Source organism: Arvicola amphibius, chromosome X (genome assembly GCF_903992535.2).
Source record: "Arvicola amphibius chromosome X, mArvAmp1.2, whole genome shotgun sequence".
Taxonomy (NCBI): Eukaryota; Metazoa; Chordata; class Mammalia; order Rodentia; family Cricetidae; genus Arvicola; species Arvicola amphibius.
Window position 1 is genome coordinate 50,265,471 of NC_052065.1, and position 144,179 is coordinate 50,409,649.

Sequence of the window (144,179 nt, forward strand, 5' to 3'; positions counted from 1 at the left end):
CAAAACACCATTAAACACAAAATCAGCATTTCAAACCCTTACTTCTGCATTGTCCAGCTATCTTTTCATTACAATCATTTAGGTAAATCCTCCTTTCTGCAGGAAGCCACTTATTCTCTGTGCTTGCATCTCATTAGCTGGGTTCTTCTGAAGAGTTTTACACAATTGGTAAAGCTTGACTCCAGCAAAACTCACAATGGCAAGGCACGTCTACACACACAATGATGCTTTTCTGTTCAACTCATGTTCTTATGAAAGCTTCTATAAACTATCTCTTTCCTCATATCCCTGATTCCTATTCCTTGGTTTACTCTGGAAAAATGGCAAGCCCGATTGTCTTAGGGTTTCTATTGCTGCAACAAAACACCATGACCTAAAAGCAAGTTGGGGAGGAGAGGATTTAGTTGGCTTACATTTAAATTCAGCATTACTATTCATCATGGGAGGAATTCAGGCCAGGAACTCAAGCAGGGCAGGGTCCCAGAGGCAGGAGCTGATGCAGAGGCCATGGAGGATGCTGCTTCAGCCTGCCCAGTATTGGGATCACAGGATTACACTACCCTAACCTATGATGCCCAGCAAAGTTGCCTCTTTTGTGTACTGATTAAGGCATAAAGAATATCACCACCATGCTAGTCATAACTAGCCTGTTTGAAATTTTGAATGATATCTTTGCCTTCTCTACCTCTTCATTACCTCTTCATTAGCTTGAAAATCAGGTAATTTACTTCAAGGCTTGGTGACACACACCTGTAATCCTACCTCTCAGAAGATGAGACAAAAGGATCCAAGTTTTAGGTCAGTCTAGCCTACAAACCGAGACTACTTCAAAAGAAAAAAATGACCACAACTTAGTCTTTTTTTAAGGGATTGTGTGCATGGCAAGTAGTAAGACTAGGAAACAATGGAGTTCCTGTTGGTTGATGTGAAGCTTCATTTTCAGTGTATTCTACAAGGATTCAGATCAGTAACCTTGTCAAAACAATGGCCTCTTATAATTTTTAACCAACATCAGAAAACTAAAATATTAAAATATTATTTTTAAACTAAAATAGCATTAGTTACATCTTGCTCCTTGGATTCAGTCTTCTCACATATTTCTTATATTGCTTTCTTTACAGTCTACTGGCTTAAGTCTATGAACAAATAGTTGGGGCTTAAGAGCCACCATTTTCAGCAGATTTCTTTTGTTGCCTCAATTGTATAAAATTTATGAGACAATGTATTTTTTCAATAGTATTCACACATTTATTTCAAACTTTTTCTTCTCAATTTAAAATAGAAGTGCAATACTGCAGTGAAGAATAACATTAATCGCTTTTAAAATAACAGATAAAGATGATGTGACGGAAAATGCTGCCTCGCAAGCTCTCATTCAATAGATTGAAATGGTTTTCATCAATTCATGTATGAAAGTATGAATTTCATTACCAACACACAGTGAAGTAGTCAATATCTAATGTATAAAGTATATGTGGCTAAAACGTCAGATATCTGAAAAATGAGGTTCATCTCTATCTTTTGCATAAAACTTAAACTCAATGAAATATCTTCAAAGAAGATTCTAAAAAAATTGAAACCCTTTTTCAATTCTAATTAGTATAGAATTACCTAGCATGTACTTTTGGAAAGTTTTCTTTAAAATTTCCCTTCTTTCCCATACTACTTTAAAATAATGCCCGGAATCCCTCTGTTACATGTAGGGAAGTACCATTCAATGGCTGTTGGCAGGGTTATCGCATTTTAGAAAAGTTTGTCCTGAGTCATGTTAAGAGAAAATGTCACCCTCAAAATCCAATTTCACTGGTCTGTTTTCAACAAGAATCTTATTCCCCCACTGACTATATACCCCCACCTTTTCTTATTGTATTCAGAGTTAAAGCCAGTTCTTTATACTGAAGTCTCTTTTTCTCCTCATTTAACAGTTTCTTACTGAATCTTCTTTCATGACTTTGACTACTGTTGGGATTTATATTTTGTTTTAATGCCTGTAAAAGGCTAGTTAGTGTTTAAAGGAATATGTTAGAGGAGTTGCATAATATCAAAACTGGACAAATGGGAACGCATTAAATTAAAAAGCAAAGGAATTAGTAAATGGAAGACATGGCATATAGAATAGAAGAAAATCTTTGCCAGCTCTTCATTCAATGAAATATTGATACTAGAATATATAAAGAACTGAAATAATCAAGCATCAACAGAATAAATAACCCATATAAGCAAGAAAATGAACTAGCAGATAGTCCTCAAAAGAAGTACAAATGGCTATAAAATACATGAAAAGTGTTCAATAGCCATAGTCATAATGGAAATGAAAACATAACTGCATTGAGATTCCACTTTATTCCAGATAGAATGCAAAATGTGAAGAAAAACAAAAAAATATTAAACAATAAATTTTGGCAAATTTGGGTCAGGCAATGAATCCTTAATTCATTGTTGAAGGAAATGTAAATTGACCCAACTTCAACCTCTACAGAAACCAGTGTGAATATTCCTCAATGAATTAAATGTAGAATGATATATTTTATTATATTATTGTTTCTTAGATACCTATTTGTTTTCTACTGAGAGACAGAAACAATGGGTGGGTCCAGATGGGAGGGGAGGTGGAGAAGAACTTAAAGTATTTGGGGAAAGGGAGAAACCATAATCAGAATATATTATGTGAAAAAAATCTTATTTTCAGTAAAAAGAAAATAGAGAATTATGATATACTCTGCCTTCACTGTTCCTGGGAATAAACTCAAGAATCAAAGTCAGCCTATTATATAGATAACATATACCAATATTTATCACACTGATATTACAGTTAACAAGTTTGAAACCAGTCTAGGTGTTTGCTAATAGATGAATGGGTAAAGAAAATGTATTATATTTTAATATAATCAAATTAATTCACTTATAGAGAATTAAGTTTTGTCATTTATAGGGAAATTGAAATAAATAGAGATTATATAACATTAACTCATGGGGCTGGAGAGATGGCTCAGAGGTTAAGAGCACTGGCTGCTCTTCCAGAGGTCCTGAGTTCAATTCCCAGCAACCACATGATGGTTCACAACCATCTATAATAGGATCTGGTGCCTCTTCTGTATATTTAATAAATAAAATCTTTAAAAAAATAACATTAACTCTCACTGAAATCTCTCTCATATAAATAATTTATGGAGGAAATAATGAGATGAACATAAATGAGGAATGACCTGTGGGCAAAACAGTAGTGGTAGAAAGAGTAAGAAAGTAAACAAAAATGATCAAACTACATTATGGCTCAAAAAATTATCAAAAGATACCCAGCAAATGTAGCATAGCTGAGTGGTAGAATATATACTTAGCATATGTGAGGTCTTATGTTTAGTTACGAGCACAGAAAAGAAAAGCAAAATATTTCATCTCTTTCATTGCAGTTTAGGATGGCGACACGTTTGTTTCTCATAATATTTAAAATTTTAATACGCTCAGTGATATCCAGTCAGTTTGGGGGAAATAATCTTAGATTCTACCACTGAATCTCTTCTGTCTGAATGGCATTTTATAATTTCCATTCAAGTCCCTTAAATGTGCATACTCATTGAGAAATATTTCCTTGATAGAGTATGCTGAGGAAATACTTGACCAAAAATGTTTATCAATGACTGTCATTAACTATGAAATAAACAGTGGGACATTTTGAATGACTGCTTAGAGGTACAGAATAGGTAAGTTATGAATACATCATCAGTATGGAAAACCATTGAAATGAATGCATAGGTGTGTCTTTATTGGCTTTGAATTAATAGCAAAATATGCTGTCAGGGGAAAGGAAATGTAAAAAGCATGTCTCATGTGACTTTAAGCATACTCATTTGTATGTGTGTGTTATGGTAAAAATCTAGGGAAGTAAATAGCATAATTTTAACAGTGATTACGTTATGATGGTGATTTTATGTAATTTCTACATCATTTCTTCCTTATTCACTGGACTTCTTAAAATGAGTTTCTGTTTTTCACAATAAAGAATAAAACTTATTTTGAGGAAAAAATAAGTTCCTCAGCTGTTTTTCGAAAATGTATGAAGAAATTGCATAAGCTTTTCTCTGTCACGAAGACCCTAAATTCTATTTTCAACTGTAGATCTGAACAACACAAAAGTCCTACTAAATTTTCCCTCTACTGAAGAATCAGCAAAGAACTATATATGGAATATATCTAGCTACCTACTCTCTCTAAGAAATCACCCCTGAATTTTCATGGACAGAAGCAACAAACATCTATTAAATCATCATTTTGGCTATCGGGAATCTAAAAAGCATCTAGATGGTTTGAATTTAATGTTTTACCGTGTTGCAATAAAAAGGTTCGCCAGACCTATGGCCAACTCAAGACTCAATTGGGAAAGAAGCTACTTCTAGTTTCAAATAAATTGACAAGGCCTAAGCAGATCACTTTCCAAACTGACCCATGGAGGCTTTTTTCTGGGCTTTCCTCGTAATTTGGAAGATGTTTTCCCTAGAGTTAACAAAGCAAGAAAATGAGAGACAGCAGTCCATCTCCAAATTAGTAGTCCCATTGATTCTACTGTATTCCATTCACTAGAACTAAGACAGATATCTTAGCTGATATCCAATGGCATTGATTCCAAGAGGTGAAGATCTCCCTTACCCGGTGTGCGTGTGTCCATGTCCACACGTGCATGCAGTCACTCAAGCATATTCAGGTTAGGGACCAATCTCAGTTATGGGTCTTTGTGTTCTACTTTGCCTGAAGCAAGGTGTCTTTGTTGCTTTCTATTGAATATGTGAGGTGAGTTAACCCAAAAGTTTCTGAATATTTCCTGTCTCTCCACCTATCTTCCTATAGGGGAACTTGAATTACAGGCATGCCCTATGGTTTCTATGTGGGTTTTGAGGATTCAAACTCAAGTCTTCACACTTGCACATCAAATTCATTACCCACTGAGACTTCTCCCCAGAAGTGGTCTTTAAAGACCATTTCAGAGACTGTCTACCAACACTGACCAAAAGCAAAGAAAAAGAAAGAAACTAAAAAGAAAATCATATAGAAATATTCAGTGTAGCTTTATTATGCAACAGTCAAAACTAGAAGCAATTCATCTATAAGCAAGAGAAAGATACATCTGCATACCAGTGAACTACTGAGAACAAAAAAGAACAAACTTCTTACTGGTTTATTCAAGAATACGATGAATCCTATAGCTATTATACTAAACACTAGAATCTGGGATCAAAGGATCATATTGCTATACCTTCACATAAAAATTAAAGTAGGGAGAATTTATCAGGAAAATGGATATTTCTTATGCTAACAAATATCAAAAAGACCCCATAGCAAACTTTTACGGGGGTGATGAAAATATCTTAAGTATCCTTGTTAGGATATCAATTATGCTGTTGCATAGATGTGTCAAACTTCAAAAAATAGTAATAAACTTAGGATCTGCAAAAGTCTTTGCATATGTTTCCTTAAAATGTGATGCACACTAAAATTCAAAAAGAAAGAAAAATTGAATATTAGGTTGAGTAAAAAAGGATGAGATTATCACTTCTTTAGAACTCTTCCAAAAATAAATTAAACTTTGAAGGGTCTAAAGACAAAATGTTAGGACCATCTACTACAAAACAACTGGTTGAATAGCAAATTTTCAGTGTGGTTCAAGCTTCTAAGCTTGAACTTTAGTTTAGTAAGTTGAACAAAGTAAGGGATCAAGAAATTACTTAACAGATAGTGTCATCCTGAAAACAAGTCTTAGAGTAAAAGAAATTATGACATAGAAGATGAAAAATAGAAATTTAAAAAAATCAAAAGTATGGCCACCAATTAAGTTAAGAGATTGGCGTGAAAAGATGAGCTATATTTGCCCACATCACTAAAGAAACTATAGCTAAGTCATAGCTCTTCTCTGATGTTGCAAAGCAGGTCCCAGCGCTTTGGGAATTTGCTGATCTTACCCACAAATACTGCTATAATTATTGTTTTCACTTGAAATCTACAAAGGACATCTGGATTTTTATCATTTTTTTACCCCCACATATTGAATCTAAACTCTTAGTGTTATGACTCCGTATGGTTTTGAAAGTTTCATCCCCAAACCAACTTTAATAAAGAAGGAAGAGATTTGTCTCTAAAGCTAGAGGGAAAGTTTTAATTGAAACTACTCTCTAGAGCCAGCACAAAGTTGAAGCAATCAAGACTAGCTTTTCTCACTTGTAAAGAAATCTGGAGCTTAGCAGCCTACCTGCTCTAGTTCAGGCTGTGCATGACCTGAATATCCAACTGAACAAAACCACCTGTTGTTCTGCAGGGCCCTGCTTGTACTGCAATAGCTTCATTATGCTTTCTCACATAAGGAAGTCATAACCTGGATATGACTCAGCCTCACTACAAAGGTTTCTAATAGGGCCACCTAATACTTCAAAATTATATCAAATATTATCTTAAATAATAAAGTTACTGATATAGTAAAACTTACTACTAGTAAAACCACTCTATTAAGAGTCCAAGAGAAAGAAAACTATACTGTAATGAACTTTCTTCAAAAGCAGCAACCATGATTTAACAGCAAGCTTCTCAACAAGGTTCAGAACACTATTTTCCATGTCAGAAAGTAACCTAGGACACAAAATTACAGATATGCTATGAAAACACATACGCACATGAGCACACACATACACACACACACACACACACACGCACACACACACATGCACACACACACGCCTCTATTTTTAACTGGGAGACTGAAAAAATTTGAATTACAAAAATAGTTTTACCATCTACCATAATGAAGGTTTCTTTCTCCTCTCCTCCTCATCCTCCTCCTCTTCTTCATCATTTTTTTTTGTTGTTGTTTTTCAACACAGGCTTTCTCTGTGTAACATCTTTGATTGCCCTGGAACTCACTTTATAGACCAGGCTAGCCTTGAACTCACAGAGATCTGCCTGCCTCTGCTTCCAAAGTTCTGGGATTAAAAGTGTGTGCCACCACCACAAAAGTTACAATTACAATGTATAAAAATTAAAAAAAAATGAGCCTGGATCATCACTACTCTCCCTTACCAGTTGTCCTTGGTGAACCTGTCCCTGTGAGTCACAGAGTATGGCATGGAGACAACTTAAGGCCGACAGCCAGCCTACCTGCCTGTTCCATGCCCCCTTTTCTCTGAGCTTACAGTACTATCACCTTTTTCCTGTTTTACCTGAGTAACTTAAGTATATGGCTTCAAAATGCAGGTCCATATGCCTTGCAGAGAGATGAGAACTACTACATTTCTTACACATAAACTGAGTTCCAAATACAAGTAACTGGTTAGAGAATATTGTAGTTTAATATTTAATTGGCCCTCATAAACTCATAGGGAGTGACACTATTGGGAGATGTGCTTTTGTTGAAGTAGATGTGGCCTTGTTGAATGAAGATGTGGTGAGAGGCTTTGGGGTCTCATTTGCTTAAGCATTGCTCAGTGTCACGGATCTTTATGACGATGGACTGAACCTCTCAAACTGTAAACGGCCCCTTCAACTAAATGTTTTCCTTATAAGAGTTGCTGTGGTCATGGTGTCTCTTCACAGCAATAGAAATCCTAACTAAGACAGGAAAGGACTATTTATTCATGCTGTCCTTTAACCTTTAGTTTAGCTTCATCTACTAAATTTAACAATGGAGAAGTATTTTTGGAGTCCAAAGGACAAAATTAGAGTAACATAAAAATCAGAATGGGATATTCACAAATTGGGGCATGCATGTGCACACGCATGCGCAAACGCACACACACACACACACACACACACACACACACAAACATTCTGTTGTTAAAAAATAGAAACATGACTTATCTAGGGCTCTTTCCCTTCATTTGCTTGGGTCTGTGTTTTATTTTATCTTATCATATTATATTACATTTCATTTTATTTTTTATTGTTCCTTAGAAGCCTGTTGTTTTCTAATGAAAGAATACAGGGAGTGAATCTGGAATGAAGGGGAAGTGGGAAGAAACTTGGAGGAGTAGAGACAGGGGAAACCATAATCAGGATATCGTATGTTAAAAAAAATTCAATTTTCAATAAAGGAAAAAAACTAGAAAACACAAATGGACATAATAAAAGATTATTAATTCAAAGAAAAAATAATGTCACTTTTATGGATTGAAACACTCTTGTTAATTCTCCCTTCAAAAAAAGAAAAAAGAAACATTTTGCAGTCTATCGTCTGTTAATTGGCTTTGGTATTATTATATGAAAAAATGAGCACAGAAGACTTTGAATTCTCACACACAATCAAGGGTGCAATAATGAATATTTCAACAGGCACACATTTGAAAGTTCTAATTAAAATCAGTAGTGTTATTGATATTGTAATGTGTTACAGAAACACTGAGGCAAGTAATCACCTATCTCCCAAGTGAATGGCAATATACATGCAATTAATTATAAAAGACTTTGCAGTGGAATCACCTTGGAATTACAAAGATTTAGAGCAGTGACTTCGGCATTTAACTTCAGAGGGTAGCTCTACTGGCCCAGGGACAGAAGCAGCTGTTTCACTTAACCCAGATGCAGCACCTCTCCTTAATAAATTTTCTTTGGTCTTTCTCACTTCTAGCGCTGCTATTATCCTGTTTCCTATAGTCAAGGCTCACTTATCCACTGCAGCAATTTTAACTTGTTTAAGGTCATTTAGAGATATTCATGTTTTTTGAAGTTCATTGTCTCACACTGCTAAGAAGTTCTTACTCTGAAGATCATTTGACGCTCCTAGACTCCTTTTCCATGTAAACATAAAGTGGAAGATACCATAAGATCAAGCCAGGGCAAAAACGTTTCTACCTAAGTTTTCATAGAAAACTTCCACTTCATATGGGCTAGAGGAGAGCAAAAGGGATGAGAGAAAGCAGGAGAGCATGTAAACGACTCAAGGACCCTGGAAAGGAGGGAAAGTGAGGGTGAGAGACTGAGATTTTTTTAAAAAAATATCACCTCAAGTCAGTCTGAAAAATTCGCCATGCACCTAAGCTCTCGTTACAAGTATCCATCTGTCGAATACCCTAATGTCTAGTATTTTTAGAGGATGTTTGAACCTCTAGGGCTTGAACTCTTATTGATCACAGTGATACCTGAGATATGGAAGAGATGACAAGTTTTGAGAACACTATGCTGATTTTAGAGGTTCTTTTGTTCGTTTTGTTGAACAATGTAACTAAAGTTTACCATTACTGCATTCATGTAAAGGAAGCTTACTGTTATTGCACTCACGTCAATTCCAAGGACAAGTAAACAGCCATTAGTTTGTGTATATATATCAGCCTCCCCTTTGCATGGCATTTGCTAGTCAGCCTTTGAATGAAATCAAGGAACTGTAATAGTAAAAAAGATAATTCAAATACAAAACAATGTCATAAAACCTGAAAAACAGGCACCATAAAGTTCATGCACTTGAGAAAAGTGTTGTTACTTAATAAATATTTGAAGTAATTATCTAGAAACTGTTATATCCCAATTTCAGATCCTGAATCACAAACTAAAGTACTTTTGAACACACAATGTATTCAAAACTTGGACCTTTATACCAAATGTAAAAATATGCATTTAGTTTATTCTCCTTTCAAATGTAAATGATTTTTAGCATTTTCATAATTATAAGCTAACTCAATGCTTAATGTGGCATATTCCTCTCTTGTGGTATAAAATGTCATTGGAATCTAATTGTTTTAAACCAGTAATCACAATCAGGAATGAATTGAACAGATTTTGGGTCTACTGAAAGCAGATAAAAATTATCAAATAATATGAATACAATCAGACTCTAATTCTAGCACATCTCTGTGAACCTGCTTATCGCTGTTTAGTGCCTTGAAAAACATTTTTCAATGAGTAAGTTCCAGGAACTAAATAAGCAATTCTATAGCTATTAATTATTTTAACATCAAACAATATCCAATCACTATTATGCTTTTTTAACATAGTAGGAATATGGAGTTGAATATTGCAAATCCCTTTAAATTTACACAGCCTACTGATTAGGGAAAGTGTCATTTGCATTTCCCTTTATTTTTTTAATTTTGCATTTATTTATTATGTATGTATATATGTGTGTGTGTCCATGCTTGCCACAGAACCCATGTGGAGACTAATAGACAGACTCTGATACTCAATCATGTGGCATCTCTAGATTGAACAAGGATCATCAGGCTTGAATATTAACATCTTTACCTGCTGAGCCATCTCACTGGCCTGTGACTTGTCTTATTATTGCCTCATATACTTGTGCCTCCACATATAAATCATAGACCCAATGGTGTCATTTATGCTCTCTACAACGCTCAATTACCAAAACATTGCATGTGTTATCTATAAAATACTATATATTATTTAATGATGAATATGTAATATATAACATACATATATAATGAGCAATATAACTCTATTATGATAACTATATGATACACATTATACAATGTATACTATAACAATAATGCTTATGTATAATGTGTAATATCAAGTACAATATGCTTCATATGATGATTGCTATATAACATCACTATACTTTATATAATGTATAATACATAATACAACTATATTTCTAATTTATGATAGATATATGTCATGCATTATGTATAATATAATACATAATGTTTTATATGCAGTATATTACATACTAGTCATTATGTAACATGATATCTTGCAATACTTTTGTGTATTTAACATTATATAATATGTAGCACTATATAATATATGGATATTGCTCTCGGTTCACAAGAATGTATGATCCAAAGGGCTGAGGCAAGGGATATATCTCATGGAGCAACTAATTGGTTAGAGCACACAGCATGTTCAGAACACATTAGACAGTACCTTTTTCAGTCTACCAAAAGTATCTTAAGGGACAATGAAGCATAAGCAAAATATGCACACCTTATAGATGAAGATAATAATGGCCAAAAAAATGCATGAGATTCTATCTCAATGACCTAAAGTGAAAGTTTTGAGTTTAGAGAAAAGAGAAAAGGAAATAAAGAGTGAAGAATGGAAGAGGCTAAAATATTAATATGACCATTACATGACAGGCATTGCAGTGTTTATTTAATGGAATGTTCCCTTGCACAACCCTGCATGAAGAATCATATAAAGTAGGCAAGAATTCCCACAGGTGAGAAAACTGAATTCCAGAAAAGTCTTAAAATCATAATTATAGCTGCAATGATACTACAGATTTTCCCCTTCTGAAGTCTGTGCCCCTTATTTAACAATAAACAGGGATGATATCTGAATATCATAGCTGTTTTTGGAGGCACCCAGGAAAGGTGACTTAGACAGTACAGAAGAGACAAGAACAGGTGTGGCTCTGCTTGCTAATATGGCAGAGAGGGAGTGTAATTGTGCAGGAAAGTGTGTGTTATCCATTTGATTCCCTGTCACAGTTGGAGTGGTTTCATTTCATTGGTTTTATAGGCTTATTGGATCATCTGCCTGTTCATATGAGGTCATCTCCGTTCTAGTCATTTTTCACCTCCATTGTTAGAATGCTGTTTTCCTCAAGATTGTTTCTTACTATTGGGCAAAGGTAACAAAGCTATATTAAATAATCTGTAAACATACAGAATAGGGTCATGGTACTTGGTGCTCAATAAATGTTAATTTTTCATCAATACAGGAGGACACACTCAGTTAAACAGAGTAATTCATAAATTATGTTATGTTTTAAGCTATTCATAATAAACTTTGAAGGTGGCTTGCAATTACTAAATGGTTATTTGGGTGCATATTCTCCCTGAATTACCATATGGATTAGGAGGTCAAGAACCAGATTAGAGAAGTAAAAATTGTGGAGACTTTAGGAAGATTGGCAGGATATCACAACAGCCTGGCATGACCTTAAAAATCAAAAGTTGCCAAATTCTACTTTTGCCCAATTGTTTTCAAAGACTAAGTATCTGGAAGGATTGATGATGTGGGGGGTGATGTAAGCTGTGAATATGTTTTATTGCCTTTGGTTAATAAAGAAGCTGCTTTCAGACAATGGCTTAACAGAGTAAAGCCAGGATGAAAGAGATATATAGAGAAAGTACGTGGAATCAGGCAGAAGCCATGTAGCCACCACTGGAGACAGAAATGCCAGAACCTTGCCGGTAAGCCACACCTATGTGGTGATACACAGATTAATAGAAACGGGTTAATTTAAGGTGACTGAGCTTGCTAGGAATATTCTAGAGTCATTGGCTAAGCATTGTTGTAATTAATACAGTTTCTGTGTGAATATTTCAGGTCAGGGCAGCTGGGAATGAACAAACAGCCTCCAACAACAGACTGCTATTTCGGGGAAAACATTAAGTTGCAAAGATTATATAGCAGTCAAACAGTAGAAAATGATGCAAGAAGTTTCTCTGCTTTAAATTTGTGCTCACTTATAACTTCTCTACAGTGATTTGAGTCTATATCACCCATAACCATCAGAATGGCAAATTCTATGGTATAACAAAGGTAACTTCAGAGTGAAGCCACATGGCTGTAATAGAGAAGGTAGAAGCAAATACCAGACACAATATATTGGTAAAAAGTGGTCCAGTCAACCTACAGAACTCACACATTTAAGCTCAGGCACCAAAGCAAAAGTGTACCTATAGTCAATGCTCTGGGAAACAGCAATAACTAGCATTAATCTAAGCTTTGCAAGGTACCATGTAACTATTCCTGATCATCTTTCATTGAACTACTTGAATGAAATAGGACTACTGGTTGCTAGTCAGAAGTCATTAGGAAATCAGAATTTTATACTGTTGTAAGAAAAGCCACTCATCTAACTTTCTTTTATATTAGATTATCAAATACCAATTGTAGAGTAATTAGTATGATAATTCATAAAGATAAGCTAGTTTGAACTCTCCTGAGTCACATCTTGAAAAATTTATTCTCCTCCTTTAGTGGATTGGCAGTGTAAAATGAAGTCTGGTTCAAACTGATGTGCCAGCACTCTCTGAATTTTAAAACCCACTCTGCATAGCACCAAAGTAAAGTAAACGTGACACAGAAGCAAATACAGTGTGTTATCTTTCAGAGAGGTTGTTGGCATTGTGTAAAAGTGATCAGAGGATATAGTGTAGTAGCTTCAGAAGAAAAAATGTAGTCATTAATAAGTCATGTGAACATTTGGAAACTAGGTTTGGATGGAATTGTTCTCTCTGGTAACAGCGAGATAGCATAATTAATATTCAGCAGGAAGGCTGAGTATGATAGTACATGCCTTTATCCAGCACTTAGGAGGCAGAGGCAGGAAAATCTCTGTGTTGTCAAGGACAATCTGGTCTACATAGTGAGTTCCAAGATAGCTAGGGCTTTATAGTGAGACCTTGACTCAAAATAACAATAGCAGCAAAAAAGAAAAACATAAGAAAAAGGAAAGAATAAGAATGAGGTATATAGGCTGGGCGATGGTGGTACATGTTTTTAATCCCAGCACTTGGGAGTCAGAGGCAGGTGGATCTCTGTGAGTTCAGGGCCAACCTGGTCTACAAGAGCTAGTTCCAGGACAGGCTCCAAAGCTACAGAGAAACCCTATCTCGACCCTCCCCCCCAAAAAAAGAATGAGGGATAAACCTCAACAGGATAGTAATGGAGGCAGACTAGGCAAGTACACACACACACACACACACACACAGACACACACACACACACACTTCAGCTGACTAGGTAGATACTTGAAGATTCTAACAAAAGAGACAAAAGTATCAGTATTATTTACTGTTTTTACGATAAATGTTTGAGTTATTCATGACCTAATTTCATGAGCTAAATATGTCCATGGTATGCATCATGTGATTGGCTTTATTGTGGAAATCAGAAAAGGAATATTTGATATCAGGGTTGGTTCAAACCCTAAGAATGTCGGCCCCTTTGAACAAAATATACAGGCAGGTTATATTTGAAAGCTCAGCCAGGATTTCTGAACTAAAATCATGATCCAGCTGCACTGTTATTAAATAACCTTAGAATCTAGACTTGAACCAAAAATATATCCTATCTATGATTGCTGTAGAAACAAGATGCCAGAATAGTATATGCTTATCCAAGGTTGGTGATGGTGATTATATGAGAAATATCATTTAATAGTCATAATCACAAAGGGGGATAAAAGCCAGAACTCTACAGATGAGACAAAAATTTTAAAGTCAAGGCTGAAATGAAAGGAAGTACCAAACCATATCAAAGCAATCAAATATACCAATGCTCTTTTGAAATTATAGGGACCAAGAATCTCCTATAACATCATAATAATAGGGCTCTCATTCTATGGAACAGGACATAGTATTGGTATATCCTCCCAATGCTCAATGTCATATAATCAATCAGGGTTAGCAACTCCTTCATCTTGTTTATTATGCTGTTTCTTACCTTGATTTCTATATCTGTTTTGGGATCATAAACTTTATTATGTCATCTATTTGTTCACAAAATTTCAGTGGTTTTTTTTATGTATCCTTGAAGTGTTGTAGCCCACTACTCCCATATACCATGTCTGAATACTAGACAAATACCAAGTCCATTGTTCATTGCATTCTTGTAGTCATACTTTTGCACACATAACTCATTCATGGAATAATTTTTCACCTTTGGAATTAATCAAGTTCCACTAAATGGCACTTAATGTATGCAATATCTATTACTTTTCTTTATATATATGAGCATCCTCTCATCTGTGTCTACATAGCCTTGGCCCTCATTATATTAACAGATTGCCGGAGACAATAACCTCCACAAGGGCAGAGATATCATTTGTCTGGTTCACTGATTTATTGCAGCAAACTATAAATGTCAGACATTATTTAGAGAATAAATAATGCATTTCTGGATTTTTACAATTTTCTTTTTATTTTATATTGAGATATTTCCCACTGTGCACACCCTGAAATTCCACACCCTGAAAAAAATGACAAAAAATCAAAACACTGCCACAACTGTCAGGAAATTAAAACAAATGGAAAGAATAAGCATTGGTATATGATAAATATTATAGACTCACCCATGCAACAAGCAAACTTTTGGGGAACCCAGAAAAATTACAAGTAAATTAACATTGAATTAAAATATATTGGAAAGGTCTAGTTTTTTAGACATCAAAAGAAAAAAAAAACGGTATCCTGGGTAAATTGCTTGATGACTAGGAAAGTGAACCCTACTTTTCCTTACTTTGACATCTACTCTAACCTTCATAATTAAGCCTCTTAAAATTTATCTTGTTTGTCTATCCATTCTTTGACTCTCAAAATAATTCCACCAGATTTACCAACACATAAGTGTTCCTTCCTAAGGACCCCACTGATCCCAAATCAAGATGTTCTCATTAGGGGCCCCATTCCTACTCCATTTCCTCTCCCCAGAAAACAGGTTCCTATCTGCTTTCATAGCTCTTTTAACAACTCTTGATGTGTCTTGATTTGGGACATTAGAGTGATCCAAGGCCCAATGTAATAGAAGAAAACTAGGGCTTAGGTGAGGAAGCAACTTCAAGAACTCATCACAGAAAGTGAAAAACCTAGCCCCAAACATGAAAATCTCAGTGGCTTTGCTAACCAAATACAAGTGCTCACATGCTCATTGTTAGGTGTGTGCATATATCCATGCAGACCATGTACTGTGCATGAGCATAAAGGACCATGCTTCTATGATAAGCATGTGTTCATTAAAACCTGATGATTTTTCTTTTTTTTGTATTTTAAGGTTTATTTTTATAAATGCTTACATTAATAATAATCACATGCAATAGGAAACAAGGGTCAGAATAACAATGAAGAGTATAGTATACATTGCTCCACTGCTACATGAACTGATTCGTGATTTTTTTTTCTTTATGGCCAAACTTGAATCATATTTACTTAGCTCTCCTCTCTCAATGACTCCAAAACTGTTCTCAATGGGTGATTTTGCCTTCTAGTTTTTGCAGGTAGTAGACATGAAAACTGACTTCTTAAAAGAAAATTTCTGATACAGTTCTATAATATCATAACCCAATATACTGACTCTAGGTTGACTTAATGTCATTTAAAAACAAAGTTCTGCATGCTTCTTTATTTTTGATGCTAGCAGAGGATTTTTTTCTTAGGAAAATATTTCCTCTTTATTGATTTCTATGTAGACATTGGACTGACAGTGTAACAAACACATTATCAAGAACATTGTTTCGTTGGGAGGTGGTGCATGCCTTTAACCCCAGAAGAAGGAAGAGGAGGAGGAGGAGGAGGAGGAGGAGGAGGAGGAGGAAGGGGGAGGGGGAGGAAGACGGGGAGGGGGAGGAAAAAGAAGAAGAAGAAGAAGAAGAAGAAGAAGAAGAAGAAGAAGAAGAAGAAGAAGAAGAAGAAGAAGAAGAAGAAGAAGAAGAAGAAGAAGAAGAAAACGACGACGACAACAACGACGATGACGATGATTGTTTCTTTGGGAACTTTCCAATTGTATTTACCTGTATTGAAATCTGCTCCATCATAGGACCCTACTCATTAGTACTCATCTCTTCTATTTGTTCCACTTAGATTATGTTTGAATCTTCTATATCCCACGTCTCACAGTGTTTCTAATTTATAAACGACAAATAGGCAAACTATAACTATTAAGTCCTGGATGCTATATTAACCTCTCAAACTGACAAGCTTAAAGGTTATTCCAATGGCAAACGTTATCGCTGCAACAAGATTAAGAGATGTAGTGAGGCTAAACACGGAGATGCAACACTAATGCTGCCCATTAATTGAAAAAGAATGTGGAGGCCATCAAGAACATATATGTTATGTTCCACATCACAGTCAACATAGCTTAGAGGAAACCAGGAGTGAGTGATACTAAGTGAATGTTAACAGAAATATCATTATTTTTCTAAAATTTAAGTTGTATCTCAACAGTACTTTCTCTAAACTCCAGGGAACTCTTGTATATATAACCCAGACAAATGTGAAAAAGATAACTCACTGGTGTAGTTTAAAATAAGATATTTGTGTCAGCTTTGTGTTAAATTCATCTAGATAAATGTACAGAAAAGAAATTCATATAAATCTCAGAAAGTTGAAAGAAAATTTAAGCCACAATTTAGTGCAGTCAATGGTACTAGTGTTACTATATTATGCTTTCAATCCAAAGCTTAAGCATCATTATGATCATTAGAACCCAGTTATTTTTATGACAAGTGCACTTACAGCTACTTGAAAAAATAAGACTCATACATTGCTTCATATAAAATATAACTTGATGATGGGAAAGTAGTTCCTACAAGGACAGATACTTACATTGTGGCATCACATCCCAACCTTTCAAAATATTTACCGTCCATAAGACCTCCCAATTTTCTTTTTTAAGTTCAGTTGAAGATGCTTCACTGTTTTAAGAAGTGATTTTTAAAAGGAGAAAAGATTAGCAGCTGATATTGGGCTATCTAAGATTGCCATCAAGAAGTCTATGAATATAGGACAAGAACTAAGTAAAGAGCTGTGACACTTCAAACGAGTTATTCCTAAAGAACACGTCTAAGAATGCAGGGATAAAGATAACTGCTAAGCTGTTCAATATTCACACCTCTGAGGTAAAGGTAACTGCTTTTGAGTCAAAAGGACCTTGTGGCTTGCCAACTAAGAAAAATACCTTATTAACTAACTACTAATAAGACATATAATAATAGTTCTTTTTTTCCTTCTTTCTATTTTACAACTTTGGTATAAAAGTTGTGTTGTATTGATGTTTAGTGAAGAGATCTATCATACAATGCAAAGGATCAAAAAGATCTACAAATTACATTACAAAGATAGCAGTTTTCCCATTACCTTATATGGACCACAGAAGCAAGTACTTCCAATCATTCTAGCTAGAATACATTTTTAATTTTCTACATAAACCCAAATAACCTGTTATTTCTAGATTTATTACCATTGTGGGCATTATTTACTGATAAAAGAAAACCATTTGGATCTCTTGCTCTCTTATTCCTTTAAGAAGTATTCACTAGCGACATAAGCATGCATAACTTTGATTATATGTTAATAAATAATTGCATTATTTTGGCTAATATATTATATTCACATTTGAATGATAGATTGACTTATGGTTATTTGCTTTTCTTGAATAACTTTTCCTTCGTGGAGTTTATAATAATGTTTTTCCTTAGCTTTCCACAAACTATTTATTTGCTTGTAATTTGTAATTATTTATTAATTTATTTCTAAATTGTCTTTATATTATATTATATAAGTCATTGTCCATGTATTCCATGTTCAGATATTTATCACTCTCTTTTCCGTGGAGACATCTCTAAAAACTTCTGACCTTTTCTAGTGAAAACTGCAGGCTCTCCAGGCAAACTGCATGGCCATGATCCTCAAAATTTTTTTCAGTCTCTCATGGTGACTCTTCACAAATCATAGATATCCCATTTTCTATGTTAATTTTCATATATTTTGAACTCTTTTCAGCAATTTTTTCCATTTTATTTTATTTTATTTGGTGTTTCAAGACAGAGTTTCTCTGTAGCTTTGGAGCTTGTCCTGGAACATGCTCTGTAGACCAGGCTGGCCTTGAACTCACAGAGATCTGCCTGTCTCTGTCTCCTGAGTGCTGATATTAAAGGCATGCACCACTACTGCCCAGATTTCTTTAGCAATTTTCTAAGAAAAAATGTGTGGGAAGTTAACATTATGATTTTTAGGCTATCTGAACCCATATGCATAATATACACATAGTTAATTAATGGGCTGATATGTTATAGAATTTGAGGGTACTAATTATTTTCTTTTTTAAATTTGAAAGCATGAATTCTAGTTTCCAGAATTCCTGTTGAAAAAGTCTAAGGAGAATTGCTATTACTGATCCTTTATAATTTGATTTTTTAAAATTCTTCATACTATTAAAATAGCTGTCTCCAGCATTCCAAAATGGTATAATGGTGTTATTTGATGTGGATATTATTATAACAATTTCTTGGGGACATTTTCCTGAGTTGCTTATATGATATAGTACCATTCCCTCTATTTTCCATTTCTCCTTTCTGGAACTCCCATTATTTAGCTATTAGATTATCCAGATTTGACCTGGAATTTCCATAACTCTTTTTATCTTTTTATTTCCTTCACTTTATCTGTTTGCTTTATTTTCCTGAAGATTTTCCCAACTTCATCTTGTAACTCTCTTCTTTATGTTTCCTAATGTGTCCAAAGATACTATATTAAGTATTATAATATGAAAGAGTGAACAGAATAGATGGAAAACTCCGTCCTATCAGGGTTGGCATCCTAGTAGACAAATAAACTGAAAGATAAGTAAAATTGATATACTTTTAGACAAACAATAAACAAGATAAGCAGATTTTGTTGACACATTAAGAAATTATAACACCAAAGAGTTAAATAGGACACTAAATATAAGGATATAACTAAGCTCAAGATTCTGTATTAGTCAGAATTTTAATTGCTGTTACAAAATACCTTATAAGAGGAAAGATAAATTTGGTTCATAGTTTCAAGGTCTTCAGTCATTGTTATTCAGCTCCATGTGTTTGGAAGAACATAATGTCAGTGTGAGTATGTGATAGAACTTCACCTCTACTGGACTGTAAGTACAGAAGGAAACAGAAAGAGACCAGTGATAATACATCCCCAAGGACGTGCCACCAGTACCTCAATTCCTCAAGTTACATCCCATCTTCCCAAGTGTCTTAGTTAGGGTTTCTATTGCTAAGATACACCATGACCCCAGCAGCTCTTATAAAGAAAAAGCATTTATTTGGGGCTGGCATAGAGTTCAGAAGTTTAGTCCATTATTAGCATGATAGTAAGCATGGCAGTATGCAGGTAGAAATGGTGCTGGAGAGGTAGCTGAGAGTTCTACATCTGGATCAGCAGGCAGCATGAAGAGAGAGCAACACTGGTCCTGGCTTGACCATCTGAAACTTCAAAGCCCACTCCCACAATGACACACTTCCTCCAGCAAGGCCACACCTACTCCAACAAGGTCACACCTCTTCATAGTGCCACTCCCTATGGGTCGGGAGGGGGGCATTTTTATTCAAACCACTACACCAGTTTTTTTTCCACACATCCCAAAATCACACCACCAGTTGGGGATCAGGCTTTTGATACGTGAAACGTTCAAGGGGACCCTTTATATTCAAATCATATAAGTTGAGAAAAGTTTCCAAAGTTGATAGTGCTGTGTAACTGCTGGGGATTTGATACCTTTCTAGAGGCGTCCACATGCAGCAGGCATGAAAATGGTGTACACATGCAGGCAAACCCAGATGTGTACATAAAATAAAAATAAATAAATATTAAAAAGTAAACTACGAATACCAAAAGACCAAAATAAGTAAAGGTCAAAAACTAAATATGAACTCTCTGGAGAAAGGACTCTTGATTTCAAAATCAGTCTTGGAGAAAATACTTCACCCTGCTCTGCCCCCATTTCTTTATTTTTAAAATAAGGAAAATAATAAACCTGCCCTTGACATATTGTGATTACAATACATATTATGTATAAATTAGCTTGCCTGACATATTGTAATTGATGCATATAATGCTCTGTGTACACATTCTTATAACACTGAGGAGAGGAATGGAACAAAATACAACACATTTCCAGTAACCTTCTGCAAATGCTGTTTTGTTTTATATTTTAAAAAAATTACTGAAATAGGAGACTAGAGACATTAACCAGTGGTTATATATGGCCCCTTCTGAGGTCACAAGTTTGGTTCCTAGAACTCACAACAGATAGCTGACAACCACCTTCCAACTCCAGCTCCTGGAAATGTGATGCCCTTTTCTGAACTCCAAATGCATTTATGTACATGTGCGTGTGCATGTGTGTGTGCACATGTGTATATGTGTGTGTGTGAATATGTGAACTCGCACAATTTAAAATAAACTAAATCTTTTTTACACTTACTGAAAATATTAAATTATTGAACATTTTTATTCAATCTTACTTATCTGCTCCTTTCTGTTTGTGTGCTTCGACTCTTATCACTTGAAGCCCCTTCCCATTCCCAGTTTTATTCTAACATTTTCAATAATTTTAAAACTGTTTCTTTTGTATCTTTTTAGTTTCATATTTCCTTTGCTGTAAGTTCCACATTACTTAGGAACCACACTTCATTATTTGATTTTTCTTTTGCTAACTCCTCTTGGGTCTATAATAAAGTATCAATAGTAGTTTTTCAGCCCCCATTTTTTTCCTTCAACACTACTAACTTTGTGCTATGGCTCCTTATTTTCATTTAGTTTGCATCCTTGCCATGGAGAAACATGTTTTCTTTTGTTATCAGCAGAAGCCAGGCATTAGTATTCAATATTCACATTATAAAGGAAATTATATATTTTACACCATCATTACTCTGAAAATAAATCAAACAAACCTTAATCCCCTTCCAATTCATAAGGTGATTTCACAGATATAAAATATTTGATCTATATTTCTACTCCCGACTGTGGAAAGATTAAAAACAATTAAATATCACTTGATTAATATAGACTAAATGAACCACCAATCACCCTGCTTTGTAACTCCTAACATCTATTTGTACTCATTGTCTATGCTCAGAATCTTGTTGCCAAAGTTCTGTGTTTACAGCATTCATCTGACCACTGCTGCCAAGGCAGAAAACTGGCATAAAAGAAATCAGTATTAGGTTTCCTTGCTCATGTATGTTTTTGATTTCCTAAAGTTTAACATCTCTGCAGCAGGAAATCACTGCTTACTATATTCATTTTCTAATTATAATCATTTATAATGCATGTGTACAAATGAATTTGTACATAGATTTTTAAATGTGTAGAGGGAACTGTTTCACATGCCATGAACATCCTGAAAATGTCCTTGTTTTATTTCTATTATAAGACTAAAGTCTGTTCTAAGACTAACCATTTTGAAAATCTCTTCATCAATGTATTTTGCTCACTAATTTATTGGTGAGCATCTTTATATATTTTGGTGGTTGCTTCCCTCCTCCTCTATGTTTATTTAGGCTTTTTTCAGCACCTTCTAAACTGGATGTCATTGAAAAGAACTTTCATCAAAACCTTTGAGACCTCTTTTTCACAGGTCAGAAGTTGAATCTTGCTTAGATCAGAGTGACTTGCTAGAGTGACAGGTCAAGACATTGGTACTGCACTAAGCAGAATTTATTCTTGCTTTTGAGCTAGAAGGCATAAGGGTCACTACACATTCTCTTGATCAGAATACTCCATGCATAACATTCAGTGGGTAGGTTTTTTCCTACTTCTCATATTTTACTGAAATCTATAACCCCTAGTTATAAAGGAATTGATAGAAAAAAATAGTGCCTTCCTGTCTTTCTGTTTTAGCTTCTTTTGTGACAGATTTTGATGATTCATGGAAATGAAATTATTTTCTAAACTTGAAAAATGTATTTACATATAGGGATTTACTATCTTCTCAGCTGTTAATACGAAGTGATATTTTTTAAATAATTTGCAATTTGACCTATAGCATTCCTTACAAAAGTAAATCTACAAGCTTAGTTATACTGGATATTGAGAAAGGTACAGTTTTGCGTACAAGGATATTGGATTTATTTGTGAAAAAGATCTGTCAGATAACTTAAGATGCAGTTTCAGCTTCAGTTTCTTAGGATTACAGACATAAGCCTCTATAAACAGCAAAAAAAATTGTTCAGGGTTTAAGTTTCATGAGTCTGAGTCATTCACTGAGTCTCTTTTTAGTGGAGTGATGAAAATTAAAATGTGAAGGGATCATTTCATTCATTAAGTGTCCAGTATCATTCTATTTCCCATATTAAACTTGTCCTTCCAGTTACTGATTCAAACACACTTGGCATGTCTGGGGAGAAGGCTCAGTCAGTAAAGGGCTTGCCACACATGAATGAGGACCTGAGTTCAGATCCAGAGCATCCATGTAAAAAGCTAGTGACAGTTACATGCATCTTTAATCCCAGTACAGGCAGGTGACATCTGGGGTTTGCTGGACAGGGAGTCCACCTGAGTCAGTGAACTCCAGGTTCAGTGAGGGTCGTCTCAAAAAGGAAAGACAAGGAGTTATTGAGCAAGGCACCCAATATCAGCCTCTGATCTCTAAACACACATATACACGTATGCATGCACAAACACGCACATGCACACATACACACATGCACCCACACACAATAAAAAGAAATGAAAAACACACTTTGCAAAATTTCAGCATTATGTGTATATCATAAAGTAGTAAACTATTCATAAAATATAACATGACATATATTAAATACATTATAAAGTTAGTGAATTAAGTGAACTAAATAGCTACAAAATCTGGAGACACCAATGCTAGTGCATACATAAAATTGCAACACCGGGGAGGATTGCAAATTCAATATTAACCTGAGCTACATAGTGATCTTGAGGTTACCCTGTGTTACATAGCAAGACCTTGTTTTAAAAGAAATTTAAAAGGAAGGGATTAATTTATCTTCACAAAGACACACACATACATGTACACATACGCATGTGCACATACACAAGAAATTGTTCAGCTGTAGCCCATGGGTTAAATACAGCCTACTGTGAGATTTTCTTTTCTTTTTGGAAAAAATATAAACCTTATCGAAACATAGTCATTCCTCTGGAACACAGTTTCTATGTGCTGCCTCCAAGGAAACACTTCCCAGATATCACATAAATGATGCAGGTCTCTAATTCCCACTAATTTCTCAGCTCCAGCTGACCAGCATTGATGGTCCCCGTAAAGCAGAGGTTTCATTGTAGTAGTTCTGTCTCTTACTAATCACAGCTGATCAGCTTAAGCCTCAGTTAACCAGAATTACAGATCCTCAACTCAAAAGAGCAAATGGCCCCATAAAGTCTTCAAATTTCCCTCTGAAACTTCACAAGCCAGGCCTCCATTGTTTGCACCACTTTCAATAATGTTATCCTCCAAGCTCCTACAGAACAGCTCTCTGAGCTCTCAACACTAAATGGCTTTTCTAGTCCCAAGTTCCAAAGTCCTTCCATAGTCCTCCCAAAAGCAACATGATGAGGTCTGTCACAGTAATACCCCACTGTTCTCCTTCCAAACTCTGTTCTGGTTAGGGTTTCTATTGCTGTGATGAAACACCATGACCAGACAGGAATTATTGTTTAGTTAGGGCATCAATGATGTCAGAGCAACTAGCAGAAGCAGAAGGGTCAAAAAGCAAGTTGGGGAGGAAAGGCCTTATTTGTTTTACACTTCCAGATCATAGTCCATCACTGAAGGAAGTCAGGACAGGAACTCAAGCAGGGCAGGAACCTGGAGGTAAGAGATAATGCAAAGACCCCTAGAGGAATGCTGCTTACTGGCTTGCTCCCCATGTTCAGTATGCTTTTTTATAGGACCCATGACTACCATCCCAGGGATGACCCTGCCCACAATGGGCTGAGCCCTCCCCCAATAAATTACTAGTTAAGAAAATGTCCTGTATGCACACCTACAGCCTGTTCTTATGGAGACATTCTCCATAAGAATAAGTTGAGGTCCCCTCCTCTCAAATGACTTCATCTTCTGTCAAGTTGACATAATACTAGCCAGCATTCCCACGGATGGGAAAAGGGCTTATGAGGCTTCACCTCTCCAAGAGACAGGGAGTAATTTTCCTTAGTGGTGCTGCTGCTGCTGAAAATTTCCCTTTGCTTTAGTAAATAAGATCCTACTCATGCACAAGCATCCAACCCTGATTAAACTCATTGGGTCACAGAAATAGAAGACATGAAAGTAAGAAGGGTTTAATGGGAAAGAAAATGGATGAGAGAGATTAGTACAGGGATAACAAAAATTCATTATATGCATATATAAAATTGTCAAAGAATAAAACAATACTTCATTCAAATTTAGGGAATTCCAAATAATAAAGTTTAGTGACTGTCATAGTTTCTTTGGATCTGAAATTTTGGTGCCATACTGCTGGATGATTCTGAACCAAAACCTTTCATCAAAATTCTGGCTACGTGGGAGGAGGTGGATCACTAGGGGTGGGCTTCTAGGTTCCTCTTTCTCTCCTCTCTCTCTCTCTCTCTCTCTCTCTCTCTCTCTCTCTCTCTCTCTCTCCCCTCTCTCCCCCCCCTCTCCCTTTCTGTCTCTCCTTTGTGCTTGTGGACCAAGACGTAAGCTCTCAACTACTGATATGGGACATATCTGCCTGCCACCATGCTCCCTACCATTATCGTCATGGACTTTAACTCTCTGGAACACTGAGCCCAAAATTAAATGTTTTATTTTATTTTTTTAAAAAAAATGCTGGCTAAGGCTGTATTCATGAGAAGGCATCACTAGACTGGAGGCCTTGATTCTAGGACTGCTCACTGATATGGCTGCTTTTAGTAGCCTCAAGAGATGGTTCACAGATCCCCCTAGAGCCAATGTTTAAGAATAAGGCTAAGATCCAACTAGAGAATTTAAAGACCACTGGACAAATAAGACATCTGAAGAAGAAAACAAATCATCCAGATAAAATAAAGAAAAAGAGGGCTGGAGAGATGGCTCAGTGGTTAAGAGCATTGCCTGCTCTTCCAAAGGTCCTGAGTTCAATTCCCGGCAACCAAATGGTGGCTCACACCCATCTGTAATGAGGTCTGGTGCCCTCTTCTGGACTGCAGACATATACACAGACAGAATATTGTATACATAATAAATAAATATTTAAAAAAGAATAAGGCTAAGGCAAGAGTCACATGCCTTTTATATCTGAGCCCCAAGACTTCAGAGCTGATCATTCCTTGGTATTTTTTGGTACTATAACTCAGTCATATTTAGTGTGGATGCAAAAAAAAATCACAGAACTATATTGAAGGTTGAATGTCACACTGTAGTTCTCTCTTCATTTATTCTTTTTTAAAAGTAGATGTATAGTCAGATGGTGGTGGCACATGCCTTTAATCCAAGCACTCAGGAGGCAGAGACAGGCAGATCTCTGTGAGTTCAAGGCCAGCCTGGTCTACAAGAGCTCGTTCCAGGACAAGCTCTAAAGCTACAGGGAAACCCTGTTTCGAAAAAATGTAGATGTATAGATAATCATCTTTATAAAGCCTATAAGGCCCCAAAGCAAATATTTTTCTTATAACTATTGGCAATTTAATTTTTCCCCACCTGAAGTTTTCTGTCAGCAAACACAGGTGAAAGCTGTCAAGAAGATATTTAGTCTCAAACTTGCATGGTGTGAACATTTTTATATTTTACTGCCTAAATGCAATTTATTGGGTAGTATGTCCTGGACATCATGAAGTTTAGGTAATACAAAAATACAAACCATACTATTTTCCAAAGTCTAAAAAGTTATAAAGTTCAAAAGATAACTAGACATTGTAGTGTGGAAAAAACCCTAATGTAATAGAAACAAATGCTAGTCTCTTTAGTTTATGGCTACATTTATGAGAAATCATCTAATGTAGAGGTCATATATAATTGGCTGTAATTCTTCTAGTGACAATATCACATACCCACAGGGAAAGCGCCAGCCTTAAGTTTGTTGTTTGTTACTATAAAAAACACCTGAGGCTGGGTAGTTTACAAAGAACAGAAATTTGTATGGCTCTTGATTCTAGAGAAGTAAAAGAACATGGCACCAGCATCCCCTGGGAAGCTGGTAAAGATCTTCCATCACAGCATAGCAGAGGGCATCACATGGTGAGACAGAGTCAGTGTGCTCTCTTCCTACTGTAAAGTTGTCAATGCAACTCTTACATCCTCATCTATCTTAATCAGTCTCCAAAGGCAACACCACCAAATACTTTCGAGTATGTTTTGAAAAATTAAGTTTTGCAATGCATGATTTCTGATGGGACACGTTTGCCTATTAAGAAATTATTTGATCTTTTGGTGATTGAACACACTTTACCTTTGGAGAACTGTCACCCTCATACTTTCTCTTATCTCTATGAATCTCCACTGCTGATAGTTTTGGCTTTCTTTCTAACATTTGCTCTCTTTCACCTGTACAATTTGTCTCTTCATGTGTTCTGCTATTCTCTGAGATTTTCAAACTACAGCAACACCCTCCAAGACTATGTAAGGCAAAAAGTGTACTGCCAGTAGCTAGAACATGTGTGCATTTGATTGTGTGAGCCATAGCAGAGAGTGATGTTCTACTGCATCTCACCTGTGGCTTCATGTAAAGTGACAATAGGTAACCCATATGTATGCTGAGATTTCCCCTTTAATCTACAACTTCTAATTTACCAAACCAGCATAATCCACATCAAGAATCTATACACATTTGTTCTTCTATGCACAGATTAGTGTAGTTTTCACCCCTCATCAAGGAAATTTCTCTTTGCAACAGACAGAGACCACTACAGAAAACTACAAGTCAAAAGGAGTTGTGAGCCGGGCGGTGGTGGCGCACACCTTTAATCCCAGCACTCGGGAGGCAGAGGCAGGCAGATCTCTGTGAGTTCGAGGCCAGCCTGGTCTACAAGAGCTAGTTCCAGGACAGGCTCCAAAGCTCCAGAAAAACCCTGTCTCGAAAAAACAAAAACAACAACAACAAAAAAAGGAGTTTTGAAACCCCATCCCCATGGATACATCCACAAAACAACCCCACACCTAAGGCTCAGGGAACATTGTGAAAGAGCAAGAGGATCATGGAGTATAGTGTGCAATTGTGTCTCCTAGTAACATCAGAAACTACACCTATAAGGTCGCACCAATATAACTGCCTAATCATGAGCTGAACAAGGATGACACCAGTAGACATGCTAAACTGGATGGGGAATTGCCCACAAGGCCTTAGTCCTATGCAAAGAACTACTGGTAACTGACGAAGCTGGGAGGAAGAGAGGTGGTCTTCCTCACGACAAACACACCAATTATTTGTCCAGTGCCAAATGGTCAGTCCTGAAGACATATATAGAGGTAATATTATATGGACAGAGAAGGTTATATTTAGAGGATTTGGAGGGATGAAAGGGAAGGGGGAAATGTTGTAATTATATCACAGTCTCAAAGGAAAAAAAAACACCCACATTCTTGTCTTTCTGCCTGAAGCATTTTCTGCTGACAGCTGAAACACCTTGCAGGTTCAGGATGCCTTCTACTGAGAAGGAATAGAAGTTAGGGGATAAACATTCCAACTTCTCCAAAAAACTAAGCAGAACATTTCAGTGACTTCAGACAACCAACGCTGATTTCTTACTTACAAAATTCTGCATGACACATAGCACAGTGTGTCTCCACTAATCCCCAGTGTATGTGAGAGAAGCATACAGGCCTGATGTAGTAAGCAACACTTATGTGCTTCCATGATGTGATGGATATCACTATTGTCCACTTTATTAGCTAAGCCATGTCTGTGATAATACTTAGCTTCCAGAGAGCAGGATATAAAATCACCTGATGTTCTCCATAGAGAAGAGAAACTGTATATATGGGAAGAGGAACAAAGGCAGCTGCACATGTCCAATGCCTTTCTGTAAACTTTCTCTTTCTCTCAGTGAGCTCCTGAGATCTATCCATGCTAATAAATGCTGATTTATTCTCATGGTTGCCATTTTTTCTTGCCGAAGGTGTTTTAGGTTATTTCTAATTTCCATCATAACTAATAATATTGCTGTGATCATTTGGAATATATAATTCATATTTTCTCTAGACTGTTGTTCTATGTTCAATCAAATGGTATTTCATGAGGACATCCAGGCTGAGACAATGAGAAGGGTCAAGAGAATGTCTAAACCACTTGGTGCACAGCCTATCATACAAAACCACAAACTGTATTGGAATGAAAGCCAACACCACATATGCTGTCTATTTATGTTTGTTCTAAAGAAACAAAACGCTATTATTTTCAGAGTGCATTAGTTTCTCAATTGCACATAGAAGAACAAAATACCAAGGTTGTCGACAATGCATCATTCAGTTATCAAATGCCAAAATCAGATATTCTGGTAATTTTCTGCATTCTATTCAAACTCTACTGAAAATTATGAGAGCAATTGGCACTTAATATTACTAATAGGAGACACACCTTCAAGGCCTTCTGCAAATGTCAAGATGACTGAAATATTTGACAAGATAAAGAAGATGAATCAACCACAATGATCTCCATTGAGAGTGAAAAACATCTGGTGAGAACACCATAAAGTGCTCCCTGGGAACAAACTGTTCTATTGGAAAACTGATGCAATGCAAAGTTAAACATCTTACTCAAAAATTAAGAACAAAATATCAGTAAAAAATTCAACTGAATGAAACTAACTTTGTAACATAGTAAGGACTGGGATTGTGCAGTAGTGGGCTGCTTGTATATATGAAATCCTCAGGTTGATTACCAGCACCCCAAAATAAATACTATAGATATGGTATCGTGTGCACATATAAAAAGCTTAGTCTTTAACACATGCAAGAAATTCCAGTTAAGCCAAATAATCTGCTAAGTACTGAATGTTTAAGAAAATGTTATAGTCTAGTCCCCAGTGTGATGATATTTGATTGTTGAGTCCCTGTGGTAGGTGATAGAGTTTGAAGAAGTGGGAGGAAGAAAGGCAGAGTCAGAGAAGCTGCCATGGGGCTGCCCGAGCCAGACATGTCGAATCTTTCCTGGTAAGCCACTGCCATGTGGTGTTATAGAGATTAATAGAAATGGGTTAAATCAAGATGTGAGAGTTAGCCAATAAGAGGCTAGAGATAATGGGTCAAGCAATGATCAATTTCTGTGTGGTTATTTTCGGGCTAAGCTAGCCAGGAGGCTGGGACAAACAAGCGGGTCCTCCCCACAAGCAACAAAGTGAGCCATGCATGAAGTCATTAGTGTATGTAGAAAGAGAAGTACAAAATATTTCTACACCAGAAACAGTTATCTGCAAATCCAACCACAATATCCATCCATCTTGACCATGAACTTTTTAATCTAGGAACTAGAAAAAAAGTGTTATTTAAGCCATCCAGTCCATGGTACATTTTTAAAAAGATTAATTTTTATTATTATTGAAGTATGTGTTTATGTATCTCTCTGTGTGGGGGTATGCTCATATGCGTGCAGATTCCAGTTGAGACCAAAGGAGAGTGTGACATCCCCTGGAGCTAGAGTATGGGCAGCTGTATGCTGTCATGTGGGTTCTGGGAACCAAGCCCAGAACCCCTGCAAAAGCAGTAGGTTCTCTTACTCAGTGATGATGCCATCTCTCTAGCCCTCTGTGATACTTTATCATAGATGCCTGAATCAAGATTCTGCTATTGTGCATACTTGCTTTTTTTAGATCACAATTCATTACTGATCAGATAACAAATTTAAGTCACGAAAACTCATTTCTTTCATATGTTGTACAAAGTAAAAGATAATTTACCTTACCATAGATTTTACAGTCAGCTGAGGGATCTATATATCTCATTAGAGAAAAGCTTGGCAGGCAATAGAATTCATTACTTTCAAGGAACAATGTATTTGTGGCCATCATTTAACAAGAATAAAAACACAGACAGATAAAAGGAAAAATACACTATAACTTTTTATTTTGTTGAAAGAGCTTTCCTTAATATTCATGAGATTTGTACAAATACATACAAAGTCCCACATATCAGATGACTTTTTTGTTGTTGTTGTTTTTGGTTTTGGTTTTTCGAGACAGGGTTTCTCTGTGGCTTTGGAGCCTGTCCTGGAACTAGCTCTTGTAGACCAGGCTGGTCTCGAACTCACAGAGATCCGCCTGCCTCTGCCTCCCGAGTGCTGGGATTAAAGGTGTGCGCCACCACCGCCCGGCTCAGATGACTTTTTAACAACCTAGAAATCAAGGTTTGAATTTAAAATTCTGGAAATCAAGTACCACAAAGATACTTAAGTACCATGTTTATTGTTACTATAGTCATAATAGTTAGGAAATGAAAAGAGGATAGACTTCCAAAACTGATAAAAATATTTTATATATATAATGGAATTTTATTTATTCATAAAGAGAAAATTGCAACATTTGCTGGAAATTACAATAAGCCAAGTATCCTAGACTCTAAAGTAAAAGTACAAATACCAAATAATTTCTTTCATTTATAGATAGTATATTTTAGGTTGAGAACAGCAATAAAGATAATGGGAATATATAGAAACAGGAGGGAGGTTGGTGTATGGAGGAAGAAAGTCAACAGCAGGGGGAAGGGGCAAGGATCAGACACAACCAAGTATGTACAAAAATGACATAACGAAGATGTTGGAGAGATGAATTGGGGGACAAGTGTGCTTGCGGCTAAATCATGAGTACTGGAGGTTAAATTATTGCACCTGTATAATAAGCCAATGTCTGTAACTCCAGCTCTGTAGATCTGATGCCCTCTTCTCATCTTGATGCACATAGGTGGTACATGCACACAGGTGTACACACAACTATACACACACACATACACACACACATACACTAAATAAATAAATAAAAAGTAAGTAAAATCTTTTAAAAAGGAAATGGCATAATGAAAGCCATTATTTCATATATCACTGTTTAAAAACTAATAAAAATTTCAGGAGTCTGATGTTCTGAGTTCTTACATGGCCATATGAGTAAAGTATGCGGCCTGTCATCTAATCCCTTCTCTTCCTCAGATTCTCTGCACTTAACACATTAAATTCATAGACACACATAGGCATTTTAATTTGAACATTTCAACTGTGCCCCAAACTTCCATAAGAGTAATGATCTGACCACATCTTAGACCTACTGAGTGTATCTTGGCATTAACATATGATATTAAAAGGATTGACTTGGAGAGGACCAAAACGGCCCTTAATGCAAGAATGAATTCTTTGTAGAAACATGCTAGGTTAGTAGTTAACCAGAACATGGTATATAAAAGGGAGTAGGTACATCCCTTTGAACCCACAGATTTTCTTTCCATGAGACAAGGTCAGTCTGGAGGAGGGCAAGAGAGGAGCATTCTACATTGTGGTCTTTAAAAGAATGTGGCTGGGCTGGTGAGATGGCTCAGTGGTTAAGAGCACTGACTGCTCCTCCAGAGGACCTGGGTTCAATTCCCAGCATCCACATGGCAGCTCACAGCTGTCTGTAACTCCAGTACAAGAGAATCTGACATCGTTATACCAATGCGCATAAAATAAAGTTAAATAAAGTTTTAAAAAAAAGAATGTGGTTGTCATTAAAAGAATCAATAAATACTTAAATACTCTCGCTCAGAGTCTCACTCCAGGTAAAATACCTGAGCTGCAAGGGATTGGGCCTGGAAACAGAGAGAGAAGACTTGTGTGAGAGTTACTGAGCGACAAAGATGGATTTTATTAAAATTTTAGAAAAATGTGATTGCCCTGGATAGTAGCATTTCTTTTCTAATATCATGAGCTTTTTATATTTCTTCTGTTTCATTAATTCATTTCATTTATAATGAAGTACTCAAATACATACTATGCTTTATGTTCCATCGTACTTACATGAAGACAAATAGAATTCGCCATAGGAGTTCTTAACTCTCAGTAACTTTGTAACCTTCTTGAGAAAATGACATTTAACGCAACAGTAATGTAACAGAACGAGGGGATTTGTGCTCATGCCCTGAAACTCACAAGGCTTGAGCAGTAAAGTGGAGAGATCTAATGTGAAGTTTCCACAAAAAGGCTCTTCAATTCTAGCACAATCCTATCGGAGTCAATAAACTTTTGTGGTTTCTAAGGCTATACCACTGTTTCTCAAGAGCGGTTTCTCAATGCATCTTTGCTAATTTGACCCCAACTCATATATATTAAAATAAATCAGAAAATCTACCCAGATAAAGATAAAACTGAGTGTCAGGAATTCAGTGTACTTATAACTGTGCTCAGCTTTCTCAAATGATATTAATGTATATGGACAGAGTGATGTAATAGCCACATACACAGTCCATATCATCCGTAGGTTTACATCTGAAAATTGAGGGATATTCAAACACAAAAAGAATGGAACTTTCTCATTTACAGCAACAGAGATAAAAACTGAAAGTCATTATTTTAAGTGAAAAAAACAGGCACAAAAGATAAACATGACATGTTCCCATTCAAATGTGGAAGCTCAAAGCACTGGTTTCATAGAAATGGAGAACAGAAGTTACTAGAGACTAGGGTAGTTATTGGGGGAGAGGATTAGAAAGAAATTCAATAACAAGCACCAAGGTAGGAATGAGATCTAATGTTTTACAACACAACAAGGTGCCTGCAGTACCCAGTAATTTGTTGCATACTTTATAAAGTAACTAAAAAAAGCAGATTTTGAAGATTTCCAACCCAAAGAAATTATGTTTAAGGCACAAGATATGCTAATTACTCTGATTTCATTTTCACACATTATTTGCAGGTACTGGATTTTTCGCTGTCTTGAATTTTATTATATCTTAATAATAAAGTAGGGATATTAACATTGGAATGTGCATGACATCAACTATGCCATAACATTTAGAGAGACATTCACAAAGAAGGCAGCAGCAGCAGCAGACGTGCAGTTCCTTTAGTCACTCAATCCAGAGAAGCCTGCGGAGATCTAAAAGGGCCATTAGCCTCTGTCTTGGAGTAATAAGGAGAACAGAGTATAATTTTAATCTGACTTTCCAAAGCCTTGTGTCCAGCTCTGCCCTGTCAATTCACCAATACTCAGGAGCAGCATTGAGTTCTTCACTGGATGGATCAGGAAGCTGGGATCTAATGCTTGTATGTACAGCTAAATGACACAGCACACCAACAATAAGATTCAGCTCCTCAACCATATGTTTGTGGAAGCAATGAACACCCTCCTTACATGACTGCTGTAGCTTGGGTGCAATCTAAGCAAGCCTTCTAAATTGACTCTCACATACTCTGTAACAAAAATAATTTTCACAGATTTACAGACCATCTACTTTGTTGGAAGTCAATTTGTTGTTAATCAATTAATCCTTACCTTAAGGAAGCTTATTTAGGTAAAAACGACACTGAATAAACAATTTGGAATTTAAGAAAAAAAATGATTGATACATTCTAATAAAAATGGGAGTCAGCTATAGCATATTTAATCAATTACTGCAATTATTTATACTTTATTATCTGTGTCCTTTGTTCTGTGACTTTGTAGTTTCCTAAACAGAGAGTGATTTCCTGCCATCCAATTCTTGGTTCAGCTAGAATGTTTTGTTTTGACTTTAGCATGTAAACAGAAGTGACAGGAGCAGATACTTGGAAATGTTTTTGTTAAGTGGTTGTGGTCTCATGAATCTCTGTTACTGTTAAAACAAAGAAGGGCTTCTCCACTGACTCAAGTACTGCTTTAGACACATGGATCAGATCCTCCTACTCAAGTTGACTTGGGATTGTTCACAGTTCAGGCTTCGGCAGAGATATGGAAGTGACCCCCATAAAAACCTGCTCAGGTCAGTCACCCTCCAATATGAATGGCAGATTCAAAAGCAAAAGGATTTCAGTCTTACGCACTGAGTTCCGGTGTGACTTGTGACATATCAATAATTGATACAGGGTTCAAAAACACCTGGAGGAAAGATTTTCGCACTGATAATGGAAAGAGATGACATTGAAGTACATTTAAGTACGAAAGGGTAATTTGTCAATGTCATGAGTTCATTTAAGTAAAGGTGATTGGAGCCTCTAAAATGATGAAAACACATCAGAGAAAATAAAACAAGTGTTATTAGACAAGGTTCAAGAGCTATCCGTGGTTACATGGACTTTTATGTCACTATTATATCCATGAAAGCAGTCTTTATTTTGCCTTTACTAAATCTTCTTTAAAAAGGTAGTAAGAACCTTCATTTTATACTGTGAAAGAATATTTCCTTGTCTTCCATAGAGGTACATAACCAAGATGATAATATTAAGATGATTTATAAGCAAATGAAATTGGACAAAGACCAAATACACCTATATTTCCATATCACTGCAATTTCCATAAAAATTTAACACAAGCTTATGGCTCTTAGTATACATTAGGTAGTATTTTCTTAAGATGGAAGAAACAAATCTAATGATTATAACTCTACTTTGGAGGAAAATTGGTTTATTATTCAGTATACCATCAGCTTCTGGGATTAATCTAACAATTTTTAGGTGTAGCACCTAAAAGATCTTCCTTTGCTTATCAATGACTTCTCTGTATTTGTGGGGAGAGACTTTATTTTACTACTTCTACTAATGCCATAGAATCAGAGGAATGCAGATAGATATCTAAAATCAAGTCAAATTAGGTCAACTAGTCCTGGTTGTTCAATACTAGAAATGAAAAGAGCACACAATCCTATTATGTAAAGCAGCTAGATTCAGCAAGTATTCAAGAAAAACCAAATTCAGAACACTTAAAAGGCATTACCAGGTGACAAAGACAGCCTACAACTGATACCAAAATACAGCTTCCCTAATTGGTATACTATAATCTGCCTGCCATATAAGTTACTGTCATTACACTGGCCGCCTTAGTTCAAAATTGAAGCATTATATACAGGGGTGATTATGAGATGTTTGATAAATGAATTGAAAGCAAAAGTTTGTCTTTAGTCCTTTTGTTTGTCTAGGCATTCCCTAGATTGTTCTGTTTGTCTTGATTGACACCCATTAATATACCTTGTGTCTTCCTGACAATTTCCTGAACCCAAATTACAAACAGTAAACCGTTATCAGATACTTGCTTGTATTGTGTCCTTACAGAAAATTGAAAATTTTAGAATTTTTGCATTAATTTACAAAAGAATAAAAGCAAAAGATACAGAAAATTTCATGACTTACAAACCTAGCATGTGGGGGCTCTGGAATTTTGCCTTAGATTTATGTGACTCCAAAAGGTGAGGGTCACATTGCTGGGCCCTCTTCCCTCTATAGAATAATACTTCTTTAGATGATGGATAAGTATTAATCTTCTCCCAATCACACATATCAAAATTAATGTCCTTCAGATGAGATTTTCATCTCTTAATTTAGAAACATGGGGATTTCCTTACATTATAAAGTACTGCTCTCATGAAGCAGAACTAGGGAAAGTATTTTAATAAGATAAATGACTGACAAGTCATAATATACATGACTTTCCCAAGGTCATTAAGCTTCAAGCTTCCCTTTTTCCCTTTTCAATTTCTCCTAACACCCATCTCTGTCATAGCTTTGATTCCCATAAAGCGGTTATATTTCTTGTCTTCCAGAAATAGAATCACACAAATGAACAGAGGATACCAACTAGCAAGAATCACGAACAGAATTTGCAATGAGGTTGGCTCTCATAACAGTGATAGATTTCATTAAGCACCAAATAACCTGACATTTCCTTTCAAGATCTGGAAAAAAACAATAAAACAAAATCTAAAACTTCACAGTTATGTCTTTAAACCAGCAGCTTCCCTTTCTTATTTTTGTATCATATATAAAACATCTAACGCTTTAGTACTGAAATTCAACTCCCAAGTATTTATGCTTTTTTTAAAGTATTAGTCACAGAAAGTCTATGGGTATGATGCAAATAAGTAGTAGTTCATAAAACAAATTTTCCCACCTCTTCTTGTAGCTATGGGGTGGAGAGAAGCAAGCACTGTGGTAATTGGAGCAAGAGAGCAAGATACAGGAAGAAACGTTGGATCTTGTCCACAAACCATCCCCTTGTGTGAAAATGCCACCCCTGACAAAAGACAGAGTGCTGCTTCACAAACTTCTGAAAACCAACGCTTTTGAGCTACTATTGCTTCAAGGTTCACTATTCTGTCAGAGGTGACAGTACCTTAATTTGTCACTGTCAAGCGGGCCAATTTCTTTAAGGTCTGATTATTGTTGTTCTCCTTGACTGTCTCTAGACACAGCAGATTACCAATACAGAAAGCATGCTAGAGGTCAACTTGAGTGACATCTACCAGAGCTTATTACTGTGCTAACTGTTCTGGCAGGAATGATGTGATTCAGGTAAGGGTATTTGAGAGGGCACAGATAGTCCAAAGGTTTCTGTGATTTTTGCTGTGATCCCTTCAGGAGAGGATGCTAATGAGCAGGTATCTGTTTCTCTGACACTCAACATTGACTGTGACACACTAATTAATAATATATGAAACACTTCATCCTCCTTCCCAGTGCACAAATCATCCTCCCGGTCTACAGAGAGATGAACTATGAGCACAAAGAATTTTCCTTTATAAACATTCACTGAGGTTTCCTACATGGGTAAAGCAAAGAATTACTGTAGAAAATTCCACTCCAGGTTTTGGAGGTGCTTCACCTACATCTAATTCAAAAGACTTTGGATTAGCTAGTAGGCAAATAAAGAAAAAGCTTAGGTTCAAAAGCTCTTTCTGTCATGCATATACCCCCAAGTTAATGTTTGAATTTAATTTTGTCTCTGAACAATAATACTAGGATGGAATGTTTGTATTGTTTCCCAAAAGACTATGGGGAAAATAAATAAGACTTAACTCTAACACATGATGTAACAGTATACAGTTTAAAGTTGACAGAAGCCAAAATTTACAATGCTATTTAAAAATGATAGGACGGTTAGTTATAAACCTTTCCTAAACTTTTATAGCAACTCTCTTCCAAGGGTCCTTGCTATAGGATTAACTCACAGTTGGAAACTATGCAACAACAAGACATTTTGCACTTAGATAACAGCAGCAGAATAAACAAAATGGTTATGTCCCTATGCAAAGAGGGAGGCTCTTGGCTTCGATTCTCCCTTGAAGGGAAATAAACAGTCTGAGAAATAGTTTCAGGATATCTTAAATCCCCAGAAATATTTTATTACTCACATAAGGGTAAAAGTCAGATTTTGGTGTGATTAGCACATGGTTTTAGAGGTAATCCAAGTTAATGATACACTTGGTATCTTCTTTTTTTTTTAACTACGAAGTTCTTCAAAGACACTGCAATCTTTTTCAGTCTCCACACTTCTACTCAAACCAGCTCATGAGAATAGATTTTTTTAAGATTCATTTTTGCCTGGCGATCGTGTCTACTTCCAGCTTGGTCGATCACCTTCCTGGACCTGGGGGGAGTTGGGAGGACCTTGGACTTAGCATAGAGTGGGGAACCCTGATGGCTCCTTGGCCTTGAGAGGGAGGGGGGGGGTATGGGTGGAGGGGAGGGGAGAGAAGGGGGAGAAGGAGGGGAGGGAAGGGGGAGGAGGAGCGGAGGGAGGGGGGAGGAGGAGGGAAGGAGATGGAAATTTTTAAATATAAAAAAAAAATAAACCATGAGAAAAAAAAATAAAATCTGGAAAAGCTCAACAATTGCCTTTTAAATAAATTTACTCCTTTTAAAATCATAATACATTTTTTTTTACTTTGCTTAAAATGGCTTGTGTTCATTGTGTAACAGTTTGGAAATAATTGTAATGCTGATGAATAAACCAAGCACTTTCATGATCTAAAAAAAAAAAAAAAAAAAAAGATTCATTTTTGTTCTAATCTGCTCCAAGGCATCCTTTTAAAAAAAAAATCTCTTAAACTATCATGTTTCTTGACATGAATCTTTTCTGTTTGTCTTCTCGTTCCCTTGGTGTGCCCTTCCACCCCTCCCCTCCCTATTGTTCTCATGACTATAGAATGATACACAGACCCTTTCTACATTCAACACAGCGCTGAATCAAACTGAGTTGCCCACTAGAATCACCTAGTAATATTTAAAAATCCCCAAGCAACTTGGTTGCAACTTCATCCCTGGTAAATCAGAATTTCTATAGTAGGACCCAAGCATGGAATCTTTTCTTACTTTGTCAGTTAATTTTATATTTTACACACTATTAAAGATACAAATCTTTGATATCACATGGTAGGTAAATTTATATACCTATGCAAACTACCTCCTCACAATACAGAAAATTTCTACCAGCCTAAAAGTTCTTTCAAGTTCCTTTATGATCAGTCCTCAACCCCACAGCCTCCACGAGGTAGTTACTGCATGAAGTTTTAATCATCAAGGATTATTTTAGTTTGCTCCAAAACATCACATGAATGAAAACATATTATGCATATACTTGTGCTTCTCAATTCTTAATTGCACCACAGATCCCATGGGGATGTTTAAAAATACAGTTTCTAATGCAGTAGGTCTGGGGTAAAGCCTAATTTTTTTTTTCATTTCTGACAGTTTCCCACATGATGTTAAAGATGATTATCTGGAAATATGTTGAGTGACAGGGTCTCCATTAGGTTAGAGAGTAGCAGGACAAAGTCCTTATAAGCATGATTCTTATGTTAGCAGGTATCAGATGCAAACAGATTCTTCATTAGGGTTGAGACTTTGCATCCACTTCCCTTTCTCAGTGCAGAATTCCACCAGACCTTCAAAGAAGAAGCCAATACTCAAGTTATTCTGCAAAAGAGAAAGAAAAGGAACATTTCCTAATTCTCTTTACAAAGCCACTATTATCCTGGAATTAAAACCACATAAATACTCCACCAGGAAACTTCTACAGCTGATAAACACTTTTAGAGAAGTCATTCTCCTAATATTATATCATAGTGATCATGTTACGAGTAATCAAGTTCTTCTTGACATTGTCTAAGGAAAGTGGTGAGTCTGGTGGATTTTTCTTTATAAAACTAATGAATAAAACATCATGGAAAGTGATATAAAACAAACTTTCTCCCAAATATAAGCTAACTATTAAAAATATTGCAATATAAGAACTTCACACTTGCTTCTGTTAACGTAAATTTACAAGAGCCTGTTTATATCCAATGACTACGAAAATTGAAATTGAGTCTTTGTTTCTTATACGTGTTGGTCTCAAAATACTATAATGCCAGCTTTTGAAAATAATTCAATAAATAAATAAATACTAACCAAAAAGTTTTATTTGCAAAGACTATGTTTTTAACAGGCATGATAGGCTCACTTGCCTTATGATGAGATAAGCGGAAATAATCTAGATATACCTTCCAGTTTCTATGGTCCTGTATTTCTCTTATAGGAAAGAAACTAGACTACAGCCCCACCAGGCTTCCTTGGACAAACCAGCAGGAACCCTTATACAGAGCTCAGATATCATGAATCATCTTCATACATGTAAAAATAAGTCAGTGAGCCAATATCTGACAATCATATTTATACTTTAAAAATTATTGTTCTAATTCTATTATTGGTAAATAACAAGTACTGTCATAATTTGATTATGCTATGGTTGCCTGAAAATGTAACTTAGAAGTGGTCTGTTTTCCTAGCATGAACATGGGACTGGGTTTGACCCTCAGCATTGCAGAACAAATTCTCATTTATTTTACAGCAATAAGATCAGGTTAACCATTTGCTCCCCTATGTTCACAGAAGCACTAGTTGTAATAGCCAGAATCTGGAAACAACCTAGATGTCCCTTAACTAAAGAATGGATAAAGAAAATGTGGTACATTTACACAATGGAGTACTACTCAGCTGTAAAAATACAATGACACCTTGAAATTTGCAGGGAAATGAATGGAACTAGAAAAAAGCAAAACACCCTTAGTGAGGCAACCCAAACCCAGAAAGACAAACATGGTATGTATTCACTCATAAGTGACTATTAGCCATAAAGCAAAGGCTAACCAGCATATATAGTCCACTGCCCCAGAGAAGCTAAGTATCGAGAAGAAGAAACCTAAGAGAAACATACATGGAACCCTCTGCGAAAGGGAAATAGACAAGATCTGAGAAAATTGGGAGTGGGGGGAAGGGAGGGTGGAAGGGGAGGAGGAGGAGAGAAGAGGGGAGGAAAACATGAGGGAAAGGGATGGGAGAGATGGGGGAAGGACAGAGATGAGAGCAAGGAAAGAGATATCTTGATCAAGGGAGCCACTATGGAGCTAGCAAGAAGCCTGCCACTAGGGAAGTTCCCAGGAATCCACAAGGATATCTCCAGCTAAGACCCTAAGCAATAGTGGAGAGGGTGTCTGAACTGGCCTTCTCCTGTAATCAGATTGATGACTATCTTAATTGTCATCATAAAACCTTCATCCAGCAACTGATGGAAAGAGATGCAAAAATCCACAGTGAAGCACTGGATAGAGATCCCAAAGTCCAGTCGAAGAGAGGGAGGAGAGATAAAATGAGCAAAGGGGTCAAGACCATGATGGGACTACCCACTGAAACAGCTTACCTGAGCTAGTGTAAGCTCACTGACTTCAGAATGACAACAGGAAACTACCATAGGACCAAGCAAAGCTCCATGAATGTGGGTGACAGCTATGTGGCTGGGGCAGTCTATGGGGTCACTGACAGTGGGAACAGGATTTAACCCTACTGCTTGTACTGGCTTTTTGGAGCCCATTCTATTTGGAGGGATACCTTGCTCAGCCTAGATATAGTGGGGAGGGACTTTGTCCTACCTCAAAGTGATGTACTAGATTTTGTTGACTCCCCATGGGAAGCCTTAGCCTCTCTGAGGAGTAGATGGGGGCTGGGGTGGGGAGGTGGAGGGGCAGGAGTAGAGGAGGGTATGGGAACTGGGATTGGTTTGTAAAATGATAAGAGATTGTTTTTAAAGATAAATAAATTTTAAAAAGTTCAAGTTAACATTTTATTAGAATCTAAAAAGATTATAATAGTACAAAAAGATCTATTTTTAATTTTTAAGAACTTATCTGATCTTTAATATTTGGATATAAAAAGTATATTACTATATTCCATTTAATTTGTTTTTTTAAATTTTTTATTCATTTTAAATGCCAACTACAGTTCCCCCTTCCTCCCATTCCTCCCTTCCTCCCAATCCACCCCCCCACCAATTTTTTAGAGGGATTAAGGCCCTCCCATTAGGAGTCAGTAAAGCCTGGCACATTAAGCTGAGGCAGGACTAAGCCCCTCCAGCCTGCATCAAGGCTGAGCAAGGCATCTCACCATGGGGGATGGGCTCCAACAAGCCAGCTCATGTGCCAGGAACAGATCCTGGTCCCACTGCCAAGTTCCCCTCAAACAGACCAAGCTACACAATTGTCACCCACATGCAGAGATCAGTACATGATTATCATCATTGCCAGTCATGTTGCATGTACTATGCATCCGTGCTATAAACATATAAAGAAGGAAGAAGGAAAGGATGCAGTGCTAACGTTGAGAAATAAAGAAGACATAAAAATCAGGCCTGACCAATAAGACTTTTGAATATGCTGCCCTCTTAATAGAAGACTATAATGAAATTAACATTTTCCAGAGATAAAAGGGGCCTTCATGATCACCTATTTAAACTTCCTTGCAGATAATGAATCTGAAGCTCTGAAAATTAAAGCATCCTGTTCCTAGATACCTTGATTGGCAGTAATACCTGGCATACTAGTGTCTTGACTTTTACCTAGTTGAGCTCACCTTGCAGTGTCCTCTAAAATTTTGATATAATTCATTACTTCCTTTCCAGACTCAAGGGTTCTAAAGGGATCTCATTAATAGAAACAAAATGGGGTTAGAGTTTTTACCTGAATTACCCCTCTGTAAAGAACAGAAATGTTTGAAGGTGATAGGACATCCGTATTTTAGTCCCACATTTCCCTAGAAGAAAGAAACAGTCTTTGGCTTCTTTGTCCATATTACCCCAGGCATGTGTGCTAGTGAGTTTTATGTAAAGTTGACACAAGTTAGGGACACTGCGGAAATGTCCCCTCCAAATTAGCCTATGAGCAAGTCTTTGGGACATTTTGCTGATTGCTGATTGGCAGGGGAGGGCCCAGTTCATCGTGGGTGGGGCCATCCCTGGTCTGGTGGTCCTGGATTCTATAAGAAAGCAGGCTGAACAAGCCATTAAGAGCAAGGCAATAAGCATCATTCCTCCATGACCTCTCCATCAGCTCCTGCCTTCAGGTTCCTGTCCTGTTTGAGTTACTGCCCTGTTATCCCTCAGTGATGGAATAAGATGAGGAACTGTAAACTAAAATAAATACTTTTCTCCTCAAGTTGTTCTTGGTCATATGTTCATTCCCAGAAAGAAAAGCCCAAACTAAGTCAGAAATTGATCACAGGTTGCAGGATATGGCTGTAACAGGCAAGACCACATGTTTTGGAGGATTGTAGGTCTTCGAAACTTTGGGATTGGCTAGAAAAGCTATTGAGTGTTCTAAGCTTGTTGAGTTGTTATAGAAACTTAGAATATAATGCTGATAACAGTGAAGAAAATGGAGTTTTGGCTCCTAAAGTTTCAGAGGGAAGCAAAGATCCTATCAGAGAATTCAATTGATGTTTTAAAGAACCAAAAAGTAAAATCTTTGCTTGGACAATTGATATTGGTTGGCTGGGATTGAACAGTCAGATGTGATTAAGACTAGAATGTCATCATTGAGGCAAAAATTTCTGGGAGTGTTTCCTCAGGATCAGCACCCAGAAGCTCTGGCCCAGAGCGTGCTATAACTATACCTTGTACTGGCAGCAAAACTTGGCAATGCACACAGGTGGTTCTGGTTTTGAAGGCATGACATGGTCATAGAGAGCACCTGAAACTTGGCAATGTAAGAGGCCATTGGTGAATTGCAGTACCAGTTGAAGTAGAAGTGCCAGGATTAGAGAGGTCTTGGAGAGAAGTTGAGACTTGATACCATTTGGTACGATCAGAGTTCCTGAAGACAGCCCAGACAAGACTACCGGTGAAGGCACAGTCCAGTTGCAGTGAAGACCTCAGCATTTTGGAGATGCCAATAGCCATGGGTGACCACCAAAGACAGGAGCAGCCGTGACATGGAGCTAGCTGAAGCCCAAGAGACATATGTGTTGCCAACAGCAGAACCGGAGAAGTGGCCCAGGCTCTTTGGGGTATCCAAGAAGATGCTGAGTGAATTCCAGACATTGGGTATTAATTAATTTGCTTACACTGTTGAATTTGGGTTTTGCTTTGTTCAGATTGTGACTCTGCCTTGGTTCTTTCTTTCTGGAGTAAGAAAATATTTAACTTACTTTCATCTTATAGGAGCTCACAGTTGAGAGACTGAAATTTTAGAGAGACTTCAGATATTTCAGAGATCCTTTGGAGTTTTAGATACACTTTCAAGATTCGGAGGGACTTTGGATCTTTAGAAGAATTTTAGAAATTTGAAAGAAACTAAAATTTTAAAGTTTTGAACATTGAAAGACAGTGCACCTTCTATTAGGATAGTAATATGAGATCATAGGGATGAAAACAGTAGAAAGGTTGTTACTTACTAGTGTTATATTGGTGTGTCAGGTTGACAAGGAGTCAATGTCCTAGCTAGTTTAATATAATTTGGGAAGAAAGACTCTTTATTGAGAAAATGCCTCTATAAGATTTTCCCATAGAAAAGTCTATATAGCATCTTCTTGACTGATGAGTAATATGGGAGGGGCGAGCTCACTGTGGGTGGAAATCCTGGGTTCTATAGGAAAGTAGGCTGAGCAAGTCATGGAGAGCAAGACAGTAATCCTCCATGGCTTCTACACCAATTTCTTCCTCCAGGTCCCTGCCCTACTTGAGTTCCTGCCCTGACTTCCCTCAGTGATAAGAGTGTGATGTGGTTGAACGCTAAGGTGAAATAAACCCCCTTCTCCCTAAGTTTCTTTTGGCCATGGTGTTTTAATCTCAGGAATAGATACCCTAACTAAGAAATATTGTTCCCCAAAAGGAGTGAAGTGACAGGATTGGGAGGTGCATGTGGTCTTTGTTCCAGACTTGCTTCTTTAAAAAGCAATATCTTATATGTAGTTTAAGTAACCAGAGTTAATAACAACTTGCATTTCTGGAAGTATGAGAATAGATGAGGTGTTCTTATCAAAAAATTATACATATATAAGGCATTATACATGGTAATTCGCCTCATTTAGCTGTCCTACGATGCATGTATGTTTTCAAAATGAAAGTTACACATTCATCTGTCAATTTTAAAATTGTATTAAGGAAAACCTTTTTAACCTGTTGGAAATTCAGCTATAACAATAAAGACTACAACTACTTCTACTACACAAATTGGTTATGGACTAATGAAAAAATAATCATGAAAGAAAACTTAAAGCAGCTAGCTAGATCAGTGGTCCTCAACCCTCTTAATACTGTAACCCCAGTTCCTCATGTTGTGGTGTCCACCAACCATAAAATTATGTCTGTTGCTGCTTCATAACTATAATTTTGATACTGTTATGAATTGTAATGTTAATATTTGGGGAGATAAAGTTTTCACGACCTACAGGTTGAGAACCACTGATCTATGTGGTAATGAGACATCCTCAAAACATTCAGATTAGTCAGAAATTTCAAAAAGGAATCTCTAAAATCATAAATAGTACTAAGCAAAGGGGAAGTACTAAATTTGACTAAAATATAAGAAGTATTCTTAGGCCTGGATGCTGCTCAGTGACAGGATGTAGGCTTGGCTTGTGCTTGGCTCTGGATTCCTTTCCCAGTATAAAGAAAAATAAATGTTTGGAATAAATCAGGAGAAGAAGAAAGAAGGCAATGAAATGGAAGAAGGTAAGGAAAAGGACGAGGAGGAGGAAGAGAACAAGGACAGGGATGTGGAAGAGTAGTCATGTAAAGACAGTATATGGGAAGCTCAATGGCCTGTGTTATAGCCACAGCACTGAAGAAAAAGATAAAATAAGGAGAATAATTCAAAGTTCTTATATCCATCAAAGGACTAATACGTGGAACATAGGAAAGGCTTAATTAAATCACAAATCCTAAGAGCACAAAAGGCCTGAAAACTAAAGTAGAAGAAAAACTACTATGACTAAGGACAATATATAACTTTTGATGAAAAATTATATTTATACATTCATATACCATATGTGAAAATATATTTATATATTCAAAATTTTCAACTCTTCAGAGACACTTTATAAAACATGAAATCCAAATGACAAACTTAAGATGTCCAGATTATTTTACAAAGTGTAAAATCAAAAACTCCACACGATTAAATATTCAGTAAACAAATGAAACTTAACAATTTAATGTTATCTAGGTTGGGAAAGGAAAGCGAGCATGAAAACATAACTCATCAATAATGAGTATATAAGCTTTAAAGAAAACCACATAGGAAAGTGATTCACCATTACCTAGTGTACTAGTTACTTTTCTGTTGCTATGATAAAATTTCATGATCAAAACCAACTTATAGTAGAGAGATTATTTTTGCTTATGGAGAGAGAGAGGTGGGGGGGAGATGGTGGTAAGGTATGGCAACAGGTAACTGGAACAGTGCAGGAGGCAGAAGGCAAACTGGAAGTAGGGCAAGTCTCAAAACCTGTCTCCAGCCATGTGCTTTCTCCTGCACCCCCTAAAGGTTAGCCTCCCCCAAAAACAGCACAACTAACTGGGGAGCAAGTATTAAAATACATGAGCAAGTATTAAAATACATGAGCCAAACCACCACATCTAGTAAAGTTACTGATTTGTCTTCTACAAAACATTTCTTTCCATTCCATTAAGTGCATCCCACTTCAAGTATGGTCTTGATGCTCCTACCATCTCTTTTCCAGGTTGACTTTATGACATGCTTTGACTCGAAAAATTAAGTGTTTTCATACGAGGATATGAAGTACAGATCTCAAGAGACCTTGTAGCTTTTAACCTGTCCCTTTGTTGCTATGAAGTTGCTAGGAAACCAAGCTAGACTTTAAAGAACAGAATACAAAGGAAGAGAAACATCTGATTGACAGCCAGCACTGAGTGCCAGACACATGGATAAGGCAAGCTGGGACCATCTCATTCTGACAGAGATGCCAGATGATGGCAATAATATAAGTGAGCCCAGGAGAGACCAGCAAAGTAACTGTCTAGCAGAAACCAGTCCAGATTTCTGATCCATGGAATTTAGAAGCAAATAAAATGGTAACTGTTGAACTTACTATGTTTACAATGTCCTTTTACACAGAGATTGGTAATTGGTTGTTCATATCCTTTGATATATGATATGAGTTGACTGTTATGTGCCTTAGGAAAACTCTGAAGAAAAAAATACAACTGCCCCAGAATACCTGTATCAAAATGCTCATAGACGCATTGCTCATAATAGTTCCAAATGTGGAAAAATCAAATACTCATCAACAAAAACGACCATTAAAAGGGTTCTATGTTCATGACATAGACTATAGTTTTATAATTAATTTTGGTCTGTATATATTATCTCCCCTCTCAATATCATATATTTCACATTTTTTCAATGAAAATAATAATCATTATATTTATTGCAACTCCCAGGACTCTAAATAAATTAGTATTCTGAGAACTAATCTATTGAATAAACATATAATGAATTATAATACACAACTTCAGAGTTATCCTGGTATATTAGATTGTTGTTGTTCTCAATTTTTTACTCTCCTTCCCCCTTTTTTTGAGAGTTTGCATCTTTGCTCCTTTCCCTTTAAATTTCTCATTTAGAAGAGTATACTTCTGCACTTCAGCAATGCTTGGCCTTGTGACTAGATAGTTGTTGATGTGGAAGAAATTACAGCGCAGCATGACAGCTCAAAATCAAGCCCTTAAGAAACATCACCTCTTGTGCTCCTGTCACTTGCTATTAGAAGAGCATCCCCAAGTGACCATGTCCCCTCAAACCTTGCCTCTAGAAGACACGAGAAACAGAGCTGAACCTGCCCAGAAGTAAGATGTCTAATCTGACCCAGTCAAATTGAGCCTAGCTCAGCTGAATCCTACCTGAGTTATAGTCCTTGAGCTTGAAAATGAAGGTTTAATTTAATGTAGCAAACTCTGAGGTCATCAAAATAGGGATAGTGAGACATAAACCACAGAAAAGAGAAAGTATGGAAAAATGTTGCACCTGTCTATGAGCTACTTAGGAGTGAGGGGGATTACACCAAAGAACAAAACCACTCTCATCTGCATGTGTGCAGGCAATATATGTAGTATAAAAGATTTTTACAAATGTTAAAATTTCATATTACATAATCAAGTCTTTTGTTCAAATTCCATTCTAATACAGAACTCTGGAACTGCAATTTGATTTTGTGTACAATTTGCCTATAAGGAAAAAATATGCTAATTGAGGAAATAATTAAACAATGTGACCTATATAAATAAGAATGTTCCGTGCCTTAAAAACAGGAGAACTCAATAAACTATAGCCTCCTTATGTCCTTCTCAAGGCCTCTGTAGCCCTCTCCCAAATGAAGGCAGTATTTCCCACTGTCTCTAGCAGGAACTTGTTCTATCTAAAACGCATCATTTCAGAGTCTATCTTTCTCCATTTGTGTCCTACTTGATAAAAGACAGGTCAGATAACTTCCCTAGAAACCCACATTTAATGTATACAAACTTTGCCTCTATAAAAGAGAGAGAGAGAGACACACACAGAGAGAGAGAGAGAGAGAGAGAGAGAGAGAGAGAGAGAGAGAGAGAGAGAGAGAGAGAGAGAGAGAGAAACAGGGCCATTTACTCATTATCAAGCACATAATTGCATTATTGAAGAATGTTAATTTCAGCCACCCACATATGACTAAAACCTTTATTATGCCATTGAATTCTGTGTTGATGAATTGCAGAAAGCTATAAAGGCAGACTGAAGAGTCTGTACGAGTTTCACAATATGCAACAGTGAAAGCAATAATTTTTTGACCTTTTGGTGCCTGGGTGAAGATATATAAACTAATAAAGCCTCAAATTAGAGTTTAAACCTCTGGTTTTATTTTGTGCAATAGTAATTTTCATTTGCAATATATTTGATCATTCTTCACCATTATTCAAATTTGGGAGAGGGTAAAAACTTTCATTTTGTACTTGTATAACTTACAACCCAAGGGACGTAAATGAGTTAATCTCTCAGAATTGCCAACACATTAGAGAGAAAATTCAGACCCAACCACTTGGTCACGCTTGATGAACTAATTCATTTCTTTGGGGAATAATATTTAGCATGGATATTGGTGAAGAGCAATTGTTAAAGTGGGAGTTTCAACTACATGTACACTTTATAGACCACAGAAGCTTACTGGAATCCTAAGTGACATATTGCTAAGCTCCTGAGAGCACACAGCAGCAAACACATGGAGCTCTTTAACCAGGTAGTGCTTTTGTAAAAGCAAAGACCGAGTATGAGGCAGAAACCAAAGTAGAAACACAAAGCAGAAAGGAGAGAAACAGACATCCTTTTAAAAATAGATACTTCAGTTGCTTGCAATGACTAAAGCACTCTTCCAGGCCCCAAGTAGATAGGTAGTCCATCTATATGCTCCCCATGGAGAAGCTAATCATACCGCTCCAGACACACTGAAACTAGTAGGTATCTTCTTAAGTTAGATGGCATTAAGGTTGTAGGTGGACAACAAACAAATAGGTTCGCTAATTATTCCAACATCTAACAATCCAATGCGTATGGACAATGAAAGAGTATAACTTTCTATTAAGTACTTACTAAATACTACAGCAGATAGTATCCCCAACTTGCAGAGAAGAAAAGAGATTTCAAAAGGTTAAATTTTCCACATGCCCAAGAACTACACTCTCAGCTCTGACCTCCAGAACTATTATTTTCTTTAAAAATGTATTCAGAATGAAAAATTTTAGTAAATTGCATTGCATTTAGAATTTTAAATTTTACTATTCTCATTATATCACTTTATAGAATCACCCTTAATAGTAAATGAATGAATTTGAGGCATGGGAGAATAAGTTTGTGGCAGTAGTGAGTACATAATGCAAATTTTAATTATTTTTCTATTCCTTTCCAAAAGAAAATATTTAAATATGGTCAAGGTTAACATTACTTGTTTTTAATTCCTGTCTAGAAAAGCTTGCCATTCCCACAATGCCATTTTTGATCGGCTAGAAATTTCCAAGCCATTCTCTAAGGGTCCTGGTAACAATTCATTTTTTATGCGATTAACGTTCTGAAAGCTTGTAGTCTGCCTGAATGGCTTCAGTTGTAATCACAAATGTCAGACACTATTTGTCATTATTTTGTTATGCAGAATTTTTCTGGCTCACTCTCTCTTTTTTTCCTTCTTCATCATCATTTCACACAAACACCTTCAAGGACAAAAAGCAAGGTGAAAGTTTCAGGACCTTTTCCCTTCAGTCTTCAGAAAATCTTTACCCTTTTGACAGGAAAAGTGCTGAGGTTCAGAAAACTGTCTAAAGAGCAGCCAGCACGAATGGGGAATTACTGCTGCAATGTTTAAGAGCCCACAGACAATAGTGAACAGCAGAGCTCATCTCTTCTACAGCTACACATGCATTAGGTCTGTCTGCATCGCCCACACAATGAAATGTCAGCCTGCATCTGTGAGAAAAAGGCACAGTGCAATCATCATCTCCTCTATTAAGAGGCATGTTATATTGGGATCCCTCTTTGTTTATCACATTTTAACTGCTAGTTCCTACTACCTTTGACAAATTAAGAGCAAATGTATCATTCCTTAGACTTTTGAGGCATTAACTAAGTCACTGTGAAAGTCACTGTGCTCTCTGAGTTAGTATTATAAACAGCAGTTTTAAAGAGACAGTCTGGAATATGAGCTCACAGAGGCTGCGATAGCATGCAGAAGACCTACGCAGGTTTAAATCAGACAAAATTCCAGCACTGAGAAGGGAAAGTAGACACCAAGTTCCACCCCTAACCAAGAAGCTATTTGCAATTAATACCTACTGAGAAAAGGAAAACCAATTTTCTCCAATGGAGTGATAGAGTATATAAACCACACCCCAGGGCAGGCCCTATGCCCAGGAGTAATTGGCCAGCACAAAACACACTCAACTTTTTGTGTGATTTTGTTTCATTTCATTATTTTTGTCTTGGTAGATTGTTTGTTTTGATTTTCATTTTTTAAACACACACACACACACAGCATGAAGTCATGAAGTTGGGTGGGTAGGGTCAGGAAGTGAACAGGATTTAGAAGGAGTTGATAAAGCAGAAAATATGATCAATATAGAACTATGAAAATATTTAAATAAAGAGAGACAGTGGGGAGAGAGAACACATAACTTCAGAAACTACTGATAGCTCTCGTCTATGAAGAGAACAAGGAAAGGGATAGGAAGGAAACAAGAGGGGAAGGAGAAGCATATAGAAGAGAAAGAAGGGTTGGACAAAGGAGAAAAACATGGAACATGGTTAAGTTGACTGACTATACATAAGAAGATAGAATTTAGAACAATAGGTATACTTGCTCCTTAAATTCACATCTTTAATGTACATTTTAATCCTTGTAAAGATTACTGGTTATGCAGCTCCAAAGCTCTTCTCAAACAAAATGCTCTTCAACTAGCGAGAATTAAAAGAACCTCAATGGGACTGACTTTCCTCCTATATATATTTCCTTATATTTTTATCTTATATCACATTTAAAAACATGATCTTGCTCTTCTCAATGTGACTCTTTCCAGGGTAAGTTAGATATGGTAAAAGAAGAAACAGAGCCTATGATATTATTTATTTAAATTTTTTAGGAGTATCCAAATATGTACAGATGAATTGACAGTATAAATAAAACCTAATACATAAAATTCATATGACCAATTGTGGATCTCTATAGTAGTGTCCATTTGTTGCAAAATGAATCTTCTCCATGAGGGGTGAGAGTTACATTGATGTGTTCATATGAAGGTAAGTACTTAGAATATAGTTAGAGCCAGGCCTGGTGGCACATCTCAGTACTCTGGAGGAAGAAGCAGGTGGATCTTTGTGAGTTTGACGTTACTTTGATCTACAGAGGAAGTTCCAGGACTGCCAGGACTGCATAGAGAGACCCTATCTCAAAATACAAAATAAAAATTGAAATATAGTTAAATATAGTTTGGGGAAATGGTGGTTGCAGCTTCACCACAACTGGTCAAAATGCAGAGCGACTATAACTGAGATAAAAATGTATAATGAAGGGAGCACAATTCTCAGAGTTGAATGATCTATTTTAGTTCCAACTTCCCTGTGGCAAATTACTTAAGCCCCTTAAAGCTGTAAAATGGAAGTCTTTAATCCATTTGGATTTGAGTTTTGTACATGGTGATGAGTATGAATCTATTTTCATTCTTCTACATGTTGATACCCAGTTAGGCCAGCACCATTTGTTGAAGATGCTTTCTTTCTTCCATTGTATAATTGTAGCTTCTTTGTCAAAAATCAGGTGTTCAAAGGCGTGTAGATTAATATCAGCATCTTCTATTTGACTCTATTGGTCAACCTCTCTGTTTTTATGCCAATACCAAGCTGTTTCCATTACTGTAGCTCTGTAATAGAGCTTGATGTCAGGGATGGTTATGCCTCCAGAAGTTCCTTTATTGTACAGGATTGTTTTGGATATCTTGGGTATTTTGTTTTCCATATGAAATTAATTATTGTTCTTTCAAGGTATTGTGATGGGATTTTGATGGGGATTGCATTGAATCTATAGCTTGCTTTTGGTAGGATTGATTGGTAGGATTGCCATTTTTAATATGTTGATCCTACCTATCCAAGAGCATGGGAGATCTTTCGATTTTCTGGTATCTTTTTCAATTTCATTCTTCAAAGACTTAAAGTTCTTGTCGAATAGGTCTTTCACTACTTTGGTTAGTGTTACCCTAAGATATTTTATGTTATTTATGGCTATTGTGAAAGGTGATATTTCTCTGAATTTCCTCTCAGTTATTTTATAATTTGTGTATAGGAGGGCTACTGATTTTTTTGAGTTGATCTCTTATCCTGCCACTTCACTGCAGTTAATTATCAGCTGTAGGAGTTCTCTGGTAGAGTTTTGGGGGTCACTTATATATACTATCATATCATCTGCAAATAATGAAACTTTGACTTCTTCCTTTCCAATTTTAATCCCCTTAATCTACTTTTGTTGCCTTATTGCTATAGCCAAAACTTCAAGAACTATACTGAAGAGATATGGAGATAGTGAATAATCTTGTCTTATTCCTGATTTTAGTGGAATTGTTTTGAGTTTCTCTCCATTTAATTTATGTTGGTTGTTGGCTTGCTGTATATTGCTTTTATTTTATTTAGATATGGTCCTTGTATCCCTGATCTCCCCAGGACCTTTTTCATGAAGGGGTGTTGAATTTTGTCAAATGCTTTCTCAGCATCTAATAAAAATAATCATATGTTTTTTTCTTTCAGTTTATTTATATGCATATACACTGAGAGCAACAATAAATAAATCGGACTTCCTGAAACTGAGAAGCTTCTGTAAAGCAAATGAAACAATCAATAAGACAAAAAGGCAGCTTACTGAATGGGAAAAGATCTTCACCAACCCCACATCTGACAAAGGACTGTTCTCCAAAATACATAAAGAATTCAAGAAATAGACATTAAAATTCTAAATAACCCAATTAAAAAATGAGGTACAGAACTAAACAGAGAATTCTCAACAGAAGAATCTTAAATGGCCAAAAGATATTTAAGAAAATGTTTAATATCCTTAGCCATCATGGAAATGCAAATCAAAACAACTCTGGGTTAGCATCTTACACCTGTCAGAGTGGCTAAGATCAAAAACACCAATGATAGCTTATGTTGGAGAGGATGCTGAGTAAGGGGAACACTCGTCCATTGCTGGTGGGAATGCAAACTTGTACAACAACTTCGGGATTAGTGTGGAGGTTTCTCAGAAAATTGGGAATCAACCTACTTCAGGATTCAGCAATACCACTCTTGGGAATATACCCAAAAGATGCTCAATTATACTACAAAAGCATTTGTTCAACCATGTTCATAGCAGCATTATTTGTAATAGCCAGAACCTGGAAACAATCTAGATGCCACTCAATCGAAGAATGGATAAGAACATGTGGCACATTTACACATTAGAGTACTACTCAGCAGTAAAAAAAACAATGACATCTTGAATTTTGCATGCAAATGGATAGAATTAGAAAACACTATCCCGAGTGAAGTAATTCAGACCCAAAAAGATGAATATGGTATATGCTCACTCATAAGTGGATACTAGCTGTAAGCAGAGGGCATTTAGCCTATAGTTCATGAGCCTAAAGAAGCTAAGTAATAAGGTGAACCCTAAGAAAAACATATATAGATCCACCTGGAAATTGGAAACAGACAAGATCGCTTGACAAAATTGGGAGCATTGGGAGGGAGAAGGAAAGGTAAAAGGGGAAGAGGAGAGAAGGGGAGGGTTGAGGAAAATTTGAGGGAATGAGATAGTCAAGATGGAGGAAGGACAAGGATGAGAGCAAGGAAAGAGATATCTTAATTGAGAGCCATTATAGGGTTAGCAGAAACCTGGCTCTAGAGAAATTCCCAGGAATCCACAAGACTGACTCCAGCTAAGACCCTAAGCAATTGAGGAGAGGGGGCCCGATCTTTATTTGCCCTGTAGTCAGACTGGTGGATATCTTAAATATCACCATGGAACCTTTATCCAGGAATTTGTGGAAACAAAGGCAGAGACCTGCATTGGAGCACTGGACTGAGCTGCCAAAGTTCAACTGAAGAGTGGGAGGAATGAGAATATGAGCAAAAAGGTCAAGCCAGTGATGGGTTCACCCACTGAAACTGTCTACTTGAGCTAATGAGAGCTCACTAACTCCAGCCGGACTGGGAAGGAACAAGCCTAGGACCAAACTAGTTGCTCTGAATGTGGCTGACAGTTGTATGTCTGGGGCAGATGCCTGGGCTACTGGTAGTGGCACCAGGATTTATCCCTACTGCATGTACTGGCTTTTTAGGAACCTATTCTCTTTGTATGTATACCTTGCTAAGCCTAGATATAGTAGGGAGGGCCTTGGACCTTCCACAGAGCAATGTGCCTTATCCCCTTTGAGGATTGGAAGAGGTGGGGTGGGAGGGTGTGTGGAGGGAATTGGAGGAGGGGAGGGAGTAAGAACTTGGATTGGTATTTTTTAAAAATCTAATAAAGTTTTAAAAAGCTGAAAAATGGAGCTATCGGCTTAATTAACAAAGAGTTGTTTGTCCACATTGGATTTAGTGGCCTGATATTATACTCTCTACTGAAAAACAAACAAACAAACAAACAAAGCACTTTGTTTCTGGGAAGAAATGCTTTTCCTATTTCAATTACATGGTTCAATCAAAAAGCCCTAATTCTTTATGAATAGCCACGCTGGCCAATCTTCACGAGTCCAGTATTGCCTATTCTTTATAACCAGGAGTCTAAAATTGGACTTACTAAATTTGGGTCCTCTTCTTTCAACTTAAAAAAATTCTATGATTTTGAATAAACTACCAACTGTGTCTTCTCATATCTCAAATCTGTATAAACATACAAATTTCACATAACCCATCCACTGTGATTCATCATAGTAACGAAAACATTCTAAATGTTCATCATGAGTCAGTTGCTGTGTTATAGCACTATTGTCATCATCTGAGTCATTGGTTTAGACAGCCATTTTCCTGACTGGATAGAAAAAATAAGCAGAAAAACACAGACAAAAACTGGAAAGAGTGCTTAAGTCCAATTATTCTTGGATTTCTGTCCTAAGCCCCAGTTGCCAATGCTTAGGGGAATACAATTTCAAATAGTCTCCTTTTGACTTAATTGATTTGAGTCAGATTTTTGTTTATTATGTGGTGGTATCCACCTTTAATTCCAGCATGCAGGAAGAAGAAGTAGGTAGATCAGAGTTTGAGGCCAGCCTGGTCTACAAAGTGAGTTCCAGGACAGCAAGGGTTATACAGAGAAACCCTGTCTCAATAAAAAAAAAAAAGTACTAACACAATGAACATAAAAGAGATGGAAGAATTTAAAGTCCAATACAGATCAGGAGCATAATTATTTAGGTTCAGGATAGTATGTACAAACCTCTGAGTTTTCTTCTCAATATAGTTTAAAATACTTGCCTCAGCGCTAGAGGCACCATTACAAATACCTAAAAACAAAACAGTTGAGACATAAACATGGGGTAAAACTGGATCAATGTAATGATCTGCATATTTTTATTTTAAAAAATATTTTTCTGACAAAGTTCAAGCTGAGAAGAAAGAAGTGTTTTAATGTTAACATAACCCTGTGTCTAGACTTTTCCCTTTTCATTATTTCCTAATACAAAATCAAAAAGATTTTTAGGTATGATTCATGTACAAAGCAGAGCTAATGCTCCCATTATCTTTCAGAATATGCATAACACTGGTGGTCACCAAATTCAGTATGCAGCAGAGATATTCTGAAAACTCAAATCACTGGATTCCCCTCCCTCAAGATTCTTAACTCAATAGAACTGAAATACAGGTCAATAGTTTGCTTTTGTGCCAGTGCTGCTAGCCCAGGCATAACACTTAGAGAGGAACAATCTTAACTAATCAGTTAATTGGAAAGCCTAAAGCTAGTTAAAAGCTATGTCAACTTTATACTATGACTATATTTTCTGTTTAAAGAGAAAAATATAAGATTTGAAGGCAAAATTTTAAATGCCCCATCCCATAATGTATTTTGTCATTGCCTCCAACTATGTGCCTTTTGTTCTCCTGTGATTTCACAGGAGAGCTTTAAAATCATTATTTACTGGGTAAACAGGTGGACTTGCCTACTGCAATAAAACAACACATAAAATACTCACTTTTTAAAAATAATAATTCTACTCCAAGGGATATTAAATAGAAGGAAATGATACATACATACAGTTGTTAATAGAGATGGCATTATAACATATAAATACTGAACTTTAAAAGAACAATTTAATAAATTTGGTATAACCAATGGATGACCAAGACAATTAGCTAGCAATTAACATGATGATTGTGAATATAACATAGAAAACCAGAATTATTTTAATGAGGTATCAAATAAAGAAAGAATAATGTTGAAACTATGTAAAGAGAAGTCACATCAAAATTTAAAATATGACGGATATCTTGTGGTAGTGTGCTTCTATTCTATTGCTGGTTATTAGTAATTCTACACCTGTGTGTATCCCATTCAGTTCAGTTTCATGTTCTTTTATAAACCATGAGGGTTTACATGATGGAGATTATAAAACTGGAGAATGAAGAAAAAGACTTGTTTTTCTTGCTTGTTTACCTTGTTCATCAATCCCATCACAACTCTTTAGCCCAGAAGCAGCATTTAGTTCGAATCTGTGCATTTTTATGCATACACAGAATCCATCTCATTTTAACCTCACAGATGCCAGCACCTCATAACTGGCACCCTATCTCCACCCATATAAGTCCTAGTTCCTCAAGTCTCCTTTCAGGTGTGTTTTTTAATGCCTTCAACCCTATTCCTTTGTTCCTTCAGTCCTGGAAGCCTTAACAATTTCATACTGTCACTCTCACTAGTAGACTGCCACATCTCCACTCTACATTTCTGATTCTCTCACATCTGACTACTTTTTGGTGTGTGTTAACTTTTTCTGAGAAGACAAAAACATCTTTTGCCCCTGAGTACCAACAACAGACCAAAGTAACGATGTCACCTGTCTAGCTTAGTACAGTTGCATCACCAACAAATCCCACTCAGTGAGCATAAGAACTGTCTTATGCTGCATAGAAGCCCCCTCTAGCAGCTCCTGAGACCACATGCAGCAGAATCACATGTAATTTGGATAAGAACACGGAAACTAGAATCATGGGTAAGCATCTAGTGGCCTTTCCAACCTCTCCCTTATATGAGAAAACATCATGAACTTGAAGATTTCTTGTAGGCAATAACTGCTGATCAGATTAATATGATACTGGTTATTATGTTGAGAGGACAGTGTTCCACAACATAGTTGTTTTGTGGGGGGAGTGGGGGTGTGTGTTTTTATCAAGTTATGTCAGTTGAAGTACTTGATGTGTATCATCCTTCTCCTAAGAAAATTTGGACTGATAAGCTAGCTACTCTATTGTGTTTTATTATCTTTTAAATCAAAAGCAAAAAAAATGCATCAAGTCTTGTTGACAATAGGCAGATGGAAACTACAAATAATTAACCAGAATACTCCCATTTCCAGAAGGAAACAAAATCTCCAACTCTTACACAGCATTGCTTTGTGCTAAATAAGGTACATTTGATTTTTGATAGGTTGATGCTAGTGTTTATGTTCACTCTCAAAATAATAAACGCACCTTGTCTGGGGCTCTGTGTCATCAAATGGCCCCTGAACACATGATGATAATTCAACAAACAATAAAGGTGTACCCTCTATGTGGCCAAACTCTGTGCTTTGTGAAGAGACACACATCTCTTAAGTGAAAGAAAGCCAGTAGTTAAAAATCATCTGATAAGTGCAATGATAGAAACATGCCTAGGTTGCCATGGAAACACAAGGCATAGTTTGTTTGTTCAGACCACTTTCTCTGGTACCTATTGCTTCAACAATATTGAGATGATTTCAGATTGATAGAGGAAGGATAAAAACACATTCTAGAAAATTTTCCCTGAAGGTGAAGGACATAGAAATGTGAAAAATATACCACACTTGAGGATTTGCAAAGACTATCTGACAGCCACAAGGCTAGCATGCAGCAAACAGATGGTTCAACTGGTGAAGGCCCTTGGGGCCTCTGATGGATTTTTAAGCAATAGTCTTGATAGGACCCTGGCTGCCTAGCATGGGGTTTTACAACTGGCACACTGAAAGGATACATGAACAAGAATAGCGGCCTGCTGTCAGTGTAAACAGGATATGTCCCTGACTGGGTCTTAAACTGCCTTTCATCTACCCACAACTACAAACCACCTTTGCTTGCTCTATATTGATTGCTACTTGATGTCTCCAATTCCTTGTTTACTCTAGCCTTAATGCTTTGACAGCTGTATTGATTACATTTTTTCTGACTTCAAACTGTCCTACTTCTTTCTTTTCATGGCTTACCTTGTATTTCTTAATTCTTGGAATGACTGCTTTCATTTGATCTCTTCAATTCAACTTTGTTTGATGCTCTAGTCCTAGAATTTTCTAACACCTTATTATTGATTCTAGAGACCCTTTCTGCCTTTAGAGAAACATGGCAGGGGGTTTGCTGTACACATGACAAAGAATTTTAATTGAAATAGATATGAGTTTACATTTCTGTATAAACACTTAACTAGCCTTCCTTTTAGTTGAGTATTTTCACATAACTGGCTCTGGCAAAGGGGCAAGCAGTTAAGAATAATATGTCTCATGCATTGCTTTTCTCTTTACTTTCACTGAAACCTATTCTATATAGGTACAAGGTGACATAAGTCATCATCTTGGATCTCTTAATAACTGTATGGAATACAGCCTCCCTACATCAGCCCACACTGGGTATGTAATATGAAGGAAAATAAATGCAATAAGTTCAAATAAACTTTCATCTGTATTAAACCACTTAAATTTCACTGCTGATACTCCCTTTATAATATTCATCTTAGCTTAACAAACATATTGATCATATGGCATAAATAACATATGTATATTTTCGTCCTTCATTGTTTGTATCAAAACAAGAGGAATGATAACACAGAGATCTGGGGAAAGATTATCAAAGACATTAGATAAACTGACTCAGTTTTTACTACATGTGATTCTTTGGCATGGCACAGTTTGTAAAGTGAATGACCAAGAATTAGGAAGTTGAGTTATTTAATGTGTACCCTTTCCCAGTATAATTTTATTTACTAAATAAGAAGTAAACACCAAGTACACTACTGAAAATGAAAGGTGGAGCTATGACTAAGAGTAGGCAAAATTTTTTCTCATTTTTCAACTTGCTTTCAGCTCCACATTTCTAATTTATGATAGTTTTTTTTCACTCCTCCAAAACCCTTTTATACCTCCCTTTAAAATGATTTAGTGTGTGTGCATGTGTCTGTCTATCTGAGGGTATATGTGTGTACCATGCATGTGCAGGCTCACAGAGGCAAGAAAAGCTTGAATCCCCTAAGAACTAGAATTACAGGCATTTTTGAGCACCATGTGATCCTCACCATATTCTGACTCAAGCCTAAAGATGGTTGAGATAGTTGATCATGTACAGAAACCCCTAAACCAGAAGTCAAAAATCAGTTCTTTCCTCCACCCAAACAGTTTTTCTCAGGCATTTCACCACAGCACCAGCAGTCTGAGAAATACATGATCTATTTAAAGAGTCTAAAGATCTGAGGACTGAGGGGGGAAAAGAGAGAAGTAAACAGTTAGCCACTGGATAAAAGGGTGATTCCTTTAATGTTCACCATGCTGTGTTCTCAGGCACATAGTTTCCTCAAGAACTTCAGAGAGAAGAGAATTATCCATTATAGATGAAAGGATTCTAGTTTCCCAAGTTTGCTTGGCTTCAATGTTAAACAGCAGAAACAAGACCTTAACTTCATCTTTACAAATAAGAAATGGGGCTTCAATTATAACGACATCCCTGACCATTTTCCACTTCAGCCTATAACCTACCTACTCCCATCTCTTACCTCAGTAACTTTTGTGTCTTACACCACAATGAATAAATTTATCTGGCACATCCTTCTCCCTTAGTAGACTATAAGCATCTGCTTCACATATGGCTTTGCATTGCTATGCTACAGGAGTTCCAGAAATGTTTGTAAATGAGGCTGTACCTAGTTCATTCTAACAGTGATATGATTTCCAGATGTGAAAACCAGAGGTTAACAAGTATGATAATGCAGCTCAGAATATCTTCCTGTGCAAAGAAAACTTGAGCCAAACCTCTAGCTTTGTGCAAACTATCAAAGGAAGGAAAACTTCATGAAATATTTTCCAAGTTAATGCTGGAACCATCTTTCTTTGTCTGATGAGAGACAGTGTGTATGTGGTGTAAGATATAAGAGGAGAGTGGGGAGAGCTTGAGGGAATGGGATGGTTGGGATGGAGGAGGGGTGGATGTGGGAGCAGGGAAGTAGATATCTTAATTAAGGGGGCCATTTTAGGGTTGGCAAGAGACTTGATTCTGGAGGGGTTCCCAGGTGTCTAAGGAGATGTCCTCAGCTTGTTCCTTGGGCAGCAGAGGAGAGGGTGCCTGAACTGGCCTTGTCCTATAGCCACACTGATGAATATTTTGCATACCACCATGGAACCTTCATCTGGCGATGGATGGAGAGGGAGACAAAGACCCACATTGGGGCACTGGACTGAGCTCCCAAGGTTCAAATGAGGAGCAGAAGGAGGGAGAGCATTAGCAAGGAAGTCGGGACCACGAGGGGTGCGTCCACCCATTGAGACGGTGGGACTGATCTAATGGGAGATCACCAAGGCCAGTTGGACTGGAACTGATGGAGCATGTGATCAAACCAGACTCTCTGAATGTGGCTGACAGTGGAGGTTGACTGAGAAGACAAGGACAGTGGCACTGGGTTTTGATTCTACTGCATGGACGGGCTTTGTGGGGGCCTAGTCTGTTTGGATGCTCACCTTCCTGGACCTGGGGGGGAACAGGGAGGACCTTGGACTTCCCATAGGGTAGGGAACCCTGACTGTTCCTTGGACTGGAGAAGGGGGAGGGAGAGGGGAGGGAGGTGGGAGGAGGGGAGGAGGTGGAAATTTTCAATAAAAATAATAAAAAAAGAAGACAAAGAAACATTATTAATACTAAACCATTCAAAAAAGCAGAATTCTATGTTTATTAATGACTTGTCTTAAACTTTTTCATTCTGACACACAAGGAGAAATACTTAACTTAGTAGATGGTATATTTTTGTTAAATCTGATTTTAAACATTCATATACTAATACCTATTTTAGAACAAATTAGAACAAAGTAGTCTTGGGCTATACCATATACCTCTTGTATTGAATTCTACATTCCAGCAAAATTCTTCAGTAATATATGTTAAATTTCAATTAGTGGCCTATAGTATATCTTGAATGATGTCGTAAGGAGGTCAGGAGGTAGTGAGCAGGGGTATTTTCAAAAGGATGTGTTAAAAAGAAACAGTTCAGAAGAGATAGGTAAGAAAAGGAAAGGATAAAAATGAGAAGCAATGTAGCATTCACACAGAAGTCTCATTCCAGCTCCATGGACTACCTAATCGTATCAAACCCTCTATGCTCTCTGTATGCTTTTCATACACCGAGTTAACTTGAGATGGATGGCAGGATTCCCAGTTAATTCACTTTTGAATCTCCGAGTCATTTAGCACAGTGCTTTGTACATAGTAAGTACTCAATAATATATGAATCATGAATAAAACTCTCCTAAATTCTCTCCACTTCTCTGCAGAAAGAGAATTTCCATAATATTTTGTTCAAAAAGGTAACAGATCAAACTTCAAATCTTAGCATAATAACTACCAATTATACTTTCTTTGTCTCTCCTTTACAATGTGAACCCTTGAGGGCAGTCAGGTTCAGGTACATAATTATTGAACCCCAAAGGAAAATGAAAGTGCAGGGCCCTTATTTCAAAAGTATTAAGAGTTTTAAGACAATGTAGAATGGGAGGATGCTTCTGAGTAGTAGGCCCTGTATGTAGAAGTCTTAATTTCCGGAGCTGGCCTTGAGGGCCAAGATAGTGTTTTAGCCATGATTGTTATCATGGGGATGTTGGGGAACTGTTAATTAAGTGTCCCGAGCAAACAATGAAGGGCAGGAAAGTTGTGTGAAAAGGGAAAGTTTATTTGGGTAAAGTCTAACACAAGTGAAGTGTACTGCATAGTAAAAAGGCCTTCTAAGGACACATCTAGGAGTCAGTGTCATCTGCTGTCATTTTGCCCTTCTCCTGTCTCAGCATCTTACCTTGACCATCTGTATTGAAAAATGTGTATGTAACTTGACCTTATCCAAAAGCCTTGTTTGCTCTGTCATGACTCACACTTTAGGAGAGTCAGGCTTTGGTTTCTTTCTTGCTTCATTTTCCCTGAGGTAATGGCAATAGCAGTGGCCTGATATGTAAGAAGCAAATAGCTGAAGAGATTTTTCTTGACAGAAACAATGTATTGTTTAATAACATAAGACAGTTGGGGTTGGTGCTCATAAAGCAAACACGGATGAGTTATTTGAAAACACATTGCAGACCAATCCTAGTTAAATGTTTGAAAAATGTAGAAGGGCAGAAAAGTATATATCGATCACCCTCTCTGAAGGACAGCACAAAGCTCTGAATGAGCTGTAACCATGAAGAATCATTTTATCTATTACACAGACAAGACAATTTATCGAGTCCCTTCTTACCACAGGTGAGTATCCCACCCACGAAACACAAATATTTATCTTAATATCTGAAAATGCTTCTCTGCGACACTGAGGAAAAGAAGCTGCTTAAGAGGCATCAGTCCTCCGGGCTCCCTCCTCATTTTAGCCAAGTTGCAGCAGTTGCTCCCGAGCCACAGGCAACACTTAGCAATTGTAATGGTGACCCCCAGTGGCAAGAGCTTGCAAATGAAAGCCTCGCTCTGTTTCTCTACCAGGAATGGCAACTTTATTTAAATCCTTTCTTTATAAAGAATATTGGCGGTTGCAATGAACTATAGCAAAAATGAACTACGTGTTTGCTGCAAAAAATCAATATCTTCTCCTCCACGTTATTGTCATCAGTTAAATACACACATTTTCCTTTTGAAGTAAAAAGCATAGTCTCTGGGAAGTCCTAAAAAAACGGTGCCATCATGCTTTTCTTTTCTCCAAAATAGAGGTTAAAAAAAAAAAAAAAACTATGTCTACCCGTACCCTAAGTATCTGTTAGGTTTTTGAAAATCAACCTTGCAAAGAATTTAATAGATGGCCACTTATATAAGTCCCATTGAACTCTGGAACGATCGCTGACATTCATCTGAACACTGGAAGGATGTATGATCAATACTTAAAAACAGTTAAAGATATTGGCCTTCCCACCAGAAACTTCTACTCAAACACAACACCAAATAAAGCCCCAATTCAATAATAGTAATTTGACCAGTAACTCAAAATAATGAAGTGTAGAGTCCTGCACTATAATCAATTTTCACAACATGAAACTTTTATTTGGAAATAAATCAGGGGATGGAGGCAGAATGTGCTATTATATACTATTATATATATTAAGCCAATGAAGTCTCAGTTTCACACACAGGCCCCACAAAACATCCTTCCTATAACACCAACTATTGAAATTGAATGGATGTACTTGGTAGGTCAAGATAAACTGTAGCCCCCAACTTTACTACAAATAAGAATCACTAGGCATCTCTTAAGCGTCTCAGAATATAGCCTGCCTGCCCACCCCCTGACTAATAGCATCAAAATTACGAAAGCATACTGCACAGGCAATGGTATTTTTCAAAGCTCCCTGATCCTAAACAATTCCCATGAAGAACTGTGCTTAACTGGCTCCCTTAGTTCAATGATAGATCAGCATATCATTTCCCTAACATATCATTTACATAATTTAAACATATGTGTGTTATCTGCTAATACTCTATTACAGCATTATTTGAAGACTGGTTTTTTTTAAGACTGTTTTTTTTTTTTTGTTATTCCAGTGCACTAGTTGTACCCCAGACCAATTTCTACAAAATTTCTGTATATAGGACCCTTTCATACCATCAATATTTTTAAGAATTTCCCCAGGTAATTTCAAAATGCAGTAAAGGTTGAAAAACATTGCACCTTCAAATACCGAGAAGGAACAATTTTAAAAATCCTTAATGTGACACTACAAATTCATTTGAATGTGCAACACATGCTTATTTTTAACTCTACTTTGATGCTACTAAAAGATATCTCCCAAAACCTAGAAATACAGAAAGAGAAACTGCCTTCTGAATGAAAACACAGAAAGGGACTATTGAGACATCCTGGAAGGGATGAAAACAAATTATAAACATAAATAAATAGCCTTCTCAGAAGACCCCATCCAGTGTTCCAACCCTAGACATGCTTTGCAATTGCCTGGGGCAGTTTTTAAACTTGCCAGCATTTAAGTTCCAGCAACAAGGCTTTCTGATATAATTGATTAAATTGATAAACTTCAAAGGTGATTCTACTGTGCATCCAGCCTTGAGAACCACTGACACCAGACAAATCAGGAACATCAGTGTGCCAAACCAGCAATTGAAACTATGGTTCTGAGGGATATAAGGAAAATGGGTACTTACAGAAACTCATAATGAATCACAAAAAAGTGACAAATAAATAGGAAACACCAAACAATGGGTACACACAACTCTGACAAAAGAAAAGTGCTTACCAAGTAATTTAAAATATCCTGGTTCTAGTAGCAAAGCAACTTCTCAAATCAGAAGATTTGTTCATCTATTATAGCTGGGGATTTTCATGACATCCTCTTTCTTTCTTACTCAACGAGGCAAACCTTGGCTTATGTGCTGTATGGACTACAGATGAGGAGGCCCTTGTGTAGACACTGAGCTTGACAATGAATTCTCGTGGGATCTTAATCAGTTGGCATCCTGGTGTCTGTCTCAATCTTGTGCACATTTATCCACTCAAAACTGTTAGCAAGGTCATGGCTAGCCTCTAGACATGTCGCCAATGTTATCTATGAATTCTTTTAATTTCAAGATCATAAATAAGGAATCACATACAACTCATTATTTTTAAAACACATGAAATTTGAAGCACTTTCTTAAATTCTATTTTAGTTGTGTATACAAATGAATAATACTTCATGAAACCGATAAATCTTACTCTTAATTTTTCTGCAGTGTGTTTCCCACATTCATATGAACTTTTACAAATGCAGGCAGCAGCAGTGACTAATTGCACAAGACTTGCACAAGACTGGGCCCATCAACATTCCATAAGGGACGGGCTCAAAAAGCCTCAACCCTCCCAGAGGAGCTATGTACAGTTAAAGGTTGCAGAGGGAGAGGGCATCATCATATTCCTTAGTGGAGTAGACATTCGTGAATTGCTTCCACACATGCAACAATCCCTACCCATGTTCATGCCACCAACACTAATTAAATACAAAAATACATACAAAATACATACAAAAAAGAACATGAAAATAGAAGGAGGACTTGGAGCAAATAAGGGATTTGGTGAGAGGGAGAAAGAAAAAAGAGTATGATAACAGGGTACTTTAATCAAAGAACATCATACACACATACACACACACACACACACACACACACACACACATATATATATATATATATATATATATATATATATAATTATAAAAGAATAAATATGTTTTAAAAAGATCTCTTTGTTGAGACCTTTTTCCCAACTAACATTCTGATTGTCAGAGGGGAGATTTCATATACATATTTCCAAATAGTCTCTCACCTACAGTTCTGAGAATGGTATCTCTGAATACCCTTGCTTTATACAACACAAACATTTGGCTTTGAGGGTTCTCATCAGACAGCTTAATCTCATACTAAATGTTACCAAGTTGCTAGTTGGAACAATGGATATAAATAAATTCTTTGGTTAATCACTTTTAAAGTATAAATTACCATATTTACTTAAAAAACTGTAGGAGACAGTATTTTCACTTCCAGATTTTGAAAAATTAAACTAATTGGGTAACTTCTGATGCATGATACATAATGTTTAGTTTCTGAACTCTAAAACCTGGCCTAGGTCATTTAGGGAAAAATTATAAAGACACAGAAGAACAGAACAGCACAAAAATTTAAAATGAATTAGATAACTTTGAGTAAAGGCTGATGGAATGATAACAGAAAACGTGGTGATAAGAAGTTTCAGCTTAACTCTAGAATGATGAAGTCCAGAAACAGAATCACACAGTATTAAAATAACGGTGCAAAGTTAGTTTTGAGGACCTTCTTCCACAAAACTGAGAGAGCTTGAAAATGACTCATTCCCAATCCCAATCTCATCCCTGGCGTTGTAACAGACCACCAGCTGCAGCCTTCCTTCCTTCCTACCGACATCTCCTGTGGATTTCACAGATCTTGGCCTCCGAACCTCCCTCCCTCCACTCATTCCTGCATCCCAGTCCCCAACTCCAGCAGGCTTTTCCAGCTAACCCACAGGCCACACCTCCCAGAAAACCAAGTAGGCCATCCACTGACATTCCTCTTCCTCTCTCTCTCTCTCTCTCTCTCTCTCTCTCTCTCTCTCTCTCTCTCTCTCTCTCTCTCTTTCTCTCTGTCTCTCTCCCCCTGGATCAAATTCCCCATTCTTATCCCCAGATCTGCAGTAGAACACCCATGACAGCCTTCCCTGCCCCTCTTACTCTCATTTCCTGTGTACCCCACATATCTTCTTCTTCTAACCTTCCTTTCCTCACTTGTTGCTTTATCCCAGACCCTAACTCCAGCAGGTGCCCCCTCATAAACCAAGGGCCACTGCTCCCAATTCAAGTAGGCTGAAGGCCGACCCACACTTCTACTGCTCGTGAGATCCAACCTCACTGCCCAAGTCAGTCACATCCCCAGTTTTGCAGCTAAAATCATGCTGAGGTCTCCCTTTGCTCTCTGACTCCATCTCCAATGGATGACAAAGACCTTCTCCTCCAACCTTTCTCCCTGTAACTCATCTCAGTTCTACAGCCTCCAACACCAGCAGGTATACACCAGGTGAACGGGTCAGGAAAACAGGCAGCACACAGCCATCATACTCTGAAACTCTAGAGTGGAAACAGAAAACAAGGAACATCCACCCAGAAAAGACAGATCTAGAAATCAGCACCTAGACCTATAACCATCCCAAACCCAGATGCCTATATGGTAGCATAAAAACACAACAACATCCAGGGCAATATGCCTCCACTACAGCTCAGCTATCCTGCCATAGCAGGACCTGAATATTCCAACACAGTTGAAGCACAAGAATAATACCTTGAAAGCAACTTTATGAATATGCTAGAGGTCCTTAAAGAGGAAATTAATAAATTCCTTACAGAAATCCAGGAAAACACAAACAGTATAAGGGAATAAATAAAACTGTCAATACCTGAAATTGGAAATAGAATTAGTAAAGAAAAAACAAACTGAGGGCATTTTGAAAAGTACAAATTTTAAAAGTTTGAACAGGAACTACAGAGCCAGGTTTCACAGAGTACAAAAGAAAGAAGAGAGAAACTCAGGCATTAAAGAAAAGATGAAAGAAATGGATACACCCACCAAAGAAAAACATTAAATCTAAAATACTCTTGAAACAAAACATCCAGGACACCTGGGACATTATGAAAAGATCAAACCTAACAATAATAGAAATGGAAGAAGGAGAAGAATACCAGCTCAAAGGCCCAGAAAATATTTTCAACAAAATCATAGGGAAAAAAACTTCCTAACCTAAAGAAGAAGTGCCTATAAAGGTGCAAAGAACTTACAGAACATCAAATAAATTGGGGCAGAAAAGAAAGCCTACTCGACACATAATAATCAAAACATTAAACATAGAGAACAAAGAAAGAATATTAAAAGCTGCAAGGGAAAAAAAAGACCAAGTAACAGGTACAGATAGATCTATTAGAATTACACTTGACTTCTCAAAGGAGACTCTAAAAGCAAGAAGGGTCTGGCAAGATGTTCTGTAGACTCTAAGAGAACACAAATGCCAGCTAAGATCTAGCAAAACTTTCATTAGATAGAGAAAATAAGAAATTTCATGATAAAATAAAAATTAAACAAAATCAATGTACACATCTTGCCTTGTAAAAGTTGATAAAGGGAAAACTCCTACTTAAGGAGGTTAACTGTATCAATGAAAACAAAGAAAATGATCTTACACCAACTAAATAAAAAAATACACACACACACACTCATCATCATCATCACCACCACCACCCCCACCCCCACCACCAAAAAACGTCCCAGGAGCCAAATCAACAATAGTTTGTCATTGATAGCTCTCTCAATATTAATAGTCTCAATCTCTCAATAAAAAGACACAGACTAACAAAATGAATGTGAAAACAGGATCCATTCTTCTGCTGCATTTAAGAAACATACCACAATATCAGGATAGATGTTACCTCAGGGTAAATGGTCAGAAAAAGATACTCCAAGAAAATAAAACTAAGAATCAAGCTGGTGTAGCCTTTTTAGTATCTATCAAAATAGACATAAAAACAAAACTAATCAAGAGATATAAGGAAGGACACTCACTACATACTAATCAAAGAAAAATCCACCAAGATGGCATTTTAATTTTTAAAATATTTATTTTTATTTATTCTTCTCTCATATATTATATCTGACCTCTGTCTCTCCTCCCTCTTTTCCCACTTCCTCCTCCACCTTCTTTCTTCCCCAGATCCACTCCTCCTCCCTTTCCTTTCAGAAAAGAGCAGGTCTCCCAGGGATATCAAACATGCATAGCACAACAACTAACAATAAGACTGGACACATACCCTCATATCAAGGCTAGATGAGGCAACCCAGTAGTAGGAAAAGGGTCCCCAGAGCAGGAAGAAAAGTCAGAGATACTCCCCTCACATACACACATACATACATATATACATACATACATACATACATACATACATACATACACTCCCATTGTTGGAAGTCCCACAAGTATACCAAGCTACACAACTGTTAACATATACAGAGAACCTAGCATAGTCCCATGCAGGCTCCCTGAGTGTTACTTTAGTCTATGCGATCCCCTATGAGCTCTGGTCAGTTGATTCTATGGGTCATGTTCTAGTGGTGTCCTTGACCCCACTGACTACAATAATCCTTCCTCCCCTTCTTCAGTGGAGTTCCCCAAACTCCACCTAATGTTTGGCTATGGGTCTTTGCATCTGTCAAAAGCAATAAACAGATCCAGTCAATCCCCATCAAAATCTCAACACAATTCTTTAGAGACCTTGAATGAAGAATACTCAACTTCATACAGAAAACGAAAAAAAAAAAAAAAAAAACAAAAAACCAAAACCAAAAAAAAACAGAATAGCTAAAACAACCTTGTACAATAAAAGAGCTCCTGTAGGTATCACCATCCCTGACTACAAGGCTATAGTAATACAAACCAAACCTCATAGTACTGGCAAGAAAACAGGTTGATCAATGGAATTGAATCAAAGACCAATACTTAAATCCACACACCTATGGACATCTGATTTTTTGTAAACACAGTGAGAAATGCACAATGGGAAAAAGAAAGTGTCTTCAACAAATGGTGCTAATCTAACTTGACATCTGTATGTAGAATAATGCAAATAGATCCATATTTATCACTCTGCACAAAACTCAAGTCCAAGTGGATCAAAGATCTCAACAGAAAACCAGATACACTGAACCTAATAAAAGAGAAAGTGGGGAACAACCTTGAATGCATTGACACAAGAGACAACTTCCTGAAAAGAACACTGATAAAGCAGGCACTGAGATCAATAATTACTGAGATCAATAATTAATAAATAGAACCCCAAGAAACTGAAGAGCTTCTGTAAGGCAAAGGACACTGTCAATATGACAAAACAGCAGCCTCCAGAATGAGAAAAGGTTTTTTTTTTTTTTTTTTACCAACTCCACATATGACAAAGGGTTATATCCAAAATAAATGAAGAACTCTAGACATCAAAAAAAATCAAATAATCCAATTTTAAAATGGGGTTTGGACCTAAACAGAGAATTCCAATAGCGTGATCTCAAGTGGCCAAGAAACACTTGAAGAAATGTTCAGCATCCTTAGCCATCAATGAAATGCAAAAGCAAATGACTCCGAGATTCCATCATAAGCTAGTCATAATGGAGAAGATCAAAACCACAAGTGACAGCTTATGCTGGAGTGGATGTGGTGCAAGAGGGACACTCCTCCACTGCTTGTACACTGCTTGTACAGCTGCTTTGGTAATTAATATGGTATTTCTTATTGGAAATCAATCTACCACAAGACCAGGCTATACCACTCTTGGGCACATACTCAAAGCATGCACCATCCTACCACAAGGATACTCACTCAATTATGCTCATAGCAAACTCAAAAGTTTAAAAATGACATCATGAAATTTGCAGGCAAATGGATGGAACTAGACAAGACAAAAATCATCCTGAGTGATAACTCAGACCCAGAAAGACAGCCATGATATCTACTCAATTATAAAGGCATATTACCTGTAAAGTAAAGGATAGTCATGCTACAATCCAAGAACTCAGAGATGCTAAGTAACAAGGACAGCTAAGGGGAGGGGGAGAGGCATGGATCTCACTGGGAAGGGGATATATAATAGACTTTGTGGTGGACTAGGAGTTGGTAGGAATGGGAACAGGCAGGAATAGATGGGAAGGATGGAAGGAGGGAGAGAAAACTTGGAAAGATAACTGGAACTGGGAGTGGGCATTTAGAGGTGAGATAGAAACCTAGTACAATGGAAACTATGAGGGTGACACTAGAGATGTCACTGGTAATGGGGGACACAGAATCTTAATAGGCCATCTTCTGTAACCAGGCAAGGCTCCCAGTGGAGTGACTGGGACACCAACTCAGCCACAAAACCATTGACCTACAATTCATCCTGCCTGCAAGATGTGCTGGTGGAAAGTTGGCACAGAATTTGTGAGAGTAGTCAACCCATGACTGGTCCAAGTTGAGACCCAGGCCACAAGAGGGAGTCCATGCCTGACACTGCCTGGAGAGTCAGGAAGCATAGGCTATGATAAAACTAAACATGACTGGTAAAAACAAAAGTCAATGAAATAATTCCAGATGAAGAGACATTTCAATTAATATCTGTGTCTTAAACACAAAGACACTCAGTTTGTAAAAGAAACACCACTACAGCTTAAATCACATATTGACCTTCACACACCAATAGTGAGAGACTTCAATATCTACTTTCACCAAGGGGCAGGTCATTTAGACAAAAACTAAACAAAAATACTGGAGCTAACTGATATTATAAATCAGACAGACCTAACAGATATCTATAGAACATTTCACCCAAACATAAAAGAAAATACCTTCTTCTTAGCACCTCATGGCACTTTCCCCAAAATCAACCACATACTCAAACACAAACAAGTCTCAACAGATCCAAGGGAATTGAAACAATATCCTGTATTTTATCGACCACTATGGATTAAAGCTGGATATCAATAATAACATAAGCAACAGAAAGTTTACAAACTCATGGAAACTGAACAACCCTCTAATGAATGAAAAACAGGTCAAGACAGAAATAAAGAAAGAAATTAAGGAATTTCTAGAACTCACTGAAAATTAATAGACTGCATTTTAACTGAAAAGTTAGAAGGAGAATATCTAAATTAACAAAAATCAGAAACAAAAGGGGATAGCAATAGACACTGAGGAAATTCAGAGACTCTTAATGACATACTTTAAAAACCTGTACTCCACAAAACTGGAAAACCTAAAATAAATGGATAATTTTCATTATAGGTACGATTTACCAAAGCTAAATAAAAATCATATAAACGATTTAAATAGATCTATAACCACCAGTGAAATAGAAGCAGTTATCACAAATCTCCCAACAAAAAAATCCCAGGTACAGATAGTTAGAACAGAATTCTTCCAGACATTCAAAGAAGAGGTAATAGCAATACTCCTCAAATAATTCCACAAAATAGAAACAGAAGTAACATTGCCCAATTCATTTTATGAGGCCCACAGGTACCCTGATACCCAAACTACATAAATATTCAACAAAGAAAGAGAATTAAATACTAATTTCCCTTATGAACATATATGCAAAAATACTCAATAAAATAATTGCAAGCCAAATCCAAGAATATGTCAGAAAAAATCATCCACTGTAATCAAGAAGGCTTAATCCAAGAGATGCAGGAATGTTTGAGCATCTGAAAATTAGTAAATATAATCTATCATATAAATAAAGTAAAAGAAAAAAAAACCACAAGATTATCTTATTAGATATGGAAAGGGCGTTTAACAAAATTCAGCACTCCTTCATGATAAAAGTCCTGAAGAGATTAGGGAAACAAGGGACATGCCTAAACATAATAAAGGCAATTTACATCTTATAGACAACATCAAATTAAATGAAGAGAAACTCAAAGCAATTCTACTAACAACAGGAACATGACAAATTTGGCCACATTTTCCATATCCATTCGGTACAGTATTTGAAGTTTTGGATAGAGCAATAAGATAACTGAAGGAGATTAAGGGAAAAGAAGAATAGAAGTATTGTTATTTGCAGATGATATAATACACATAAATGAGCTTTAAAATTCCACCTGAGGTAAACCTAAAGAAAAACATATATAGAGAAACCTGGAAACTGAAAACAGACAGGATCACCTGACAAAATTGGGAGCATGGGGGGTAGAGGGAGAAGGGAGGTTGGAAAGGGAAGAGGAGGGGCGAAGAGAAGGGTTGAGGAGAACTTGAGGGAATGGGATAGTCGAGGAAGGACATAGATGAGAGCAAGGAAGGAGATATCTTGATTGAAGGAGCCATTATAGGGTTACCAGTAACCTGGCACTAGAAGAATTCCCAGGAATCCACAAGGCTGACTCCAGCTAAGACCCTAAACAATACAGGAGAGGTGGACCGATCTTGAATTGCCCTGTAGTCAGACTGATGAATATCTTAAATATCACCATAGAACTTTCATCCAGCAACTGATGAAAATGGAGGCAGAGATGCACATTGGAGCCCTGGACTGAGTTCCCAAAGTCCAGTTGAAGAGAGGAAGGAATGAGAAAATGAGCAAAGAGTTCAAGTTTACCTGAGTTCACCAACCCCAGCCAGACTGGGAAGGAACAAACATAGGACCAAACTAGTCCCTCTGAATGTGGTTTACAGTTGCATAGTTGGGGAAGACTGAGGGGCCACTGACAGTAGCACCAGGATTTATCCCTACTGCTTTTACTGGCTTTTGGGGAACCTATTCTCTTTGTATGTATACCTTGCTCAACCTAGATATAGTAGGGAGAGCCTTGGACCTTCCACAAAGCAATGTGCCTTACCCTCTCTGAGGAGTGGATGGGGGTAGGGTAGAAGGAATGGGAGGAGGGAGGCAGTGGGAACTTTGATTGGTCTTTTTTAAAATCTAATAATATTTTTAAAATTCCACCTGAGAAATCCTACAGCTGACAGACAAACTTTCAGCAAAGTGGCTGAATAGAAGATTAATTTAAAAAAATTAGTAGCCCTCCTATATACAAATGACATACAGGCTGAGAAAGGAATCAGAGAAACAACACATTTCACAATAGCTTCAAATATTATAAAATATCTTGGGGTAACTCTAACCAAGCAAGTGAGAGGCTTTCATGATAATGCTTTAAGTCTTTGAAGGAAAAAATGGAGAACATATCAGAAGTTGTAAAGAGCTCTCATACTCAGGATCAGTAGGATTAAGATAATAAATGTGACCATCTTACCAAAAGAATATACAGATTTAACACAATCTCCAACAAAATTCCAACACAATTTTTTACAGACTTTGAAAGGACAATTCTGAACTTCATATGAAAAGCAAAATAAAACAAACAAACAAACAAGAATAGCTAAAACAATCCAATCCTGAACAATAAAGAAATGCTAGAGGTCTCACCATCTCTGATTTCAGGTTATACTACAGAGCTGTAGAAAAAACCCAGCATGATATTATCATAAAACCAGATTGATCTGTGGAAATATTGAAGACTCGGACATAAATCCATACACCTATGAACACCTGAATTTTTATAAAGAATCCAGAAATATGCAAGACAGAATTTTCAAGGAATGGTTCTGGCATAACTGGATGGCAGCACATCAAACGGGATGCTGGAATGTAGAAGAAAGAGAAGAGATCCATACCTATCACCCTGCACACAACTCAAGTCCCAGTGATCAAAGACCTCAAATCAAATGAGATGCACTGAACCTGACAGAAGAGAAGGTGGGAATATCCTTGAACTCTTTGACATAAGAAATGACTTTCTGAACAGAACACAATTAGCACAGGAATTGAAATAAACAGTTAATAAATGGGACTTCATGAAACTGAAAAGCTTCTGTAAGGTAAAGGACACCATTGTTTGGACAAAGTTGCAGGTTACAGAATGGGAAAAATATCTTCACCAAACCCACATCCTAATACAGGAGTAACATCCAAAATCTATAAAGAACTCAAGAAACTAGACATCAACAAACCAAATAATTCATTTAAAATAGGGTACAAACCTAAACAGAGAATTCTAAATAGAGGAATCTCAAAATGGCCAAGAAAAGCTTAAAGAAATGTCCAACATCCTTAGCCATCACAGAAATGCAAATCAAAATGACACTGAGATTCCATATTACAACTGTCAAAATGACTAATATCAAAAATACAAGTGACAGATCATGCTGTCAAGGATGTAGAGTCAGGGGAATACTCCATTGTTGATAGGAATGCAAACCTGTACAGCCAGTATGGAAATAAATATGGCAGTTTCTCAGAAAATTGGAAATCAATCTATTTCAAGACTCAGCTATATTACCCCTGGACATATACCCAAAGGATGCTCCGTTCTCCCACAAGGACACTTGCTTAACCATATTCACTGCAGCTTGAATCATAATAACCAGAAACTAGAAATAACCTAGATGTACCTCAACAGAAAAATCAATAAAGAAATTGTGGTACATTTACACAGTGGAACATTACTCAGCTGTTAAAAAAAGACATCATGAAATTTACAGTCAGATAGAACTTGAAAAAATCATCCTGAATGTGATAACCCAGACCCAGAAAGACAAATATGGTATGTATTCAGTTACTTCTGAATATTATCCATTAATTAAATGATAACCAAGCAAAATCCATAAACCCTGAGAGGTTAGGTAAAAAGGAGTTTCTAGGGGAATACATGAATCTCAGTGTGAGGGGGAAATAAAATAGATTATATGGGCGTACTGGAGGTGAGTAAGAAGGAGATGGGGGCCTCAGAAGGAGGGAGATGGGGTGGAAGCAGAGAGTGTGGGAGAGATGGCTGGAATTGGGGGGGTTTGGAGGACTGATGTGAAAACCTACTGCAGTAGAAGCTTTCTGGAATCTATGAAGGTGACCCTAATGGTGAACTCTAGTAATAGGAGCTGTTGATCCTCAACTGGCTGTCTCTTGTAGCCAGGTGAGCTTCCGTGGTGGAACTAGGTTGCATTCAATTGAGCTTTTGGCAATGGTGGGGGGTGCCATGGAAATCCCCTCTAGTAGTCTGAATGAAAATGGTCCTCACTGACTCATAAGCTCTGGCACTCTTAACAGGTATGTTCTTGTTGGAGTAGGTGTGACCTTGTTGAAGAGAGTGTGTCATTGGGGGTGAGCTTTGAGGTTTCAAATGCTCAAACCAGGGCCAGTATCGCTCTCTTCCTGTCAATCCAGATTGTAGAACTCTCGGTTCCTTCTCCAGCACCATGTTTGCCTTCATGCCACCATGCTTCCCACCATGACAATCATGTATTAAACCTCTGAACCTGCAGGAAAGCCCCAATTAAAATTTTCCCTTTTTGAGTTTCCCTGGTTATGGTACCCCTTTACAGCAACAGAAATCTTGACTGGGACATCCCTAAACAAACTAGGTTGTTACTAAGACAAAGAGTTGCTCTCCAAATACTGACAGCAAGGTCCCATTCCCAAGGACAATGCCCACACAATTCACTGAACATGGAGAAGCTGAGCTAGTGCCTATATGGAGCCTTCATCCCTATGTTCTAGTCTCTTGGGTGTGGGAAAGTACTCTGAAGGCTAATGGATGAGAAACATGGGCACCAACCCAGCCACAAACCCTTTGACCTACAATCTATCCTGCCTACAAAATATGCTAGGGCAGTGGTGGCACAGAACTTGTATGAGTAGTCAACCATTGTATGATTTGACTTAAAACCCACTCCATGAGGAGGAACCCATGCCTGACACTGTTTGGGTAACCAAGAGCCAAAGATTTATAGCCCAGAGACCTTGGGTTAAACCAAATTATGTTGCTCAGAAGAAAAGGGAAGAATAATAAAGAAGGAGGAGAAGGAGGAGGAGAAGGAAGAAGAAGAAGAAGAAGAAGAAGAAGAAGAAGAAGAAGAAGAAGAAGAAGAAGAAGAAGAAGAAGAAGAAGAAGAAGAAGAAGAAGAAATTAAAAGGAAATCAATAAAATTATTTCAATGATATTCTGCTACACTCATAGATAAGTGCCTTATCCAATCATCATCAGTGTGGCACCCTCCAGATATATAGATCCATACAGATATACAGATATATAGATCCATATTCAGACAGAGAGAGAGAGAGAATCTAAATTGGAGGTCTCCATAAAATTAATCATTTCCCTTGGAGGTCAGAGAATCCTGAAGAGTAGGCAGAGAGATTATAAGAAGAGAGGGAGAACAATAGAACAAGGTCCTCTAAATAAACTAATCAAGGTGTGTATGACTTTACAGAGACTGGAGCAGCAAGCACGGCATCTACATGTGTCTACACCAGGTCCTTTACATATATATTATAATGTATATTAATAGATAATATAGCTTTTAGTATTTTTATGGGACTCCTGACTCTGATTCTTTTGCCTGCACTTGGGACTCTTTCATTCCTGTTAGGTTGCCACGTCCAACTTTCATATGATAATTTTTGTTTCATCCTATTATATTTTATTTTGTATTGTTTGGTTGTTATCTCTTAGAAGCCTTTTCTCGTCTCATAAATGAAAGAAAGCAAGTAGATCTGGAGGGGGAAGTGGGAAGGAACTGGGAGGAGTGGAGGGAGGTGGAAGTATAATCAGGGTGTATTGTATGAGAAAATAATGTTTTTAAGAAATATTATATCTTAAAGATAAAACTGAAGACATAATTTTATATATAAATTCTGGTGTGTTAAATATATTGATTTTAAATTCCACTTAAATTAGTAGCAAAAAAGAAAGAAAAGGAATCTTTCCTTTGTATGCCACACCACTTCGCCTACTGCAGATGACTATTTCAGAGCGGTTTTGTCATTCCTCGCTCAACACTTAGAAAACTGAGACAGAGAGCTTATATACTCCATCTATTTTGGGAAGCAAAAATTAGTCCTTCTAACCCAGTGCTATATCTGGGCAAGAGTTTTAGTCAAAGGAGTGAGCATTAAGTACATCCCTAACCATTCCTAACTCTGTCCCTGAAATCCTCCCCTACTTACTTCTCAGCTGTTCAAGAGAATAATAAAATGAGGAGTGATGCAAAGTGACATAAATAGGAACAGTTATTGCAGCAATGTGTTATCATCTAATATTTCTGAATAGTTAATAGGCATGTTTATGATAAGACCTATGGTGGAAATGAGCAAAAAGCCATAAAAAGAATAGTGAAACCTTTTAGGTCTTTGATATCAGGCAGTTTGTCTAACCTTTTCTTTACTCTTAGTTTCTTCATAAGTCAAACACAGGGCAAAATGTACTTTGGTTGTTGAATAATAAAATGAGCTAAGTTACAATAGGTTTGAAACCACAATTGCATTTATAAGTGTTTGACCCTTGAGTAAATTCCCCCTCCCTTCTCGATTTTCCAGCTTTTAAAAATTTCAAAGCTGGTTCACATAAACCTTTACTTTTGAATTGGATTGTGATGGTTGTTCTACTCATTTCTTTTTCCCAGATGTATGATGTATGCACACACATACACATGAGTGCATGTTTGTATATGTCTATATGTATGTGAGAGAGAGAGATAGAAAAAGAGAGAGAGAGTTAATGTTTGATGAAAACCTGATAGAATTTAGAATCATCCAGGAGACAAAAGTTTGCATATGTGTGGATGTTTCTAGAGTAATTTAAACCAGGAGGGGGGATTCACACTGTGAATGGAAACATTCTAGTGACTGAGTATAAAGAACAGAGCAAGCCATCTCTTTCTGAGTCCTAACTATAGTGACTATAGATGCAATGGTGACAGAACCATGCTCATGCCACTATGCCTTCCACATCATAACGGACTATGTCCTCTAATTGTGGGCTAAAATGAACTATTTCTTCCTTAAGATGTTTTGTCAACTATTTTGTTGCTGAAACAAGAAAGGTAATGTATAACATTGGTACAAGGAGTGAGTTCATGGTGTGATACACCTAGTCATGTTGTCTAGAATTTCTTTGCTGGAAAAAAAATGTGGAGAAGTTTTGGAGCTATGGGCTAGAAAAGCCTTGGAATGCTGTAAACAGAGCTTAATTGGCCATTCTGGTAGCCTATTAAGACAAGACAAGGGGCTAACAGAAATCCTGACAGTAAAAACGGTTCTAATGAAGTTTTAGAGGGGGATCAGACTCCTTTGGGAATGAAGGTAGTGGCTATTCATATCATATTCTCAAAGAATCAGACTGTGTTCGGCCCATATCCTGAGAACCTTAGTGAACATAAGTTCAAAAGTAATGGCCAATTTGTTAGCAGAGGAAACTTCAAGACAGAATATTCAGACTATTCAGGTTGTGTTATAGTTACTGCTCACATTTCTTATACAATTTTGCACTAAGACAGAATATATGTGTGATAAAAACAGGAAATACCTGAAGTTTGGCAATGAGTGTACTGTGAACTAATTTAAAGTTGGACACAATGAGGGTGAACAGCATCTGCTATTATATAGATTAGTACTTAAGAGAAACACACATTGTATTAGGATAATAGGAAAACTGTCTCTACAATAAGACCCTGCCCATCAAAGACTCCATCCCATAAAAGAGCAGATTCCTTAGAAAGGAGAAAAACTGAATAGGAAAAGACCTACTTAAAAACAACTGCCTAAATGCCCCTCAACTGAAGAATGTATAAGGAAAATGGGGTACATTTACACAATGGAGTACTACACAGCAGAAAAAAAATAATGACATCGTGAATTTTGCAGGAAAATGAATGGAGCTTGAAAACATCATTTTGAGTGAGGTAACCCAGACACAGAAAGACAATTATCACATGTACTCACTCATAAGTGGTTTTAAAACATAAAGCAAAAAAAAAAAACAGCCCACAAATCACAATCCCAGAGAACCTAGACAGCAATGCGGACCCTAAGAGAGACATACATAGATCTAATCTACATGGGAAGTAGGAAAAGACAAGATCTCCTGAGTAAACTGGGAGCATGAGGACCTTGGGGCAGGGTTGAAGGGGAGGGGAGAGGAAGGGATGGGAACAGAGAAAAATGTAGAGCTCAATAAAAATCAATAAAAAAAGAGAAAAAAGGACATCCTTGAAGGCAAGTCCAGGCACCTGAAAAAAAAAAAAAACAAACAAACAACGGCCTACAGAACTCCTTTTCCTCAGTTCATCCGCAAAATTGCCTAGAGGCTACTGCAGTTATGGCGGAAGGGGCTCATTCTACACCTTCATTTGGTACACCTTGCAGCATCATTCACTTTGTTTTGAAGGTATACAAAATGCAAGCTGTAAAGGGGTATAGAGATCTGCGCCAATATTCTAGAAAGCCACTAAAGCATAGTATGATTGTTTTGGGTTCTTTACAAGCAGGGATCTAAAGGACACTGCACGAAGCTGTCAGGGTGATTCTTAATTTGCAATAGAATCCCCAGGATGTTGCAAGTGCTAGGACAATGAGTAACCTATTAAGGGAAGCTGCAGGCACAAATTGGAGTCAGCACAAGAGCCTGTGTGAGCTAGAAGGGTGGAGCTATCCAAAGCAATTAGAGCACAGATAATGCAACAAGCCCCAGATATCAGACAAGGTGCTGCAGAGCTTTGTAGTTACCTTGTCAGTCATCAGTCTTGGTCTTTCCTCACTATCCTCCTATTCCTTCCTTTTGGAGTAGGAAATTTTACCTGTGTCATGGTACATTGGAAGCTTGTGCCTTACAGCTTTGATTTTATGTGTCTCAAAGATAAGAGATTGCCTGAGTATCAGAAGAGATTTAGCACTTACATGTATGAATAATGTTAGGACTTTTAAGACATTGGGACTTTTAGGCGTGTACTAAATAAATTTTGGAATAGATGAAGATGAGACTTATGTTTGGGTGTCAAGTTGACAAGTTTTAAATTTGTGATTAATCTTTGATATTAACTTGATAGGACTTAAGAGTTATGTAGGAGGCAAAACTCTGGATGTGTCTGTGAGCATGTTTCTAAAAGGTTTAACTGAGGTGGGAAGGCCCACCCTAAATGTGAGTAACACCACCATCATATGGTTTACAGTCCTGGAGTGAATTACTTTTGAAACAACTAGAATCCACCTCTTTCTGCTTTCTGAGTGCAGGTGCATTGGGACCAGCTGTTCAATGCTCTTAATGAGATTGTCTTCGCCATAACTAGAGCCACACTCCCCTCTACACCTTCTTCACTCACCAGGATGGACTCTCCCCTCAAACTGTGAGCCAAAATAAACCCTTAATTTCCTTAGGTTGCTTTTTCTCAGGTATTTAGTAACAAGTAGAAAATTGCAAACTGTGTACTGTAATACGGTAGCACGACTGCAATATATATTAGTGCCTCTCTCCAGACCCCTTTTCCTCTTCCATTTCTCAATCTACAGGGTCCAAGGAGGGAGTACAGAAAGACCTTACTTCTGCTACTTTCTTATCGCATCTCTTCTAACCTAGCATCTCAACTTCTCTACGTATCTTTATTTCAGGAACATTAAGTCTAATGAGTTTCTCTTTGCTTCTGTTTGTGTCACTAACCAAAAAAGTTGTCCTGGTTTATTCTCAGTGCTCTGAGACTCCTTTACCACAGGCTTGGCACATATCTTTTCTGGTGCTGCAGCTCACCCTCCTGCAACGCCTACTCTCACTCTTCTCCAGCCTCTGTAACTAGCATTTAAGCATTTTTTTTTGTCACAAGACTCCTGGAAACTTTTCACCATTATTAAGGATTCCCAGTTTTGGTTTATGTTGATTATATTTACAAATATTTGCTTTAATGGGAAGTTTAAGAATTAACATTTATTCATTTAAAAATAAAATCCATCACACATTGACATAAAATATGTATTGTATTGAAATATCTAAAGCTTAAGGCAAAAAAAAAACTAGTGAGAAGAGAGACGTTATTTTACATTTTATAAGGCTCTTTAGTACCTGGCTTAATAGACAGCTGGATTCATATCTGATTCTGCATTCAACCGGTTGTGATGTGCTATTTTAGTTGAAGTATATAAGGAAAATTTAGGCCTTTCTGGATATGTGATTAGGAAAAGAGGAATATTTTAAGAATATTCATAAATAATTGTGGCTATTCTTTTTGAAAACTCAGAAAAATGTAGCTTTAAAAATTAGTTACAATGTGGAATGTTAAAGGACATTAATAAATATATTTATATTTTGTTATGCTAAAATCTGTTAATTTACCCTATACCTATATATGTAATAATCCACCATATACTTATGTATACAATAATGCCATGCCTCTGAAGTTTGAAAAAATAGTGCTTTACTGAGTTCCAAATGATAAAACATGTTATTACACAGCATCAAAAGATTCAATTTGTTAACCTTACCACTACTGTAATCAAAAATGTTTAAGTATTAGCAGCTGTTTCTTTGGCATATAAAACCTTCTCCAAATCTTAATTTTACTTGAAATCTTGAAAGTTATTTTTGGCAACATATATTTTCAGTCTTTTCTCTTGAAATAACAAGTTTACCTTGATCAATTTAGAGGAAATGTCTATTTTTATTTAAACTTAGGTAGTGAATTTTTTTATTGTCAGTATTTCTTTTGGGTAAAAAACTATTCCAGAGGGAAAGTGGTTAGTTCAGGTCATATGTCAACCAGTATTCAGCATGTGCTCTTCTTTAAGACAGCTATTGAACCTCGCCATGGAGAAGTAGTGTTTGATGCATAATTCCAGTTTAATGGTACAGAAGATTTAAAAGGTACAGTCACAAAAGATTGAGATTGAATAAACACAGTAAGACCAAATTTGATTTGTGAATAGGAGGGGAATAATTGTTGCACAGAGCTAATTAGGAGTTCTTAGAGCATGTTACCTTTATTTTGTAGCCTCTCAATAGTCGTCTTGTAAGCATTGTAAAATGAAATTTGTCATCTTGCATTTATTTTGCACTTGTACCAACTAGGTTATCTCCGACTGCAGATAACAGTAAATTGTACTTTTAAAGGATTTAAGTCATCAGTAAAAGATATCTTCTCTCAGGAGGAGAAATTATAAGGTACGCCATCTTTGGGATTAGCTAATTTAGAGCTTGTGGTGCCTTGGTGGTTCTAACATTTTTAGGTGATGTATAAATATTTGGTATTTCTAGTGCAAAATAAGAAACTGCCTTTTCCTGACACTTTCTAAGAATGGAGAGGGCTTTCCCTAGCAAACCCTACCTTACATAACAACACAAAAAGAATAGAATTTCTACAACTAGCTAAACTTCAAGAAGATTTTTTCTTGAAATTTTGGTAAGGGCATCTAGCCTAAGAAATGAATTTCTGGGTGAGGTTGGGCTTACTCAAGAACCTAAGAGTGAATGATCCAGTGCCCTGCTGGCAGTCTTCCTACTATGACTCCTAGGAATGAAGCTATATGTGTCCAGGGTGACCCAAAATTACCAGACAATTAATGCTCCCAGAAGCATTCTTCAGCTATTAATGGACAGTATTTTTCTGGAAAAATACCTAGCATCCTGTATTCTCATGTGGGTTAACTCTCCATATTACTTAGATTTAATCTGGATAACCTATAGTGTGAACAGCATAATAATATATATTTTCATTGGCTGTCCTCTCTTTATCGCATTCTTCCTTTCTCTTGCCTCTGTTTCCTGCTGTCATTTCTCAAATAAAAAGTTTGCAGTAGCATTCTTTTCTCAGGGTCTGGTGCTAGGCAACCCAAATCAGGAAAATGGCCCACCCACTCCCCAAAACAAATCCCTGCAATAAGAAACTCTAAGTACTTTAAAAATAAACAGTTCTCAGAGGGCATCTTTGATATCCTTCTCTTATTTAAAAAGTCCCTTTTTTCAGAAAAACATTGACAACATGAATATACGGAGAAGTGGTCATTCTTATTTAAGTATTGCAATGAGAATTCCTTCCTTCTTTCCTTTCTCTCTCTCTTTCTCTCCTTCCTTCTTTCTTTCTTTATTGCTTCCTTCCTTCCTACTAACTACATATGTAATTAATCATGTTATCTGTCATACCCATGGTTTACTCTCAGTAACTAACCCCCACTTCAACCTCTGTTCAAGGAGGAGTCATATGAGTCATATTTGGACTCAAGGTCAGCCAGTCCGTGAGCTGAACATCCTCACACAGCATGAGAAGATAAAGCATGGGCAATCCCATTTCTTGAAAATTTAAGTCAGGAAATACCAATATCAAATAAATAAGGAGTCTCTTATGAGGATAAGCTGGAGTTATGAACAGTTTGTCAGGACCATGAAGTCAGTAGAAAGAAAATCTTATGAACCATAAACTGTTAAAAAACAAAAAGTGTGCAACATTAAATATATATATATATATATATATATATCTGTGTGTGTGTGTGTATGTATGTATGTTTGTATATGCATATTGATGGAGGAGAGTTATCTGTCTATGTTACTTTCATTGGTTAATTAATAAAGAAAACTGCCTTGGCCCTTTAAGAGACAGAAAATTAGGTAGGTGGAGTAGACAGAACAGAATTCTGGGAAAGAGAGGGGAGACGCTTCAGGCAGTCACCATGATTCTCCTCTCTGAGATGGATGCAGGTTAAGATCTCTCCTGGTAAGCCACACCTCGTGGTGCTACACGGATTACTAAATATGGGTTAAAGGAAGATGTGAGAATTAACCAATAAGAGGCTACAGATAATGGGCCAGGCAGTGTTTAAAAGAATACAATTTCCGTGTAATTATTTCGGGTGTAAAGCTAGCCGGCGGCCGGGTGGCAGGACGCAGCCCCGCCACTTCCTTCTACAGCATATATACTTATATATAAAATAAAAAGAAACCACAGACAGATGTGGTCAGTTTTTTTAAAAAGTAAACATGTTAGGAACACCCAAGTCCTATAAACAGTGTGACTATAGAATGGAGACTCATGTAGTCAAGGTTTCAGTAGTCATCCATCTATTCCAAGCTAGTCTTCCAACAATAATTCTCATGAGTCTTGCCACTGTAAGAGCTTGAATTGTCTTGACATTCCATCTTCTTATTGTCCATGACTGTTATGATATTGCCTCATCCTCTATTAATCATCTTAGGTAAGCCTTCAACAACCAATAATCCAATCGAAATTCTTTTAAAACTTGATTACAAGTATCTGAAATTCTTTAATACACAGGGAGGTATTTAAAATATGATCTATGTTCAACTACAGTGTGACTATACTGAACATTACTAAATTACATACTTAAAAAGATGTATCAGGGAACATTTGTGTTATGTCTTTTTATCACAATTATTATATATATGTTATATATCATCTATTCAAATCTGTATATCTTTAGATGAAATTATATAAATGAGAGTAAAGAACAGTACATAATGAATAGCTGTAAAAGAATTTAGAATAAATAATTTTGTATTGTGACACACTACATAATAATTGTATTTTCAACAACAGTAGACTGTTACCCCAGGTAAGAGTCAAAGAAAAAATAATCTATTATTCTACCCTTAACTTCACACTAAAGTTAAGGATATAAAAAGACTAAAAGTAGTTTAAACCCGAAGAGGAATTTTGGAGAAACAGATGAATGTATTGAGACTCCTTTGCCCACATCTAGGGGAAAAACTCCCATGAGACTGTTTGAAAAGTAATATTTATTTCTCATTCAGGTGGAAATGTATAATAAATAAGGGTCAGACTCATTCCTTAGTAATACAAAGGTCCAGGATCTAGCCAATAGGCTTCTGTAAACAGTACTGCACAAAACACTGCTACATTAGTGGGTTGTGAAAGGAGGCAGCACTTTTGTTTCCCAGCCACGCAGGACAAATAATCACACAGAAACTATGTTAATTAAAACACTATTTGGTCAATGGCTCAGATGTGTTCCCAGATGCCTCTTACATCTATTAATCTATGTCTCTCTATGAGGGTGTGGCTTACTGGTAATGTTCTGGCATCTTTCTCCTATGGTGACTACATGGCATCTCCTAGACCCTGCCTACTTTCTCTCTCTACCTCTGTTTAGATTTCACACCTGGCTTTACTCTGCTAAGCTGTTGGCTGAAACAGCTTTATTCATCAACCAATAAAAGCAGCACATACACAGAAAGACATCCCACATCAGGGGGTCATGTGGATCACTAAAACAATTTGGGAAAGGCATTCTCTTGTACATAGTGTGGCTTCGTCTTAGGTTTTATGTAAGAGATTTTGCTGAAGGAACAAGTAGAATTTTAAAGATGACTAGGAGCTAAAGAAGTTAGAAATCAACCAAGAAAAATCACAGATACATTTGACTCTACCAATGGAACACTGAGTGGGAGAAAGAGACCAATTAATGAAGTGAAGCAAATGGCCACAGAGGTCATTGGTGAACCAATAAGACACTCCTTAAAGATTATTTGCTTTAGTTTTTAATTAACTATTTAGTCATGCATTCATTTTTGTGGTGCTAAGTGTGGGAGCAGTGCCCCTTACATACCACATGATTTTTATATCGCTGAACTAGATGCCCCATCCCAAGACTTAATTTTGAATAGTTGCCAACTACAGGGAGAATTCATAGTAGGCAGACAAGCCAGAATTTTCTTGTCTTTTATTCATCTGACCCTTGTGGCACAAAACCCATCATGTTTTGAAAATGTTTCAGGAGGAAGGGGTTAATATAGAAGGGGAAGAAGGAAATGAAAGGCAATCAGGATCAATTATACACCACTCACTGACTAGCAGCTAGCCTACACCAAACAGACTATAATAAAACAAAACAGAACAAACGATAAAGCTTAAAATACAATTCATTATTACCATATGACAAACTACAGTCTAAAAGTTATTTTCTCACCTGAAAGTGAACATCAAAATCATGGGACTTTTCCAGATGGTAGTGCTACACAGCTTTCTTTAATTCCAGCACTCAGGAGGCAGAGGCAGGGAGATCTCTGAGTTTGAGACCAGCATGGGCTCCAGGGTGAGTTCCAGGACAGCCAGTGCTACACAGAAAAACCCTGTGTCAAAAAAACAAAGAAAGAAACAACAACAAAATCAAGGGCCTTTCCTTAAATTTGATGAAAGGCCAACAACAACAAAAAAATTTCAACCCTGTGAAATAAACTTCAGGAGATAGATGTGGATAGATAAAATTAAATTACTTTATAAATACATCCAATGAAACCCACTTATTCAGTCAAAATGTTACAAATGTGTAATTTTAGGAAAGCATTATACTGGATAAAATATTTAAAGATAAAATAAATCTTTAAAATAAAATTTAAAGATAAAAATTTAAATATAAATGTTATGTTTTAAAAATAACCAAATATGATATTATAAACTATTATTCAGATAAGAATAATATTGTTGAGTTGTAAAGAATCAAGAAAAACAACATAAATCAAAGCACAACCAAATATAATTTTAGTTATATGTTAAAAAAAACCCTATATTATAATCTCAAAAAGAGAAGAATTTTCCTAGCCAGGCATGGTGGCAGATATTGGTAATTCCTGAATTCCATAGGCTGAGGTGGGATGGTGGCAAATTTGAGGCCAGCCTGAGCTACATAAGGAAATCCCATGACCGACACTATTTCTTCCCAAACGAATTTTCACATACATAAAACACTTTCATTCTATCTTCCCAACTGTAGACACATTATTTTGCAATAAATACTATCAAAATTTTGCAGAGTGAGGACTACTCTTCCCTTAATACTGTTAAATTTGGATTTTCTGTTGTGGGATAATCTTTATTGACACTGTGAAAATAGGACTACTTTACCTCATCTGCCTAAGGCACCTTCTGATTGGCTTAATAAAGAGCTGAATGGCTAATAGCTAGGCAGGAGAGTATAGGCAGGACTTTTGGGGAGAGAGAGGAATTCGGGGAAAGAATCAGAGAGGCAGAACTTGTCAGCAAGGCACAGGGCAAGTCAGACATAGAGTATGGAGGAGAGGTAAGGAGCCATGTGACACAACATAGATTAATATAAGTAGGTTAATTTAGTTTTAAGAGCTAGTTGGGAACAAGTCTAAACTTAGGCCAAGCTTTCAATAGTTTATAAGAAGCCTCCTTATCATTATTTGGGAGATGGTAGTTCAAAGAAAGTCTGACTACAGTTTTCCTTTCTAACATGCATAATGAAATTTTAAGAATATTTTATATATAACAATAACAGGACTAATACAAAAACTTACTATTTGCTGTGTGGTCATTATTGTATCAGGCTTGCCTATACCATCTTATTTGATCTTCAAATGCCTTTGTAGGTTGGTAGATGCCATTGTAATTTTTACAATAACTTTTGTAGATAAACTCAGTTCAGTTAAAAAAAAAGTGAATTTAACTAGTTGTGGAATTAATAACTTCCCATGCTGAATCTAGGACCCATACTGTTTTAAGCATGTTTCACTTTGCTAGGAAAATGTTCAACCAAAAGAGATTCTTTAAAGTATTTATTGATCTATCACCAGGTGTTGCCTTCTGACCTTGGCTTTGGTCCCAGGATCCTTTAACACTTGTGTCATTTGAATGGACGGAATGAATATAGGGTCTCCTGCCAGACAAAGTCCTCCTTTCACAATGGCCTGTTAGTAAATGCTCCTGAAGTAATCAATCCTCCCAGCTCTCAGGACAGAGCTATCTAATTAGAAAATCCTGAAATGGTTAAGATAAATCCTCTTTACAATTCCTATCAGTACAAACATATTAACAAATGCAAATAACTTCCATACATTTCTGGTTTGTCTAGTGACAAAAGTCAGGAATATAATGAAGTTACTTCTGGCAACCACGCATAAAATCAAATGTGCTCTTTGTGATTCTTCTTATAGCACTGGACCAGTTTACCAAAAAAAAAAAAAAAAAAAAAAACCAAGCTAGCTCTTTTATTCAGTGGTGGAAAGAAGGAAGGAAGATATCCTTTGTTACAATCTTGATGCTTTTTACTTTGGTAGATTTTGGTATTTCTTGGTAAATTATCCTGTCTTTCCTGTAGAAAATGTGTGAGTCTAGTAAAACTTCTATAAAGAATATATTCTTCTGTAGTACAGAGAAATAATACCTCAAAGCCAAATAATCATTCTTATTTGCATATTCTCTTCTGAACAACACCTTTGGATTTATGTCTCATCTTTTATTCAGTTTCATTGATCCACCTGTCTATTTTATACCAATACTGTTATGTTTTTATTGCTATAGCTCTGTAATAGAGCTTGAGATCAGGGATGGTGATACCTTCGGAAGTTCTGTTATTATACAGAACTGTTTTAGCTATTCTGGATTTTTGTTTGTTTGTTTTTCCATATGAAGATGAGTATTGTTCTTTCAAGATCTGTAAAGATCTTGTGTTGGAATTGTGTTGAATTTGTTGATTGCTTTTGGTAAGACAGCCATTTCTACTATGTTAATCCTACTGATCCATGATCATGGGACATCTTCCCGTCTTCTGATATCTCCTCCAATTTCTTTCTTCAAAGACATGAAGTTCTTGTCATACAGGTCTTTCACTTGCTTTGTTAGAGTTATCCCAAGATATTTTATATTATTTGTGGCTATTGTGAAGCGTGCTGTTTCCCTGATTTCTTTCTCAGCCCTTTCATTATTTATTTATAACAGGTCTACTGATATTCTTTAGTTAATCTTCTAACCAGCCACTTCACTAAAGGTGTTTATCAGCTATAGAAGTCCCTGTTATAATTTTGGAGTCACTTATGTATACTATTATGTCATCTGCAAATAGAAATCTCAGACATAAATCCACATACTACGAACACTTGGTTTTTGATTTTTAAAAAAGCCAGAAAAATACAATGGAGAAAATAAAACATGTACAGCAAGTAGTGGCATAACTGAATGTAAGCATGCAAAAGAATGCAAATAGATCCATATCTATCACCCTGCAAGACTGAAGTTCAAGTGGATCGAAGACATCAACATAGAACCAGTTACCCTGAACCTGATAGAAGATAAAGTAGGAAATATCCTTGGATGCATTGGCACAGAAGACAACTTCCTGTACAGAAAACCTGTAGTATAGGCATTAAGATCAACAATTAATATATGGGACCTCATGAAACTGAAAAGCTTTTGTAAGGCAAAGAATGCTGTCAATAGGACAAAGCAACAGCCCACAGAATGGGTAAAGATCTTCACCAAACCCACATCTGACAGAGGGCTGACCTTCAAAATACATAAACAACTCAAGAAACTAGACATGGAAAAAACAAATAATCCAACTAAAAATTGGGGTACAGATCTAAACAGAGAATCCTCAGCATAAGAATCTCAAATACCCAAGAAACACTTAAAGATTTGTTCAACTTCCTTAGCCATCAAGGGGATGAAAATCAAAATTACTCTGAGATTCCATTTTACACCTGTCAGAATGGCTAAGATCAAAAACACTGATGACAACTTATGCTGGAGAGGATATGGAGCAAGGGGACCACTCTTCCACTGCTGGTGGGAGTGTAAACTTGTACAGACAATTTGGAAATCATTATGATGGTTCCTCAGAAAATTAGGAATTGATCTACTTCAAGGCCTAGTGATACTTCTCTTGGGCATAAACCAGAAACATGCTCAATCATACCATAAGGATTCTTGATCTATGTTCATAGCAACCTTATTTGTAATACTCAGAACTTGGAAACAACCTAGATGCTCCTCAATGGAAGAATGAATAAAGAAAATGTGATACATTTATACAATCGAGTGTTACTCAGCTGTTAAAAATGGCATTGGGAAATTTGAAGGCAAACAGATAGAACTAAAAAAAATCCTGAGTAAGGTAACCCAGTCCCATAACAAACATGGTATATATTCACTTATAAGTGGATATTAGCTGTAAAATAAAGGATAACCAGGCTACAATCCACAGATCCAAAGAGGCTAGGTAACAAGGAGGGCCCAAGGATGAACACATGGATCTCTCTGGGAAGGGAAAATGAAAGAGATCTCCTGTATGGACTGAGGGTGGGTGGGCATGGGAACTTGAAGGATCAAGTTGGGGGTGAGTGGAGGAGGAGAATACTGAAAGAGATTACTGGAAAGGGGGGTTTGGAGAGCCATATAGAAACTGGATGCAAGGAAAGCACCCACGGATCTACAAGGATGAATGCAACTAAGACTTCTAGCAATAGTGGATATAGTAGTCTGAACTGGCCATCTCCTGTGATCAGATTGGTGTCTACCCCATTTGTCATCAGAGAGCCTTGGTAACAGATACAGAGACCCATAGCCAAACATTAGGCTGATCTTGTAGAATCCTGCTGAAGAGAAGGAAGGAAGGATTGTAGTAGCCAGAGAGGTCAGGGACTTCACAAGAAAATCCACAGAAACATCTAACCTCATTCTTAGGCACACATAAAGTCTAAACCAACACACCAGGGAGCCTGAATGGGACCAACCTAAGCCCTCTACATATATGTGAGTGTTGTGTAGCTTAGTCTATTCGTGTAACTCCTAACAAAGTGAGCAGGGGATGTCCCTAATGCTTAGTCAGGCTCTTGGGAACCTATTCCTCATACTGTACTGTCTTGCCCCAGCCTAAATAATAGTCTTATGGCAACTTAATACTCAATGCTTTCCTGATACCCCTGGAAAGTCTGCCCCTTTATGAACATAAACCGAGAAGGAGTGGGTTGGGGTGAGTGGAGGGGAGGTGGAAGAGGGTATTGGAGGAGAGGAGGGAGGGAAAACTGCAATTGGGATGTAAAATAAATAAAAATTAAAAAATCCCACCACCTTTGCTTCAATTATGAATTTGCAATCAATGCACGTGAGTAATATGATCAGCTGCATTTTATTCCACTGAGGATCACAAGGAAAGGTACCCTCTTCCCCCTACCTGCCTGGTGCCCTGGCGAAGGTTACAGACTTCCCTCTTCCCCTGTTCTTTGCAACCCTGTGTTTATTTCCTTATCACTAACCTTCCCAGCTTCTCTTCTTTTCTATGTCATTATTAACTTCATTGTCCTTATCAGATAACTTGGAATGATCACAGAGATGAGTGGTAAATGAATTACATTAGCAATCAGTTTAATGGAGGCAGGCCCTCCTCCTTGTATGTGAAAATAGCAGAGTTAGTGGATCAAGGAAAGAAAGACAGAGGTGAAAGAAAGAAACAAAGGAAACAGGGAAGTAAGGAGGGAATAAGGAATAGTGGGGGGAGGGTCATATGGCAATCAGATATTTGTGAAAATGCACCTTAGAGTAATTATATAAATAGTTACATTATACCATTTCCTCTATAATATATTTGATATATATATACATATATATATTTGTTTATACGTGTATGCTTTTCTTTTAGGTTCTTTTACTTTCAACATTTTTCTCAAGTAATTCCATCTCATTTATGATGGGAGGACAGCAGAAGGTAGAAAAAATACATATTTGGCCTCAATTCAGTGTACATGTAGATATGAAAGCCAGGCAGTCTGCCCAATATGACTGGATTACCTACCAAATGTGCTGGCATAGCTACAACATTTTTGAATGCCCTGAAGCACTTTTGGTTTGCCAAACATATGTTGAACCACAAATATTTACACTGAATCAAAATGATAGGAGTTGAAACAGATAGATGTGACCTAAACATTCTTACATTATGTTAATAAAATATGTTATAAATTTATTCTCCTATTTTCACATTAAAATTCTACTCCTCACTATTTTGGAATATGATATTATTTCTTTCTCTGTCCACACAAAATCAGTGAGAAAGGTGACCACCTAGAAAACAAATCCAGAGGCATGAAGTAAAGTCAGTTCTCCCACAATTACGATTTGGGAATGGTAACATCTAAAATTATGTGGAAACGTTTGGCTGTTTAAACAGACCAGAGTGTTACATTGATAGTCCTAAAAAATAAATATGGTATATCATACAAATTCCAAGCATCAAGCTGGATATGGTGATTTACACCTGTAATCCTTGTGTTAAGCACACAGTCAGGAGAATCTGCTGCAAGTTTAAAGCCAATCTGGTCTATAAAATGAATTTCAGGCTGGCCAGGGACACATAGTGAGATCCTGTCTAAAAACAAAAAACCACAATGAACAACAACAATACATCCTATAATCCCTGCTCATGTTTCTAAGACCACAGGTCAGAAATTGGAGCTGTTGGCCTTTGAATCTTGTAAGGATATGAAAAACACTCCAAAATTATGATTGATAAACAGCGGAAATGCTCAAATAAATGCAATGTACCTTATTTAACTATTTTCTTTCAATGTTTTAGAATGGACTGTGAAGTATAGTCTTGGATCAACAATGTCATGAACACAAGACAACTAGGAAAAAAAGAAAAGAGCCTTTTAAAAAAATCTTTACCCAGTCTTGAAAATAGGACTTGGAAATTCCTTTGGGTGTTGAAGGAGCGAGAAATAAACAGTATGTGTAGACAAAACACCTTCCTTTATGCCATTATCTTCTGGTTTCACTCTGAATAGATACCTTCATGAAGAGAAAACATGTTTCATAATACTGCATTTAAGACTAAAAGGAAGGCAGAGCCAGTACTTTGAAACAACTGCATTTTTGTTAAACGAAAACATAATGTATTATCTCTTATATTACAGGAGGATGTTTCAACAACAAAAATAATTACAAAATTCTATGTGGCTAGAGGAAACATTTAAGAACTGGCATTCTTTGTCACAAACATACTCATTTATTTATTTCCCATACCAATACCTTCTACTGACAGTGAATTTCACTATATAACTCAAAGGTAGTGTGCATGTGTATCTGTATGTGTGAAACTTCATGTGCACATACATGACTATGTCTAACATAATAGAGAATGTGCTGTGGGATAATGCTCTTATACACTGTAAAGATCTGTCACTCATATTGCTTAAAAAAATCTCTGATTGGCCAGTAGCCAGACAGGAAGTATAGGTAGGGCAACCAGACAAAGAGAATTCTGTGAAGAGGAAAAGCAGAGAGTCAGTCACCAGCCAGATGCAGAGGAAGCAAGATGAGAATGTTTCACTGAGAAAAGGTACCAAGACATATGGCTAAACATCAATAACAATTATTGGTTAAGTTGTAATATGTAGTCAATAATAAGCCTGAGCTAATAAGCCAAAGAGTTTATAATTAATATAAGATTCTGTGTGCTTCTTTGGGACTAAATGGCCGTGGTGCTGAGCAGGACAGAAACTTCCATCTATGAGAATGACACCCTTAGGAAATACCAGTATGTGCAGAATAAAAGCTATCTACTTGGAGGAATTTCTAGATACCTAATGAAATTCCAGAAATTTCAGTGGTTATTAAAGACAAAACTGTCATCCTAAACACAGTCATTCATTTTCATTTTCCTCTGTGTTACTTATCTCCTTTTAGCTCTTGGCATCCATTGATCTTTGCAGATTCCTAGTCTTCTGTAACTCCACTTTATTTTCTAGAAGCAGATTTTCTACATGCCTCGTGTCTATTATTCTTCTGCTATTAGTTTAATAAGCATTCTCCCTCTCTCATGCTCACTACAAAGTGGTTTTCTAACAGCACAAACAAACAAACAAATAAATAAATAATGCGACTTCGTTTGCTGCACACAAGACTTGTACTTAAAAATAAGCTGCAGTTGATTTTTTTATGTTCTTTCCACACAAGGAATTTGCAAATCTATCAGGTCAAAATAACCAGCATAAGCAAAATGCCTGCTACTTATCACCAACCTTATTTTTTAAAAGACATTTGAATAGTCTGAAGCATTGACAATTTGTACATACTTCTTTGATTATAGAGGAGACAGCCTGCCATTATACCAGAAATAGTTGATATTACATCAGTAGGCAGCCTAGAAACATACAACTCCTTCCGCTTTCAGATTCATATTTATTTGGAAAGGGCTAGGCAGTGAGTTCCTGTCAAATCTTTAAGGTTTTATATGCTTACAGCATAGTTTTAATGGGAATATAGATTAAAATCTTAGCACTTATAAGGCTTATTTTTCTCCAGGAAATAATTTCTAATGTGATTTTCATGAATATATACTTGAGTATTATTGGTATCATATATAACTAAATCCTAAAGTTTCATGTATATGAGTTTTAAAAGGAACAACTTCAGTAAAAACATAGGGATTTGGAAACTGGCAAGGAAACGCTCATGTGGGAGAATATTGTGATATTTGATGTGAAGTGATAGGTTGACTTATTGGAGCTGGTGAAATAACTCAGTGGATAAAGGCCCTTCGCCAAGCCTGAAGACATGAGTTGTTTGCCAACTGTGTATCTGACAGATTAGTATTCAAAATCTATAAAGAGCAAAAGAGAGACGGGGGGAGGGAGACAGGGAGAGGAGAGAGACAAAAGGACAAAGCACCTATTTGAAAAAAACAAAACAAAAAACAAACAAACAAATAAACAAAACAGGCTACAGATCTGAACAGAGAGCTCTCAGGAGATGTGGGATTTCCCTCTGTATGGTGTGATTACCATTGATAAATAAAGAAACTGCTTTAGGCCTATAGAAGAGCTATAGGGGAACAGAGCTAGGTGGGGAAAACTAAGCTGAATGTTGGGAGAAAGAAGAAGGAGTTAGGGAGAAGCCATAGAGCCAGTGCCGGAGACAGCTGTGCTGAAACTTTACTGGTAGGCCACGACCTCACGGTGATGTACAGATTAATAGAATGGGTTACATTAAGATGTAAGAGTTAGCCAATAAGAAGCTAGAGCTAATGGACCAAGCAGTGATATAAATAATACAGTTTTTGTGTGATTGTATCGGGACTAAGCGACCGGGAACTAACTAGCGGCCTTACTCAGAAGAAGGATTTGAATAGTCTGAAGCATTGAAAATTTGTACATACTTCTTTGATTATAGAGGAGACAGCCTGCCATTATACCAGAAATAGTTGATATTACATCAGTAGGCAGCCTAGAAACATACAACTCCTTCAGCTTTCAGATTCATATTTATTTGGAAAGGGCTAGGCCCTTTCCAAGATATTTCCAAGATATTTCTCAAAAACTGTTCATTGTTCTTGGCACTGGGGACATAAAATCAAATGAACTTGAATATTTCATCTCACCCCAGTCATAATGACTACGGTAAACAAAACAGCTAACAACAGATGCTGGAGAGGTTCTTGGGAAAAGGCAACCTTCACTCACTCTTGCATAATAATGCAACCTAGCGGGCTTGCTGCGGAGGAACGGCTGTTGGTGTCTGCCTTTGGCCAGCCAGAAGCTGGGCTCTTTGCTGCTGGTCGCCGAGTGTCTTTTTCAGGAGGAGCCATGGCGCTCAGGGTCACTAGGAGCACGAAACTTAACACGGAAAATAAGGCCAAGGTCAGCATGGCAGGCGCCAAGCGTGTGCCTTTGGCAATTGCTGCAGCCTCCAAGCCCGGGCTGAGACCAAGAACCGCTCTTGGAGATATTGGTAACAAAGTCAGCGAACAGGCACAGGCAAGACTGCCTCTGAAAAAGGAACTAAAAACTTCAGTTACTGGGAAAGTTTCAGCTAAAATCCCACCAAAACTTCTGGAGAAGGTTCCTGTGAGTGAGCCAGAGGTGGAAATTACTGAGCCTGAGCCCGAGCCTGAACCTGTTATGGAAGAAAAACTTTCTCCTGAACCTATTTTGGTTGATAATCCCTCTCCAAGCCCAATGGAAACATCTGGATGTGCCCCTGCAGAAGAATATTTGTGTCAGGCTTTCTCTGATGTAATTCTTGCTGTGAGTGATGTGGATGCAGATGATGGAGCTGACCCAAACCTCTGCAGTGAATATGTGAAAGACATACATGCTTATCTCAGACAACTGGAGGAAGAACAGTCAGTTAAACCAAAATACCTACTGGGCCGTGAAGTCACTGGAAACATGAGAGCCATCCTAATTGACTGGCTGATACAGGTTCAGATGAAATTTAGGCTGCTACAGGAGACCATGTACATGACTGTTTCCATTATTGACCGGTTCATGCAGGATAATTGTGTGCCCAAGAAGATGCTGCAGCTGGTTGGTGTGACTGCTATGTTTATTGCAAGTAAATATGAAGAAATGTACCCTCCAGAAATAGGTGACTTTGCTTTTGTGACTAACAATACTTATACCAAGCACCAAATCAGACAGATGGAAATGAAGATTCTGAGAGTTCTAAACTTCAGTTTGGGTCGCCCTCTGCCTCTGCACTTCCTCCGTAGAGCATCTAAAATTGGAGAGGTTGATGTTGAACAGCATACTTTGGCCAAATACCTCATGGAGCTCACGATGCTGGACTACGACATGGTGCACTTCCCTCCTTCTCAAATTGCAGCTGGAGCTTTTTGCTTAGCACTGAAAATCCTTGACAACGGTGAATGGACCCCGACTCTGCAGCACTACCTGTCCTACACGGAAGAATCCCTTTTGCCTGTTATGCAGCACCTGGCTAAGAATATAGTCACAGTGAACCGCGGCCTTACAAAGCACATGACTGTCAAGAATAAGTATGCAACCTCCAAGCATGCTAAGATCAGCACTCTGGCGCAGCTGAATTGTACACTGGTTCAAAATTTGGCCAAGGCTGTGGCAAAGGCATAACTCAAGTAGACCACCACTACATCTGCACATGTGATTGGCACCATGTGCCGCCTGTACATAGTATACATTGCTTGTTCTTCAATAAAGGTCCTTTTACTTTCATAGATCACCTCATTTGAATGGTTTGCTTCTAACTCTAGGATAACAAAACTTGTCTGAAACATTTAGGAATTTTTTTTTCATTTTTTTGTATCTTTTTTTCTGTTTTTCATTTAGGAATATTTTTAAAAACTGGTTTTACTTTAACAGGAGATCCAAGTAATGTATATAATTGTAGCCTATGTTTATATACCTTTTATGTGTCCTGATGGTGTCATCTTGCAAAGTCCTCTGCCTAGCTCTGCTTTCAACTGTGTATCTACCTGCTTGTCCTTCGTTCCGTTTTCTTCAGGTGGTTGCTGCCCTTCACCACTATCTCATAGCTAAAACCCAGGTTTTTGTGTGTGTAATTATTTATTTGTTCTTGATTGACTTGGAAAATAGGATGTTTAAAACTAAAGGTATCTTTTAAAAGAACTTGCCCCTCAGTCTCAATGCCCTGTATAAATGTAATCATGCATATGTTGTCGAGATATTTTTAATATGGGTTCATTTTTTTCCCAATAATATGCCATTCACTGCCTATATTGCATTCATAGTGTGCATTTCATACTGTATGTAATATATTCAGTCGTCCCTTCAAAGACATTCGGACTGCATTCTCTCTTTGCCTGTGTTATACACAGTGCTGCTAAGATGCTGTTCTGTGCCTTGCTTCACCTTATACGTAGCAGCTCTCCTAGGGGAGTATGCTTCAAATTCTGACACAGCTGGATGAGACCAAGGTGCCACTTCCTCTGTCTTTCTTCTGTCTTGTGACTCTGGCAAAAATCCTGTCTCATTTGCTGTTTTAATTTATACATCCAGTAATAAAGTTGAATAAAATTTTATTAATGGAAAGCAAAAAAAAAAAAAAATAATGCAACCTAGCACAACCATTATGGAAATCAATGTGGAGAATCCTCCAAAAGTTAAAAATAAATGTACCAAATGCCCCAGCTATATCACACCTTGCCATATACCCAAAAGACTTGACCTCCAAATTCGTAGATACTTGATCAGCCACATTCATTACCAGTCTGTTCACAATACTTAGGAAATGAAAACAACCTCAATGTTCATCGACTTACTACTGGATAATAAAAAATAAGGTACATATAGCTGTAAAAAATGAAATCATAAAATTTTCAGATAGAGGAATAGAACTAGAAAAAATTATATTGCTTGAAAAAACAGACACAGCAAGACCAACATCATCACAATGTTCCCTCTAATCTGTTGTTTCTGATTCCAAAATGTTCAGATGTGAGTATACAACATGGAATAAATGCAGAAACCAGGAAAGTATAAAGCGAACTATGGAGGAAATTACTAGAGAAGAGAATAGCAAGATATAAGTGATTTGAAGGGGTAAATGAGTAAAAAGAGGGTTCTTTAAATCAGGAGGGGGTAAGAAGGTCAATACAGAAGAAGAGGGAGAAGGGAGTGAAAATAACACTAAAGATACCTTGTAAAGCCAATGAGGACACTAAGAGAGACTTACATAGATCTAATCTACATGGAAAGTAGAAAAGGACAAGATATCCTGAGTAAATTGGGAGCATGGGGACCTTGGGGGAGGGCTGAAGGGGGAGGGGAGAAGCAGGGAGGGGAGCAGAGAAAAGTGCAGAGCTCAATAAAAATCAATAAAAAAGATATCTTGTAAAGCCAAAAAGAATCATATTATTTATTTGAATTTACTTGAAGGCTCCCTTCAAGATCCATAGACTAAGAAAACCCCCAATATCAGGCATGAGAAACTCAGTTTTCAGTTGTTGGTCAAGGAGTCCAAGACACATAACCTATCCCTATTGCCCTTGGCTGCCTCCCAAAGGATGACAGTAAGCCCCTATTGCTGAGGACACCACACACTTCAAACACAAGACCCAGAGGCTCTGAGAAGGACCTGATATGAAATCCTCCTCGCTGAGGACTAACTTTCATAACACCAGATGAACCTATGCAAGGTTCCAAAGAAAGGATGCAACCAATAGGACTACCCAGCTCTAGTGCCTATGAACTACCATGATATGGCAAGATCTCCATAAAATATGCCTAAACAATGGCATTCGTATATTGCCGGCAACCAAAAGCACACTATTTGGACTTAAGACCCACTCAGCAAGAGGGAAATCATGCCTGCTATTGGAAGGATGTTGGCCAACTAGTCATAGCTAGTGAGGTCATAAATCTAAGAGGAAAAGCTTTTACTGACACTTTTCTAAACAAATGTATCTTAACTACTGTATTCTAAATATTTATCCTCATACCCACCTGTAAATGTAGCTCCCATCCCTGAGCAAAAAAAAAGCTTATCTTTGCAGCAGAAAGAGGAAAACTACACGTGGTCAAAACGCAGAGAATGAGTGACCATGCAATGTCCAACTGCAATTGGTACATCTACAACAGAACTCCTCCTCAGGGAACACTGGGGAAGAGGGAGAAAGAAAGATTGTAAAAGTCAGAGAACTGGAAAATCTGTTGGAAGTAGATTATGGCAGTGAAGCTCCACCGTGAAGGCTTAACAATATGGCTGTCTAAACAAGACCTCAACAACAACAGCATCAACAAACATGCTACCATGAAAGGGGGAATTCTCACAGGGCCTCATCTCTAGACAAAGGACTTCAAGAAACTTAGGAACGCTGAGAATGGGAACAAATTTCTCCAGGGATGATAGATACCCCCTAATTAGTTACTCAATATATTTAGGTGTGTGTGTGGGGTGTGTGTGTGTGTGTGTGTGTGTGTGTGTGTGTAATAACAGTTAAAGAAAAAGAGACCATAATTTCAAGAGTGGGCAAGTAAAGTACATGGGAGCAGTTGGAGGGAGGAAGGGGAAGGAAAAATGATGTAATTATATTTTAATAAATAAGTATTTTTTTTCCTTTTTTTCTTTTTTTTGGTTTTTCGAGACAGGGCTTCTCTGCAGCTTTTTTAGAGCCTGTCCTGGAACTAGCTCTTGTAGACCAGGCTGGCCTCGAACTCACAGAGATCCGCCTGCCTCTGCCTCCCGAGTGCTGGGATTAAAGGCATGCACCACCACCGCCCGGCATAAATAAGTATCTTTAAAGGACATAAAAGAAATTGGCAAAGAAATACTCAGAATGAAAAACAGTGTGGCCTTTGAAGCAATGAGCTGATTAATTGAAGGCAGTGTAATGACTCAATGGGTAAAGGCACTTGCCGCCAAGCCTGAAGGCTTGAATTTAATTCCTGGAACTCACGTGGTTTAAGGAGAGAACTGACTTTCAGAAGTCCTCCCTGATCTCCACATGCACCCTATGGAGTCCATGTATATATATATATATATATATATATATATATATATATATATATATATATATATATATATATAATCATATAATGTGCATAAACAATAAATAAGTAAAATGAAGCGTTTTATTACATGTTTAGATTGACTGATTGCCTCCACTGTTCACCCTAGCCTGTATCCAGAGGGGCTGGCATGTTCCTCCAATAGAAACTGACTGTGTTGTTTCGCATACTATGCCTTGCTTGGACAAATGAAGCATTAGCAAGCAAAGACTTACGATGTGCTCCCATAGGGCACTTCCTTTTGTACTTTTCATATCCATTTGAGAAGGAAGCACCTTCCACAAGTGGCTGCTGATCTCCCTGTCTTGATCCCCGTAATGGCTAATCTTGGCTGCTAACTTGACTACATCTGGAATCAACTGAAACCCAAGGGTCTGGGCATACCTGTGAGGGATTTTTTGTTTGAAGCATTTGAGACTGGAAAATTCATCCTTAATCTGGGCCATAACTTGGAGGCAGTCCACATAAAAGGACATGGGGAAAAAAAGAAGCTTTTACTTTTCTTCTGCTTGCCCTCACTCTGACTGATGACTTCATGTCTTCTGCTGCTGAGGCATTCCTTCACTGGCATTAGAACCTACTTCTTTGGTTTTCTAACATGGACTGAAGACCAGCAGAGACATCCAGCCTTACAGACTGAACAACTCCCTGACTCTTGGTCTTTACTTTGAGAGATAGCCATTGCTGTGAGTAGCCTGACTCTAAACAACTCCCCTTTTAATATATACCCATTCTATCAGTTCTGTGACTTCAGAGAACCCTGACTAATGCAGTCCCAGCAGGAACATATATAGACCAGCCCTTCTCCCAGTTTCCTGCATGGAGCCAGATTCAGTGACACAGTGTGAAGTGGAGCTATCTAACTATGCCCAGGCTAGATCAGACACCTTCAGCAATGCCAAAGGATTCTGTCACTGAGTGCTGTTACATAAGAATGACTAAGTTTATATACTTGGAGACAGGCTATCATTTGAATAAGTTAAAAGTAAAACAAGAATGCAGATATTCAGTTCTTAAAAATTAAATTTAAAAAAAGTGTAGCTGTTTCAAATAAAACATGCTTGGCCAGCTTTGAATGCAAACCAGAAGAGGTGAACAGTGGCCCCGACACAATGCTAGTTCCCAACTGCCAGCTTGCCCTGCTCCCATCACTTACATAAGAAAAGTTCATCGCATAGAGATGTCTCTCAGTCTTCACCGTGATGACAGCCAGGCTAGTTTAGATGCCTGTAAGGGATGGAGTACCACTCCTAGAATTCTCAAGGCTACAACGCTTTCAGAAATGTTTATTTACGTGCTTATCCCTTGCTCTCAACTAGCTGAAACAGAACACCTTAAAGCTTCAACCACAAACGAAACCGAGCCCTTACCAGCACCTTCTAGATCAATCTTTTTGGGAAAGGATTATTCTCCTTTCTCTGTAAGAAGTATCTCAACTGACATACCAAAGTGAGAGAGAGGTTACCCAAATGGAAAGACATCACTGCCTCTGCTCACACAGAGCCCCTTGCCATAATGAGAACGTTTCCCTTCTCTCCAGGAAATAACTATACACATGAAGGGGTATCAGGAGAGGCATAAAACTATGTATCAGCTCATAATGAGTGTGGTGTCCCTTTCTTTACCTTATATTTCTGCAATGAAAATGCTATATAGAGGTCCAAGAAAGATTCACTTAACTTCCCCCCCCCAAGGGTATGTACTCCTGTATCCTAGAGAAGCAATTTGAAATTTCTTTTGCTAAAACTATTTTTAGATTCTATCTTACTAAGTATGTTACCAAGAACACAAAGTTCCCAAGATAGGAATGAACATACTTATTGACTCATAAATGGATACTGACAAACTGCTGGATGCTAGAAAACCTCAAATAAACAAGATATTCTTCTGGACATAGGCACTGTCTATAAGAGAAGTGTCAAACACAGTTCCCAAAAACAGCATGATTTAACTGACTATTTTCTGTCCTTGAAAATGGTATAACATAATATGTACCAACATGAAATTATGTTTCTGGCATAGTTTTCAGAAAGGGAGATCTGTGGTGATGGCTCAGCAATCAGTAGTACACTCTGCTCTTGCAGGTGGTCCCAAGATAGGTTCTCAGCACCAACACTGGATGGCTGACAACTGCCTGTAACTCCATCTCCAGGGGATCTGACATTCTTGTCTCTGTTGCAAGTACAATCACATGCACAAACTGACACAGATACGCACATGATTAAAAACAAAATATCCTCCGTAAAAGGTAGGTAAATACAATACTGTAGCAGCAGTGTATACTTGTATGAAATAATATAAACACCTATAAATACATATTATTGCCTAAAGTATCGTTTACAGTCACCTTTATTTTATGTATGTATATGTTCCTCTATGATGTGTGTGGTGTGTGTGTGGTGTGTGTGTGTGTGGTGTGTGTGGTGTGTGTGTGTGTGTGGTGTGTGTGGTGTGTGGTGTGTGTGTGTGTGTGTGTGTGCACGTGTGCACGTGCACGCATGTGTGTACATTCATATAAAGGTTGGCATCAAGTGTCTCTCTCAATCACTCTATATCTTAAGTTTTTGAGGCAAAGTCTCTCAGTAAATCAGGGCTCAGTGATTCAGATAAACTGACTTGGCCAGGGAACACTAAGGATCTTTTTCTGCCATAGTAGCTCTAGTATTATAGGCACCCCACCACACCTAGATTTTTACTTGGGTGCTTGGGATCTGAATTCAAGTAACCATGTTTGCATGACAAGCACTTGACTCCTGAACCAACTCCTCACTGGCTGAAGTTGCCCTCACTGCTGAAGTGATAACAACTTTTTTCCCCTTTTGATTATTCACATGTCCTAATTTACCCACAAATAGCATGCATTGTTTGTTTTAGAAAGAACAGCCTTAGTAATTATTAGAAAACAATAAAACATGTGAAGACCAACCATTCAAACAAATGATAAGAACTTAGAAATGGCGAAGCAATGCAATCTCTTCACCATAACATTCTGGGATTAAATTTCTGTATTGCTTGGATCTAGATGTAGATCTAAATGGCACCAATCTTGTTACATATGATACTTTTTTTCTTAAGGAATTTTTTTTTGCAAATAATTTTAAGTAAAATGCTTTAGGATTGAACATTTTATGTAAAATCCCTTCCCAAATCATCAAAACTAAGAACTCATTTCCTTGAGAGTATGACTTATTTTTAATGTTATTTGCATAAGAACTTGAGAACAAGATTGGGAACTGTTCATGCTAAAATAATACACGTGATAGCAAATGTGTTTTTCTCTGTGCAGTGAGAAGAAATGCACATAAATCTAGACCTATTGTGAAAAATCTATAGGTTCATATAATTTATCTAATTTTTATTATAAGATATCCAGATATTTATACTCCCTTAACAGTCATTAGAAAAAAATCAATGTATTCAGCATATTCTGTTACAAGTACCATGCAAAGCCTTTTATATAATTTTTTTCATTTGATCTTCAGACAATTTGGATAACGTTATTATCTGACACTATTGTTTAAGTTGTATTTATTTTTATTTATGTGTATAAATGCCTTGCCTGCATGTATTTATGTGTACCACATATGTGTCTGTTGCCCACAGATGGCCAAAAGGGTGTCAAATACCCTGTAAGTGGAATTACAGACTGTGGTAAGCCATCTTTTCTGTACTGGGATGTTGTAGGAGGCTGCTTGTTTGTTTCCCAGCCGCCCAGACTCCCAAAATAACCACACACAAACTGTATTAATTAAATCACTATTTGGCCTATTAGCTCTAACTTTTTATTGGCTAGCTTTTACAAACTAATTTAACCCATTTCCATTAATCTGTGTATCACCACGTGGTTGTGGTTTACCGGCAAGGTTTGGTGTCTGTCTCTGTTGGTGGCCCTATGGCTTCTCCATGACTCAGCCTCCTTTCTTCCAGTATTCAGTTTAGTATTCCCCACCTAGCTCTACTCTACCCTATCAAAGGCCTAAGACAGTTTCTTTATTAACCAATGATATTCACAGCATACAGAGGGGAATCCCACATCACTGGGAATTGAAACATGGTCCTCTGCAAAAGCAGACGGTGATCTCAACCATGGAGTCATTTTTCCAGCCACCTGCCTCTCAATTTTATAAATTCAAAAAATGATACTTATATAAGTTCTCAGAGAAAACAATAAAGCCCGTGGGAGTAGTAGCTGATACAATATTGAAGAAGGTCACACATATGCACACGCATGCATATGCACACGCATGCATATGCGCGCACACACACACACACACACACACACACACGCCTGGGCAACATTGAAAAGCAAGCAAGAAAGGAAGTACTCAGAAACTCAAAGGAACATAGAAATCAGATTAAATGGGTTGTCCCTGGAAGACAATTTGGCCACCAGAATAACAATAGCAATGGTTTATAACACAATCAAATTAAAAAATAACCTCTACATAACAACCCCAAGGGTTCCATTGTGGCATGCATACATTGGCTATAACTATGACCTTCCTAATTGGGCTTAAGTCCTGCTCAGCAAGAGGAAAATCAGACTTTATTGTGAAAACTTTGCCAGTTGCCTAGGGCTTGTGAATTCATGAATCTTGGAGAATTTACAGCAGCCACATTAATCAAACAACATAGCCATCCCTATGCACATTTAAAATATTTGTCTTTATACCTACAGATAAATGTAGTCCTTACTCCACATCAAAGAAACTTCTCTTTGCAACAGAGGGAGATGATTACAGAAAACCACAACCAATCAAAAGGTCAAGGTGTAGAGGTCAGTCCCAATGCACACAAAGACAACTCCTACACCTAAGGCTAAGGGAACATTACAGAAAAGGGGGTGAAAGATTTTAAGAGCCAGAAGAGCAGGGAGTTTGCTGTAAGATTGTGTCTCTTAGGAAAGTCAGAAGCTACACCCATAAAGCCTCACCAACATGACTACCTAAACATTAATTGAAAAACAACAGTACGCATGCTCAAGTGGACATGGGAAAGCCCTTGAGGCCTTACTCCTGTACAAAGAATCACTGGTAATTAAGGAACATTGACAGTGGGAGAAATAGTCTTTCCCAAGGAAGAGCACAGTGATTGGCTATCAAATACCAAATGGTCATCCCTGAAAACACATATACAAGTAACAATATAAAGACTGAGAAGGAATATATATATATATATATATATATATATATATATGCATGAAATAACACTTAATAAAAAATAAGGCCATACATTTGAAAGAGAGTAAGGTATATTATATGACATTTTGGAGGGAGGGACAAAAAGGGGGCAATGATGGAATTATATTATGATTTTAAGAAATAAAAGGAATGACTTTTTAAAACTACATTTTAAAGAATTGCCCACAGATGTGCCTACAAGCCAATCTGATCGAGACATTTTCTCAGATGACTCCAGCTAGTGTCAAGCTGACAAAAAAACCTAATAATCACAGTAATAAAATATTAATAATTGGTTAATGTAGAACGGGTCATAAAATGCATGTTATGCTTTCCTTTCCTCCTTGATCTACATTTAACGGTTTTTTAAAATTTTGGGAGAAATAGAGGTTTAAGCAACTTGCAAAAAGCATGCATGCATGGAGATACTTGGACTGAAACTCAGACACACTTTGTCTGCAAAGCCAGACAGGGCTCTTGAACACATCTCACTATTATAGCCGTCATAGCAATCACATCAAAGGCCATTCTGCTCAAAGCTCTCCTATGGTTTTCCTTTTCAGAACTAAAACTAGTATCTGTATAAACACTTATTACACTATCCTGCACCAGTGCTGCCTAGAGGATGTGGTCTGTGGATCTGGGGTCAATGAGAAATACAAAAGCCCAGACCTATTGAGTCCTAATTTGCACATCAATATGATCCCTAGATTATTCACACACACACACACACACACACACACACACACACACACACACACCACACCACAGGGGGGAGGAATAGCTTGAGCAGGACTGGCTCCATCTATATACTTGGCTTCCTGTTGAATTTTTTACTTGTCACTTACTAGTCTCACTAGTTGTCACTATAGCACGGCTATAACGGACTCCTAACTTTTGTAAATTATTCCAGAACAATGCTCATTTTAAGACATTTTCTGGTTATTGTATTTTCCCTACATATTCTTCATGATTTTTATAATTTTTATTAATTGATTTGTGTATTTATTTATTTGTGGTGCTGCAGCAATGCATATATCAGAGAACAACTTGAGAGAGTACTTCTCTTTTAAAAAATGTTTTTTTTAAAAAAAAAATGTTTTTATTGAGCTATATCTTTTTCTCCACTCCTCTCACTTCTTCCCCACTTCCCTTCTACCCTCTCCCGTGATCCCCATGCTCCCAATTTACTCAGGCGAGCTTGTCTTTTACTATTTCCCATGTAAATTAAATCAATGTATATCTCTCTTAGGGTCCTCATTGTTGTCTAGGTTCTCTGGGATTGTGAATTGTAGGCTTGTTTTCTTTGCTTTATGTCTAAAAGCCACTTATGAGTAAGTACGTATGATATTTGTCTTTCTGGGTCTGGGTTACCTCACTCAATATGATGTTTTCTAGATCCATCCATTTGTCTGCAAATTTGAAGATATCTTTTTTTCTGCTATGTAGTACTCCATTGTGTAAATGGACCACATCTTCTTCTGTTTTTCCACCATGTACGTCCTGGGGTTCAAAGTCATATCTTAAGGATTTTGCACTTTTTGTCTTGTCCCTGAAGTAAGTATACCACATTTGTCCACTTGGCTCCACTCCATCAAGACATCAAGAATTTTTACAAATATTTAAATCAGTGAGGTTTTCCCAATATGGGATCTCAAAACCTCCATATTCCCACCCCCACAAGATTTCATCTTCTACTTTCCATGATTTCCATTTCTGCAAAGTCTGCAATAGCCACTTGGAATATTATGTCTCTCTTTTAAAATGTATTTCTTATTTTGATTCATCCAGGTTCTGTGTGTTATGTGAGAAGCAGAATCAGGTCAATTTTGCTCTTTCTTGTAGTCCTACTTAGCCAGTAGTTGGTCCATGGTAGCTAATAAATACTAGGTTAATAAATACTAGGTTTCTGTAATTCTCATACATCAAAACTATACATATTTTAGAGAAACAGCCTCCAACAAGACAAGGAACCTCTTCAAAGTTACTAATACTATATATAGATTCAGTTAAAATTGAATTGGAGTCTAAATTCTAAATGCTTTATGATCGATTTCCTGCTTATAGGTCAGCATTCCATTATAACAAATGTGTGTGATAAACCAACTAAAAACAAAAAAATTAATCTTATCCATGGTTTCACAGATTTCAGATTATGGTTGGTGATCTGCATCACTTTTGAGCTTGTAAAAAAGATGTACATCATATGGGTGCATATTATAGAGGAAACCTATTCATGCCACTGAGCCTAGCAAGGAGAAAGATGAAAGGAAGATATAGCACGTAGAGAGCCCAAGAGACAGGAGCAGTGGAGACATACTTACAGTGACCTAACGTCCTTTCACTAGGCCCTTAAAGGTACTATTACCTCCCAACAGAGGCATGTGCTGGAAATCAAGCCTTTAAAACTGGGCTTTAGGGAGACTCAAACTCTAAACCTATGAAAAGCAATCCAAGAAGGAGGTCATATATAGTCACTCTGCTTCACTGAGGTGGGAGGACAATGATTCCTGGCTATTACACAGTATCTTATGCATAGAAAAGATTTTTGTGTATGGGAACTTTTTAGTTTCTTCATTCTGTCTCCTCCTGCTCTTCCTTTGTCCTTCCAAGGAATCAGAGGTAGTTTCTCTCATTGGGTCCTCACTTCTCACTCCCCATATGTGATAGGTTGTTATGGCTTAATTAGCTTTGTTTTCCCAATGCGTATCCAGATGACAGCATCCACTCAATCACCAGCAGGAATTAGAATGGTGATACATACTTACCCCTGGCATAAAGGCACTGTATAGTCACTAAGTCTTCTTATATTTTGGGGTGGGAGCCTAGCCTTTAACAACTGAGCCCTCTCTCCAGTCCATAGCTGTTCCTTCTTAAAGACACTGCTGCAATGGTGACCTTGGTGCTCAATTTCTTTGGGTCAGCATCTGCTGCATCATGTCCTTACTGTTCGATCATGCATTTCATTTTATTTAAAACTCAATGATCCACGGTCTGAAAATGCATTTTGGTTAATGCCTTCATTTAAAGCACATGACAGAGAAGAACATATACAAATGAATGCATTAATCCTCTCAGTGCTGCTCAAGGGCTGTCAGAAGCTCTCGATTCGCATGGAACTTCAGCAGTACTGGCAGCTTTGAGGACATGTATCAGTGTGCCAGCTCAGCATGGAGATCTTTATCTAAATGATACAGACAAAATTTCAGGCAACTATATTTTATAAAAACACACCGAGTAATTGCAGTGATTATCCAAATTTGAAAAGCACTTTTAGATCTCAAGAAAGTGTGTGTGTGTGTGTGTGTGTGTGTGTGTGTGTGTGTGCGCGCGCAGCTGTAGCCCCGAAAAGGAACCATACTAAGCAGATGATAAATAAGAGGAAAAAAATTACTTTACTGATCCTCAACAAACAGCATGGACAGTCAATGACCAATAAAAGTCAATGAGGTGCTAACAGTCCATTTACACTACTGATTTAACTGCTCACTGAGCTGTATTTCTTTATTTGCCTGCTGTCCTTTTTAGTACTAGTCAGGTCTCATTGAGAGACATCTAGCAACTTTAGATACTTGAACAACCTTGATCACCTTCAAGGACCAATACATAGAAGATACTATAAAATGAATCTGTGTTACATACAAGTAACATTATTCAGACTGACTAGGTTGCATTTATGCATTCAGGATAATATATAGGATATAATTTAGGATAATAATTTAGGATAGTAATTTAGGATATATATCTATTAACAAACAGTGAAAAAAGAGATCACAAATTGGAAAAAGCAAGAAGGAATATATGGGAGGGTTTGAAGGGAAGAAGGTTAGGGGGAAATGATGTAACTATATTATAATCTCAAAAAATAAAAATGAAATAAAAACATGGTTATGATACATAAAGCACAGTAGCATCAAGTCAACTATCTCATCATAGAAGACATTGAATAAATATTTTTAAATTGTCATATATTAATAACTACATCATGCCTCTTATTTGTGTATACTGAATAAAGTTATATTTGTTTCACTTAATTCTAATAGTGAAGTATTAACAAAAAAAATTACAAATGTACTGTTTTTCTTTTCTTTGTTGGGTGGGTAGGAAGATGAAGAAGATCTGAGAAAAATTGGGAGAAAGGAAAGAACATGATCAAAACATATTGTATGAAACATGTTTTAAATAAAAATTAATTAACAAGAGTAAGCTTTCTTCACATGGTTGACTGCTATAATAGAATAGAAAAATATTTATTTATAATAGAAAGTGATCCAGCCTTCCTATAAGGAAAAGACCTGACAGTATTTCCTAATTCCTTCTATATAAACATTGACCAATCAAAACAATAAATCATTTTCAAAATTGTCTTCATTTTAAGGATATGAAGAAGAAAGACACTAGGAAACCACTGATATGATACTGTTCCCTGTCATGTTTGCTCATCACCACAAACCCTACTAGCCACTTAGATCTTACTTCCTCCCAGTTCAAAATGAATATCCTTCAAGAAATCAACCTGATCATTCTGATTCATCACTTTCTGATTCATTTGGACAAGGCATAATATTGGATCATTATTTATATTCTCACGAAGTTATAACTTTTCCCAGAAATTAGATCTGTTAATTTGTATTTTGTGTTACTGTGTATATGTTCTACCAATATACATAACAAGTAGTAAGTGCTCAAAAAATACGGGAATTGATTTGTTACTAAGAAAAATTACCTAATTTGTGAAAATTGAATTTTATTCATAATGATTTGAAATATAGTTGAGTAACATCCCATTCTGAAAATCCTAGTCAAATTAGACTTTTAAAAATATATTTTTACCAGTTCTCACAGAATTTCGTGTATTGGATCTTGATCATATTCACCTCCCATTCCTCCCTCAACTCTTTCCAGATCACGTTCCCTGCCTTGCAGTAGCTTAACATTTCCAAAATCATCGGAATATTTAAAAATATATTCCGTTTCTATTTTTCTGGAAGTGTTCATACATCTGTATAATAAACCTCAGCCTTTTTATTGATTCTTTGTGGAGTTTACATCATTCATTCTGAATCCACTTATTTCCCTGTCCCCTCGAATCTATCTCCTGCTCTGGCAATCTTCCTCCAAAAACTAAACTAAATTTAAAGAAAATTCAAAGCAAAACAAAGAAACAAAGAAAAGAATCTTGTGGATGCTGTAGTGTGGCCCATTGGGTCACACAGTTTACTCTTTAGTCCATTAATTCTTACTTGCAGGTGTTCATTGCCAGAAGTCATTGGTCTGGTTCAAGACCTCTGGCTTCTGCTAAAATACAGCTAACGAGCTCTCTCACTGGGGCTCCTCTTAGATATCCTGCTGTTGTCCTGTGTCATGGAGATCCTGCTGTTTTGGATGTATAGGTTCATCCCCTTAACATGCTCCAACAGTTCATAGATTCGATGGATGTTGGGATTGGCCAATTCATATCCTTGATTCTGGGCCTGGGTGGTAGCTGAGTTGTTCAGCTTGCCATCTTTCCCTCATCATCACTACCCAGATGAGCTCTCCAGCACTGCCTCATCTAGCTCGCCCAATGCAGCCTGCAGCAAGCTCCCCTCAGTTCCTCAGATCTAGGTCCCCCTCACTCATATCACCAGGGTCAGCTCTAACGTTTTTTGCCCAGTCAAGGTACAGAGCCTATTCTCCAGATTGAGTTTAAGTCATTTTCACTCCCCATTCTCCCCACTTATTCTTCTCTGTTTTATTAGCACTATTCTCAACAAGTCACCTTCCTACTTTTCTAAAATCAATTTAAAATTTTAACTCCAAATAAAATACCATTTTAGGCATCCCTCTAAATGCATGTAATCAATAGTATGCATTATATGATGGTAATTCAGTTTTTTTGTGTTTTGAAACAGATTCTTGCTGTATACTCTAAGATGGTCTGGAATTTGTTATGTAGCCCAGGCTGGTATCAAGTTCATGATTCTCCTGCCTTAGCCAGCCAAGTTCTGGCATTAGAGTCATGGTATTGCCATCACAGGTTGCCCAATTTTTTCCCCTTTTTTGAGGAGCCTTAATATTATTTCCATGATAACTTTACTAATTTACTATTCTCACAGTGTGTAAGAAGCATATATTTGGGAGAAGGAGAACGGGCCAGGCAGTTTCTGTATTAACCAATGAAATCAACTCAAACAGAAGAACCTCCCACATCACATAAGAGAATGGGATGCTCAAGAAGAGGGAAGGACAGTGAGGGAGAGAAAGGAAAGAGATACCTGGATTGAGAGAATGATTACAGGGCTAGTGAGAAACATGGTACTAGGGAAAGTCCCAGGAATCCACAAGGATGATTCTTGGATTCTTAGAATCCAGCTAAGATTCTAAGCAATACTAGAAAGGAGGACTAAACTGCCCTTCCCTGTCATCAGATTGATGACTACCTTAATTGTCATCATAGAGCCTTCAACCAGCAACTGATGGAAGCAGACACAGAAATGTACAGCAAAGCACTGGGCCGAGCTACCTGAGACCAGCCCAAGAGGGGGAGGAGCAACATTATGAGCAAAGGGGTCAAGACCATGATGGCAATACCCACAGAAACAGCTGACCTGAGCTAGTGAGAGTTCACTGACTCTGTCTGGACTGATAGCTGGAAAACCTGCATAGGACCAAACTAGGCCCTCTGAATGTGGGGGACAGTTGTGAGGCTTGGGCCATCTGTGGGGCCACTGGCAGTGGGACCAGGATCCCTAGTGCTCGACCTGGCAACTAGGAGCACATTCTCTTTGGTTGGGTACCTTGCTCAGTCTAAATATAGTGGGGTAGGTTCTTGGTCTTGCCTCAAAGTGAAGTGTCAGATTTTGTTGACTCCCCATGGAAAGTCTTACCCTTTCTGAGGAGTGGATGGGGGTTAGGGTAGGGGGAAGGGTGGGACTGGAGGAGGGGAGGATGTGGGAAGAGGGATAGCTATGTAAAATGAGAAAATATTTTATTAAAAATTCTTAATAAAATAGGAAAAAAGAAAACAAAAAACACATGGTAAAATGCAAAAATAGACAAAATATAATTATATTAAACTAAAATATCTGCATGGCAAAGAAACAATCAATATAGCAAGCTGCAACATACATACATAATGGAAGAAAACACTGGAAAGCTGTACATTTATTTTACAATGAGTTATCCAGAATATGTAAAGAACTCACTGAATAGCAAAACACCAACACAATCCAATTTAAATGTGGGCAATGGACTTACTAGGTACTTCTCAAAAAGGGATACACAAGTGTAATTGATTGTTTTACTTTTTACTCCTTGTTATAAATACAAGGAGACTTATTCTTGTTTATGGATGCCTGACTTTAGTTTGGCTTATTTCTAGCCAGCTTTTCTTAACTAATTATCTGGTCTGTCTTTTGTCTCTGTGCTTTTACCTTTCTATATATGTTTATTTTCTTCTTACTTCATGGCTTGCTGTGTATCTAGGTGGCAGGCCCCTGACATCCTTCTTTCTTTCTCCTTGATCTTCTCTTCCTAGGTTTCTCCTATTTGTTCTCTCTACCTGCCAGTTCTACTGGTCCCTTCTCCTGCCTAGCTATAGACCACTCAGCTCTTTATTAGACCAGTCAGGTGTTTTAGACAGGCAAGGTAACAGAGCTTCACAGAGTTAAACAAATACACGACAAAAGAATGCAATACATCTTTGCATCATTAAACAAAGGTTCCACAACATAAACAAATGTAATACATCTTCAACTAATATTCCACAATATATAAGTGACTAAAAAGTACATTTAAAAAGTTTAATATCACTAATCATCATGGACATTCAAGTAAAAACTGCAATGAAATATCACCATATCCTAGTTATAATGGTTCTCATAAAAAAGAAATTTATTCTGGATTGTCTAAAAGTTGAAAAGTGAGTGGTGTCACTTTTGTGCATATATCCAAAGGATGCTCAATCGTGCCACAAGGACATGTGCTCAACTATGTTCATAGCAGCATTGTTTGTCTTAGCCAGAACATGAAAACAACCTAAATGCCCCTCGACTGAAGACTGGATAAGGAAAATATGGTACATTTACACAATAGAGTACTACATAGCAGAAAAAATAATGACATCTTGAAATTTGCAGGCAAATGGATGGAGCTAGAAAACATCATATTGAGTGAGGAAACCCAGAGCCAGAAAGACAATTATCATATGTACTCACTCATAAGTAGTTTTTAGACATAAAGGAAAGAAAATCAGCCCACAAATCACAATCCCAGAGAACCTAGACAACACATGGATCTAATCTACATGGAAGTAGAAAAAGACAAGATCGCCTGAGTAAATTGGGGGCATGGGGACCATGTGAGAGGGTTGAAGGGGAGGGGAGAAGAAGGGAGGAGAGCAGAGAAAAATGTAGAACTCAATAAAATAAATAAAAATAAAGAAGTAAAAAGGGTGAAAAAAAAAGAAAAGTGAGTGGTGTCTTACACAGAGATAAAATAGACATTTGGAACTCAAAAGTAAATCTTATTTACAAGTCTTCTTAAAACTGACTCCCCAAATTCTTAGAAGAGACAAGATCAAGATACATGACAAGGAGTTGATGGAAAACAAAATGTGAAGAGTAAAGGACAAATCCTTTATCAGTCATGAGAAAATAAAGCAAAGTGTTAGCAAAAATCTGTCCACGTTCTTCCATACATTTGCCCAATAAGTGGAAGTACAAAGAAAATAACTACCATTTATTGAAGTGAAATTAATAAATATTAAAGTCTGAGTACTTCATCAATTAAATCCATCAATTCTCCTTCTGCCATCTTGGTATAATTTCCTCACACTTTACAACCTCCTTCCTAGAAATATAAAATAATTTCAAATGAAGACTCAAAAAATACTATTTATTTGTTTACAAATAAGTAAATAAAACTGATAATGCATTACTCTACCTTCAATATAATATTTTTATCTTCAGCAGCTTGGAGACTTTTTAAAGTTTTTAATTAAAAATAATAGTTTTATATATTTATTGTATTTTGGGAGTTTTCAATATGCTTTAGCACCCTGGGGTCAAAATATATGTTTTTGCAAAGGAATAATTGAAGTATATGACTTCGTAATAATTAAAGTGTATGAAGTAAAATGCATCATTATAATATATTTTGATCCTAAAATTCAATAAACTGAAAATTGCTTTCTCTACCATATTTCAATAGACCTAAATTGAAATCAATTCCATGTAATCCTCAACTTAGCTTACTGAATTTGCTACTTTGGATGCCAGAGATTTTCCCTGATAGCTTTTGTTTCAAGAAGACAAAAAGTCAGAATGGTGGAAAGAATTTTTTTCTACAGAGATTTAGAAGTATTAATTGAAATTCAAATAACAGCAAAATGGGAAAGCAAAAACAATTTTTTGAAATGTAGTAAAACTTGCAAACAAAGTAGAGGTGTGAGCTAAAGCTCCAGTTTTAGCCATAGGTTAGTAATCCCAGCATTCATGAAGGACAAGCCAGGATGTCATTAGTTCAAGGTCAGCCTGGTCTACCCAGTCAGTGACATGCCAGCCTGCATGGAGGAGGAGGGACAGCAGCAACTGAGATGCATGGAAAAGGGGACAGAATTGGAAAAGATGAGAAAGAACATAAAAGGAAGAGGAAATGAAATTGAGTGTTGTAAAGAGATAAAGGGAAGCTAGAATAGGAGGAATAAATGGGGAGGGGGATAGGAGAGTAAGGTAAAGGGGGCAATATGTGGAGGGACAACTAATACTAAAGGCCTTTAGAAAAGCCATATGGAAACTGACAGCTGGACAATGTTCAGAGAACAAGACACTTTGGAGCATTCAGTCCTAAATGGGATGAATATCTTCAGGACACCCCTCCCCTTGAGGCTCAGGGATCTATGTGGGAAGAGACAGAAGGTCTGTAAGAGGTGGTAGACGATTCCAGACACTACAGGACTGATGCACATGAGAACTCACAGAGACCATGGCAGCACACAGAAGATCTGCACAGGTTCAAGCCAGACAGGTCCCAGTATGAACAAGGAAGTGAGCACAAGTCCCACCCCAACTAAGAAGCTATTTGCAACTGATACCTGCTGGTAAAGGAAAAAGTAGTTTGTGTGCAATGAGGTGTCACCAGACATATCAACCCCCCTCCAGGGCAGGCTCCATATCCAGGATACTTGACCAAGAAAAAGGAAACTCTGGGATTTTTTTGTATGTGTGAGATTTTTGTTTTGTTGGTATTTGTTTCTCTACTTTTTAAAAGTTTGTTCAATTTTTTTTTCTTTTTGAAAGAAAGACAGGAAGATAGAAAAAACATGAAGTTGGGTTGGTACAGAGGTGGGAAGGACCTCAGAGGTATTTGAGGGGGGAAGAAGATGATGAAAATATATTGCATGAAAAATAAATTTAAAAGAAAGCCATTTGTTATCCACTTGTGGTAACCTTCATGACAAGACCATTACTCAGAAAACAGACTCTTGCTATCAGACTACCCTGTTTTGGAGCATGATACAGAAACTCTGGTATCTAACTTTTACTTCCTAGGTCACTTAGCTTCTATGAGAGTCCTTTGTCATATTACCAAATTGAAAACAGCCTTATCTGCCTTTTCTGTGTGCTAAATTGCTCTGAAGAACAAATTAGGCTATATCAATGAAAGCGGTAGGTAGGCTATGTAATGGGTTACTCAAGTCAGAGACATGACTTAGGAGAAAGAATTGGAGATTAAGATAAACATATCTCCCTTACAAATTCTCAGCAGCATATCAACATAATGCTGCTAGTGTGCCATAAAATTATTTAATGACACATTAAAAGATTCACATGACTTGAAACTGTGGGTTACTCTCAAAGTACATCAATATAATATTTATGTTAGTTACATTAGAATACAATATTGGCTTTTGTTTGATGTCTCATGGTTCCTTTTATTGAAATTGAAACTGTATCTTGTGCTTGCAAAAATCTCTGCTGTCATTTATTTCATAGAGGCTTCTGTGAACAAAGAAGGCACGCACAAAACTAAGCGTGTAGAGTGTCTCTTGCTTATTTGCAAAGACAACATCTGTTGAAAGATGTTCGTAGATCACATTACAAAAACATCCCTTGCTCTACTATGAAAATTCAGATGCATGGCCCCGATTGTGACCTTTTTTCCCCAAAGTAAACCTATACCTACACTGCACATAATGATAACAGAGTTTATTATTTGAGAAATGACTGGGAGATCAACATGCCTGTTCCATCTCAGCAGTCATAAAAAAGGAAAAGTCGACTCTAAAACAAAAGACAATAGTATATGGAGGGAAGCGAAAGAGTAAAATAGAGGTATTATTAGAAATCCTTTTGATGTTTAATAGCACAAACTTAAAAATAATGTTGGTCATACTAGTGAGTTTTATGTCAATTTGACATACAATAGTCATTTGAAAATAAGGAATCTTAATAGAGAAAATGCCTCCATAGGATTTGCATATATGCATTTTCTTGATTGATGATTGATATGGGAGGGCCCAGCTCACTGTTGGTGGTTCCCATTCTTGGAGAGATGGTTGCTCCTGGGTTGTCTAAGAAAACAGGCTGAATGAGCCATGGGGAACAAACCAATAAGCATCATTTACACCTTAATGGCCCCCCATCAATTCCTACCTTGAGGTTCTGCCTTGAATTCTTGACCTGACTTCCCTTCAATGATGGATTGCAACTGTAAGATGAAATAAATCCTTTCTTCCCCAAATTGCAAGTCATGGTGTTTAATCACAACAATAGAAACCCTAAGACACTCATTGATTAAGGAATGAATTTGCCTAGGAATAACTGGTTAACTAACAGTTCTACCATCAATAAAGTATCAACCATGACTAATGATGATCTGTGTTGTATTTAAAAAATTAAGGACCCTTGAAAATCTGAGTCTATTTCATTATATATCTATAATAGTGCATATTCTGCAGCAAGACATTAGAAGGCATTTTCTCTGTGAAAGATTGCCTTTATGGCAGTTTTTCAAGCTGACACTTAACTTACAGCTTTTTCTATAACAGTTCCTGTAGCAGCAAGCTCTTTCATTCCAGAATTCTGGCTGTACATTTTATTACAGTAATAAAGTAATAGGAACCTAATCTCTTTTGAAAGGGTTTGCAGAAAGGATGAGTGTGCAATATTAGCACAGGATAGAATTTTTGACCTTTCCCCAGTGAAGTAAAGACAATTGGGGTTTTAGACAATCTGATTTTTTCTCCTAACTTACCTTATTCCAGCATGTCTTATATCTTTTTAGAGATCTCTGGTACCCAATACTATTTCAGAGGAATAACACATATTTAATAGAATATTTGAGTCAATTCCATTAGGTTGCTACGTTAATATTGGATTTCAAGGGTCTTCAGTATTTTGGAGTTGATTTTCTTCACTCCACAGAATATGGATAACTCTTTAGATCAGACAAACCACCAAAGAAAATGTGCAAAGGGACATTTTCCAAGACCTCAGCATACCTCTGCCTTTGACTGAGGGATAAAAGACACACATGAGGAAATCAAATATAATAGTTCTACTTATTCCACATTGCCCAACACAACAAACCACTCTTCTATCAACCATTTGACCAGGTATTCTGATTACAGTACCCTTTCTGTCTTTGTGACATTTTAACCAATCAAATAGTAGAACATTTATGATTTTGGAAATTAATAAGTTGTCTGTAAGGTTGGGAAGGTGGTGCAATGGTGCAATGGGTAAGAGTACTTGCTGCCCAAGTGTAGTTCAGATCACTAGCACTCACATTTCAAAAAAAAAAAAAAAGCATGCTACACCAGTAACCCCAAGGCTGAGAGAAAGGAGAAAGATCACTGGAGCAACCTAGCCACAAGACAGCAAGCTCCAGCTTCAGTGAGAGAGCCTATCTAGCAGATAGGGAAGAAAATGTTAGAGGCGAATAGCCAACAGCTAGCTCTGGTCTCCAGATACATACATCGAAACAAAAAACTGCACGCACACATGCACACATACACACACATCATCATCGTCATCATTGTTGTTGTTGTCATCATCATCATCATCAACCCCCTCCTACACACACACAAACTCTCCATCTTTAGTAGAAGCATACAGTAAAGTTAAAGGTAGAAAGACGTGGCAGTTACAAGTAGTTTCTAGACTAGATTTAAATTCTTTGTGGCACTTAGCAGCTTTGTGCTGTAGTTTGAATGTAAAATAGCACTCATAGGTTCATTTGCTTAAAAACTTGCTTCCTGGCAGGTGGCACTATTTTGGAATATGGAAGCTTCTGGAGGTAAAGTCTCACTAAAAGAATAAGTGAGTCATTTCGGAATGATTCTTGTAATTTTGTTGCTTGACTCAACTTATCTTCTCTTTACCTCCTGGCTGGACACACAATGTGACAAAAATTACCTCATGTCACTACCACTTCGTCTTCACCACCACGATAAATTGTGTTCCTTCTTAAACTGTAAGCCCAAATAAGCCTTTCTCCCCTTAAGCAGGTATGAAAATTTGTTCCGTGATCTGGGGGCAGGGGCTAGCTGTGAGAATCCTGACTTTTGGATGATACTTTGGTCGACATAAGCCTTAGGGTGTTGTAAACAGATATTAATTGCTCACTCTTGGAAGACCACTTTGGAAGACACTTTGGAAGACCAGAATGCAAAAAAGAAACACCAATAACTGTGAGTTAGGCTGATTTCAAAAGTAACACTCTAATTTGTTGGAAGAAATTTCAAAGCAGTTTAACCCTTGCACTGTGTCCTGTTATTGCTCTCTGCTTAACAATGAGTGAGAACAAGTGGAACAAAAAATGAATGAATGTGTAAGGAAAGTAATGGATTTAAGGTTGTAGACAAAGCAGCTGAAAAGGCAGTAAAAATTGTCAGAGATTAAAACCATCAGAGAGAAACTTAGTACTCCACAATGGGACAATAGGAAAAACATGCTAAGAGCTCACTTAGCTCACCTTCCCACCACAAAGTCTCCATCTTGTTGAAATGCAAATTAATTTAAAAGCATAGCGCCTGAAGTGAGAATGCCACTTAAAGGGTTCAACAACTACTCAAAACCAGCAACCCAACAAAGTGTGTTAGCTGCTCAAAACCAACAACCTAACAACGCACTCAGAACCAACGATCTAACAAAGGATCTGCCTGGAATGCACACAAAAGTCAGTACAACTATGGCTCAATGACATAATCAAGTGATTAAATTTAGCAAATAGACAGTAGTAGAGCATAGGAGTAAATAATGAACGGAATGTAAGTTTTCAGGTTAAGGATGCAGCTCAGTTGGTAGAGTATGTGTATAGCATGGGTCAATGCCCATCACACAATACAACCAAATTTCATCGTATACAACCTTAATATATGCATTTGGGGTGAGAGAAGCAATACTCAAAAGTTCAATATCATCTGTAGCTACATAGCAAGTGTGAAGTCAGCCTGGGCTACATGTGATCCTGTCTGGTGGTTGTGTGTTTGGCAGTAAAAACTTACTTCAAAATATTTTACAAAACCTTGCTAGGATCACAAAACTCAGTCTCAAAGCTAACATTCTGTGCACCAGGCATTGATTTTGTGAAAGTAAAGTAAAAATAATGATTTAGAACTTCATACAGTTGTGATTATATTAGTATTTAGACAATTTCAATAAATACCACAAATAGCTCTAGTAGTTGTTATAATATTTAGCCAGACTACAGGGTGACTTACACAAAGAAGAGCAAAATAGGAGAGAATATGTAAATTGGGAATTAGAGATGCAATAGGAGTTTTCCAGGCAAAAAAGTACACAAATTCGCAGAGAGATAAGGAAGAACATTGCGTACTCATACTTAGGGAAGTTTTGTTCCAACACATTGCAAGAATGTAGCATGTAAAATTAGCAGTGACAAATGGTGCTGGTGGGACTGGGAGTAAAGATTGAAAAGGGGCTATTTAGTCAGGTTAAATGAAGGATCTGGTAGAAATAGCTTTAGGTAACTATTATACAACTAATGGGTTAACTATCAAGTGGATGATGAATAGTTGAAGTCATCCCTGCTAATGCAGCATTGTTGCCACGGGAAAATGCGATCTGCCTTCTAAAGACGTTTTGCAAAAAAATTATTTCAAGGAAAATACTACAAGGAGAAATAAGAGGGGTGATAATTAAATAATAGCAAGTCTGATGCTAGCAGACTTGAGAAAGATTTGTGCATGTCCCTTTGCTCTCCTGGACCTCCTGTCTCTCATCTGAGGGGTACCTGGGTCAAGCTGTGTGAAGGCTGCAAAAGACAAGTACAGCAGAAAACCAAATTGTCTCAGCTGATCTCAGAATTAGACCAGTCACTCCCCTAGGGTGAGAGACCATGGGAATATGGGTGGTACTACCACAAGGCACAGATACACAGAAGCAAGAAAAACTGGGGGGGGGGGGCATATATAATCAATCAATATGAATCAAAATATCCAAATCAGTAAGAAAGAACAACTTGAATTTCAATGTTTTACAATGTGACTCACAGGATCTATTCATGTTAAAGAATAACAAGTCCACTCATGACTCTAACGCTTCAAAGGGGACTAACAGCATCCATCTATTTGGCTAAGACAACGCTTTTCTATTTCTGGTACCCTAGTAGTCATAGGACATAGCACGTCTACTTTCTTCTCATTTACAGTATTAACTCCTCTACCTTCACTGCCATGCCGTTTGAGATTTTCCTCACAACCTGCCAATCCATTTTAATCTAGGAACATACAATTCTTCGGGGTTTTGTTTGTTTGCTTGTTGTTTTCGGCTATGTCTCATTGTATAGCATTAGCAGGTCTATGATGTGCTATGTCATCATCACACATTATATTGGTGCAATTTTATTAACACTATTTCATTTTATTCATACAAGAGCCACATTCAGTAGGTAGAATTTCTAGTTTTGTTTCATAGATTAAATAACTATGTCACAGTAAGATCAAATAAAAAAGACTAGGTAGCTTATACAACACAAGCATGACAAGAGAACTTGACCTTGAATTCAAGCCTTACCGTTAAAAACAAAACAAAACACAAAAACAGCATCTGTCTGGCAGTGAATCATACTCCATTTATAAATTTACTCTACAAACATGAAATAAACAGATCCAGTGTGGTGTAATCTTATTGGACATTTCTTTTATTCTCAATTTGTCTTGTTATGCAGTGCATCTTATACTTCGGAGTCTTATTCAATAAAACAAGCAAACTAGCACATCTGTAGTACCAAAGCCTTTAAGAACCAGGTTCAGAATGAAAACAAGCTTTGTGTCCTTGTAGATACTTACATGTTCAAAATGTGTTACAAACCATTCCCGAATATAACTAAGTGTAGAAAACAAAAACAGAATGAACAACTTAGAAAGATTTGACGCTACATATTAAAAAAGACTTTATACATTAAAAATAAAAAAAATCAATCTCATCAAAAGGCGAAACTCCGTATGTGTATTTTCCTTTGCTGTGAATATGTGAATAGAGAAGACTTTTAATGGTGTGTGTCAATCAATGTGTTTCCTTGTCATTAGGGGCTACCATATCTAATGTGGCTAGGTCTTACAGCCTCTGTGTCCAAAGAGAACCTGAAGCTGCTCCTGTGTTCTCTTCCCCCGTACACAAAAGTCAGATGCTTTTGTTTTCATTAGTTGGCAGCAACTTTATTCGGAAGGTCTCAATGTCCTTCAATCAAAACATTATGTGAACTGTTTTCCTGAGTCATCTGTGATTAGAAATTAATTTGCATTTCATGTGACCTCTATCAAGAGTACAATTCTCTCGTTGATGCTACTGTTCACAAATGAAATGCCATGAACTTGAATGTACAATAATGTTTTAGTTCATAATCCTAGGCTTTGGTGCAATGTAGGCCTTCAATCTTAGTAATTACATCATATCTACATTAAGAAAAATGCAGTGTGGGGGCTAACACAGGTGGGAAAAGAATAACACAATGAAAGAAAGGCATCATAGTTTTGTTTCCCACCTCCCTCTCTTAATTCAGTGAGCATTTCCAGTGCCTCAACTACTTTGTGTGGATGAGTGCTCATAGCAAGTTTGCTGTCACATTTTGCAGTGACTTTAGATGGATTAGGTATTAAGTCACATAAAGTTCTTCAAAAAAAACAGGGCATGATCTTTGTGCTCTTGGGAGAACAGAGGCAGAACCTTATAATCACTTGCTAATTACGCCGAATAAAGTAATTTGTTTTATCTGTCTGCCATTTGGTTCCTGCAAAGTGAGGGAAAAACTATTATGGGATTTTGCTCAAACTAATTACTACTATTTTATCATGAAGACTGTTCAAGCGTAACCCTCTTTCCTTGGCTTGCTTTCTCCTTGAATTTAAAGTCTTATGGAAAGCCAAAAAGTAGTTTAAACATCCCAGGCTGTAATAGATACTCCTGATTTTTGGCCTCCTACTATAATAATATGCAATGATACCTTGGTAATCTAAGTCAACAGCTCCTAATAAGCAGTGTATGTGTTTTTTTTTCTTATTTTAAGGTTATGGGATGCTTAGTAGGCTAATATTAAAAGAAATCATGTTAATAATTTATAGCAGAGCATTCATAAATGCCATAGTTACAGAGCATTATTTAAAATAGATGATGTGTTCTTATATATTTAATTTCATAGAATTCTTGGTTGTAGTGAGGTGTTGGATGTGGTAGATTATACTAGATTATCTTTCAGAAAGTATTCACATCCTACCTTACACATTACATATAAGATGTATTTGCTCATCCCATTAATATGAATACATGGCTTACTTTGTATAGTAGGATGTTAGCAGACATGATGTGTGCAAAGGCTTGAAAAGAGCTTATACAGTTATGCTTTTATCATCACCAAAAAAGATCATGTCCCAGAATGCTGGTATAAAAATAAGGGGACTATATCATTGACCCAGACCCAACGTGAGCCACCTATTTGAAAAAGAAAGGAAAGAGCTAGCAAGATGGCCGAGAGGCTAAAGGTGCTGCTAGTGTGGAGACCTAAATTTAATCCCTAGAACCAATGAACCAATTTCAGGATGGAAGGAGGGACCAGATTCCACAAAGTTGTTATCTGACCTCCATACACATATTGTGACAGGTAATCATACTCTTTCCTCCTCCCCCTCCTTATTTTCTCACTTATTCTTCTCTTTCTATTACTGTCAAACACAGAATAATAATATTTTTAAAGAAGAAAAAATAGAGCCAATGACATTTGAGATATTAAATATATGTTTTTGATATGCTTTTGAAGCCATGACAGAGAAATCTATGTGTCACCGAATGAGAAATAACATAAAGCCTGTTTTCCCTTTTGTTTTATCTATTCAAGATTAGTTCTAAACAGTGATATCATTAAGAATGGATCGTGACAGTCTTAGTCACAATATTAATAAACCATATTGACTAATAAAAACCCTGAGGTTCTGTATCCTTTGTTGAGCCCATTAAGATGAAATCCAGCTCTGGCAGTATTCTCTCATTTGAATGGCTGGTATGCACTCCCTGATTGAAATGACTGTTCTGTTGAACTGAATGAATGACACTGCTAAAAAGTACTCTGTCAAATACTGATGGTTAATTAGATGAATTTTTATCACACTAGTCGACTACACTCACACACACATGCATATACACACATACACAAACTACTAAAGGTCTTGACAAGAAAATAAACTAAGCCTTAGAACCTGTCTTTATTCAAAGCTCATTTCCAAGTTTATCAATCCAGTAGAGAGATTTTTATAAATTCGGTGAACGATTAAAAACAAGAGCATCTTTGAAAACTTCATTAGTTAGGTTATGTCTATTGTAGTTTCTGAAATTCTTTACCAACAGTCATTTCGAATCTGCGCAATTTTCTAGCTAACAATACTGTTCTTGTTTGTTTGCTTGCTTGCTTGCTTGCTTGCTTGCTTGCTTTTGGCGGTCTGTCTGCTTTCTATTTTTTAAGAACAAAACCAAGTGAATATTTTATTTTTCATAAAGAAACTGTCAAAGGCCAAATAAGATGGCTTCGGTGATCTCACTAGGAAGTTGCCTTGGTGAATTGAGTAGAAGGCCAAGCTGCAATTACAAATGACAAATATGAAAAACAGTAGTAAGTTGGGAACAGGAAGGCCACCACCAAAGGGAAGGGAAAATGGAGTGGTGAATGCTGAGATTGTTTAACAGATTGCCATTTGCAGACATCTTGATTCTAATTAGCATAAATAAAACCACTCATTGCTCTTTAGACTACATTGGAAATTATAACTAATAAAGAAGGCTTCACTAGATCAGTTGATAAAGTGCTTGCTATGCAAGTATCAGGACCTGAGTTCAGATCCCCAGAACCCACGTAAAAATCTGCACACAGCATCAAGCCTCTGCAATCTCAGTACTGGAGAGACAGAGAAAGAAGAATTCCTGGAGCTCACTGTGCAGTCAGTCAGTGAGTTCTAGGTTCAATGAGAGAACCCACATCTAAAATAAAATAGAAAGCTACCAAGGAGAACCCCAAACTTCGCCTTCTGATAAGCACAGGAGCACAAGCATGCATTTATGCTCACACCCATACAAACACATGCACACACTCAACAAGAAAATAATAAAAATAATGCCGGTTAAAAAAAAAGAAGCACAAAAAGACCTTTGAGACAGCTCTGTTGGATGTTTCTCCTTTCCTTCAGATTCGTGAATTATTCTTATCAAATACGCATGATCATTTAGTCAATTTGTAAAGTTACTTTCAATATTCCTCTGTTAGAGTATTTGCCTCTCTACTGTGAACTTTACTGACATCTAAATCTTTGAGGAATAACCAAGGAAGAGATTCAAAATTAGATTTAACAAAATTTATGATTGATTAGGCCAGGTGAGAGTATTAATATTAATATCATTAATTCCTATATGTTGGATATTTGTATGCTCTGTGAAGATTGTTTTGCAGCCAACAAGAAAAAAATGAGGAGTGCTTTTCACAGCGTGTACTTACGTTAAAGCATCATGTTAGGTTATTGCCCATAAATATGCAACTCATGTCCCATTAATTTTATTAAAAAAAATGAAGGGGTGACTAAGATGGACATTTAGAAACTTTTCTAAGTTCCTATACCACCTAATACTGCTTGTTAAACATACCAAACTCCTAATAACATAGAGTGATTTTCCACTTGAAAACAGATTCTTTTCTCATATAATATATCCAGATTACAGTTCCCCCTCTTCTACTCCTGCCAATTCCTCCCCTATCTTCTCTCCCATTCAAATTTTCCTAAGTTACTGAAAAATACATTAAAGGTTCTCAGGCCTTGAAAAATGGCAGGACTTAAATGTTTCTTTTTTTTAATATTTATTTATTATGTATACAATATTCTGTGTGTATGCCTGCAGGCCAGAAGAGGGCAGCAGACCCCATTACAGATGGTTGTGAGCCACCATGTGGTTGCTGGGAATTGAACTAAGGACCTTTGGAAGAGCAGCTAATGCTCTTAACCTCTGAGCCATCTCTCCAGCCCCGGACTTAAATGTTTCTGAGCACAGTAAGCACATAACACCATTCATCTGCCTCAACATGCTGCTCCTATTACTGATTGCATTTATAAAGCACTCTGCATAATGTGTTAGACCAGGAGTCATCCAGTTACAGACCAAGAGCCAAATCCAGCCTTCAGCCTATTTTATAAATAATGTTTCAAAGGAATACGACCATGTGCATCCATCTATGTACTATCTGGCATTTGTGAACTACAATGGCAGGACCCTGCTGTTGCATTAAAGTCTTCATGTCCTGCAAATCCTCAAATATTTGCTATGTCCCTTTATGGAAAAAAATTTTTCTTACCCTTGGATTTTCAGAGGATTTTAGAATGTTTACTTGACTTCATGAAAATCTTGTCTTAAAACATGTCTCCACGATCCTATACCAAGGATCCTATAATAGTTAAAATATTTCCCAGAAAAATATACAATCTTTTGTCAAGTAAAGTAAAAACGGAATGAAATGAGATCAATAGAATTTTATATTCTTCCATAAGTCTACCGTTTTATTTCTGTTTGTGTGTTTATCTTCAAAAATCCTTCTAAGCCAGATGTTGTAATTGAGAAAGATTTCCAATCTCAGGCCAGCATAGACTAAATATTGAGAAATTGTCCCAAATTGTGAAAAAAAAACTAAGTTATTGATGCTAAAAGGTTTATTCATCTTCTCCAAGAAGTAACCATATATAAATAGAAGATACTGTTGTGTGAGATGTAAAAATCACTTTAGGAGCCCTCTCTAAACTCTCATACTCTGGACTAAACAGTAAGGATGCAAACATAACATGAAATGATGAACAAGACATATCAAAGCAGGATGCAACAGAGTTCTATCTAGTGGGTTCTTAATATCCAACCAGCTTTAATGAGATGTTACAATAAGCATATCCACAGTAATGCTTCAAAGCCTGAAAATCAGGTTCTCACAGATGACTTTTGGGGTAAAGACTTAACAGTTACTTCTGATACTCCTTTGCTTTTTTCATGCGCTGCAAAATGTCTCACGCATTCCCATGTATACTATTCTGATCTAGCCAACATTGTTCCAGGCTGAACATTTTGCAAATCAAATGTTCCAGTTGAAAGTTTGGATTGTGTACCATGATACATTGAAGTCTTAGTCCCTCTACAATGTGACATGTTTTGATACCGAGTCTGTATGGAAATTTAAAAGTTAGATAAAGAACAGGGTCATAGTCCTGCAGGACTAGTGTCCTTAGTAAGAGAGAGACCAGGATTGTATCTCTTCTCATAAACAAACAAGAGGTCATGTGAGCGCACAGTAAGAAAATACCATCTATAAATCAGGAAGAGAAGCTTCCCTGGGAACTGAATCTTTTGAAGTCTTGATCATGGATCTCCAACTGTCAAAATTGTGAGGCAACTACGTTTTTGTTGTGTATACTGCACATTTTCTTGTGTTTTGTTGTATTAACTAGTGCAAATCAATACATATAAAGCTTTCAAAAGTGGCACTTGGGAGCTGTAGCATGGCTAAGAATAGTTCAGTGGCTGCATTATCAATCACTGAACCAGGAGTTTGAAAGCCAGGACTGATGTACCAAGCTGGGCATCCCAATTACACCTGTAACCCCACCTCTAAGGGCAAAAACAAGATTTCTGGGGCTTCCTGGTTTCCAGTCTAAGTTAGAAAATGCCAGATTCAGGTTCAGGCAGAGACCCTGTCTCATGGAAACAGAGAGTGACAGAGGAGGACATTAGATGTCCTCTTCTGTCCTCTATCTGCATACACAGGCACATGCACCCCCACACAAATGTGCACACACAGATATATGCACAAATAATTGTCACTGTTTCTTCAAGAACATTCATTATCAGAACAACCTCTATTATTTTTGTCAACTTTAAAATTTTTTCTTCTTGCCAAGTAATGGTGGCACACATCTTTAATCCAAGCACTCAGGAGGCAGAGGCAGATGGATCTCTGTGAGTTCGAGACCAGCCTGGTCTACAGAGTGAGTTCTGGAACAGCGAGAACTGTACACAGAGAAACTCCATCTCAAAAAACAAAACAAAACAAAATTATTTTCTTTTTGATTAGTCAACTTTAAAAGCCTGCCCTTACATATACTTCTGACTGAAGCTTATTGCTTACACCACTCATTTGCACTAAACATAAATATTGAAAAAAACAAGCTTTTTTTTTTTGTTTTTCGAGACAGGGTTTCCCTGTAGTTTCTAGAGCCTGTCCTGGAACTAGCTCTTGTAGACCAGGCTGGCCTCGAACTCAGAGATCCGCCTGCCTCTGCCTCCCGAGTGCTGGGATTAAAGGCGTGCGCCACCACCGCCTGGCAAACAAGCATATTTTTAAAATGATTTTTCAATCTACCAGCAATATAGAATATAAAAGGGAAATAACTAAGAAAGAAATTCTGTGATAGACACTTTATAGAAAAGCTGAATGAATGAATATATAGTTCAAATCTTTCTAAACTAAAATATATTAACAAACTAATATTAGACTCTTAATGTAATTTTTCACTCAAGAAAATTATTCCAAATTTTATTAAGTGTAAAAATATCCTAAGAAGTAATAATATTTGGGGTAATGGAAGGTTCAGGGGACTAGGATATGTTAACTATTAAACAAAAATGAGATTTAATAAACATTTGTATTGCCAAGAGATACAATCATAAAGCATACAACATAATTTTCAGAAAAATGGTGCTCTATGAAGGATTTGGGGATGCAGAAGCAGGAGGATCAGGAGTTCAAAACTCTCAAAGGAAAACAAAAACAAGGAAGAGTTTAATGTTTCCTTATTAAACTATTTCATCTACAGATAAAATATAATTAAAAATTAAAAATAATTTAAGAATAATGTCTGCAGGGAAATGGGTAAATTCATGACATTAAGTAAAAAGACTACCTAACTAATTTTAAAAATTAAAGCACAAAACAGGATGAGCCAGGTATGGTGATATATGCCCATAGCCCCATCATCCATAAAGCTTAAGCAGAAAGACTCCAAGTTTTAAGACAGCATGAACTATATAGCAAGTTCTAGGCTACTCTGAGAAGACAGCGAGAAGTAGACATGAATAAAAAGCAAGGGAGGGAAGGGGGAGACAGGGATAGGGAAGGAAGGAGGAAAAGATAGTGAGAAGCTGATGGTCCAGGCCTACAATCCAATCCAAGCTGTTCAGGAGATGAAGGCTGGAGGGTTGTAAGGCCAAGGACAGCCTAGACTGCATAGGGAGCTCAAGGACAACCTAGCAACTCATATCCTTTCTCAAAAAACAAACAGATTTTTTTTTTAAATAAAGCAAAAAGAGGCTGAGATACAGCTCTGTGACAGAATGGTTGCCTAGCAGGCATAAAGGCCTAGATTTAATCTCCAGTTCTGTAAAACCTAAAATAAAGGATTAAAAATACACAAATAGGTACATTTCAAGTGAAAAAGTCATTTTATGCATAAAGCAACAAGATAATTAAAATAATAGATTTTCTTACACAAAAGATAAAAGTATCCACATTCAAAATATTTGGATCAAAATTTATAGACAAAATTAAAACCAAATCATGGGAAATTATTTGAAGCAATTACATCAAAAGAAAAGCTCAAAAATAGAGAGTGTAGCATGAAAAATACACCCAAATGTTTCCAAAGCAGATCTTCACCTCTGAATGTCATGTCTCCCTTCTAAAGTTAGGCTATTTTGAGAAATTTGGCAATAAGAAAAGTTGCTTGGGATAGAAGCATCACGCCAGCCCCTGGCACCCATCCTTGGAGCGTCAATGGAGCAGGAATGGAGCAGGAAGCCCTGGGAGTAGCCTTGGTCAGGACTCCATGTCCCGGAAAGCCCACCAAAAAGTGAACCCTCCCCAGGGAGGGTCAGGACCACTCCCACAGGCTATTGTGCTGTCCCCAGAGAAAGAACACTTGGTCTCCAGGTTTCCTGTGGTCTCTCCTTCTCTCTCTTCCCCTTGCTATGCTTTCCTGGGCTACCAGGGAGAGCTGCATTAAACATGGGCATCTTTTATTCGGTCTAATTTGGTCTGACTGGAATTATTTGCATCGGTGAAGACATCGGCGGAGAGGCTTATTTTAAGAAATATTCCTAACAAAAGTGACTTTTATAATTTATAAAAACTGAGATGAAGAAGAAGGAAAATATAAATGAGAGAAGAAGTTGCCATGAAGGTTTTCTGGTTAGCAGACACAGGTTGATGTTGGTATAAAATTCACAAAAGACTTTTAAATAGGAGAAATTAATATAAGAACTAGTCTCCTCTGGGATGGGAGTTGTTTAGAGTCTTCATTCTGGAAATAACTCTGGTCAAAAGCACAAAGGCAAAGAAAAAGAACTTTGAAACAAGACAAAGAAAAACAATTTCATAAGGTATGATATGCTGTTCGATCGATTATGTACTCTTTGATGGAATAAAATCCTGTGATCCAATTGAAAATCCTCACTCTGTTTCACATTTTAGGAATACTCACTAAAGTCTATCAATAAATTAGTAGACCAGAATTCATTTTTGGATAATAGACTGATGATGCAAACATATAAAATCAAGAAATTTTAAGAGGAAGAAAAATCACATATTCAGTATGTACCAAGTATTCAGCAGGCTATCAGAAGGTATAATTTAAAAACCCATTGTTTGTATCCTGCCTTACATAACCGGTGCTGAAAATTAAACTGTCATTGAATTTGGATTTTGAGAATAGAGTAAAATTTAAGTCACCATCCTAACAGTTATAAATAAACAACTTTGTATTCTTTCTGATGGTGATGTCAATACAATGAAAAGGCCGCCTACTGACTGGGAAAAGATCTTCACCAACCCTGCAACAGACAAAGGTCTGATCCCCAAAATATATAAGGAACTCAAGAGACTAGCCTTTAAAACGCTAATTAACCCAATTAAAAAATGGGGCACTGAACTGAACAGAGAATTCTCAACAGAAGAAGTTCGAATGGCCAAAAGACACTTAAGGGCATGTACAACCTCCTTAGCTATCAGGGAAATGCAAATCAAAACAACTTTGAGATACCATCTTACACCTGTCAAATTGGCTAAAATCAAAAACACCAATGATAGCCTTTGCTGGAGAGGTTGTGGAGTAAGGGGTACACTCATCCATTGCTGGTGGGAATGCAAACTTGTGCAACCGCTTTGGAAAGCAGTGTGGCAGTTTCTCTGGAAATTCAGGATCAACCTACCCCAGGACCCAGCAATCCCACTTTTGGGAATTTACCCAAGAGATGCCCAATCATATTACAAAAGCATTTGTTCAACTATGTTTATAGCAGCATTATTTGTAATAGCCAGAACCTGGAAACAACCTAGATGCCCTTCAGTGGAAGAATGGATGAAGAAAGATTGGAATATATACATATTAGAGTACTACTCAGCGGTAAAAAACAATGACATCTTGAATTTTGCATACAAATGGATGGGAATAGAAAACACCATCCTGAGTGAGGTAACCCAGGCCCAAAAAGATGAACATGGGATGTACTCACTCATAATTGGTTTCTAGCCATAAATAAAGGACATCGAGCCTATAATTCGTGATCCTAGAAAGCTAAATAAGAAGAACCTTCACCTGGCGATGGATGGAGAAAATGATAGAGCCCCACATAGGAGCACCGGACTGAGCCCCCAAGGTCCTGATGAGGAGCAAAAGGAGGGAGATCATGAGCAAGGAAGTCAGGACCAGGACCGTGAGGGTTGCGTTCACCCATTGAGACGGTGGGACAGAACTAACGGTTGGAATGGGACTGATGGAACATGAGACAAAACCAGACTCTCTGAATGTGGCTGACGGTGGAGGAGGACTGAGAAACCAAGGACAACGGCAATGGGCTTGGACTCTACAGCATGGACGGGCTCACTGTGAGCCTTGTAAGTTTGGGTTGCTCACCTTCCTGGACTTAAGGGGAGTTGGGAGGACCTTGGACTTAACACAGTGAAGGGAACCCTGATGGCTCTTTGGCCTGAAGAGGGAGGGAATGGGGGTATGGGTGGAAGGGAGGGGAGGGAAGGGGAAGGAGGAGGGGAGGAGATGGAAATTTTTAATAAAAAAATGAGGAAAAAATTTAAAAAATTAAAAAGATATAATATTATTTTAAATATTTAAATTTAAAATAGAATCATGTAGAGCTCAATAAATATAAATAAAAAATCACAATACATTGTTTATATTTTAGAATATGCTTTTGAGACTAAAGATGATACTGAAGGATTATTCTTCTCCTGGGGTGTGGTGCTGCAATTAACATTGCAACTCGCCTTTAGCAAATGGTTTGTAGAAGCTTTTGAAAGCAAGTGTGTAGGACAGAGAATAACGGCTTTAGAGGAGTTTATGAGAGGAGACTGATGTTCTTGCCCTGCTTTGTTGCTATGTGCACAATCTATTGTGAAGCTTTTATGACTTTAAATGCAGTGTTATGAATTAATGTACTCTTTTTGAAACTAAAATATGTTTGGACAATTGTAAAAAAAAATCTAGGTATTTCCCCATAGTGTTAATTTTATCAGCCTGTTAAGTTTTACAGAGAAGAAAACAGACAATTATGGCACAGAACAATATGTGCTGGGATGATCACATAAAGCTTTGATGGCACATAAGGGCCATTTATCTCAGATACAAGTGGTCAAGGCAACTTTTCTAAAAGAATATACTTTTAAGCTGAGACCTGCCACAGATCGTCTTAGTCGGATTTTGTGTTGCTGTGACAAAAATACCCGAAATAACAATTTAAAGGAAGAAATCTTCAATTCAACTCTCAATTTGAGGACTCTTAGTGCATGGTTACTTGGTTTCATTGCTTCTGGTCTCGTGTGTGGTGATGCAGAACACCATGGCAGGATGGAGCAAAGGCTCACATAATGGACAATAGGCAGAGAGCACAAGGATGAGTGAAACTAGGAACAAAATGTACCCAAAGGCTAAGCCCAAGTTCCTTATCACCTCCCCCCAGACCTGACCTTCAAATGAATAGCCTATTGTATATGAACTCAGCAGGAATTCGCCAGTGGATCCACAGGATACAATCACCTCTCACTACTGACACCAGCTGGGACCAAGACCTAAACAGAGCTTTTGGGAAAAGCATTTCACATCCAAACCACTATGGGAGCTAAAAATTTAACCCACTATTATGAATAAGAAAAGAACTACAGGCAGAGGAAAATTCATGTATGCAAAATACAACAGGAAAGCACACAGCTCATTAATGGAGTATAAGAATATGCAGAAAGATTGGTGAGAAAAACAGGAGGGAGAGTTTAGTCAAGGAAAGGTGGATTTATTTTTAAAGAGGTTTTAAATTTTTTCTCGTGTGTGTGTGTGTGTGTGTGTGTGTGTGTGTGTGTGTGTGTGTGCGTGCGCGCGCGCGCGCGCGCGCGCGCACGCATGCGTGCTCAGTGGACTGTCCAATGTGCATGCTGGGAATCAAAATCTGGTTTGCTGAGCCATCGCTCCAGTTCCTTGACAACATTCTTCTTTGATCTTCTTCTCTTCCTCCTCCTTCTTCCCCTTCCTCTTCTTCCTTCTTCTTCTTCCTCTTCCTCCTTCTTTGTAAAATTTATTTTATGTATACAAGTGTTTTGCTTGCACATACATGTGTACACCATGTGCATGCCTGGGGCCCTCAGAGGTAAAAAGGTGGAACTGAAACTGGAGTTTTGTGCAGTTATAAGCAAGCAAGTATATACTTGGAGGTAACAACTGGTTCTCATAGTTTCAGCAGGTACTATGCAAACTGCCAAGGAAGAATAGCAATCACTAATCTTGTTCAACTGTAATTCATATGAACTTCAACAATACCGAAATGGCAAGATATTCTGAAAGTACAATACTCTGGGTGTGACCATCAGTCAACTTAATTGGATTTTAGGCCCACCCAGTGGGAAGGAATTGATGCCCAGTACTATAAACCTAGTTAACTATTTGTGGCTGATGGAGTCATGGACACTAGAGGTGAACCTACTACTACTAGCTTCCAAAAACAATATAATTTGTAGCTGCATTCTAAATATTTACCCTTATAGCCACAGATAAGTGTATCTATAACCTTCCATCAAAGAAGCTTCTCTTTGCAGCAAATGGAGACCCTACAGTAAGCCACAACTGCTCAAAATGTAGAGTATAATTGACTATGGGATCCCCAACACCATTTGATACATCCACCATGCAACCCCTACACCAAAGACTCAGGAAACATTGCAGAGAGGAGGGAGAAATATTGTAAGAGTCAGAAGACCAGGACATCTGCTGAGAGACAGTCTTCCTTAAAAAGAAGAGAGAGAGAAATGGGACTGAATTGATAAAAAATACATTGTATGACTTTATCAAAGAATTAATAAAGCATTATGTTATTGAAAACCTAAAAATAAAATAAAGTTAGAATACTTTTTCTTATCATCTTTATCTATTTAATTAGTACCTACTGATTCCAGCTGAGGTGACCCAAAATAAAATGCACTTATCAGTATTACCCTTACACGTGAACAACTTAGATCTCCTGTTGTTATGTCCCGCTTTGGAGGCATTAGCTCTGACCTTCAAAGAAAGAAAAAAAAAAAAACTTAAACCATATGCATAAATGGAAGGAAAACTGGGAGGAATATCAAGATTCAATCCTTTGCCCTTGTTTCACTTCCTTTTGTTGTGAGGAGGTTGCTTATTGGTTCCCAGCTGCTCAGCCCTGAATTAATCACACAGAAACTGTATTATTCAAATCACTGCTTGGCCCATTAGCTCTAGCTTCTTATTGGCTAACTCTTATATCTTAATTTAACCCATCTCCATTAACCTGTGCATCACCACAAGGTCGTGGCCTACCAGCAAAGCTCCGGAACTTCTGTCTTCGGTGGCGACTCCATGGCTTTCATTGACTCTGCCCTTCTTTCTCCCAGCATTCACTTTAATTTTCCCTGCCTAAGTTTTGTCCTGCTATAGGTCCAAAGCAGTTTCTTTATTCATAAATGGTAATCACAGCACACAGAGGGAAATCCAACATCAACTCAGTAGGTGATTGTTGAGTATAAGGCCACAAAGAACAAAGGAGATCTCTTTCTTCTTCCTCCCATGGTACATGTTTGAAGTACCATACGTTAAAGAAAAATAAAAGTAATTGAAAGATATAAATCCATCTTCTTTATAAAACTTCTTTCAATCTCCCATTTTATATTCTGTCAATCTCCCATTTTATATTCTGATAGCCTTTAAAATTACTTTTGATAATTACATACATGTTTAGAATGTATTCTGATAATATTCAGTCCCCATTACCCTCTCCTGCCCTTCTCCTACACTTGCTGACTCCTTTTCTCCTATTAAGTGAAAAAAATAAAAAAATTAAAAAAATAAACAGGATTATTAAGCACTTCTGTGCTTACCACAAAGCAAAAGCAAAAGTCTGGAAATGTGCGAGACTGCTGGATTCCAATTAACTTTGCCACTTAACACTGATTGCTGTGTTACTCTTGGTGAACTCACTGTTTATTAGTAAATAGGGGTGAAGATCTCAAAGATTAATGATGGCACTGATTACAGCTACACAATGAGACCCAGATGTTTCTACACTTACTGCTTCCTCTCCTTGACCCTCTTTCCTACAATTACTCCAGAGAAAACACAAATAAGCATTCGGTAAACTGAAGTACTGAAGTGGTTAGGGGATAACCTTTTGACAATGCTTTGTGATAAACTTTGAGTTCATAAGATATGTAACACCATATCAGAAATACTAAAAGGAATAAAACAACCATATTTCACATTTGAACATAGGAACAGGTAAAACTGAAGATACACTGAGCATGCATAATTATCTGACATTAAAGCCATGCAACTAAGAAATGCTGAGAGCTATGGAAGATACACCATTTTGTTATCCAATACAAAATGGTCAGCCTTGAAAACATAAACAACAATTATAACATTATACTGAACAGGGTATATTTATGTATTTAGGTATATGTATGTATGTACATATATGTGTATAAAACAATTAATTTAAAAAGAGGCCATGAATTTGAAAGAGACCAAAGAGAGGCATATGGGAGGGTTTGGATGGGAGAAATATATAATTATAATAAAAATAATACAAATAATCTTTAAAAACTAACAAGAGCACCATTTTATGTTAATCTTAGCCTTATTAAATTATACTGTTTAGGTGCTTCCAGTTAGCTCACTTTTAGGGAGTCTGTAATTTTTAGAGATGTACAACAGGTTCTATAATTGTCCCCTCCTACCTGAGAAAATTTCTTACACACTGTTCCCAATTTTGCCCCTACTTACGAAATTTTCCTCTCCATACCTAATTTCTAAAATGTCTTCATATTTTATTATTGGACTTGTTTCACAAGTATATACGGATGGTTTCTATTATCCTGCTAGCATATGAAAACAGAATTGCATGCAGCAGACATTTATATTTCTAAGCATAAACAATTAGAGAAAAAACAGAAAACTGAAGCAAAAGGAGTGGAAAGAAGTAGTGATGAAGAATCATATCACAACCAAAAGAAAATAAATTTGACACTTAGCCTACTGCAGTTCCTCATTACCATCATTACTGAGAGTGGATTGATCATCTTGAATTTAACAATGCTTTTTTGCCTAAATATATGTCTCATTTAATAAAATGCAGTCTAATCCGAATGTATCTATGTGGTTTGCCAATAAATATGGTCAATGTGGCAATTGTTCAAAACGCTAAATGTTGGTGAGAGAAGCACATTCAAACATAAGGCAAGGTCATTTACTATAAAAATCAATCATAAAGCAAAATTTATAGAGACCTCTACAGAGATAATACATATTTTACCAATTCTTAGGATTTTCCTGGTCAGTCATATTTTCTTTCACACACCATTTCCATTTCTTAAGAGGATAAATTTCCTGCCCATAATGTAATGTCATTTAAAGAATTTTAAGTTATCTAACTATCTAGAATGGGCATCAAATTTGAATTACATTGTTTCACAAGTACTTACCAAATATCTGCTATAAGAGTATTTACAATATAAAGTTCAGAGTCATTTACAGAGATGAAGAGGAAGAGAAATGACTGGTACTCACCATACTTGCTTTATTCTATTTATTCTTCCTATGTACCTGGTTCCCTTACACTTAGGTCAGACTATAAGATAAAATCTGGGAAATGGACTGTATGTTGAAGGGAATGGAAAAGACATACTCTGTTTTCACAGTTTGAAAGGCTTACATTATCTTTTTATCCTTGTGTCTTTCCTTAGCAACTGTGTGACTTTACTTGGATTCTTGCATCACTCTCTGCTAGAAGGATGCTTCCAGGGAGAATGTCTAAAAGTGCAGTGGACCTTATGTGACTAAAATAGTTTGGTACTGGGATGTAAAGGAAATCATTAGACTAGTAAGTAGCAGAGTTTATTTGATAGTATATAAAGTATACAAATATGTGCATATATACTGAATTTTTTATATGCCTAATCCAAAACAAGCCTTTAAAATCTAAGAAATAGCACAGAACAAGTAAGGCAGTGAAGAATTGTGCTCTAAAAGTACAATGGGAGGTGAGTGGAAGACAAAACTCTTTCTGTCCAGGGGAAGATGAAGGCAGCCTCACAGAAGTGACCAAAGCTGAGTCATGAAGACTAAGAATGTCCTAGGTTGGAAAAGAAAGTATACTTAGGAAAAGGCACAAGCAGCATCCAGTCACAAAAGAACTCACTAAGTGTTTAACAGCGGGGTGAAATTGCGTGACTGTGGGATAATTGTAAACTGCAGGACAGCAGAGAACAAAAGGCACATTTGAAGCCAAGTTCTTTCATTTATCTATTGCTGTAAAACAACTCAGCTCAAAACTGTGGTGTAAACAATAGCTCAGTGTTATTTGTCCTGTTTCTAGCTCATTTTTCACATGGCCTGTTCTTCCTTTTGTGTGGACTGATATCATTGCTGGTTTTTTTTTTTTCCTGAACTTTTGTGTGCTGGGATATTGTAGTCAGATGTTGGCTGAGAACACAGTTCGCATGAAACCATAAAGTGCATCAACTGGCCTAGAGACCGAAGCTTGCTCAGTCCCATGGGTTGGTGTGGAGAGCACATCTGGAACTGTCTGTTGGAACACGTGTGCGTGACCTTTCCAAGCGGCCTGGAGTTTGCCTAACTGTGTTACAAGAGGCAGTATCTTAAGAGAAAGTGGTCCAAGAAACGAAAATTACAGCCAGTCTTTTAACTCCTAAGATGAGAAGCACGAGCAGCTTTACATTAGTTATATTTATGTTGAGTGAAAACTATCACAAAGTCCACCCATATGCAACAGGAGAGAGCGCAGAACTCGACTACTCGATGACTCAAGGGCCAAAGAATTTTAATCTGTGTTGCCGGACTCTTCCTGGGAAGATGCGAACAAAAGTCCATTCGTCTCAGATAGGGCACCAACAACAGAGCAAATAAAAGATTGCACCCAAGTCTGTCTTAGCAGATGATCAGTTCTTGGGATTTCTTACAGGAATGTGGGCGACAGGTCACTTACCCATACAGCGTGGGTTCCTCACAGCCAGCGGAATCACCAAAAATCCCACTACAGAATAGGTGACGACTCACCAAAGCTGCATCTCTGGAGCTCCCTTCACGACTTGCTGGCAGCTCTGCTGACTGAAGAGTCTCCTTTGACCAGCAAGCGTTACTGTCTAGATAACCTTGAAAATGGGCCTTATGAATCTTCTAAGTTCTGAGGCTTTCTGAAAGTTGTTAGTTTGTTTGCTTCTTGGGACTTAGGAGCCTCCCTCCCTCCTCCAGGAGAAAATGTTTCAATTGCTACACAGCAGTTTAGCTCATAGCACATAGCTCCATCAATGAGTTTCATTGTGAAGGCTTGCAGACAGAAGACGGTTAAAGCAGTTACTCCTGAGAAAGATAACCTATGGCACGGGAAGGTTAATTGGACGATGGTGGAGACAAATGTAGTTTAACAATTAAGGAAAAGTGAATTCACATTAGAGATCATGGAGGTTTTAAATCCTGACAGCTTTTGTCCAGTTGAAGAACAGAAAACAGAATAAACAATTCTAGGAGGCACAAGTAACATTACTTGATAGGGACAATGACAAAAGGGGGAAGCCAACATTCAGGTATTTAGGTTAATAGCTAAGAGGATGGCAATTTGGTTGTGTAAAATAAAGATTTTCAAGAAATGTAGTATAGTGAAGACAACAATAATGAATTATCAGTGCAGTTCCATTCTGTTTATAAATCCATAAACATGTCTTTCAGCAAACAAAACTTCATTTTCCAAGGAATAAGCCTTGGACATTTCATTTCTTCAGAGATCAGAGATTCTTTATATTCAAAAAGTAGATTTTTCCATTTTATTTTTATCTATAACTAATTTATTAACAAAACTATCATCATTCTATTATCTAGAAAAAAATCTTAAAAATACACATTATTAAAATCGATTTATTAAATTCTAAATGGGTCATTCAATACTAAAAACATTTATTTTCTACAAGAAAATTTCCCACTACCTGCCATCTTCAAAACCATCTTTCAGCGTGTATCCATTTTACATTTTGATCATCTATGAGTGATTGGCTTTAGTCATTTCAGGTAAACTCCACTTGAATGCCTGGCAGTGAAGAGCTGAGATCAATATTTGCCATAAACATCTACTCAGTCAATCTGTCAGTTGTCACTTACTGAGAGTAGAATGGCAACTACAAGAATAGACAATTCAGAAATAAAAACTACATGCTTTAGACAAGATTTTGACAAGGATCCCAAGAACACACAATGGGGAAAGGTCAGTCTGTATACTATGGGGGTAAGGAAACTGGGTCTCTTTGTGCAGAACAATGACAGTAGCTTGTCATCTCACATTGTATACAAAAATCAAACCAAAAATAAACCAGAGGCTTAAATATGACCTACAGAAGGAGCACATTAGGAATCACCTCTATTACATTGACAACTACAGTTGATATCCCTGATGAATTTTCATAGAAAAATCCCCAACATATTACTAGCACACTGAATTGAACAACAAATAAAGATTACACCATGACCAAATAAGATACCATACCTGGAATACAAGTTTGTTAAACACATGACAATTAGTGCTAGCTATCACAGTAGCCAAATGGAAGATAAAATTTACACAATCATCTAAATAATGAGCAAAAATTGACAAGGATCAACATTGTATCACAGTAAGACAATAAACTAAAAAATGGAAGTTATATTTACAACATATTAAAAGGCATATATAAGAAGCACATCACTAAAACCACACTTAATATGGAAAAAATTGAAGGATTTCCCTTTAAGATCAGAGCAAAAGCAGGTCTGTCTGCTTCTGCCATCCCTATTCAACACAGCATTGAGAGTCCTAGCCCTTGAAATAAGGAAAATGTAAAAAGAAAACAATCCTGCAAATCAATAACAAAGAAATGTAATTATTTCTGTTCACAGATGACATGATCTTCTATGTACAAAACTCTAAATTCTATTGTGCCATTTTGCCACTCAAAGGTTTGTTTTGTAACCTTGTATGCACAATCACTATAATTCTAAATGATCAATTTGTATTTTTCTTCACCATAGTTCCTTTGTACTTCCCTGCATTTTATTACTAGATGCTGGTCAACAAACCCTAAGGGGGGAAAAACATCAAATAAGCTGTCAATGTTCAGAACTGACAATCTAAATAAAATATTTATAATTTGAAATGTGTGCACACACAAGACTTCTATGCATGTGTATGGTGTTTGTGTGGGTATTTGCATGTTAATACACATATATGTGGCCAGAGGTCAACATCAGGTGTCTCTTCCTCAGTCAATCACCACATTATTGTTTGGGACAATCTGTTGCTGAGTCTGGAGCTCACCACATCAGTTAGGCTGGCTGGCCAGTAAGCATCAGGAATCCACATGTCTCTGCCTGCCCAGTGCTTAGATTATAGATGTGTCACTGAGTCTCACTGCTTACATGAGTTTTGGGGATCTGAATTCAGTTCCTCATGCTTCAGTGGAAAGCACTTTAACTACTGAGATATCTCTCTGGCCTTTAGTGTTAGAGGTGAGATTATTAATTTGAGTTCTCTGTTGTTATAAAACTTATTTATGCATTATTTATTTTATATGTACATATATGTGTATGTATTTATTATATATGTATATGCACATGAGATATAAGTATAAATATACCTATTGCAGAGGCAGTTGAGTAGTCTCAGTAGAAACTATACAGCCTATAGAAACTAATACCCACTATGTTGTCTTTTGTAAAAGATTACCAAAATTTATGTCTGGAAAAATAAGTGAATCAAGACAAAAAAAAAGGTAAATAAAGCTTCTGCCAAGTGAGTATGGCTCACAATCACGTCTTGACTGGTTTAAAATGAGAAGAGAAAGTAAATTCACTCAAGAAATTGGTGTACAAAATACAGTGGTTTACTCAAACAGGCAGTAAGTCAAAAAGGAAGAAAATAACATATTTACAAACTGACATTAGATATTAAATTTTTAGGAGGAGAAACTTAACTCTGATAAGAACTCAGAACACAGCTGAATGATAGGTCCCAGCCATAAATGCAAGCAGAAATTGGAGGAGAAATCATGCCTTACATTCTACATCAAAGAGACATCACCACTTACATGATTCATAGAAGCTATGCAAGACAGTGAGATCTCCAGGAGAAAAAAAAAAACAGAAGAAGTGCAAAAGGATAAGACTATAAAGACAACACAGGTCTGCATTTAATGACATTTTTCAGTCATTCATAAAACTTGGCATCACTAACTATAAAAGGTCATTACCCATATAATTTCCTAACATTGTAAAAGTATTCCTATATTATATGCTCTTTTAAAAATCCTTATTAAGGGCAGGAGAGATGTGTTAGCCATTAAAAGGCTAGATTCACAACCCAGTTCCTTACTGAATATCTTGTAGGTACAAAGCATTGTACTAAGCAGTAGAATGGAACAAGAAAAATTTGGTTACAGTGCCCATAAGAGTTTATAATATAGTAGGAAAATGTAGGGAAGTAAAGATACCCATAAAGATGGATGACAAATTGGGGAAGAAAAGGTTGGAAATGGTTGAAGAAGTAAGTAACCTCAGAGTGGTTACAATTAATGTGGAATAATTTAAAATCTCATTGTATTGTTCAATTGTAATTGTAGAGAGTGCTTCCAATTCCAGAGGGTTAAAAATGATAACTCTTAAACTGTAATCATTGTGGTGGTTTGAATAGGAATACTCCCCATAGACACATGTGCTTGAATGCTTGGCCAGGAGAGAGTGGCACTCTTAGGAGGTGTGGCCTTGTTGGAGTAGGTGTGGCCTTGTTGGAGGAAGTGTGTCAGGAATGTGTCACTGTGGAGGTAGGCTTTAAGGTCTCAGATGCCCAGGCTATGTCCAGTGTGGCTCACAGTCTCTCCCTGATGCGTGTGGATTTCAACTTCTACTCCAGCATCATGTCTGCCTGCATGCTGCTGTATTTCCCACTGTGATATTAATGGACTAAACCTCTGAACTGTAAACCAGTTCCAATTAAAGATTTTTCTTTATAAAAGTTACCATGGGAATGGTGTCTCTTCACAATAGAAGCCCTAACTAGGACAGTCATCTTCTGTCCATGGCAAATAATACAGGCATTAATATCATCAAAGAGGTATCACAGTAGTAACAATACTCTGCCGTTGAGTTATGATTGCCCCACTCAACCTGCAACATATTCTTTAAGTTGTTTTTTTCAGGGCTGCTCTACTTACCAAAATTCCTGCCCATTCATTATACTGCTATTTCATGAAGAGAACTAAATTTAACAGTAAACCCCACTATACAGATGCCTTCTCATCTATCAAACATCAAGGCCTTAAGGCATCAAAGCTTACCCCAGCTGTGCACTTTTTCTTCAAGGTAATGGCAGAATTGCAATACAATCAGGAGAACATTTTTTTCTCCTAGAACTGACTTTTAGTAATTATTTTATGATATAAATAACAAAAGTAGTTTACACTGACTCTGAGTCCTTGGAATCCTCCTGGGGATTCTGTACTTTTGCTGCTCCACATCTCTTATGACTATCCAAGGCTAAGAAATAAATGTGTTGAAACACAATACATTCTGTTTATAGAGTGTTAAGAAAAATATGCAAAACTTCTATCCTTAGACAGATACCATGATCAAAAAAAGAGAGAAAGGAGAAAGAGAGGAAAGAAAGAAAGAAAGAAAGAAAGAAAGAAAGAAAGAAAGAAAGAAAGAAAGAAAAGAAAAGAAAAAAGAAAGAAAGAAAAAAGAAAAGCTTGATAAAGCAGTGAAGAAAACAGCATTATTTCTGAAGCGATCCAACCTCTAAGGAAGTTTTCACAGATGATAAAGTTAGCAGTCACAGTCACGGAAAGGGAACATTATACTTTAAAATGTAATGCTGTTAGGACAGATGTGGCTAGGAGAAGAAAAACAAGACTATGCTGCATGTACCTTGAAATACTAAAATAGATAAAAAATGCTGGGTTTTGCCCATTTTCCCAAGATGTCATGTGTTTATCTACTTTTAGTTAAGCAGGAAATGGTTTCAATGGAAAATATCCTCCCTGCTAACAGGTTAAAACATGATCGACAGTTAAATGAACTATCATGAGCCTGTGGGATTTTATGTCATTCAATAATTTAATGTCACTAAAGGTCCTCTTTCCCCATATAACAGGAAATTGACTTTCTTATAAATGAAAAACATCCATCAATCTTACAATACAAGTTTTATTATACACATAAAAATCCATATAATATCCCAAGCCAATGTTTCATGAGGTCATACCACCCTGTCTAAAATAGTGGAATTGGAGAACTAAAGAGCTTCTAGACCAGTATTTATGTAATTAAAAGCATCATGCATTTTTAATCCAGAAACTATGTAACAAATGAGTTACCTAAGGAAGCTAGGTACAAGTATGCTTGATTTTACAATTCCTTTAAGGTGAGATTAA

General features: G+C 37.1%; 1 protein-coding gene across 1 annotated transcript; it reads left to right on the plus strand.

Annotated features, from left to right (window-relative positions):
* Positions 1-95,733: 95,733 nt before the first annotated feature.
* Positions 95,734-97,192, plus strand: LOC119805267 (G2/mitotic-specific cyclin-B1-like). The gene has a single exon (XM_038317200.1). It carries the CDS (start codon positions 95,800-95,802, stop codon positions 97,084-97,086), a length of 1,287 nt encoding a protein of 428 aa, XP_038173128.1. The 5' UTR covers positions 95,734-95,799; the 3' UTR covers positions 97,087-97,192.
* The last annotated feature ends 46,987 nt before the right edge of the window (positions 97,193-144,179 follow it).

Excerpts from the sequence above, each read along its gene's own strand:
- LOC119805267 (XM_038317200.1), top strand. The coding sequence starts at position 95,800 with ATGGCGCTCAGGGTCACTAGGAGCACGAAACTTAACACGGAAAATAAG.